This window comes from Falco rusticolus, chromosome 4, assembly GCF_015220075.1.
Source record: "Falco rusticolus isolate bFalRus1 chromosome 4, bFalRus1.pri, whole genome shotgun sequence".
NCBI lineage: Eukaryota > Metazoa > Chordata > Aves > Falconiformes > Falconidae > Falco > Falco rusticolus.
In genome coordinates this window covers 101,777,875-101,897,380 of record NC_051190.1, presented here as the reverse complement: position 1 = coordinate 101,897,380, position 119,506 = coordinate 101,777,875, and the positions used below count along the sequence as shown (strand labels likewise).

The following is a 119,506-nucleotide window of genomic DNA, read 5'->3' as shown; positions in this document are numbered from 1 at the left end:
CAGGCCAATTTGGCTTTGCAGTTGTACCTATATGGTCCTGTCCGCAGCACATTTTGGAAGGTTCAGGGATGCCTTTGCCCTCTCACCTTCACCCCTGTGTCCTTACAATGTCCCAGAACAGCAGCGCAAAGAACTTTGGTCCCTCCACATGTGTGCTTTGATACAGAGGTTATTAATGTTATATGTTTATTGCTTTGAATTCATGCTGCTTGCAAGCAGGTTGCAAAATAGCAGCAGGATGAGTTTCTCCTCCTCCCACCCCCAAACCATACAAAACAAAACAGGGCCAGCAATAATCCAAGCAGATGTTTTATATTTGCTGTGCATTCTCAGTGCAGGCAGTACTATTTTTTCCCTTCCTTTTACCTTGATTGTGTTGCTATAAGAACAAACTCTTTCTTTTTTTTTTTTTTTTTCCCCTGTACAGCATGTCAAATTGCTTGACAGACCACAGTCTGACTCTGTTCCATGCTTTCTAGAGAAAAGTTCCTTGCAAACGGACCTCGGAGGTGAGGGAAAACACTGTAGCATTAGGTTAATGGTATATTCTGCCCTCAGCAAGTCAGCAATTAACAGAAAATAAGCCCAAACCCCAAGAAAGGAGATTTATTCCAAAAGGAGCCCTCAGACATTGCTTACATTCTTTCAGAAGTTCTCCAAATGTTTAATAAGATAGTTCACATCACATTGGGTCTATATAAATGGCAGCGATGTGTTTAGTAAGTGCTAACAATTTTGTCTTCAGGAGTTTTGAGGCAATTTTTCCACTTTTTTCTTCCCCACGGCATGGAAGCAGGCCTTGGAAATTAGAAATTCAGCCGGCACAAGCCAGCCCTGTACGGGTGTATCTGGTGCAATTTATTAAACACCTTTGACAGATGAACATCGCTATTTCTCCAGAAGATGTTGCCATGTAAGTCAATAGGAATCACGCTTCCTCAAATAGGACTTAAGATTTAAGATGACAAATATTTTATTTGAAATGGGTTTGTATCTGCCTTTTTTTTCTTTCATTTTAACCAAACTACTCAGAAATATTTAAACAACGCGGGGCAAAAACCTCGGCGACTACCGCGGCACTCGGCGAATGCGGTGTGCGGGGGGCGCTGGGCCTGGCGGCGGGGCCTGCTGCCCTCTAGCGGCGCTGCTGCCCTCCAGCGGTGCTGCTGCCACCTCGGCAGCCCGCGGCGGGGGGCAGGGACCGCCCGCCCCTTCCTCCTCTTCCATCCACGCTGAACGGCAAGGAATGGCGTCCGGTAGTTCCTGACAATACTGACACTTTTACCTTTGGGGTTTTTTTACTACTACATGTAAAGGAATGTTCTTATTCTTTTAAGGAATATTTCACCTGTACATCATGTATGAAATAGGAATGTGAACAATATATACTCTTGTATATCAAGTTTGAAGCACTTAACTTGCTTTGTAACTGTTTTGGGGGTTTTTTTCGTCTGTTTTGTTTTGTATAAAGCAAATGTTTATTGGAGCAAATAAAATAACACCAACTTGCATTTGTCTTTTATCTCTAGAGCATCCAGAATAGGGAGACCGCTCTTTCTAAAACAAACCCTATCCTAAAAGGATTCAGGACCATTCCTTGCCACCAGAGGCCTGAATGTCATGCTGGGGGTGTCCAATGGTCTTTGCATGCGTCCTGTTTTGCTAATGCCTCTTCTGGTCTCTACCCAGCGCTTCAGCAGAACAGCACGAGCAGACACCCAAACATGCTGGCGCATTAGCCCCTGCAGTGTAAAACCGTCACTAGTCTCAGGGGTGGGGAGAGAGAAGAGGGTTCACAGCTGATGTTCTCCAGCTTTTAGGCTGCTCAATTCTCAGTACAGATGAGGCACTGGGTTTAGTGGTGCATTTGGCAGTGCTAGGTTAATGGTTGGCTCATTGGTCTTGAAGGTCTTTTCCAAACTAAATGATTCTATGATAAGGCTGTAGTTAAACTTCAGTTGTTTCAGTGCTGGTATTAAAGTGAGCCAGAAGACAGCCCGCTAAATCTGTGTCACTGAGAACTGTATGATTAATTGCTTGGGCTCCCACGGAAGACATGCAGAACACAAGCACCACATAAACAAAGAGTGAGGTACCTTCCTCTTCCCCCACTCAAATTGCCTCAAGTGGGACTTAGGATGAATCTAAGCCTTTACACAGGATGCAGCCCTCCAGTGCCTGCTGTAGGCATCTGAAACTCTCCAGGTATCACCATTATTATTTTTTTTTCAGGGACCGTACTTTGGTGCCAAAACCTCCACCAGAGCTCATGCTTGGCTGCACTGAATACCTCCTTTTGAACCTTTACGTGGGGATTCCCCAAACAGGCACCCAGAAGTCTTCATTCTTGAGGTGAGCAGAACTGCAGAATAAGTAAGGCTAGCAGGGGTCTCTGCTGCAGGCACTGTGCTTGCTGGTCACCTGGCCCAGGGTCCTGTTCAAAACAGGCAGCTTGGATCAGGTTGCTCAAGACCTTGTTGAATTTTGCATATGTTCAAAGCTAATGATCTCACAGCCTCTCCGGGCACCTGGTGCTCCAAACAAAGCAGCACAGGCAGCCAATGTCAGCTGTGGTGCAAAGAACAGTGGCCACATTTAGTCTGAACTTGGAGAAACAGGGGCTTTGTGAAGGAGACGCTGCCTAGGTGCCCCCGCCAGCAGACAGCTGCAGGTGACCATGTCCTTCATCAAGCCAGCTCCCCTCTGCCCCACGCTACCAGACTATAAATCCAACCGCACAGGGAGGATGCTGCAGCCAGGTGAAACCAGCTGCCTGGGGCCACCCCAGAGGGGCCTGCAGGGAGCCTTGCTGCAGGGCTGCTGGGGGTGCAGTCAGGACAGGACCCCGCCAGCTGCAAGGCAACGTGCCCGCACCAGCCTTGCTGTAGTCGCTCTAACGCGGAGGGATGGTAGGATACTCCCTCCCCAGCAAGCACTACTGACACAGCCTTCCCTTCCCTCCTGTTTCTTCAGTGAAGACCAGGTACAAAACAGCTCTCAGCTTCCCTGCAGACATCCAAAGCCGCACTGTCCACACTTCTGTGGTTTCCAGCAGCGCCCTGCTGTGCCCAAGGCAAGCCTAGCGTCACTGTGGTCGGCCTCAGCTGGTGTGCTGATGGCAGTGGCCACCCCTCACCAGTCCCCACCGCTGGCCACGTACTTGCAAAGATCTTCAAGCCCCGACATCCTGTCTATACCGGCTCAAAGCCCAAGTCCTTTTGGCATAACAAGGCAAGCAAGTGTTGCAAAACCAAATACGAAACGGCTTAAGAAAACGTAGCAGGCAAATGCCAGACCTTTCAGTCTCGATATACAAAATATCCTTGAAATAAAGTACACCGTATCCTTCTAATAATTTTTTTCAATTAAGACTTTCGCCCACCTTTCTCATCCTAAATATGGTATTCAACATCCTGCTGTAAGTAGCTCTTAATTAGCATCCCAATCAGCATTTTATCACCAGGGTACACAGCAAGGAGGCTCCAGCTGTGCAATGCAGAAGGCAATCCTTGGGTTTACTACTGAACTATGCAATGGTCTAAACTGGATGGCAAAGTTTCCCTGCACAGCCTGCCCATGTTACCAGTTCATGTAATTCCCAGCACAATCGAGATTTCACTCCCTTCTAGGGTATTTGCAACTGCTACTGGAATAGACAGGAACGATAAAAGAAGAAAAAAATCATGACCTGGCTCCTGGGGGTTGGAGGGGAGAAAGGAATTAAGACATCATTGCTCTGAACGCTCCTGGAAACAAACTGGGCCACATGTAGAGCACCTGCAATATTGTCCTCTTGTCAAGCCAGCTGTGCTGGGACCCAAGGGCTTCCTTTGCTTCCAGAGAAACCTTGATTAATTTATTTCCCGATCCTTAGCTCTTTCTCTCCCTCCTGCTTTCTTTTTTTTTTTTCTTTTTTTTGGCATTATGTTTTTAATAAAATGCTGCCTATGGCAATTTTTCCCTCCAGCCACAAAGAAGATGGAGTGAATTCTGTTCCAGACTGTCTGCTGCTCGTTCCTGAATGCAGTTTGGCTGCGTTCATGCTGCTTATTACTTGGCAAATATTCATGCAAGTCAGTGCGCACCATATGCACGTTCAGAGGCTCTTGCTGGGGGTGTGTGTGTGCCAAAAATCCCAGTCTCCTCCTCTATCAGTACAAGTAATGCACCTCACTGCAGGATTTTGGTGCTTGGTTGTTTTTTTGATCGGGCACCTGTGTGCTAGTGGATTACATTTCCCAGCATGACCCCCAAGACCCATTTGGCCTGAGCCCATGGTGTCCCAGCTTGGCTGTCCAGACCACACTTCCTCACCATGCCTAGACCTGTTTGCAGCTTTCACCTATTTTTGACCTCCAGCAGCTGAAAGGCCTTGCTCGTGGGCAGAAAGCTGAGGAGAAAGTCAGTGGTTTGTTGAAATACGGCCAAATTGTGAGGCTTCTGGGAGGACCAAGCCCAGGAAATAGATCTAAAACTCTTGACCGATGAACACTTTGAGCACCATCTAATCACTTCATGAAGAGACAAAGGCAAAAGGCAGCTCATAAATTATCTGCTGTGAATTAGTTGCTCAGTTATAATGGTGATAAACTAATCCCTTCAGACAGCTGCATTTACGTAACTAAATTCTTAAAAAATAAAATGGTTACCTGATCAAGTCCGCGTGAGTGAACTCCCACTGCTGAGATGTCTGGTTCATAAATGTGCTGCCATGAGAAGGCAGGTAGAGCAAAGATCCCTGGCACTTCTTCCCAGGCTAGCAGGCTCATGTGTGTCACCCAAGGGACCACTCACAGCTGAAAGCACTGAAAACACCTCTTGCTCCTCTGCTGCAGCAAGGAAGAACAACAAAAAGCAATTCAGTTTGCTTTCTTTTTTTCACCCTTCCACGGCTTCAAGCCCCAGCTACCAAAATCTCCTCCCCACCACTCCTCTCCTCCTCCCAGGCACCCTCAGGTGCCTGAACGGGGGCTGTGCAATGCTCTTCCTCCTACCTCCAGTTTGGGGTCAAGGCACTGGTCTTTCTCTCATGAAGGCAACTTACCGCGTTTGTGTTTCAGACCAGGACCCGCATCAGCTATTTGGGTTCAAGCGTTGAGCTGAGCACTGCATGACCTCCCACAGGGCACCTCACCATTGGTTCTGCTCAGGCTAGAGCCATGCCCTTCTTCCTGCCTACCGCTCCTGCCCCAGCCCCCTCCTCTCCCCTACAGGGACCATCCTGACTGCTAGGGTCTGCCCACCTCCAGAAATGGCACCTGAGTAAACCCACCGCACACACCTGTTGAATACACCGCCACTTTGCGTATTTAGGGTGGGAGTGATGCAGAGGAAGCGAAGCCTGAAAGAAACGCACATCGTACGTGTTTCTAACCAGCTTGCACAGAGATGGCGGTCAGGTCTCTGGCCAGGCTTGGCGGCTTTCTGCTTCGGTTTGAGTGGCTGCCCGAGGTCTCTGTGTTTGCTGAAGGACAGGATGACCACATCACCACTGGCTTGTCATTCACACGAGCAACTTGCATCACCCCTCCGACTCCACCCTTGACTCTCACCCTCCCACCCCCCAAGCCAGGAATGAAAACACCCCTACAACATTTACAGCCCTGCTGCAACAGGGTTTTTTGCATCATGCAGCTCAGTCACCTGCCAGTGTAACGTAAAAACCTTTGAGATGTCCTGGTTTTTGCGGTGTGCCTCAGCCTCTGGCTGGCTGCATGTGGGGTTTAGGCGAGTACATTATTTTGGATAAGTGAGAGCAATGTGGGATGCGGGATGTGTTATCGGAGCTGTACAGTGAGCTGCAGAAGGGGAGCTCGTCACACACACACACCCCCCCCCAGCTCACCCCGACAAAGGCCAAGCCCAATACTTTCCAGCTGGTACAAAGAGCTCCAGAAACAGACTTTCTTCTGTTAGAACTACGCCTGAGTCTTCACGTTTCAGCCTTGCGGGAATCCATTTAAGGTTAGAAAATGTTTTGCAGAAGGTATTGATTTAATGTAATTCCTGATTTCCTTTGAAAGTGAAAATTGTCTTTCTAGTTCTCAAACAGAAGACAATATAAACTTCCCCTGAGATAACATCTGCCTGTCTGTGGCTGCAAACGTTTAGCTCCTAAAGGCGGGCCTTTACCTGTTGACTTCCTCAAACACGTATGCGAATGCTGAGAGGATCTCTGCGCTCACCCAGCAAGGCTGCCTGTGCTACGACTACTCAGTAAAATAAGATTATAAAAATATTGATATTAAATTGGGAATATATCATTTGGCAATGTATATGAAATGCCTTCCGAGACTCAGAAGTGACAAGGGCTGTTGCTTCAGAGATTGAGATAAAAATACAAGGCCTACTCTGGGCTCTTTCAGTGCATCATTGCATCAATTGTTTGAGAATCATTTAAAGCAAAACACTACTTTTTGAAAGAGCAAAGCCCTTTATACAGGATATATGCATGCCTGGAACGACAAAAACATCTCTGATCCAACGAAACTGAACTAAAGGTTGTCAGAGAAAGGATCCAGTAGAAGAAAACACAAAACCCATCTGCTCACACCACCAAGACAAACAACTACGCGGTGCCGCCAGCAAGGAGAATTATAACTTGCAGCACATGGGTTAACAGACAACATATTACATTCAGGAGCAGCCCATCCATAAAAGAAGCACTTAGCAAGTGAAAGATGGTAACTGCTGATGATACCTGCATCCAGCCTTATTTCTGGAAAGGTGAGGTTTCCTCCTTTGGCAAATTAAAGCCAGGGTACGGATTCTCTTCAAGAGATACGTGCTTTCCATAAGACGTCCATCTGGTATTCCTGCAGGCAGCAGAAAGTAGGCCATACCTTTAATTAGCTAAAAGGTTTTGAACAGGACATAAATCTCATACGAAGACTGTTAATTTTCCAGTTGTTAAGCCTTGTATGCTTTTACACAGATTTGCTCATGTGCTTTGGCTACAGCCCCTTTTGCACATCTAAACCCCACGGGAGAAGCAGGAGCAGTATTTCTGTGACATGACAACATCACCGACACTTCAGCCTCACTACTGGGGAGGAGTGTGCAAACGCAACTTGCAGGGGATTAGACTGAAATTCTTCTTGTATTGCTTTGAATGGCATAGCAAAGTGCTCCTGTGTTTTAAGGCATTAAGGGCATCGCCCATTAAGCAGCAGGTTGTTTAGCCTGGGTACTTCTGGAAAGGACATGTAAGCCTTATTAAATAAGGGGGGGAGAAAAAAAGCGATTTCATTTTAATTTAGGAATGTTAACATTAATGGGCTTGTCTTGAAATAATTTCTGGAATGGTTGCTTTAAGAACCTAATCTTAACAAAGCCATAGGAAATGGAAGAAAGAATTTAAATTAACTTACTTCATCCATTTGTAAATTGTTTGGGTTAATCACAGTAAACCAAACAGGATTCAGCCATACTTAAACACAGCCTTTGCCTGAGTATAAACTGTTTATTATATCCATGACACACAACTAGACAAAATTCATTCTTGAGCTGGGGAAGAGTCTAATTTGGTTTTATAGGCTCTAGAGGCAAACATTTTGGCAGAAGAGGGTTTGCTTTTCAACGTAAAACAATCTCAGGAAAACTCTCCCCAAAGCGAGCGCGCGATGCGGCAGCATCTCACCACCCTTATCACATCAGCAGCTTGGCCTAAAGTTGGCTGCCATGGCAGGGTGGGCCCTTCCCGGCGGGAGCGGGGCTGCACAGGGAGCCACAAGGGAGGCTGGGCATGGGCAGCCAACGGGCAGGCAGCCGAAGCTTGGACAGATGAAGTCCGTTCCGTGTGCTTTCATGGGCTCCCAAGTAAGACCGTTTCCTCACCCCACTACAACACTGCTGAGGTCAATAGGTTTGACTTCAGCAACGCGACCTATTAGGTCTGTGGATTTTAGGGAGATTTTTGGTGTGGACACACGGAGAGTTGCTCATACACTAGCTTAGAGACTGGTTGTTCTTTTCTTTATGTATCTTCACATTAGTGCTAATGATACAAAGTATTTGGTTCAAAAATCCTAACAAGGAATACAATGGATTTTAACAAAGAAAATTTTGCCTTTTCATTTTCCAATGAGCATTCTGGCAATCCTGGGTGAGTCTTGATGGCCGTGTGGGCTGGCGAGGCTGGAGCTCTGTATTTCTACACTACTTGCCCCGATGTGCAGAGTCAATCATATTAGCTTCTAGAAGAGATGGAAATTTATTTCATGGACAAATGCATGAAATAAGCTTTGGATACAGGGTCAGACAGGTCAAATGATGATGTTCATCTTTTTCTATCTCTTTTTCTTTATGTGTGGCCAATGCATTAGCAATTGGAATGTGTGAATGCTACAGAGCGAATGACACCTCTCACCCACGTAGCAACACATTTCTTGCTTAAGCCATGCACCCTGGCAATAATAAAATTATTAACCTGAGGATATTAAATGCTCTGATGAATAACTTGCATATGCTTGTGACTCCATTTTGCTGTATTTTATGGTAAGAATTGATTTTTAAATAACTGCTTTAATTGTCTTCCAGGAGTAATTAAAATGGAATTATAGGGATTGTGAGCTGCATGCAATGCTTTCATTAAGACAACAATTATGGGGGAAGGGCCCTTAATCAGGCAGGGGGGAGGAACTCTTTTTTTTTTTTTTTTTTTGTTTTTTGTTTTAACGACTTATGCAAATATCTCCTACATGATTGCCTCATCACGTTCAATACTCCGGGACCAGAGCAACGTCTTTGTCTTCCCATTCTAAAGACACCCAGCAAACTAAATACTGAGGGTACTTTTTTTATGAAGGAAAAGCATTAAAAACCAAAACTAAAACCATAAAAGAAACCCCTTCAGGATGAACTGTACAACTGAAAAGGCGAGTGGATGGAAAGGCCAAAATGTTTAGTACTTGTTTGGTTATATTAGTCTTCTGTCTAGCTACAATCAGACAATAAAAGATTAATTCTCAAACTAGTATGGGATAAGAAAAGGGTGGAAAATGCTTAGTATATTGTATTGTTTCAGCTGACTGATGTGGACAAAATTGCCATCTCAGATCTATTTGTGCTTGTCTTTGACTACTCTGACTCTTTTGCATAAAACACATGTCCAGTTCCGAATCCAGATGCATGTCCCAGCCATATCATAGCTCTGTACTAAGGCAAGGCTTTGGTGCTCCCCTGTGTTCCCCTTCCAAGACCCCTGCTTTCCCAGAGTCAGCGCCCAGGTAAGCAGCCTGGCCAGGCCCTGCGGCATCCCCAGGCCCCAGCCCCTGCCCCAGCCCCCCTGAGGGTCAAGTTCTCCGAGATGCAATATGCCCCAGCGAGGATTTCTGCAGTCACACAGTTTGCTCCCACATAGCCAAAGGGACAGAGGTAGTACTTACTACTTGAAATGGGGCAAAAAGAGCTGCGGAACCCATTCGGTTCCTTGTCTCTCAGGAAATTACAAGGGGTAGGAAGAATCAAATTATTTGAAGGCAACTGGAAAACAGTATGAAGAGGGTAGGGGGCAACATGGATTCGTCAACATATTTTTTTTATCGTACAGAGCAGTAGCTCTTGTAAAATGGAGAAGATACAGTAAGCATCATACGTGTGGAGCTTAGAAAGGCTTTTGATGTCACCTCAAGTGATATTCTTGTTAGCAAACTAGGGAAATGTTGCTCAAATTCAAGTACAGAGTTGATGCAAAGCTGGCTTGAATTTACAACAGTTACTATGTATATCCCTAGGAGGCACTGAGTACCATCCCACAATGACCCACGTGAGGCTCCTATTCAGTATTTTAAATAATTACCTAGGTGATGGACAAATGTAAATGCTTATGAAACCTGCAAACTGTATCATGCTGTGAGAGGCTGCAAGTGTGCTGCAGGATGGACTGACAATTCAAATTGTTCTTGACATATTGAATAAATGTTTTGAAAAACCATGATCCTCATTACTGGGAACACTTACAAAGGAGTAATTAAGCATACAGATATCTAATGGAGAGCAGCTGGCCAAAGAAGCTCTAGTGCTCAGGGTGGATCACAAGCCTGACAAGAGTCAATAGTGTCCTGCTGTTACAAAAGAAGTCGAGCATCACGGTGACGTACAAAGAGCAGTGTAGCTGAGAGATGTACAAAGTGATCCTGCTCCCTTTGAAAACCTGGTAAGAGTTCAGAGAACTGCTCTGCCTTGTTTTGGGCAGTGGAACAATCAGAAGATTTTCAAACACAGCCTCTGAGGAAATGTGGGAGGAATGACTGTAATGCAGGACTAGAAAAGCCAATAATTAAGGGGCAGTAAGATAATGAACTTAGAACACGGAGAGGTTGCTGAGAGGAAAAACATGCGTTAGCCCTAATCATGGTAGGTAGATCAAACACAGCAGGGAAAAATCTGGATTATCCATTACGGGAAGACTGCAGGCTGTCCGTCCAGCACTTTTGGTCATAGACTAGACAAAGGTTAGACACTAGTTCTCAGATATCACTGATCTTACCTCGGGATGGTGGTCATATCATCTTGATGACATCTTGAGATCCTACCTTCTCACAGGGGTCGCAGTTCTGTGTTTGGTCTGTGGCTCCAAAGGTCTGAGTTCAGGGTGGTCAGGAATCTGGAAATTTTGTTCTATGGGCAATTCCAAAATGTGTTGGGGCATGGGGACAGGACATCCTCTTCTGTAACTCACCGTAGAACATCAATATTTCTGAAGGAAAGGAAAATATTTTTAAAAACCCAGACATTTGGATTGCTTCAGAATAAAATCAAGCCTGGAAACTCAGCACTCTGAGGCCATAGAGCTGAAAGTGGCTTGCATGCTCCCGAGTCAGTTTTTAACCTTGGTAAAGAGCACGAGTAAGGAATCAGTGCTCAGCTGAGAGGCGCACAGTCAGGAAAGTGCTTTTTTCATGGCCCTCTGAGCTCCCCATTGCCCAGCTTCAATGCCCCAAACACACCAGCGTCATCATGGGTTACACAGCAAGGAAACATATTCCCGTCACTATTTAGGCAGGATGACAAGAAATTATCACAGGTCTGTGTGCATTTCCCTAAAGTCTATTGAAATCCAACGTTTGCACAGGAGACTGCCTAAAACAAAGTAACATTTTTTGACTTTGAAAAATCCCAAGAAATTTCAGTTCCAATTCCCTCCCCTGCCACACATGAGATGTTCAGGATTGCTCTTTGGAAGAGACATCATCCTGCGTGTGGCACAGGTCGGTTACCAGAGGACACACGGGTAGATGGAGCACACACCTAGGGAGTGCTGCTCTTCAGTCTGTAACACCAGTTAACATGCCCACCGCCCACTGCTCCCAGCTTGAGACAGCAGAGCTGGGGGACAGAGGCCTGGAGCAGCCGCCAAGCCTGCTGCCTGTCAGGGTTTCCCTGCTGCTATGCTCCAGAGGTGAGGCCAGATCTGCTTTGATGTTTACCACCAAACTTCTTGTCTGGCTGACTTTATAAGGCATTCAGGTTTAGCTCATACACCGCTATTTATGCCATCATTACACTTATCCCCACAATTTTCCAAGTGTTCAGTACATCCTACCTCTAACCAAAAAGTTCTTGCAGCTTTTTGCGAGTCCTCAAAGATTTTGCACTTTGACTGAGCCTCCCTTGCCACAAGCTCTTAAAATCTCCTAGTTCTCCACCATGTCAGCCTAAAATTTCCAACACAGCTTCATCAACGGATTTAATGAACATAATCTTTCCAAAAAGGTTAGTGATGACAGTGTGAAGCTAAATTAGCCCAGAATCAATGCCCACGTTTGAGTGGTATCTTCCCTTCTCCATCACTCGTTTTCATCTTTCACTAGATAGTCCTACCCACCTTACATTTTCTGTCCCACTTCCTATCTTATGTAGGTTTTCCCAAATTATACAACATCAAACACAGTAAGAGTCCAGTCTAGAAAATTTGATTTTTTTCCCCCAGACAGCTCTCTGGATAGCCTAGCACCATCTCCCTCTGCTAAGCCCATATCATAGCATGTCCCGTTTTCACTCACTGCTGTCTCTGAGTAGTGACCCCTGCAACAATTTTTCTAAAGCTGCAGGGCAAGGTTTCACAAAAATAGAGGTTTTAAGTTCCTTATGCATCATTCTTCTGTAAAACAGGAACTAACATCTCTTTCTCCCACCCTTTGCCTTACTTAGTGTTCCATGACCAAACCGGTCTACTGTACAGTGCAGAGTGAAGTCCTGATTGTGGTGTTACTGTAATTCTGACAGAAGTAGCCAGTGATCATCATTTGAGCATCTAGACAAATCCACTGCTGAGAAAGAGAAGACAAAATGTCACTTTAAGATACCAGTCTGTGCACTGCTTTTGCTTCAGCTTTCAATTTTCCCCCTTCTGCTTCCCTGATATTTTTCCTATCGTGCCAAATACTGAAAATTTCACTCTGAAAAAACGTCCAAGGCATAAAAGACGGCACAGAAACTGAGCAAGAGTTAAAAATCCATCTTACCTGGCATGAAAGGGGCAGGATGTATAAAGCTGCCAGTGCCAATGCCTGTCAGATTTCAGGAGTCATTTTCCCAGAATGACAAGCTGGGTGAAAATTTCTTGGAAGAACAGTGTTGTACAGAGGACAATATAGACCGCACAGTCCCAAAGACAGATGTTATTTTCCTTAGGCCTCTGGTATTTCATGGCAAGTGCTTTCATCATACTTTCCATTTTTAAATAGCTCTGTAGAAATTATTGTTCTCCAAGTTATTTACAAGAAAGAAATTACTTCATCATAACAGAACAGCTGCGTTTGACAGAACTACTAAGGGTCCGCGTCCTTCAGTTCCTATTATTCGCCTTTATCCTTCATACAATAAAGATTTTACTGGGGTTTTTTTACAGAAATTTTATAAATGTGATCAACTGTATAATGGTACATGAGCTACTAAGGCTTAAAGTGGTCAGCTCTGTTGGGACTTTCAAGATACCCTTTCAGTACCACTTTTATTATTGAGACTACTTTAAAACTTTACTCCGATATATACAAAAGCCGTTACTGTACTACAAAAGCATCTTGCCTTCTGAAAGGGCTTGTCTAGGGTCAGTGGATGGACCACGCTATGCTGAGGCAGACAGCTGCAGTTTCAGGGCATAGGCAAGTTCTTTGATGGCTCCACGACTGGTGCTGCTCCACCACTCACTCCTGCAGCACAGCCATGAGGACCACTCACGTGCGTTAGATTTAACAAAGGTTAATCACTCACATGATCATTGTTTCCTTCTGTGGGTTTCCCTCAAAACCTTTGACGTTCTCTTTATTGTACCTCTTGCTGTGCAAATTTCCTTGTTTTGTTTTGCTTCTCAAAGTTCAATTTTTGGTTGATTATTGTGTAGTTACAGAATTAGACTAATAACATCTAATTGTACATCTGAAGCAAAAACATGTAATTGTGGGAGACTAGATTCAATTTAAAGAAAGAAAACCCCTCCACAAGGGTTTCTCATGGTCTGTACAGTGTATTTGCCAGGCGGTGCTGTTTGATTGCATCTAACCTGCAATTAGCATGTGCAATTAAGCCATAATGAATGTGTGCAATTGCATTATTTTGGGATGTAACAGCAGCAATACTTAGCAGTTACAGTGCTAGACATGGTGCTTATCAGCTCAGATGATTTATCAGCATTTACCAATTATGCCACAGGAAGAAGGGCTGTGAGTGCGCCTTACCTACAACTGATTTCCAGGATGAACACACACCCATCACTTTCCCATCGGGAAAGCCCATGGAACCAGCCAGCGGGGGGGGAAGAGAGGCTGGGCAGATTTGGCACTGATGAAAATGGGGGACTCAAATGACGCTTTCAGCTTCCCTTTGGCTCATCACAGACCTCATGTGTGACACAGCAGGAGAAAGCAGACTTAGCATTTAGTATTTCTGAATTATTCTCCTCTGCCTTCAACATTTTGTATCAGCTTTGTAAGCCCAATCATGCTACCCAAGCATTTAAAAATAAAAATTATTTGAGCATGAACTAATACTGTGATCTGCGTGCATGAGAAAGCCCCAGGCACATAACAGGGTTTTACATGCTCTTACGTGGCATTCTGGGAACGCAACTCTACCAGTTCTACCAGGCTGTTCTTAAAGGATATTACTTGTCCTTTAAGGGTCAAATGATACTTGAAAAGCATCCTAATGCATCACTGAAGAATGCAAATGAAAATACACTTCAATTCAGTCTCACAGAAATAAAGGTAAATCTCAATCTCTAGGCACGAACCTTGAGTAGATAAACGGAGATGTTCTGAGTGTCAAACTGCTGGTGTTGAAATGAAAGATCCTAGCGATAAAACTCGGGGCCCAATCCAGCAAGGGTTTCCAGTAAAAGCAGTGGGAGTTAGAAGCACTGAAATAATTCATAACCAGAATCTGATTAATACCGACTAGTATATTAATCTATCAAAGAAAATCATATTAGAAGTCCTGAGACAAGGACTGCTAGTTCCAGGCACGATGATTTGTGTTGAGTGGTTTTGCACATGGACCCAGCATAAAATGCCCAATATTCTCACAAGATGCATTCGCACAGCTAAGGGTAAAAACTGCCTCAGCATCCCTTCTGTCTACATATTTCCTTCCTTTCCTATTGAAAAAAATATTATTAGAAGTAGACACAAGAAATTACAAACAACCAACAGATCAGCTTCTACACTGATTTATACCTGTACCTCACAACTTCTATAACTTGGTTTAGCATCCTGAGAGATGGTGCTTGTCAGTAATTAGGAGAGGGAGCTCATGGGACATTCCAAACTACCTAGAATAGTAAAAAAAAAAAATAGAATGGTCATTTATGCAAAGGCAATTTAGCTTCTGCATTTGAAAGCAAGAATGAGATAAATTGTGACATATTTTCAACCAAGATGTTTGTTAAAAAAATTACATGGGCACAGCACACTGATAAACCACTTCCTGAAGCAGGGTTAAACTAGGTTTCACATTTTAAACCAGTGCTGGCAGTTTGTTGTTTCTCCATCTGGAGTGCTCACAGATACCTTCTTTATATGTATCACTGCGGTTTTAGACTGACAAATGACAAACACAGTCTGTATTTATACGGGTGTCATTTACCTGACTTTTTATTAAAATCACCAGCTACAAAATAGACATTTTGTACATACTAGCGCTACATAGGCAACTATGAGAAAGTTACATTAGACCCGAAATGAGATCATCATATTGCGCACCGGGGACATGATAAGGGATCAGAAATAATAGAAAAGATATGGAGATTAGATAAAGTACGCACACCACACTGGAAGGTTAACCTATACCTTTGAAGAAAGAGGTGTACATGTTGAGCGGAGACCTACTTTCTGCAAACATAATTTTTTTCCATTTTGCTTTCCATTCGTTTAAAAATACTAGAGCCACTAGTGCTACAGAAGGGAACTGTGTTACTTCAGTCTGACATGTGCCACAAGTGTCACAGAAACAGAGAAATGCACTAACAACATGAAGAGAAACAAGGCAGTAACACTTCTTTTGATCATAGTGGTGTCATGAAACACCACAGACCAACTTCTTAGCTGATGGAAGGTGACATAGCTCTCCCTGAAACAAAAATCAAGTACTCACCAAGAGTCTGGACCATAATCAAAACATCCGGACACTGTATTCTGTCTTTCCCTTCCAGATCAAAAGAGAGAAGGAGAAGGGGTAACTGAAGGGGAACTGTCCAACTCAAGAAGCAACAGCAGCCATCCCATCCACCCAACACCCCTTCGTGCACTCTGCACTCTACCCAGAGTGCCTGGGAGGCTAAATAAGCCTTATGGGCCCTGAATTTAGTTAGGGGCTTTCCAAGATCACGACAGCTGGTATAGCCAAAAGCACAAGGCAATAAAGTGAACTTGGGTATTGCGGGGCAGAATCCAGGGGCCACTTTGCGATACACATTTTTATATTAATATCAATGTGGGTTTGGCTTAAAGTCCAGTGAATCACTGTAATAGCACAAAAATATTCACTTCCAGCACTGTAAAAGGCATCTGCCATTGCTGCAGGGTAACTCTTGCTCCTATCTACCACTCCAATAGTGTGACCTCCTTGGTTATCTTGACCTTGTTAATCCTTCCACACCACCATCCTGGAGACTGAAAGAAGGAATTTCATGCAATGTTGGATCCTAGTACAATGTAGGAAATGAAGACAAGATATCATTGTGTTTAAAGACAGCTTTCAGCAGGACAGATAACATTATAGCAGAAAAGTTCGCATTGGTCAGTGCTACTTCAAATGCAGAATAAGGAGCAAACATCAAAACTTTGAAGCTAAGCAGCTGTTGATTACAAGGTGAAAGGCATGGCTATTTCCATTACTTTGCTGCAAGAACTTCACCCCAAGAAATACATTTCTATCTTTATAAAATGGATCATTTCATAGAATCAAACCAGATCAAAACTGTTCTGTGATTCTTAACACAAAGTTTAGAACTTTTTTTTGCAACTTAAGATTGACCAAAAATGTTCAAGCTGTTCATATCCTAAAATCACAGGCAGGCCTTCTCTGATCACCACCACCTTAATTTCAGTGTCAAAATATAAATTATACAATAATAACATAAGATTATGTTATATTATATAATACATGTTCTATATATTATATATTCTAACACTGATAACATCTCAAATCTGTAGGAAAATACAAGCAGACAATGACGTATAATTAATTCTGCTATATTCTTAATATATAGTCACCAGACATAAAAAACTACATATCTTTCAGGTAAATATATTTTTTTCTGTTATAATTTTAAAATGCATCTAAAAGCTGCTAAATAAATCTTTACACTTTAAAAATAGAGGAAGGTGAACAGCAGTTCAGAAATGGTAGGTAATTCCTGTTAACAAAGAGGTATGAAGCTTTAAGTGCTACTGCAATATTCTTAGCTCTGCTAAAGGGGTTGCGATATTCAGGTGGGCAACGCTAGCAAACACCGACTGGGCCCAATGATTATATTTCACAGAATCACAAAATCCTGTAGGTTGGAAGGGACCTTAACAGGTCATCTAGTTTAACCTGCTTAAAGCAGGGTCAATATTGGTTGCTCGGGGCTTTGTGTAGGGGCATCCTGCAAACCAACCAGGACAGCGACAGCACAAGCCCACCAAGCCCCATTCTACCGTCTGCCTGTGCTCACAGCGGAAAACCTGGCCAATCCACCTAGTGAGGGGCCGCGAGGAACTCTTCATATAAGCCCACAACTTCCAGTCTTACCCGTGTAACTACCAGCCAGGCCTCTACCCTTAAACACAGAGCAAACTACAATATTGACAGAGTATTAACTAGCATTTTAAGGCTCACTGAGCTAAATCCACTCCTAACAGTAACTTAGAAGAGTATTGCCTGCATACGTAAGTGAGCAGTTTGAGCCACACTGTGCATAGGCACCCCGTAAATAGCTGCCCTCCCTGGGACGTAGACACCATTTTCAGAAGTGCTCCCTTTCTGAAGGAAACACTTCCCAGAATGGCGGCAGCGGCAGCAAGCCTGCCCCAAGCCACTCTCAGCCCCCATCGGCAAATACTTTCCTGGGAAGGGGTGTCATACCAGCAAAGCCCTTAGCATCACTCTGTAAAACAACAGTTTCCAAACTATATGTCAAGCTTTATACTACCTTCCACAAAATAGCACCAGAATGCTGCTGCTGTTCTCCCTCCTTAAATATCGCATGTGAGCAGTGCCTGGTGCCACGGAGCTACAGCTACAAGTCCTTAGCAAGCAGTTCGATTTCATCCAGCAAGAAGTCCATGTCCTCTCGACTAACTTGCGGGCTGATCACCACCTGGCGGAAGAAGTTGACTTTGCCCTGGTGAGGCTGGTACCCAAGCATCATGCTGCCCTTCTTCATCATCCTTTCTTTAATTATAGGAGCAACCTGAAAGCAGAAACAAAAAAGGGTAGATGTCACGCTCAGAAACACAGCAGATCTGGGCAGGAACTGTATTTTGTGACTTAGGGAGTTTTTTTGAAGGTCCTCAGTTTTGCACCTCTTGCCTGCCCTCGCACTGCCTGCCCGCAGTTAATATTAAGCGAGAAGGTGGCCTGATCCTGGAGCTTAAGATTTCATCTCTTAGATTTAAGGCCTAAGTAGCTTTGGCTACACCACCCTTGTACCGAATGGAATAAAACCTCATAGGTGTCTCACTGCAGGAAAAAAAAAACATGGGTAAAATTGGCAGAGTCAGGTCCTTATAGCTGAACACCTGATCTCATCCCAGCAGGGCTATTAACCTTGTCCAGTTAATCTTGCTCTTAATTTTAAGCAGACGAATACTTCTGCGTTCTCATGCTTGAAATCAGTCGTAAGCTTAAACACATTGCTGGTTTAAGTACTCTGTTCCCTTGGAAGACATCATTCAATGTAAGTATTTTGACCAAAGTAGTATTTTTTAAGATGTGTTGCATTTTAATACATAACTAATAATATCAATGTATTTCAGAGCAGTGCATTCCTCTTCTTCCTTTTGTGACGGCTTGACTTTGAAAGAAGCAAATAGGTGTATGACCAAACCTTGTTTCTGCATTTTCAGCTCTAAAATGTTAGTGCCAGAAACTACCACCTAATTTGCAGAAGAAAAATGATGAAGCCAACCTTGTCTTAATAGGTTTATTTTTACACAGCATATTTTAATAGGCAAGTCCCATACAGTTTGCTTAGATAGAAAACAGCTAAGGTTTTCAACACTAACAGCCTAGCTTTCCCATGTTTGTTTAGTGTCATGTGTCTAAATTACTTTTGTTTCAAAATGTGTATTAAATTCAGAGGAGGAGCATTTATGGCTCTGACTTAATCTGCCTCTCTGATTTTGATTTATCTTTGTGATAGAGCTATGTCTTTTTTTAAAATAAATATTTTATTAATTTTTGTATACATAAAAACTTACTGGTTTTGTATTTTTTATTATGTATCTACATTTTATATACTGTTTTTAAACTATGAGACTAACAGAGTCAAAATTCTAAGTCCAGACTGTGACATCAGTATGAATTATGTATATGAAAGCAATGACTATATCTTTTCAGAATGCAACGTGCAATCAGAATTTTGATTTTTGCACATTGCTGTAAGTTGTAAAAGTAGTTCTGATAAACATTTGGGAAACAAGAAGATAACAATGAGGACAGGAACACTCAGAATTACAGCAAAAATGTTAAGAGGCATACTGTGATCCCTTCAGTCACATTCAATAGCACCTTTTCCATAAAATCCGTAACATCTAATGTGGAGCTCCAGGTGTGCCTCCTGTGTAAAGATGCCCAATGGAAACACAATGTTCTTCTGTACCTTCAATGCGTACATCATTTAGAAAGAGAAGTCATCAAATATACCCCTATACCATCACCCACCTGGGTTTCTGTCTGCCTAGTAAATGATTCAAGGATTCCTCAATTTTCTTGTTTCATAGCTCAGAATTACTTCAGACTAACTCATTTAGTCCATACTTAAGAAAAAAAAAAAACAATAACCAAGCCAAGCGTCTGGAGTTCTGCTTGGACAAAGATGGTAGCTATTTTGCATGAGACAGCCGCCTTCACCCTGAAAAGTATGTTATTCAGCAAACAATCCTCTCCACTCCAGACCAAATCTTCCAACCTGCATCCTAACAAACCACTGCGGGCAGTACTGTACAGGGCTAACACTAGAGCAAAATCCATGCCTTACAATTGTTCTTGCACAATTTGCCAGTGGTGGAGTCAAATGAGAGGACTTCTGGTTGGGAACACTCCGGGGTATGCACACTAGTGTATGGATCTGCAACACACGCTCTCTTAAACAGTGAATAACTTTAGCACGATAAAAATTCTCCTACTTCTCCTACGGTTTGCATGTGTTGAACCCTTTAACAGCACACTAGGCTACTAAGAGCTCTACTCCTCCATTTTTATTCAGGTCAGCTATGGCCTGAGATAGTAATGACATCGTGACAATGCTCGGAAGACATTGTGCCCAAGAGGCATTGTGCTGGGCACCACACACATGCAGAAAAGAAAAAAATTTCTCCACTCCTGCACTTAACAAGAACCCCCAAGTGACTTCTGCTCATGGAATAAAGACACTACAATTGTAAGGGGAGAAGCAAATTCTTCTTAAAATACTTTCTCAAGCTCTTCTTTAAGGTTCAAAACCCTATGGCAAGTCTTAGCCTTTACTGATGTTCCATCAGAGTTATTTCAGCTTTTGTATCACACTATTGATTCTTTTAATCCCAACACCCAGTCCTCCACAATCCATCATCCCAAACTGCGTAGTAGCACAAATGGAGACCATGAAAGCAAAAACATTTAGAGCTTCAGTAATTCAAGGACTGTAAATATACTGCATTTCAGCAGATCATCTCTCATGGAAAGGAAAGGTAGAAAAATCTCACTTTCATTATCCCATTTATTATCTCATTCATCCTCCATGCTACTGAAGTTGTCCTCTTAATTTGAAGTGCATCCATCCCTTTCAGAAGGCAAAACAAATACTTCCTACTTAAAAAAACCCAAAACAAACCATAAAACTGTCTTATGAGCTTTTGATAGGATTATTTTTTGAAAGATTTTTCCACCAAGTATTTTGCATGTTCTATTTACTAACATGACACAGTCAGCCTAACAAAACTATCGGAGATCCTATCCACAGAAAGCAGAAAGGTACAAAATACATGCACAAATGCTTGAATACGTATCTCGCAAAGGAACCATTAAATGATACAGGCATGCTAAGGCTTGGACTTGAGAAGCACAGGGTACGACTGCTAACTAAAAGTAAAGGCAGCTACCACTTTGCAGCAGAAAAATTAGACCTATAAGGAATTAATTGCTTAGTGAGGAGTTCAATGAATTTAATTCCCACTGAGTCAATGAGACCCGAGGATGCTCAAATATCAGGAAGAGCTGCACAGCCCTGTTCAGGATAGGCTCCTCAGAAAACAATTTACTGAGAGTGAGATTGCTTCACCAGCCCAATTATTTTCCTACGGAACTTACTTCAAATTGTACATCTAATTCTTTATGTGGCCCATCTGTAGAACAGTCTCAGAATTTTAAGCGTAATGTATCCTAACACCGAAGTCCTTTTCTCTCTTTTGCTCCCTTCACCTCTTCCTCCACACTGCTGGCCTCCCCTGCCAATCCATCCTGAAGACTATTATTTCAAACGCCCACCACAGCAGCATATGAGCTACCAGATGTGCCCTTCTTCCACCTAGCAGGGTGGGAAGGAGGTGCAGCGTGCGGCAGGCCATCCTGCAGCAGAGCTGCACACATCGCACTGTGCAGCCAGAGGACCAGGGAACTGCTCTGCCTGAGGACTGATGGGTGCATCACAGTCTCCCCGTGGAGACCTATCCAGAGGCTGAAAGATCTCATGCTTCCCTTACTATCAATAGCAGAGGTTTCTAAACTACAGGTAGTTCAGCTCCTTCCCCATCCACCTGGGTTACAGGATAATTTCTTCTCCCACTCTCAGCCATCATTCAGCCACACTACAAACAACAAAGTTTTAGCCCTAAACTTTAAGCTGTTTCTATCAAGAGTCCAGACCACAGCTGACCCTCACATAATTCACATGGAACATACCAATGCTCCTTCCCAGCACATACACACACACACACAGAGCAGTGTGATAAGTAGCCATGACCAGCTTGCACACTACAGCTAAAGTATCTAGTGCACCAGGAGGATCAGGAAAGTAATATATCTCCCTTTCCATATCTCAAATACCCATGAGAAGCGTGGTTCTGCACAATTATACCACACAGCAATGCCTTAAAAACTGCTGTGTTCCTCCTAACTGACTCATCAATGGCATTGAATGCAAGTTTCTCCGACACTTAAGAATCTCCACCAAGCTCAGGCTGTGACCACCTAATACATTTCAGCAACCACCATTAAAGACCAACCGATCAACAGAGCTGCGCACATTCTCAGCAGCAGAAGCATATACCTAGTGTCCAAGAGTTAGTTCCCAAATTTGGACACTTAAAAATCCTTTCAGAGGACTTGATGAAACACCTGTTTGAGATAATTTCCTCTTCTTCCAGCTAGCAAGGCCTCCAAAACCATTCTCACAGTGGCTAAGCTATCTAAGCCTGGTTCTTAAGCTAGAACACTTTCCTAGCACATGGGTGTCTTGTATAAAGTGAAATCTCCAGAGCAGCTCTGTTAAACAGGTATGTTACCACCCCACTAGTCATGGCGCAGTATTATACTTTGGAATTCATTCACTGTAAGCTGCCTCCTGTTGAACAGCGTGGACATTTACAATTAGCATTGGTTTATAAAAGTTTATTCTAACTACCAAAAAAAAAAAAAAAAAAGATAGTAAGATAACTGGGTGCCTAGCTTTTTCAAATCACACAATCCCACTAACTTCTAAAAAACATGCCCCGCTATTACTAGTTTATAGTTCAAGTCCTACACTTAGTCCAAAATAGCTGATGCTTTCTGATGAGAAGGGACAGAAAAGAGTAATGTAGCTCTTTTGTTCATAAGAGGTAAATCCACTGAGCCCCCAACCCCAGCTGCACTAATGCTGCTGGGTAAGTCGTCCTGAAGAGAAGCGAGATCTCCCAACAAATATGCTACCTTGTTCTTCTTGCTGAAATAAAGAAAGAAGCACCTACTGGTTTTAATTAGCCTCTTATTTTTCTGCTCTAATGTAGTCTCTGACAATTGCAATTAACAGTTATGCTGAAAGTGCAAGAAAGCTGGATAACTGCAGAATAGCTTGCTGATAATGGAAGACCATGTCCAACCTTGTTATAAATTTGTTTTTCCATGCCCTCCCCTAACCTGTACAGGATCTCATTTTAGACTAATCCAGTATTTTCAAACTGTCCCATCACAAATGATTTTCTATGCTTTTGACACTACCCCTGCTACCCAAATGCTACCTTACTGCCGTCAGTCTCACAGAGTCTAGTTGTATTAATCTAGTCATACCAGACTCTGACATAACACAACAGCTCTTCCAAACTGTAGGCTAGAGGCTATACTCTTTAAAAGCAACATTCTGTAAATTTTGTATTTAAACAGTACAGCAACAAGAATGAGTTGCAAATTAATAATAATGCTGAGTTAAATTACTCTGATAAGCAATGAATTTATGAAAATACATTGCTTCGGGGGGAAAAAAATGTGGATTTGACAAACAGCCAAAGTGAAAAGATAGCATTAGCCAGAAAAATTAAGAAACCAGAAAAGCCTGATTTTTTTCTGAATTTTTGAAGCAAAAATATTTTAAGTATTTGCTTCAAAACACTGTTTTCAATTAAAACTTAAATTATATTGGAAATTGACCCATTTTTATTGCAGGCAGTAGAAAAGGACTGAGGAAACCAAAACTAAGCAAATTGCTTCATTTTAGCTTGTCTGAAAACAAAAATTCTTTCTGGTCAAGTAAAACCAAGAGACTTGCTTCCAGTTTCTCAATTGAATGCCCAAGCCAAAAAATCCATTATTTGTACAACCATAAATATGTGGGATCAAAAGTGCTGACACAACTTAGCTGAAACATCTGCAGAATTTTTGATCCCCAGGAGAGACAGAAAGTGAGAAAATTCATGGGGCTGCCTGTTCTGTTGGCAAAATCTGACTGGAAGTCTCATGTGAACAGCTCTGAGTAGTGTGGATGACTCTAAACATGCTAGCCCAGCAAGTACTACAAAGTCAGAATGCTTAAAAAACCCTGGTGTTAATAGCGGCAGCTGCTATCAAAAACATTTTTCCAAATCTTTTGAACAGTTCCCAGGTCACCGAGCGTCGACGCAACATAAAGCTGAAGAGCTCTTCCAGCTGCTGGCAGCAGTGACTCTCAGCCCTCAGCCCCCATTCTGCTCCTCCTGAAATTCATTGCCACAGACTTCAATGGAAGCAGAGTGCAATTATCTAAATCTCCTCCTTATGTGTCTGCTTCAGGTGGCAGTTTGCAAACAGCCTTCAGCTTTTACTAGGGAAAGCCACACTCACAGTAAATCAATAACCTTTCTAGGGATCCACAAAAGCAGGCTAGACAGTGTTGGAAGGACAGGAGCAGGAGCACATTAGCAGCTCAAACTATTTCGCTTCCTCAAATACAGCCTTGATGAAATTTTCCGAGGTACTGAATACTGCACTAGAAATTGGCTGGAGATTTGTAGCTAGAAGACAAAAAAAGTCCCCCTACTGACAAAATGGAAAGATCACATTCTCATGATTTCACAAAAATGGAAAACACATTTTGTATTCTCGCCTCAATTATTCCTTGCAAGGGAAGACAAGCTTATACAGAACAGTGTCTCTCATCTGACCACAAAAACTATTTTGGCTCCCCCGCAAAGGGCCAAATTTTCATCTGGAAGTTCATGATTTTTTCTTAAAAGGCATCTTACCGGCTATTCAAAGTCTGACAAGTTATGCTTCCTGCTAGAAATTACCAGTTCAGATTCACATATATTCATAAGAAAACAACTACTGTAACAGCAACTGCCACCAAAAAAGTAAACAACGCCCCAATTCATTAATTATTTGGACGCAATCTTAAAATTTTACATATGGGCTATTAATTTCAGTCGATCTTCACAATACTGTTTCTTAGCTTGCTTAAATGATAGCACAGTGACCAAAGTACTGGATACAGAATCAACAAACAGGACTGGTTTGTAACCCTGCCAGAGGCTGTTCAGACCAATCACCCCATCTCTTTCAGGTAACATGTTTCTTTTTCCCCTCGCAGGATGCATATAACCCGTCAGGGCAGGGAAGTCTCTATGTGTTCATATATCCGTCGTAATCAGCCCTGATACCTCATGGGTGCTCTGCACACTGGTAAGATATATATTAAATAATTCCTGTATCAAATAAGTCTCACAAACATCAGTCACAACATACCTGCTGCATTTCCCAGTGCGACTGCAGAAGATAACTTTGATATCAATGATACCAGTCAGTATTAAGTAAGAACAGTAGCTGGCATTTTAATATCAATCATTGGCTGCAATACAAGGGAACAAAACACATTCCTTTGTTGGTTGTAATCACAAAACTAGCTAAATACCATAAATATTTGGAAGTAATAGTGCTTTCAACGTATTACAACGCTGAGAAAGTATATACTCCACCGCTAAATATCTTTTCTTGCCTTTTGCTGCAACATCAGTTGCTGGCTTTAATACAACAGGCTTTTCCCCTTTTGGTGATAATTAAAAACAAACTCGGACCATTTGTCAGCTGTCACCCCAACCGGGACAATCGAAATACCAAATATTTGCACACCCAATCACAACTTTGTTCCTGTAGCCAAGGCATTCTGTAAAACCCAAACATGTTTTTCTTTTGTCTAGAATTTGTTCTGGGCCCACATCCCTAAACCACTAATAAATTATTGCCCTACCTATTGCGCCAGTGTTCCCCTTGTGCCACACCAGGCAACAAAAGGAGAAATAAGCGCATTTGTCAAAATAGCAGTAACCACTTCCACATTCTTCAGAGCAACTAACATATCAAAGGAGAACAGCTGCTGCTGCATTTTTGTCCCGATAGCAATGTTCTCTGTGCACCTCCAGCTCAGGGCCATGCAGTACAGCTACGCTACCGTATTTTGCACATCATCTTATTACCCGCTCTTTTCACCAAAAGATACATTAATGAACCCCACAAATCACTGAAAATGACCTGACTAATAGGAGATGGCAGCCTGGCTTCAGATTTTGATTGCCTTAAATGACTTCTTTAGCCAATCATTTATGCAACAAAAACCAGCCTTCAGATAATGGCTTTTACACTAACAGTATTTGCCTCTGAAAAGGAGGAGCCAGGACAATCAGTGCCCAGACCAGAATCAGCACTTAAAGATGTTTGTGCACGTGTTCTACTTACAGCTAAAATGTACACTGGTGAACAACATGGTTTTCCAAGTGGACAGTGCTATGTCTTCCATCTGAGCAGCACATGTGGCTTTTCAAGACAATTCATGTGTATTTCTTACTATTTTTCTGTCATTTCTGTGTTGCTTTACCAAGGCCTTATTAACAAGCCACGTGGAACGCGTAGGCATTAAGAAAACTCCTAAGGCTAGCACACCGCACTATGAATCCAGTGCTCTGATCTGTTCAAACAAGAGTTGAGCACTACTGGTTTTATAAAAACAATTATTTTAAAAGCTTTCATAGCATAGATGAGGTTCTTCTGTGCAACATGTTGCTTAGTTCCCACTTTACTGACCAGATTTTCCAGTCCTTCAACCCTGCCAAAGACAAGCTCTCCTTCTCCATCCAGGATGAAAGGATAGCTTGTCATCTTGAAAGCAAGACTAACTAAAAAAAAAAAAACAAAAAAAAACCCTTTTTAGTTTGTATGCACTGGGATGACCTTCTGTTGTACTCCACTGGGGGAAAAAGAAATCACAGTGCAACATGAGCGTCTGGGGTGGGAAGGAGCACTTTACAGTAAGAAGATTACATTTATGGTGACACAAGTTCAAAAACTCAACACATTTCTGGTGTAGAAAAAGGAATGACGCTTCAGAAACCTGGAATGATTCCCATATGTTAAGATCTCATTTGCTACTTGCACAGGTCAGCTTCTGGCATAAGGTAGCAGCACCTTCTGTATTTGCATTACAGCAAGGATTAAAGAACAGTAATACATCTTTGTTCATATTATTTAACCAGATCTAAAAAAAAACCCAGTATTTCAACAAAACTAGATATGTTTTGTGTCTTTATTTTCTCCCTAAAAATATCAAAACAACCTTCTCAGAGGCTGCTTACAATCTCTTGGGGGTGATGAGGGGATGGTGTCTACCATGACCCAGGCTGCTACAAAAGCAAGGGTGCTGTCTGATCTGATCATCCAATTTTGCAAAGCACAAAAAAAAAGCCTGATCTGGCCACAAAATAAAGGCTAACAAACCCTGCCACGTGGAGCCTTATCAAAGTCAACAACACTTTTCCCATATACATCTTGTCCCAGGACAATGTTCATTCCAGCTCAGCCCTCCTCTTCTCCTCATCCCCAGCGAGCACGTTTTCCTTTGGGTTTTTTTATCCGCAATTTAAATGCAACATATGTTACCAACCTCTGTGCTTAACTGCATGGACAAGCAGGGAACTGAAAGAACAAAGGAAGATCTCTAAGGTTTCAAAATTCATAAATTTTCTTGCAGTCTGAAAGGGTGGAAAGTAAAGGGAAAATAATCGTTTGCACTTACAAGTATTTCCAAACTACAAAACCAAAATATAGGCAATTATGATTAATAAAAGTCTTAGCTGAATAGAACTAGACTGCAGCCAATCCCCAGATAATTTAAGGGCAGCTGGACAGGGAAAGGCACACTGAGCTCAAAATCTAGCATCTGTTTTGCAGAGATTTGTAACCTCAAAGGAATACAGGGAACAAAAAATTTGCTAACCTCAGGCCTACCCTACACCCACCCCCACAGATACAGCTCAGCATTCAGAGACACAGATTAATCTTCTAATCCTGTACACCAAGTTGCTTTGAGAACCTTATTCTTTGGCCAGTCTGACCAGGTATTCAGTTTGGACCATGAGTAAAGCCACAATTTCCCTTAACACCAGAATTACCTACAAATCACACCAAAAAGGTTAAAATGGTATAATTAGAAGGAAAAGAATAGCAAGGTGAAAAACTTGCACATTTTTGTCAGGCTACCACACCAGCATAGATATTTTTACAAGAGAGAGAAAGCAAGAACAATCTTTTGATCTTTGAAAGCAGTTGCAATCTACTATATAAAACTCATCCATGAAAGCCTGCTAGATTTCACTTCATTTATTGAAAAGGTTCTGCAGAATTTCATAAATACAAATAATCTTCCATCAAAACGTATAAAGTCTCCCACTGATCAGTGGCTCTGGAAAAAACTCTCTACGTTAATCAACATTCACCTGCAGAAGGCTGCCATTGCAGTCACAGGGAGTTTTATAGCTGAATTCACCTGCAGTAGAGTTAGACTAACACATGCTTCCTTATAACTCTATTAAATTTGAAAGGAAGGTCTAAATATCTACTGAACGGATATCAGTCTCTAGTATTTTCTACTGCTTTTAGAGGAATGCTTCTCATTTACAAGAAATTTTGTAAGACTTGTAGATATTTCTGACCATACTGACCCCTTTGGAAGGTAACAAGAAATTCATCCCTTGTAGGCATGAAAAGGAAATATATTCCATCTCAATCCTCTTGAGATGCCTACAGTTAGAAAGCAATCTGTGCTTAAATATCTGAAGCACAAAATGAAATCTGAAATCCTAGAAAAAACTCCTATCTTAGTACATATGAAGGAGAAGGGCTCCCTCCCACTCAGCCCCACAAATATTTCTGACACCACTCACAACATTACACAAAACATAGAGACTGCTTAATTGAGTAGATGATGCAAGCCACACACTTCTTCTGTGGCATTACTAGTAACTGATTTTTTTCTGAACATTTCTGAAATTTCTTTTCAAGCAACATAAGGAAGGGCAGTTTTAGATACAGAAAGGACAAGGATTTCAGGCCCCAACCCTCTTTTCCTCCATTTGCAAATTCAATGTTTTCTTACAGTTTCTTGAAGAGGCATTTGATGCAGCAGGAGGGAAGCGCAGCTACCCTCTCCTCCTACTGAAGTTGGTGATAGGAAACAGAAGAGTGCTAACGTAATAAGTAGATACTCATTTAAGTGGAGGCAAGCTTAAGATTTATTGACCTGAGAGCAAGAGGTCAATATTTGTTCAGAGAACAATAGATCTTGATACTTGGTTCTAACAGATGTTAATCCAATGTATTATTAAATCCATTCCATTAAAGCTAATTAGATTGTGTGTCCTTGTGAGCCTTGTTGCCAATAGTCATTAGTATTGCATGGGTCCTAATTACTGTGCTTTGATAATTAAATCATCTAATTTCTGATAAAATCAAATATCTAGGGATAGAAATACTTCTTTTTGTCTACCATAACTATATTATTGTACATTTCATTGGGTTCTTCCTTCATGCTGCTGTAGACATTCCTTCTTCTGCTAGGATGAACACAGCTAAGGAATCAAAAGCTCTGTTTGAACTACATCATTTTTTAAACTTCCACATTTGTCTTAAAAATCCGATACTCCTAAAGCCACATTCATCTACTATTCATGCACTAGGCAGGTAAGGAGCAGGGACACAATCAGTAGTAGCTGCTGTCACGGAAAAGAAAAAGGGAAAAGAAAAAGGAGTCATACTCCCAAGTATAAGTGAAGAATTCCTTCTATTTTGGAGTTATACAGTGCCTTCCATTCCCACATTTCAACGTACTTCATAGATAAGAGGAAATACTATCATCTCCATCTTCATCTCTGGAAGGAACTGAGGCACACAGAATGGAAATAACGACCAAGATCTTAATCACAACTCTACGCCAAAGCTAGACATCACGCAGGTACCTTAGTCAGTTAGCAGGTGGGACAGGGTATTTTTAGTGCAAATTTAGTCTCGCAAATACTCTTCAGAATACATACAAACTCGCTGCCATGTGGGTCACAGTGGCTTCTTTCCTTGAGTGTCCCACTTGCAGTGCAGATGACAGCTCCTCCAGTGGTTAGCACTCCGTGCAGTCACAGCATACACCCAGGGCTGCTGACTGGTGTGAACTTCACTGCTGGTGAAGACTTAGTGAGGACATGAGGGATCAGAGAAAATCAAATCCTGGTCGCTCCATCTTCTTTATACCTCACCCATCAGTAATATAGACTACAGATCCCAATTTCACATATTAACTTATAAAGATCCTTGACAACATTTCTGCATCAGGACCTGCGTCATTTACAGATGGTTATTTATGCCTCTCACACATGAAGGGAGTAAAAGCTTGAGAGGAAGTGTTAGGTGCATTGAACTGTACGTTATGTGTTACCCAGAGACATGGCCTCCAGCAGTGATGGTAAAATATGGAAAGCAGGATTCAACTTCCATCATTTTGGCAGTCTAAAAGTCAGACATCCAGCCTAAGCTAATCATCTAGGCTTTACCTTTAATTAACAGAGAAAAAGAAGCACCTCTAGAGAGCGATTCACCTCATTCTCGAGTAGGCACCTAAGACAGACTGACTCAATTTGGAAAAGCTTCTCTCCTCCTCCTCCACGGGCTTCAGTGGAAGACCTCTACCTAAGTTTTAGATGCCTAAAACAAGGTAAGATTAAGTCTATGCAGACAGTTGATCTTAAATCAAAGATACCTAAAATCCACATTCCTCTACTGTTTCTAGGCTATGGAACAGCTGGACAGGCCCAAGAGCTGCACTGGTCCCAGTGCAGAGGGAGGATACCCAGAGTACAAGCAAAATCAAGGGGAACCAAGAGCTCCTCTAGTTACTAACGTGGTGAATGTGCATTAGGTGATGTGACAAAGGCTAACCACAGAGAACACAGAGACTCAGCAAGAACCAGAGAAAAAATAACAAGCAGAGGAACTTTAGTAACCTGATCAGAGAAAATGGAGCACATCACATGGACAACTACTCTGGCTATCAGAAGACACTTGTCCCTAGTGTGAAACCCAGAAAGAGAAATAAAAGAAAAACTCTCACAGGAATGCCAGGCAAGGGGTACAGTACTTCCTATGGGATGCATAGGGAAGAAAATTCTGGGACTGTAGAGAATGTAGAGAATGAAACATGGGATGTTCAGATGAAGGACTAAAGGTGTGGACAGAGAGAGGCCAAGGAGGACTGGGGAGGAACAAGCGTTGGAAAAATAGAGGAAAAAGAAGATTAACAGGGCAGTCAGATACAGAGTGCTGGTCGGTACTGTCACCTGGCTGAACCTTGTACTTGATCACTGCAGACTTATCCTTATTAAATTCTCTTTCTCTCTTCTGTGTGGATGTGTGAACACTAGTGAACTTCAAGACGGACAAGCCAGCTAGCAGGCTAAGAGGTCTGAGTACCTGTACCCTGAGAGGTTTGCAGACCAAGGCACCAGCAACTGGATAGACTCAATTTCTAAGACGAGCTACCAGAGAGACCATACTGTGCAGATATTTACCCCACAAGATTTCAGTCCTTTACCAGCTGAAGAGAATCTAGTTGTTCATACTGTTTGTGTCTGTATGACTGTCGTATGTGTTTATAGGGGTGCCAGTAAAGACACTGCTCTCTGTGTTGATCTACGCAACCAGGTGTGTGTGTGTGTGAGTGTGCGTCCATGTGCACCTATTGGTATGTGTGTACCCACCGGACCTGGGGACAGGGACCCACAGTGACCTCATACCTACTTGGCTGGAAAAGGAGGAATGCTCTTGGATCCCAAGGGCAACTGGATTCGGTCACCTTCTGACACTGTACTGAATTGCCACTGCTCTGATGTCTTTTCTGTGGTTGAAAACTGACAAATGGTGGGACATGTACTTTGTATTATTTTCCAGATATAAGAACTCATTCGCATTTGATCCCAAGAGCATCCCATCAGTCCCACACATATGTTCTGATCATTAAGAAAACTTTGTCTTCAGGGTGGAAGTTCATCTGACATAAATTTGAAACTGAACTTCAGACTAGGATTAAATCCATATATGCTTTTACCTCATTATCTTATCATATATTATGTTCTCTAAGATCAAAAACTTCAAATGCACAGAATGAGACAATGTGAGGTTTGCATTTGTGATTCTGTTTGAGGAGGAGCCATCTTTAACCAAGAACAGTTGTGAGAATACGTGCTAACATCATACTAAGGGCGTGCCTCAGCTCTCGATGCTATTTCCCTTCGACATTCAAAGCCAGTTTTTATACATTTAATGCATACAAATCCCTTTGGTGCACTGCTGTCAAAGCTGTCTATGTGTACATGCAAGGATCCATTTTTCATGTATACACAGATGATTTGCATGCATATACTACATGCATGCAAGTGTATACATGCAGCTGTGTAGGACCAATTTAGAACAAAAGGCAGATTTGTAGTGGACTCCTCCAAACAACACAAACCCAAAAAACAAGCCAAAGAAAAAACTCCATCTAGTACATGGCACAACCTCCATCTCTCCAACTTGTAACAGAGCAACTGACTCTCTCCATCTAGCACAGCCACAGGCTACTGCCCTCCTACAAGCTTCAAACTGTTGTTATTTTATTTCTCTCAGATGATTCTCATTACAACCAGGCTGAGTGCTGAGTTAAAAAGTCAGTGTATGAATCATATCATCAACTCAGTTGTCTGGAATCTTGCTTTTCCATGCATTTCCTCATTGCTACATGGATCACCAGTGTAAAACATGTTGTAGCTGCATCAAATTTCCTTTTGCTCTTTTTAACCCTACAATTGCCTGTGAGCAGATACTTAATTTACCATTACCCAGCTTCCTAACCACTGATGGTCTGTGTCTTCACTGTCTGCTTTGCAGAAGGCGCAAAGAGTTACAAATATTTAACTTGTGGTTATTGCCCAAGGGGGATCACTTTATCCAGCTACTAGGATAAAGCCTCAGTGCTGAGCATCTGTGTTCTGCTCATGAAGAAAAAAAAGGATGACTCTTAATTCAAGCCTAATTTAAGCCATACCACTGTTCCACATACCTCCAGATCTCCTCCATCTTTCCATGCATGAAGGTGGCTTCACAGCACTGTATCTTTCACCACAGCCATCTCCCATGGGACCTCCTCCCATGCTGGAGCAGCAAGATGGTTGGTTCCACCAGCTTTAAACCCCATCAGAGCAAGGATGTATGCACAAGAGTGGCTCTGAGCACTAGTCCTGAGAAAGGATTCTGCTGCCTTACTAACAGACATACACAGCGGACAAAAAAAGCAGCTCTCAGCTTTTAATACATATTATTTATGTGACACCCTCCTCCTCTGAACTGTGCTGTTGGCCTGTCATGGCTATAGGACAGTCCAGTGTGTTGTACAATGGCATCTTACAGTCCCATGTGTTGTACATTCCCCTTCTACTATCTAAAGACTGCACCATTGCTATTTTTGACCTACCACTGCTCTACAAGTATTGTACTACCTTTCCCCATGTCCCTAATCTGTCTAAGTCCATCTATCAAGTCTCCATTCCTGAAAATTTTACTTTAGTTTTTAGTATTTTTTTAGAATTTAGAATATTTTTTACTGATTCTCTTCAGTGGAATGCATTTTTCCAGTTACAGAATCCAAAATACATCCTGCAATCTTTCCCTTCGAAGGCAGCAGTATTCCCAAGGTACAGGATTAGAGCAGCTTTTGTAATTTCTGGGTGGGCAGTATGGAAACCATTTCTCCTTGGTTTGTTTTTAATCTTACAAAAATCTGTAATCATGTTTTCAGAGCAGTGCTCCCCCTTTTCCATTACTACGTTGTATTAACCACTAGTAATCAATTTGTACATTCAGAGACTGCATTTCAGTCCATAGGAACAATTTAATGAACCGCTATATTTTAACTCCTGTATTGTGGAAACAACACTAAGCCCAGCTTGAAGTTATGCGATATTTTACGAATATTTTGTGATGACACAGACAGAAGGACTTCCTATGTGTTTATCAAACAACTGATTTAAAAATCACAGTTCCAACAGGATATATGAATTTAGCAGCACCACTAAACGCTTTCATTTATACCTTAACCCTTCAGAGGATTCTGCTAAACAGGTTAATCATTCATGGACAGAGAAAAAAAGTTTAAAACCTTGGCAGGAAATATGGTCAGTCTCATATGCTTTCATTTTCCCCTGTCAACTGTGACTTTGGGAAGCAGGAAAGAGCACAGACCTTGGGCTGCTTTCGATCACCACCTAGTGCGTGAATTACCGAACTGCACAAACTTAAGGAGCGACCGATTTAAAGTTAATTAATGGTTTTTTCATCATTTTTAGAAGACTTAAGATAGGCTTAGTGAACTAGAAAAAGCGGGAATTTCCAGATGCCCCCAGCTGCCTGATGAAAAGTAGATGTTTCATGATGACACTGTTTTCTAGTAGTTTGTGACTATGATGGTTTAGGGATATAAAGACAGCAAGACCTGCATAATGAAGGAGTATCTTTTCCAGGCCAAATTACTTAGTGAGAAAAAACAACATGGTTTCAGGCAAGGAGTTCTTTCATCAAGTCTCCGTGTCTTTTCCAGTTACCTAAATATGTTACAATCATTTCGTTGTTTTTTGGTTTTTTTGTCAAGATCGTCAGAAAACTATTTGCAAAAATTTTCCACTTACAAAAATGAATTGTACATGTTGCTATAACTAAACCCCACATTCTGATTAGGCTTCAACGTTCATCCATGCAACGGGGATTTCACGGCGGGTAAATCTGTAAAACAACTGGAGAAAGGAAGACCACCAGCCCCACTGGCTATGCAAGTCCCTGGCAGCTTTAGGTTTTGATCATTGCAGATGACCCAGGATAACTTGGACAATGCTTTCCAGCAGTGCCAGCCAAGCAAGGCCAGCTCTCTGCTCTCGGCTGGTAGCCCTGCCTTTCAGAAAGCACGCTGTGACTCAACACATGGAAACTCAGGATCTTCACACTGAGGAACTTAAAAAGTCTAATCCAAAGCAGAAAACATCTCTTGACTTAAACAGGATCACACTTGCAATGTTAAATAATAATACTATAAATTTTCATCAAAGATTAGCAGGAGGAATTTCAGGAGACACTTGGAAGAAACCTTTGCCTGTACAGAGCAGAAGAGCTTTCTTTTTAAATGGGAAAATACTACTTCCCATCCATTTTCTTGTGAGGCCAGGTCAAGGAGCATGCAAGGATACTCTAACACCATTTCTTACCAGCAGCCTATAGTCACTGTCCTACGTTATCTACCGACGCTAAAATCCACATAGACAAACTAGCCAGAAGGGATGTCTTTAAGTATCCCATCACATCTGAAATTCAGACCATTAGCTGGATTGTCACTCAGTAAAAAAAAAAAAAACCCAACTAGAACCCCCCCCAAAAAACCACTCATCTGGATTCAGACCTTATATAGGACACTCAGATGCCTAGAAAGGAGAGAACTGTAAAATCTTTACAAGCAGTTTTGTATTTTGTGAAGACACTGACCTCTCAATGATAATTATTGAAAATACCTTATTCAAAATAACTTTGTAGTGTAAACGTTCTAAGCAACAATTTTATTCAAAAGGAAAGAGGGGGAAGGAAGGAAGGAAAGAGGGGGAAGGAAGGAAGGAAAGAGGGGGAAGGAAGGAAGGAAAGAGGGGGAAGGAAGGAAGGAAAGAGGGGGAAGGAAGGAAGGAAAGAGGGGGAAGGAAGGAAGGAAAGAGGGGGAAGGAAGGAAGGAAAGAGGGGGAAGGAAGGAAGGAAAGAGGGGGAAGGAAGGAAGGAAAGAGGGGGAAGGAAGGAAGGAAAGAGGGGGAAGGAAGGAAGGAAAGAGGGGGAAGGAAGGAAGGAAAGAGGGGGAAGGAAGGAAGGAAAGAGGGGGAAGGAAGGAAGGAAAGAGGGGGAAGGAAGGAAGGAAAGAGGGGGAAGGAAGGAAGGAAAGAGGGGGAAGGAAGGAAGGAAAGAGGGGGGAAGGAAGGAAGGAAAGAGGGGGAAGGAAGGAAGGAAAGAGGGGGAAGGAAGGAAGGAAAGAGGGGGAAGGAAGGAAGGAAAGAGGGGGAAGGAAGGAAGGAAAGAGGGGGAAGGAAGGAAGGAAAGAGGGGGAAGGAAGGAAGGAAAGAGGGGGAAGGAAGGAAGGAAAGAGGGGGGAAGGAAGGAAGGAAAGAGGGGGAAGGAAGGAAGGAAAGAGGGGGAAGGAAGGAAGGAAAGAGGGGGGAAGGAAGGAAGGAAAGAGGGGGAAGGAAGGAAGGAAAGAGGGGGAAGGAAGGAAGGAAAGAGGGGGAAGGAAGGAAGGAAAGAGGGGGGAAGGAAGGAAGGAAAGAGGGGGAAGGAAGGAAGGAAAGAGGGGGAAGGAAGGAAGGAAAGAGGGGGAAGGAAGGAAGGAAATAGGGGGAAGGAAGGAAGGAAAGAGGGGGAGGAAGGAAGGAAAGAGGGGGAAGGAAGGAAGGAAGAGGGGGAAGGAAGGAAGGAAGAGGGGGAAGGAAGGAAGGAAAGAGGGGGAAGGAAGGAAGGAAAGAGGGGGAAGGAAGGAAGGAAAGAGGGGGAAGGAAGGAAGGAAAGAGGGGGAAGGAAGGAAGGAAAGAGGGGGAAGGAAGGAAGGAAAGAGGGGAAGGAAGGAAGGAAAGAGGGGGAAGGAAGGAAGGAAAGAGGGGGAAGGAAGGAAGGAAAGAGGGGGAAGGAAGGAAGGAAAGAGGGGGAAGGAAGGAAGGAAAGAGGGGGAAGGAAGGAAGGAAAGAGGGGGAAGGAAAATGGAGAAAAAAAGCAGCAGCTAGTGCTGTCTCGAAAGTAGGAGATAACTCATGCTTGCTACAGTTTATTCTTTAACAGCTCATGCCTCCAAAACAGAGCTGGCAGTATTACTGAGGAAATTACGTTGATTTAAGAACTGGAAGAAATTTCCTCCCCTCCTCAAACACGGTTTTTCCCTGACTGCACCACGCCGGCATTCAGGGGATGAGCGTCACGAGCAGTGCCGCGGCATTGCTGTTGCTCTGGTGCCCCCCGGTGGCCACCCGGCCTTACTACGAGCCACAGCTGCGACCCCTCTCGTGGAAAAGCTGCGCTCCAGGGGAACCCCCGAACGCACGCGCAGGTCTCCATCCCGCTGGAGCCAAGCTCTGAGCCCCCCCACTGCTACCGGCACTGCAGAATTCCCATACGTGGCAGCCAGAGGCGGCACGCAGGGCAGGTGCCGCAGCCCGGTAACCACCACCGCTAACCAGTTCCAGCGGAGCGCTTTGGCAGCTTGAGCAGTGAGCCCTCCGGGTCAACACAACCACCTCGCTGCCACCGTTGGTTGCGAAAATTAATCTGAGTCGCAAGCACAGATGCCACATCCAGGATCTCTGGAGGATGCTGCATTACAGTAACAGAACTGAGGCATCACTCAAGCAGCTAAGACACATGGATACCCAGCACCAGCTGTGTGTTCCCTCCCTTCCCCAGTCACCACATCCCGTTACCTCACGCACTGACCTGGCACATCCAGATAGTCCCTATCTCATACAGCAATCAGTTTTGCACAGCAATACATCCTGTCCCAAGTCACCAGCAGGGGTGGCATGGACCCAGCATCACATATCTTCATTTCCAACCACACCGTGGCACAGAGAAATTAATCGCTGGTCTATAAATCAGCACTTCCCTCTGTGAGATGATCACAAACTGACTACGCTCACTGCAGCCAAAGCAAAAGGATGGTCCTAATCGCAAAGGGTGTTTCAAAAGACTTCATTTCCAAAAAAATTCAGGTAGGAAAGACAGATGAAAGCTTAAAAGTCTTTAAGAAGAGATTAGATGGCCAAAAGCTGCAATCCTTCAGTCAAGAAAGAAGACAGCTTTATCTAAAAGTCCATCCTGGTTTATTGGCAAAGCGAAGGTAGCAAAGTAATATTTAACAAGTTGAAAGGGGAAAGTGTATCAGATAGCAATCAATACAAACGTGACACGAAGAAAATTTATCAGAAGGAAAAGAAATCCTTGATTGACAGGACTAAGGAAAGAAGAAACACTTCAGTATGTACATTACCAACAAGTGAAGCCCTACCTATGGTTAATAATTAAAAATGCAGGCAAGCTAAAAGTGTTCAAAAAGCTTTCAGTTTCTGCAGGGAATGATTCCTACCACAAATCTGATGAACTTTCCAAGCCATCAGCAGCTACTGGGATGTTAAAGATCTACTGAGGGCAAATTTTTAGATCTACAAGCCTGGATGGCTTGTATCCAAGGTTAAAAAAGACTCACTGAATCTTTGGATAATCTTGGGGATACCATGGAAATTTCAGAAAGCAAGCACCAGTACTAGAAGTGGTAAAGAGACAGACCTAGTGAAATAAGGATGCTTAAACCAATATGAAGTTACAAAAAAAGAAATACTCATACCAGATTTCATTTATAATGAATTCAAGGGCAAGAATATAAGTACATATAGTAATTTTAAAATTGATCGAAACAGATTAAAAATTTAATGTTTCGTGTTCAGTTACCTTTGCCAAACACCATTTTTTTTGGTCAGCCCCCCTTCATTATTTTGCTGATACTACAAGTTTTCTTGATGATTTACTTGCACATACAGCATTAATAAGAAAGCCTTGCACAAGCCATTTAGATGAAAAATAGGAACAATTCACACAGCAACAGCACAAAAAAATTAGAATCACACATTAGCAATACAGTAAAACTAAGAAAGATTTGAATAACTAGCATATCTCCACATGTAGTAAATAGGGCGTCAATCAAATGCTGCTGCTAGTGAGGTTCCACGGAGATCAGGATTATCCTTGATGCTAATTCTCATTGTTGGTTTTCTGGAAGTCAATAAACAACAGCCGATACCATTTGCACGTGAGAGACTCCTAAAAACAGAAAACTGAGGAAGACAAGCCATCGCACACATCTGGAGTGCTCAAACCTACTCTAGCAACGGCTTCTCAATACAGCCAAAAGGTAAAGTTGTGCATGTAGGGAAAACAAACACAGGCAGCTCAGAATGGATGAGCATCCCAAAAACAATGACTCTGAAAAGACTGTAACAGTCAACAATAAAACAAAACTCATATGAGCTTCCAAGTCACACATCAGAAGCCAAGAGCCCTTCCTGGCAAGAAAACTACTTCCCTGCAATTGTTTTCACTCTACATCAGAAACAAAATCAGCTTCAAAAAGTCTGTCAAGAGACAGGCTACCAAGTTTTGTAATTAGGTCATTTATGTGGATGCTTTAAAACAGTCAGGGCTGCTCTTACACACAGAACCCCAGATCCTAGGACCACTGGTTATACTGGGACATCAGTCCATTTTCCATGGGCCAATATGAAAAAAAAACCCTAAGTTGCCTTGATAATTTATTTTGCTCTTGAAATAGTCATTTATACACACAAGTTTTTCATTTCAGCATTTGTTATCACAATATATATATATTTTACCAAGTCTCATCAGCTTGAGCTCCCAGAGAAATACAGTAGAAGGAAAAAAAGTTAATAAGATCCACAATTTTATAAACAAGTGCACAGGCATTAAGGAGGCAATTTTATCTCCACATACAGTAGTGAAAACTCAGGTGCTGGCAAAAAATACATAGGTCAGCTGTTTGCTTTTTTTTTTTTTTTTTTTTTGCCCCAAATGATAATGAAAACCTGGCAGGATGCTGATGACAGCCACAGAAACGATTCAACGGCTAATGAAGACTTAAAGATGTGAATCTACTTCATTTATAAATAAAAGAATGAGAGGTGACTTAATGATAGCTTATGAGCATGCAAAAAGGGAAAAAATAGAGGCTAGTTTTGTGTGGAAAGATATTTTTTCACCACCTGTTTTCCTCCCTTCTCCATCAATCTCCTTTCATACAGGAAGGCTAATTAGCCATTGAAAAAAGATGCAGAGGAAGATGGCAGTTTTACCGTTCCTTGGTATTTTCCAGTCAAGAATAGATGCCTTTCTAGAAGATGTGCTTATACAAAAGTCACTGGGCTACCCAGAGAAAAGTCCCCAAAATACAGAGGTGGCCAGGTAATTCCTCCTGTCATTAAGCTCTTTTTGATTCTAGGCTTCAGTTTTATGGCTAGATGCAAATCAGCTGCAAACACGTATGTTAGTTTGTTCTTTTATTTTCATAAGTCACATGCACCAACCTGAAGTTTGTTGAACAATAGCTAGTGCATTCCTGTCTGGTAGGCTCAATTCAGTTGAAGTGTACTTTCAAGGCAAAAAAGTAAAGCCAGCTGATGCCTTCCCACACACCTCCAGACTGACTGCACTGGCTCATCTGCTCTGCCCGAAAGAGGAAAAGGGGAGAGGAACCGCATCCCCTGTCCAGACGCATCTCTCCCAGCACACCTGGTCTGTTCAAAGAGTAAGAGCACAAACACTGTACTGGTAAACAGCTGCGGCTGCAGGAAGCAGCAGGAAAGGGTGGGAATGGCAGGGAAAGTATAACAGCTTCATTGCTCTTCTTTGACAAAGAGGAAATGCTTTCCTCTTGCACTCCTATTCTGGTGCCCAAGAAACACACCTTTTGGATTACCAGGAACAAAGTAAGGACACTTCCATGCACTACCACTCTTCCACAAAATCTGTGTAAGCTGTCCAACATAAGCAGATTTGCAAAGCCATAAATGTTCCATTTGTACCCTGAAACAAAAACTAAACAATTCTCTGTTCAAATATTTGTAACCCAGGTATGTTTGTCATTCTTTTCTAGAAATGCTGCATATGCCCAAGTGGCCGCATCCTTTGCAAATCCACCTGACATGGGAGTTCCCTACTTACGCCTGATATAACAAATACAATTAAATATTTTCCCAGATAATTTCAACACTCGTTTAACCTATCACCCACGTTTCAGACTACAGCAAAAGTTTACCTTTCTGTGAGATAAAGGCTTACACTGTCAGGCAGCTTCTGTTTTCTAGCTGATAAGACAGAAAGATAACTCATTTCCCTTCAAATACATAGTAACTCATGCTATAGGGGGCCATTAATTAAGGGTGAAACTCAAAAGATTTTATTTTCCTTCTGTCCAATTCCCTATAAAATGACCAAAAAAATCACTGTGCTATTTATCTTGTAATCACTATTACTGCACTACAGCCAATTCATTGCTGTTATTTACTAAACATACCAAACCCAACAGAATACTAGAAAACACTTGGTTCATTCAGAAACCACGGCAGGTACTAGCTAGCAGGGCGCAATGGTCGTGATGCCACCAGAAATATTTGTAAATGGAGAAAACTTTATTGTGTAGTGTAGAAAGGGTTCATTTAAAAAGCCACAACCAACAGACCACACCAGCACTCATTTATCATTCATGAGATCATCATTTAGCCCACCCACAATTTCTGATACTCAAGTACCTTTATAAGGCATTTAAAGCATTCAGAGCGGCTCCTGTTACCACAGCCTTGCAGAGGGAGAGGCTGCACTTAAAAAGATGCCAACCAAGAAAGTGGTGGCTTTCATTATACATTGTAGTCTTGCTGCGTGCAAAAACATGAAAAATCATACACTAACAATTAAACAACTGCTGAAAATAATATTTGTTTGGCCATGTTCTTTGCTTTCACTCTCAATGAGATTCATCCTGTGCAAAGGACCGACAGGAGGGGCAGATGTTACTTTTACCCTACACATATCCTTCAGCATTGAAATATCAATTATTAGCAAGGATAAGGAATATATAATCATCATGTATCAAACCAGCAGCTCTGCCAGGCAGTCACCTCATCAGTCCCTGGTGTACCCTAAAACATTCACTGGAAGTGCTCACCTAAAAATCATCTGTTATTCCCTCCTTCACGTTCCTCAGTCATCAACCCTATTCGTTCAAACTCCCACTGTATAACAGAAAAGACAAAACTCCTGATCCTCTGCACTGCATACCAAAATCCTCGCAGGAAGCCACAGCTTGGACAGCTGCAGGAAGGGCAGCTCTAGGAGCAGCTTAGAAGCACAAGGTGAAACAACGATGGTCCTCAAGGAGCACCACTGCTCACCATGAGATGGAGCTGATTGAGCTGCATGGCTACCTCTGACCCCAGGGGCTCTGGATCAGCCAGCATGGCCCACACCAGCAGAGTTCTGCTACAATCACACCATGCAGCCCTGGCACAGGAGCCCCCATCATGACAACTCAAGAAAAGTCCAAGGGTCTCAATCTGGCCAGGCTTCCTACAGTTTCATTCCAATTTTTTTTTTTTTTTTTTTTTCTCTGTCAGCAGGATGCTGCAAAAGTCAACCTTCTTTCCACCACCTTCACAGAAGAACAGAATTTATCCCCTGGGCAAACCACAGAGAACCAAGTCCACAAAACCATTCTGTGATTGCTGCTTTCCTGAGACGAGACTATACATGCTCCCCATACCCCCACAATACCACCTGTGCAGCCCCAGGGTTAGCAAATTATTGTGTTCTCATCACCAAGGGACCAGTTAGGATCCTTCAGAGAGCCCCCAGGGCTTCTTCATATGAAAGCAGTAAATTCAGAGCTGGTGTGCCGATCAGCTTCACAGACCCAGAGAACGTGTTCAGTGCCCCTGTGGGACCGTTCTGCAGACACCCAGCACAGACACAGACAGCCGTGAGTCGAGTGTACTGAAGACACTCTGAAATGCTAATGCCTCTGAATGACTGTTTTCCTCATTCCACAGAAAATTAGGGGGTGGAAGGGAAAGAAAATGGAGTTCATTGTTCCCCTAAACACCAGATAAAATAATTTAAACCAGTGCATTAAAATTTGTTACAAAAAGAAAAGATGATGGAGGGAGGAGACAGCCTTTATTCAGGTAAAAACTGAGCACAGAATGAAGCTTCTAGTGACCTCAAGACTCGAGTACTTAGGCATTCCCAGGATGCTTCAATTATTGAGTTCCCCTCTGATGTATATTAGGTTTCATTTTGATCCACAGGCTATTAAACATGATCTATGACACCTTCAGAAAAGCGGTAGTTTGGAGTTCAGCCTCTAAAAACTTTTTTTTTTTCTTCCATTGTTGGTTATTAATGTGCATATGGCACTGACAGAACATAATGAAGGGGTGCACAGATATGCAGGAGCACGGTGCTGCTTTATAAGAACATAGTCAATAGGGTCAACTAGAACTAAATTAACTCTGTTGAGAGTCTTCAAACTCTGCTTTCTTATTAAAAGCAGTTCTCTTCACTGGCAGGCAAAAAAAGGCTATTTAAAATATAAGTCAATATGCTCCAACTCCAAACTGAAGCAAAGAAGAGTACTTAGTCCTATTTAAGCAGAGGAAAATACATGATGTTTGGGCAGACAAGTACTCTGCAGTCAAGAATCTGGATGCACTAGCTGAAACCAACAGAATACATCAAGAGTGCAGCAACTTGCCATAGCTCAGAACAGAAAATATTTGACTGCAAATAGACTAAGAATGTATACTGTGTTTTTGTCAAAAAATAAACCATAGATTTGGAGGTTAGCATTTCTTGGGAAGTGTATATTCACGAGTAATATGGTTGTGTGTGCTTTTGTAGGGTTGTGGGTTTGTTTTGGGTGGGTTGGTTTTTTTTTCCCTAGAAATAGCCAAAGACTATTAAGACAGCAAAAATATTCACCAGGTTTAAGAGGAACCGGAACATGCAGACTACAGAGGCCAGAGAAACGGGCTGACAAGTACCTCATGAAGTTCAAAGGGAAATAAGAAATCCTGCCTGTGGGGAGGAACAACCCATGCACCATTAAATGCCAGGCATCACCCAGCTGGGAAGCAGCTTGGCAGAAGAGGACACAGGGGACCTGGTGGACACCAAGTTGAACATGAGCTAGCAACGTGCCCTTGCCACGAAGGCAGCAGGGGTAGCCTGGGCTGCACTAGGCAAAGCACTGCCAGCAGGTCGAGGGAGGTGATCCTTCCCCTCTACTCGCAACAGTGAGGCTGCACCTGGAGTACCGCATCCAGTCCTGGGCTCCCCAGTACAAGAGAAACATGGACATACTGGAGAGAGTCCAGTGAAGGGCCACAAAAACTATTAAGGGACCGGAGCATCTCCCCTGTGAGGAAAGGCTGAGAGAGCTGGGACTGTTCAGCCTAGAGAAGAGAAGGCTTGGGGGGGATCTCATCAGTGTACGTAAACACCTGAAGGGAGGGTGCAAAGGGGACGGAGCCAGGCTCTTTCAAGTGATGCCCCGTGGTAGAACCTGAGGCAATGGGCAGAAACTGAAATACTGGATGTTCCCTCTGAACATCAGCAAACACTTTTTCCACTGTGAAGGTGACTTTACACTGACACAAGTTCCCCAGGGAGATTATGGAGTCTCCATCCTTGAGATACTTAAAAACCACCTGGACATGGTCCTGCCTGGGCAACCAACTCCAGCTGTCCCTGCCTGAGCAGCGGGCTTGGAGAAGATGACCTCCACAGACCCCTTCCAACCTCAACTGTTCTGTGATTCTGTTAACAAGTTTTTCCAAGAATCTAGTTATTTCAGTAACAGTATGCCTTACTCCACCCTGTCCCTTTTCAATAATAATTTTCTTTTACAGTATTCCAATATGTAAATAAATAATCATATACATGCATCCATATGAGCACTCTTATTCATGATACACACATTTACATTCAAAAAGCACCTATGAACAATTCTAAAAAGTCTCACCGTGTCATGTTGCATTACCAAACATGAAATTTTTCATTTCTATAGCAGTAATGAACAAAAATGCAATACTGTTCTGTGTGGCAACATGACTAAGACAGACATGTTTATTTTTATTACATTACTGGGAAATGATGAGAGCTACAAATAAGGATGACATGCTGAAGTGCTCTTTGTGCAAAAACAGAGGATAAACTCTTCTATCCATGCCTTTTTTTCCTTATTTTCTTCATCTGTAGAATATTGATAATTCATCATTACTTTACCTGCCTTTCAAATACGTAACAAGGGCTCACTAGTGGGACAGATTCAATGTAAATTCCCTTCGGCTTCCTATACTCTGAAAATAGATCAATACTTGCTCTTTAAAAATGTCATAGAGTTGACTCAGTTTCTAGATTAGCTGGGTTTGCCTATTGTTCTTTTCTACCTTGGTCATTCGTAGTAGGATATACCATTCCAATGCTTTTTTTACCCTAGTAAATAACCTAGTTTTACCTTAGTATAACCCTTTAATCAAAATGACCATTATCTCCAAATTGGGAACATTACTTTTTCAATTCTTCACACACACAGATAAACTATTTTCTGAGGTATGTCACCAACTGCCTATTTAATTTATAAGAACCATGCCACTTCCACTTAATCCCCCCAAAAAATCCCTTTTCCGGAAAAGAAATGGGTTTTAGTTTTACCTTCTCGGTCCTTCTACAGTCTGTGAGACTCAAAACAACAGATGCAAAATGTCCACTGCTCTGGATAACATGCTGTATCTATTTGGAAGCCATACAAATTAAATCGTACTTTGTTCACACAGAAATAGCAAGAAGCACTTATGCAGTGCTTAAGCACCCTTTATCTGTGGCAATAAAGTGGTGAATGCAGTCCCACTGAATCCCCACAGCCTTTGTTGATCTTTCAGTTCGAAAATAAGGCTTTTTAGATGCTTCCTAAATGTAAACAGAAAGATTTATTGAGTGTGAAACTTTTAACCATGCAAAGGTTTGAAATCAGCTTGTGGGTTGTTTTTTTTTCTATATCTGAACTGAAAGCTGCAATGACCCCCAAGTTTTAGCAAGGCAGTATACAAAATTTGTACGACATTGGACAAGTGGAACCTATGCTTCCCCTGTAAGAAGGGAGTACACCCACACAAAACATACCCCACTATCATACGTGATTTAGTTGGGTTCTGAGAGAAGAGTCAAGTTAAAAACTATCTCACAAGGACTAATTAGTTAACCTGAATTAAGTACCACACTTCTGTGTAGCTATACCACTCCCAGTACCTGAGCTAGCTAAGGTACTTTCACAGAGCATTACATACTCCGATGAAAATACATCTTGCACTGATCTCCCTCGAAGGCTTCGTCCTTTACTTTGAATCTGTCACACTGTCATGATTTTATTTCGTCACAATATTCTTCTTCACTTTGTCTATCCCCCCCAGCTTCATTTCATGCCATCATGTGTATTGCCACACAGAGAAATTATTGGACCCTCCATCACCCTTAAAAGGATTTCAAGCAAGAAACAGCTACTGTGAAACCTACTTCACCTCCAGAGATGTGAGCAATCTTGCTCTGCAGGTGGCTCGGGAAAGATGAAATCCTTGTTCAGCCTAAATGCAACACATGGAGATGCAGCAGACTCCCTCCCCACAGCTCTGATGGTTTCTGTAGGCTGAGCACTGGGGATCAACACACCTCAGTGCCCAGCGGGCCTTGAACATGTACAGCTCAACTTTAAGTCTTTAACAAAAGTTGCCCTGCACTCTCAGCTAATAAACCATACAGCAGCAAAGCTATTTGGGTTTCTTCTCTTCGTTCCGAGAATTGAGGGGTAGTTTCAGCAGCTGCCTGACAGTGCTCTTAAAATAGAGATGTTTTTCTGCCAGATGTGCTGGATGGGATGTAAATATTGTCAGTTCAAGGTATCACCTGATATTACAAGCCTGGAAAGGGAGGGACTTAGGGGTAGAATAGAAATAGCCAACTATCAAAAGGACAGAACTTAGATGGTCTAAAGTTAAATGGATGGTTATCTAGTGATATTGATTCTTGCCTCAGTTGAAACAGTACCACCAATCTAAAAAAAGTAAATTCTGCATGAATACAACTGCTTTTAATTGGAGCCCAACTGGTACTACCCACTCCTGAAAAACCAGTCTGGAAGAAGGGCAAAGCAGAGAACTAGAACAGAAATCTCTATTTTGTTGAATTGCCATATCATGAATTACTAAAATATCACTTAGGACCATTACAGAAAGCGTAGGCTGGAAGCAGTTCACATCCTCACCTTGTCTTACTACATGTGCTGTAGGTTACAATACAGTCACACAAATATACCTCCTTTCTGTTCCCATGCACACATCTGATATGCCAGTCATGCCATAAAAGAGCACGCATGAAATCAGGTCAGTCTCACAAACCATTACATGCGGCTGAAAGTTAAGCAGGCGTACAACCCCAGCAATGTAAAATACATACTGAAGTGTGGCTAGCACCTGGGTCTAAAGCTAAGGTGAGATGGACACCGTCAAGGTGAAACGTATTGATCCCGGCTCCTCCTGATGAGACTTTAACAGTGCATTTGGCCCCTTAGTCTAGCATTACTACTTCAGTACACATGCAAAGATAAATATAACAGAGAACAAAGACATTAATTCCAGTTATGTGCAGATTTACAGTCAGGAAATCAAAGTATTCTATTTTGAATTAACAATTCTTTTAAAAAGGCATCTTTTTTTGTGTTCTTATAACTCAAATCTACGGAGGAGACATTCAAGGCAAAGTCATGCTAAATATCTTTATAATTAACAGCTACAGCCACTCGTACTGATGAGTTATATGAAACTGCAGAAAAGATGATGTTAAAAAGGGAAGTGTGCAAATCCCTCATTAACAAGGCACTGAAACACTGCTATAATTTTTCTCTGCTATTATATTGCACTGTACTGTTTCTTCTCATTTATCAGAGCTCAGATCTCTCTTCTTAACAATAATAGTCGTTTATATGCACCTAAACTACATTATTCTGCTGCTGTGTATTATATACTATTAGTTGCAAAATAAGAGGAGATGTTACTTTAACAAGTGACTGCTTATTTTATTATTAAATTTCTGAGCGCCATCCTCTGCTGAGGAACAGTCACACTACAACGTAAGTCCTGGTTATTATTGTATTACTCACTTCGTGGTTTCAGGGCTTATTGTGCCTCTCTCCCCTAAGGTCCTTGCCTGCAGACCTGCCTCCCCCGGGCCTCCTGCTCTCATCTCTCCCAGAATGCTGCATTTCTGCCCCTCTTGAACACAACACTGAGAATTCAGCTGGGCCCACTGAATTAGGATGAGATTTTGTAGCTCTTCTCTCCAGGAGTCTGTAAGAGAGGCCTAAAACAGCACACAGCATGCTGAGGATTTATTGTTGTGTTCTTCTTTCTTGTGTTTCTGAACTAAAGCAGCCAAGCTAGGATCCTCTCCTGAATCTTGAAGACTGACAATCTTTCCCCAGAGTGCTTCTGACTGTAGGTTGCCTAAGTCATGATCTGGGAATTCCCCTTCTCCATGTTTAAGATTCAGGGAAACTGTGCCAACTCCTCAAGTAGCTTCCTTGGTTAACTGCCTCAAGTTATATAGGATGAATCCAGAGCTTCTGTTGACCCTGAGGATTTCCCCGATAAACAAAATTTCTTCAGACAACCCCTTTGGAGATCCCAATCTGATCTGCTGAAATGACAACCCATCCCCCCCGGAAGGTCTTTCCAGGTCACTCCAGGGGGTCCTGCTGGCCACACTATTTCTGATACAAGCCAGGATGCTACTGGCCTTCTTGGCCACCTGGGCACTCTGCTGGCTCATGTTCAGCCTGGGCCCCCCCAGGTCCTTTTCTCCACTGGGCAGCTTTCCAGCCACCCTTCCCCAAGCCTGTAGCACTGCCTGGGGTTGTTGTGACCCAAGTGCAGGACCCAGCACTGAGCCTTGGTGAGCCTCATACAATTGGCCTTGGCCCATCAGTCCAGCCTGTCTGTCCAGATCCCTCTGCAGAGCCTTCCTGGCCTCCAGCAGATCAACACTCCTTCCCAACTTGGTGTCATCTGCAAACTCACTGAGGATGCACTCAATCCACTCGTCCAGATCATCGATAAAGATACTGAATAGGACTGGCCCCCAGTGCTGAGCCCTGGGGAACACCACTTGTGTCGGGCTGCCACCTGGATGTAACTCCATTTCCTATCAGTCTGGGCTCAGCCAGCCAGCCAGCTCTTACCCAGTGTAGAGTAGACCCATCCCAGCCACAAGCAGCCAGTTTTTCCAGGACAATGCTGTGGGAGATGGTGCCAAAGGCTTTACTGAAGTCTAAATAGACAACATCCACAGCCTTTCCCTCATCCACTGCGCAGGTCACCTTGTCATAGAAGCCAATGATTTAGCCATACTCCCATATACTTCTGTGTAAATTCTACCATTGATTTTCCGTGGCCCTCCACAGAAACTTGTGTCAAACAGAATTAGATGCTAGAGTAAGTAGGCTACTTGTTACTGTAATAATTACTCATGTAAGTAACATTCATAGAAATGGGTCTCTATCATTACTTTTCAAGCACCCACATTAAAATACTGGGGTTTTGTTCAAGTGTAAGAAAAACTCAAAATATAGTACACAAGGATGCCAAGCATTCAAATAACATTTTACACACAAATCCCAAGTGGAAATAGACTTGCAGTGACATGCTGGGGACCTTTCTTATGCATAAAGCTGGGTTTACTGCATTTAATGTGGCGGTTATAGTCTATGTCATTTTTCTCTTGTTCTTCCAAAATATACAGGGCAAACATTATTAATATAACCAACTGGAGGTCTTGTTTTCCCTTCCATTCAAACCTCAAACTGTTGTCAATAGGTATTTTGAATACATAAAGAATACTGAATCGGGTCCTTAATTAGCGTTTGATTTATACCACAAAGACCGTAAGACTCAGAGGTTGCCAAGGCAACACCACTTCAACCTCCTTACAATTCTGCTTTGATATGAAACCTCTCATTATATAAATGTATCACAACACCAGTCAGCATGACAGGCTATTTTACAAATATGTCTTCAGATAGCAGACAGCTATATTCTTCTCTTAAGTGGGGTGGGAATGGCAAGAATAAGGTTACCTATTTATTACTAAGGGGGAGAGGGGAGGGGCAAAATTGTCATTCCAAGCTGCACAAGCTTTAGTATAAAATTGTATTCTGAGCCTTCTAATACAGCCAATATATGTTGTATTATTTGGCCGAAAGTCCACAAAAGAGCAGGAAGCAAACTAAACAAAAAAACCCAAATCCACCACACAACTAAGAGTGTGAGATGGTAGACTTTTGAGTAATTGGAACTAACACCTGCATATAAAAGCTTTACTGAACCACTGGAAATCTGATAATCCAGCATATGTTATTTAGAACTACAGACCAGGCAAAGTTTAGTAAGGCAGAAAAGACCTACCAGGAGTCTACTGACACATTTTTAACACAAATTTCGAGGTCTAAAGGGGGACTTAGCAACATGCCACTAGCTGCCTTTACTGAGCAGTGTTTAATATGCAGTACTCTACCTGCAGTTACACTCCAGGATCCTTTGGTGAAGTCAGGCTCCCATAGGAGGGCTCTGTTAAAGATTGTTACTTCTGTGTCTCCTTCTTAGTCTTCTAGACCACACTGAGTTTGAGCAGACTACAAGCTGATCCAAAAAGCACAATGCATAGCTGTCTGGCTGCGTTAGCAACAGGATGGCAATAGTTCCAGATGCATCCCTCCAAACCCTCCCTTTGCCCTAGCATCCTCTGTGCTGCCAGCAGGGTTTCCAGAGACGGTATTACTATCAGCTAATTCTGCATCATCTGGAGACATTTCAGCATAAACTGGGAAAGCTGATTTTTCTAAAGAGAAGATTGTTACAAGTAAGAGCATGCACAGGTATTTGTAGTTATAGAAAAAATACAAAAATTGGAATGGTCTGGGCTTAAATTTTTTACTTCTCCCCTCACTTCCATTTCTGGCTTGTGATTTCCAGTTACTTTTCTCACTGTGACCCTGTGACATACTGACCATCCTCAGCAGTAAACAAAGTAAATCTTACAGTGTATCACAAGAGGAAAAGGACCAAAATTACCACAAGAGGGCACATACAGTACTAGCAAAGCAACTGTTCCATCATCCCATCAATTATGTCAGTTCCAGGCCAGAGACAACTGCCCCCAGTTTGCGATGACAAAATTACACCCCTTACAAATATCTTTAGTTGGATGTAACAGCAGCTCCCCAATTACCACAGAATGCCCATTTGTACGGTTTCTACAAGAAATCCCTCTTCACTTACTTGTGAAAAATGTCACTGAAAAACACCTTACATCACAGGTTTCTTTACGGGTTATGTAATCTGCTGTGCCCTCAGCATACTGCAAAACGTTCAGGGCATGGACTGCCTTGGACCACCCGACTGCACCCAAAGCCTTCCTGTACCATCCACAGAATCAGTTTCACTACACAGTCAATTCCTGCTGTAATCCCAAAAGATGAAAGTGGTGTAAGACTCTGGATATTCAGAGTCTTCTCTGAATATCCAGAATTCCCAGTTTCACTGGGTAGCGGAGTAAAGTATAATTTATGCTTTTCTTTACTTCTTCACCACCATGTTGTTTCTCTTTCCCTAAGTGTTCAGGTGTGATGAATCAAATAACCAGATGGTGGCTGTCCCAGATCCTTCAGGCCACTCTTTCCTCTCACCTCTCTGGTTTGCACATTGGAGACTCTGAAGAGGGTAAATTTTATACCTAAAGTCCAAGACCCCAGATCTTAAAAACAAACAAACAAACAGCCTACCACACACACACACCCAAAAAAAAAGGCTTCTGAGAGACACAGTTTATGTAGGACAGCTAGAAGACCAACATCACAATCAGGTATCACACTGTGATACACCAGTCAGCCCTGACACTTTTCCACATGAAGTGGGCCGTGGAAGCTGGAGAACAACCAATACAGCAGAAAAGCAGAAAACCTTCAGGGTTATTTTGCATAGTACTACGCAAATTCTTCACGAACCTGAGGACTTGAGATCAGAGCTATTTGCTTATCAACTTTCACCAGCACTAACTCACATAACTAACCTTAGAAGACAGTATGTTATTCTGAACAATATTGCTGAACAAGCAGTTGAATAAAATCAATTACTTGCTCAAAGGATTAAGACATACATTTCCTTAATTATTGTCAAATATGCAGATCAACAAAAAGGAAGATTGATTTCTCAATAAACAGAATAACTGCGATGTTAAAATGTTGTTTGAAAAGATAAATTGTGAATTAAAGCGTTTTAATGCTCGTTTTAGTGAAATGATGGAATATACAGGAAGCACTTGCAGTCAAGAAACTGTACACATCCTATCTGTCCATCAATGGCATAATGCAACAACCTCTTCAGTCTTCACCTTCTTATCACTTACACCTTTACTGATGAGGACACATTCCTTCTTGCCCAGCCATATATTTGTACTGATTAATGTAATATAATGACTATGCTGTTTGCATCAGCAATGTTAGAACAAAATGGACGTTAGCTGGAAAAGTCAAGTCAGTCTTATTTTTTGTGATCCACTGCTGTCATCTCATCTGCTCACTGATATGTGTTGTGCCCCAAACTGGCCCTCAGCATTCAAAAATCAAAGTAACCCTAGACCTGTCCCTGTAGAGAAACAAGGAGATGAAATAACACATTTTAGTTGTGCAACGGGCTCATTTCTGTAGCGTCCACGGACTTCCCAGCAGCACCTAAAGCAACATAACTAACAATCATCATTTATTGTTTCCTCTGGGAGAGAAATTTGTGCTATTCAGTGCCTTGCTTTGCTAGGGAATTTTGGTCTGATTTGTGGTAAATATTTTTCAGGCTTTCGTGGGGAGGAAGGAAACAGGTTATGGTTCAGGATTTTGGGTATCTTGGTGCTTCACCAGAGAAGGTGTAAGAATCAAGAAAACGTCACCTTGCTCATGAAAAGAGTGGTTGAGATCTGCAGCAGTGCTCAGTTCTTGGGAGAAACTGCACATGAGCTCCTTTCTCTCAAAGTTCTCTTCCACAAAACACTGGCTAGGAAATCTGCATTTCCAGCATCAGTCTATCTGTATCAGTACATAAAATAAAGCCAGGCATCTATATTCCCCACCCTAACTAGAAGCACCATAGAGCAGCAAAGCAAAGAACCAGTTACTTGCACTCAGTAAGCCACTCATAATATATGTGCTCAAAACTATTAATCGCGTTTCACCCCTTCCTTCCTCAGTCCCTTCCACAGCATATGGAAATCAAAAGGTGGCAGTTGCAGCATTATTTCTTCTGTGTCTTCCCATTGCTTCTTTCCATATCCTCACTCCTTCATGGGTAGAGGAGCTGTTGTACAGCTCTGTGTGTGTGTGTGTGTATATATATATATATACACACACATACATATATATATAGGCTGTCCACTCCAACGAGTGGAAGGGAAGCCCCATATGAAAGGATTATAACCCATCCACGCTTTGTGAAAGCACAGTAAATGCAAAGCCCTTGTATCCATACTGTGCATGGCTTTGTGTTGCAAAAGTTAAATATACTTTCCAAAGCAATACAGACAGGGTTGAGGAAGACCTCACCCCCTAAAGACACCAGCACCCAGCATAAATTGAATACAAGTCCTGTGAAAGTAGAGTTGTTGAAAGGACAGCAGACACTATAGAAAGTGTGCATGTATATATAGTATGTGTATCATGTGTGTGGATAGTATGTATACCATATGCAAGTGTGCACACAGCACACACATCTATGTTCTAGTTTAAATTTCTGGTAGCAAATTCTAGGAAAAAATAAATGCAGAACACCAAAGCTACAGAGAGGAGCAAACAATGAAATAAATTCAACTCCTCACAGAATAGCTTATTCAGTAGAACATAATACCACAGTGTCTATTGGCTTGTTAATTAAGTCTTAACTACTTATTCCCCACTAGTAACCTCAAAATTTTACTGCTGATTTCTCATTGTATTCCTGTTTTCATTTATGGGTTGTTTAACATCAGAAATGTATTCTTAAGCACTTCCTCACTTGCATTATCACAGATTATCACAGATAATAAGACAAGTTCCAAGGACAGTGGTTAAGTGTCTGAAACACGTAATGAATAACCTGTCTAGACAGGAGATGCGGACAACACTGTTCCTCTTCTCTCAGCCAGCCAACAGCTTTGCTAGTAAGCCGAATACCTGGAAATGCATGCATCTCTTACATTAGCCTTGTCTAAACAGAGAACAAACTTAAATCCTACAAACAGCTATCTAAGGATTAGATCTCCATTCTACTGGTAGGTTGGTGCTGAACAAAGTCAAGGGCTATTTCACATTCTTATCTGGCACACAGAAAAATCCTTGAGCTACAGATAACACTGTTCATGTGACACTCACCTGGTGTAGCTTCTGCCAAAATTCAGGTCTATCCTCCATTTTTCTTAAGCTTGGTGGAATGTACCAAAAGCAAACATTTGCATACTCCGGCTAAACAAGAGAACAAGTGATTATTTATGAGATGCAACAAATGGGACAGGAATACATATAAAAGCTCATCAAAGAGTTTGCTTTATTGGGGGGGGGGGGGGGGGGCAGGGGGAGAAGCCTTTGAGTTGATACCCTTCTCATTAAAACCTCCTTCTGCAACTCACCTTTTGTTTCCCTTTTTTGAAACTAGAAATAGTTCTGATATCATCCATTTCTCTTCTTGCTGCCAAAAAAAGGAAACCTGCTGGGGTTCCTTTTTTATTTCTCCTTCCTACATACATATTTAACTCTGCTTTGCTCACTAAAAACTTTGGTTAGGAAAAAAGTGCATGACAGAACAGAGAGATAACTTACAGATTTCAGAATAGAAGCAACTTTAAAGAGAAGAACACACTTTCTTTTTAGTGTTGTTTTTTTTTCTAAATGGAAATTTCTATGATGCATTTTACACAACTCTATTTTTGTCACCATTTAACACTTGCACATTAATAATTTTTCTACTGAACAATGACAATCACCTTTTATATCACACAGCACTACATAGTACTGGAGTTAATGCTGGCTTTCTCAATTTCCACATTTTATAAGAATCTCAGGACCCCTTGCAGGTATGTGCCATATCCTGGATAGATCTTTTCCGATATCTAAGAAGGTCTTTTGAGCAAACACTAAGACTCCACGCCTCTGCTTCACTCCAGAGAAATTGTGCCTTTAAACTCAGCAGAGAGTTTAGCTGCAAGACTCCCAACAAAAACTGCTGTTCACCATGCATTATAAAACAAGGCATTTTGTGCTCAAGAGGTTTCCATTTCACGTATGATTGAGAAAATGTTCCCAGCAGAGCAGTCCAGGGTCTCTCTACATTTCCTGCTAATTTGGAGCAATTTTTATTTTTTTTTTTTTTTACCCGTACAGATAGCAATAGCATGAGGAACAGACGTACCTCCCAATCCCATCCAACACTATTCGTAAAACCACTCAAACTCTCTACCTACATTATTTGCAACACAGTATTTAACTGGAGTCTAGATTATAACATGGATTATAGACTCACACACCCCTCTCCCCACACACTATCCTCATTAGTGGTGGTTGAAAGAAAAAATAATTAAAAAAAAAAAAGAAGTTTAAAGGGGTCTTGGTAGCTGGGTCACACCTCCTCTTTGCCCCACTGTGAATGCGGCTGCTATTACAGTCCCAGGCAGTCTCCTGAATGAGGAGAGCCCACCAGCTGCGCCATGTTCTTTCATGAAAGGGCACTGAGAACTGCTCATATAATTTTCCACCTCACTTCAAAGAATGCATTAAATACAATTTAATCATCAAGAAGAATATCGTTGTCAGCAGGAACAGAGCTGCAAACCTGCCACCTGCTGCCACTGAATGAAATAAAGCTCAGCTCTTAAAGTCCCATTTCTTTCCCCAAAGAGCACGCACTGAGTACACACATAAACACAGACCCTGAAAAGGCAGCAGCTTCCTCATGAGCGCAAGCACTAGCTTGCTGTTACAGGGTTTATTTTAAAACTACTTAAAATCAGACGGCAGGAGTAGACAGATGGCATGTATTACATATTGCCATTGCCTATATTGTATTCTTGATTATCTCAGTTTCTTTTCACACATCAAATACATCACCCCCCTCTGTAAATACCATTCATCCCAGAAAAATGTAACTACCCTCTGCTATGCTTCACTGTTTCTGGTTATCTTGTCACAGCTCTTACCCAAGCAGGTAAGCAGTTATACCACAGAAGAGTTCAAGATGACTCAAGCCCGAGTGGCATTTCCAGGCGATAGGGCAGTTCTCCTTACAGGACTTTCCTCACTGCATGTACCACAGGATCATCTTCCTCAGCTTCTTGTCCAAAGCCCAACTTCCGTTCAGAAAGGGCTCACGTAACAGGGCCCAACTGCCTCCCAGCAGTCTGTCTTTGAATTCTCACTGCTTGTCCCCCTGCATTCCTGAAAACCTTTTCTTAACCCTTGCTCAACTCTGTTCTCATAGCCCATACTATAGCACTCCCCCCAGTCCCACTTTTAACAGATGTCCTGTTCCTGCAGGAACTAAACAGCAGCCTCTGCTCTCCCCAGCAGCTTTCACATCTACAGTAGATCTGGGCTCCCTGCTAAACTCTACGACAACAGAACATGGAGACCTTTTAAAAGGCTTGCCACTTCAGTAACCCCATCATGTGCTGCTGGCCCAAAATTCTTCATGTAAAGTCACCCAGTATGCACTTTCAAATCAGCAGTTTTCAAAGTCAAAGGGAAAAGTTTATATTGTATGAATGGTATAAATTATTATTTACATTTCATGTTTCTTCTTGAATGCTCATGGCCTAAGCAAGCGTAAACCAAACCTGCATCATTACAGTTTATCAGTCTCCATGTGTGGCACTTCCTCTGTTTCCCTTCCTACATCTGCTCTCTTCCTCCCCACGCTACATACCCAGCTGTCTTTCACATACATACACTTCCAACATTGCAGAAGGTTTTTCTAAGAATGACAGAACTTTGCAGATTCCCTAGATATTAGCCTTCTTAACCAAAAAGCAGATGATATGTGGAAAAACAGCACTTTAGCTCTGCCCCCTTTACTCATTCTCCCCCCAAGCAAGGTCACTAACAGGTAATAAGACGACAGGTTTAGCAAAGATCAGTGAAAAGCAACTTTGGGGTAGTTTTTAGGAAGATGGGTGTAGAAACAGAGTCAAGGAAAAAAACCATGGACTTTGATGATAAAAAGTCCATTTTTAAGATCAAAATATTCTTCCATCCAGCACACAGTCTTATCTGTAAGTCTGGCAAGCACTGCTTTTTTGCAGCCAGACTCTTCACTTTCACAAAAAAGTGTTCCATCTATACCTCCTGAGGCAACACAGGACCAGAAGGTAGGAAAATAAGAGTGATGGGAGGGAATACAGAACATGTTATGTGTCTTCAATCATATCTGTATACCTCCAATACATAAACTTATTACATTACATATTTCAAATACAAATTGGCAATTGGCTAAAAAGAACAAAAATCAAACACTACCCAGTCTCCATAACATCAATAGTTCAGTTTCATTTTCACTTACCTCCAAAAGAAGCTGGAATCCCTCTCTTTTCTTAATTTCCTCCACTAGATATCTGTAATCAAAAATGCAGAGTTTAAAAGCATAGAATAAAACAATACATACAGACAACAACGAAAAAGGTCTTGAACATGTATACATTTTTTCTCCTCCTTTTCTTTTTCTCCCCCAGCCGCAAAGGAATCACAGAGTTAAACCTCATTTCTACCTGCTGTGAAAATGCAGTAGCCATCAATTCCTGGAAACAAATGAAGGCTATAGCCAGCCAAGGAGCACTGAGGAGAGGCCATATTCTGTCCTCAAGCACAGATTTTCAGTGGAGCCACAGAGCACAAATTGATCCTATTAGCATGAAGCTGAGAACTTCCCCAATGCAAATTTCCACTGAAGTTGCTCTCTACAAATTAATTCCTCCATCTCTTTTTCTCAAATGCTGATTCTGTGCTGCTTATTTCATGGTCATGGTCACCTTGACATCTCTTGTGCTATTCCTGTCACCATGACCTCTTAGTTTAGCCCAGAATTTAAAAGTTTCCACATACTTCCAGCCCAGCAATTTCCCCAGTACTATCCTTGCTCCACACTGTACACAACAGTACACATTTCCATTCAGTGAGTCACTGCTGATGCACAATAATCCCTGGGCATCCTACGTTAACAAAGCATTGAAGTAAGTATTTCTTTTCTCTTTCACCTGTCAATATGAAAATCACAGAAGCCTTCAATGGGAAGATGCATTTGAATCAAGACTTTGGAGCCAAAGAGCTTCAAATTATAGAATTTTTTTTCAAACATGACCTCAGCTTTGCCACGGCACACATCACACAGGAATTCCAAAGCAAAGAGGACGCTCTGACAAAACATGGACTTCTCTCTTCATTCCCCCTCCTCAAAGCCCTCCCAAGGAAAACTACAAAGAAATCACCTCAAATTCACACAGCTTTTCCATTTCAACATAATTTTAGTCTTCCACATGAATATTTGCTGTCTAACAGTAATAAAACTGAGACAGTTCAACTACTGGTCTTTGTACAAATCTATTCTTTTGTTGTATTTATTTGGCATTTTCCTGCCTGCAGCTGTATAACTGGTCATCACACAAATTTCTTTTACCCACTACTTGGGGAAGAAAAATATTGTCAAAATAACCCTCCTTGGTCCTATCCACATGCCTGAAACCTGCCCCCACAGGGACACCTCTAGCACAGTTGTATCTGCAGTGCCTGCTATTAGGCAGACATGCTGCAGAAACAGGTTGGCTAGGGAGGCAGTAAACAATACCCTAGATGGTATACATTTTTCAAAACAGAGCAAGGGGATTTGTCACACTGTTTATCATTAACAAGTATTGTTCATGTGACTCATTACCTCTTAGCACACATCTCTGCAAAATGACTGCTGTGGTAGAGTGCCAGTTCCCACATCACGCAACTCTATGAGTGTTGTGCACTGCTGAGATGTTTCCTCTCACTGTAACAAGTCAAGGTCCTGGATCTTTCCTGCCACGATCATTCAGATCCTGCTGTGTGCATTCATTTGTTACCTGCCTGTTAATGCCCACACTACTGGGCATGCCCACCTAGGCATGATTGCCTTTTTGAAGTCTTGAATTGTTAGAGCTGTTTTACAATGCTTAATACCCTTTCCTCTTGCCACAAGTGCCTTTTTTACAAACCACCACCTGACGTCAAATCTCTTATGTTGGTCAAGCTCACAACACTGTTAATCATGTTCATAACTATACTGTCAATAGCTTAAGGTGGCAGCCATTAGAAAATCCATCACCCATGATTTATCTTGCCAGGACCATTTGATGGCAGTGGAGCCGTTTACCCTGTGTATCTTTCCACAACTGACAATGGAGTTTTATTATTGTGTCATGGTTGTAGAATGTCAGAAGAGTTTGAGTCTCAGTGAGGACTGGAGTGCAGAAAGAAGTGGTATTCGCTATGATTAAGCATTGCAGAAAATGAGGGGTGGAGATCTGCAGTGAAAGTAGACATATGCCTGCTAAGAGCAGGTGTCAGAACAGGAATCAGGCAGAAAAACTGCAGAGATGCTGAAGCATAAACTGCAGAGGTGGTTATAGTTATATTCTAAAAGCAGTTTATTTCTATTGTCTTTTTAGTGTTGTTCATAAAGCAATATCCCTGCATCAAAAATAACTGGGGGGGGTGGGGGGGAAGAGCGGAAGACATTCTGAAACAATCAGTAGGATGCTCTACTGTAAGTATTTTATAAATAAGCCTTTCCAAATAGGTAGTATCACAATGTTCCTGGGATATCTAATACACCAAAACCATGATTCATCTCCAGAACAAGAAGAGATTAATGGAATAGCCAATAAGCAAAGTTTGATGCAACAGAAATACAAGCCCACAATTTCCCAAAAGCCTTTGCAGCTCTGCCTGGCCATGGGAGGGGAAAAAAAAAAAAAAAAAAAAAGTAATCCTGCTCTTAAATTCTATAGCCAGTGGACTAGTTCCAGAATTAATCCAGGTCTGTGTTCAGGAATGTTGAAACACTATCTTTGCAACATGAAAGTAACACCTACTGTAACAAATCAGGAGAAAGGCTGCACAGCTGTTGAGTAGCTCAGAAACCTGGCATAGTTCCCATGTCCGTGCAAACTCAAGATAGCAATGCAGCTACTGTAAAGAATGCGTTTCATCAGATAATGACTAAGAATTAAATTTCTTCTTAAAGAAGGAAAAAAAAAAAAGAAAAAAGACAATCCAGTCACTCCTTAGAAGCACTACCAGCTGAATCCTAAAGCTCAAAGAAAATATCGATCTCAGAAAGGTCATTAATCACTACACTTTCAGTCAAACGACCTTGGCCAGTGACCTTGGTAAGGCTAAATTCTCCTGCTGATAGTGGAATGAATTACTTACTCTGCACAGACACAGAATAGTACAAAGCTTCTGAACAAAAACAAGGTGCAATTTAACTAGAGGTTATTAAGGAACACTTAACCAGCCAAACAATGAGTGGCTTTAAAAAAAATAAGAGAAAAAAGCCACAGCTCATTTGGGCTTTTCTGGGTTTGCTTCTTTTTATTCCTTTCTAATCCATTCTGGGGTTAGTTTATGCATATTTTTACCTTTTCTTTAAGTTACTTCATTGAAGGGAGATTATTCCTTTAATTTTCATTGCAGTGAACGTTCAGTTATTTTCAACTTGGTAGTTCATATAACAAATAGAATAGCAATACGATATGGGTGACTTTTTCAGTATTAATGATTTAACTTATGGTAGTGTGGTAAGGTAGCTAGCCCAGGAATTGGTGAAGATTTCATTGTGATGTATCTTGTATAAATACTGAACAAATATACTTCAAGTGAATTGTTTTTAATGGGCCATTACCTTATTGCAGTATTATTTCTTCTATCAGAAGACAAAACAACCTGTGTATGGAAGTTTCTTCCCAGAAACTGAACCACCACCATTACTTCAGAAACACCTTCTAGCAAGAATTTTGCAGAACTGACTTGTGAAACTCAGTTCTGCAAGACCAAAAACTTAGTAAAACTGAACAGGGTGAGCGAGGGGAAGATAGCAAGAAAAATGTGCTTCAGCCCCTAGCAGAACATACTGTAAGCATCAAGAACTTCAGCAAACTTGTGGAGAAAAAATCAAGCAGTATCTCCGAACAATATGGAGAGGGGGAAAAAAACTAACATTGTGGTCTGTTCCAGGATATGGCGTGTAAGCAGCGTCAACATTTGAGTCCATTAAACAAAGCAGACATATTGAAAATTAGGAGGTGGTACCTAGCCAAAGCCAGTGCCCTGTTTACTCTCTCCTCCAGGCCTGTGGTTCCCAATGCCTTCCACATCAGCCAGAATTTGAATGCATCCGGACGCCTGCTGCACTGAATGGACTTGTCACCAGTGTCATAGCTGACATCGTAGAACTTGTCCTGCTGGAAGAGGTATGCAGCCTTGGCAGAGTAACACTTCTTCAGGAGGCCCTGTTAGAAACACAGTAGAAACTTAGATTTCTGATAAGCATTTTCAAACTTTATCTTCACAACCCAAAGCCTTTTTTTCCTGTCTGTACCAACTGCTTAGAAAAACAGAACTGGATGTGCAAGAAACTATCCAAAGCTTATGGTATGGTTGAAGAGCTCTGGATGAATCTGAACCCAGTGAAGTCAGCACTGCAATGAGGAAACTTTTTTTATTATTATTATTTTCTTCATAACATCACTCAAGAGTTGCAGATTGAAGAGGAATTATGACTCAGATAACAAGAAAACATAGGAGTGGGTACCACAGAAACAGTTATCCGAAGACATACATGGGTGGGAAAGAGGGAAGAGAAGGAGAAGCCTATACCCACTGTTCCAGTCGTTAGATTGGAAGAACAGCCACTGAGAAGGTTCCTATACGTTCACAAATGGCTCAATCTATTCCTTCTTGTACAGCACAGTTAGTTGCAGGTAGGGAAGATTTTAGCCCTAAAAAATAAATGTTTAGCCCTTAGCAGAAAATAAAGCCACTGAGAATTTAGCATAGGCTTTCTGACTGAGTGGAAACACCACAAGGAAGTTAGTACAACCCCAAATTCTGTCTCTTTTCACAGTTCAGAGAATTTTTATATTTGAAAATAAAAAGGTACTTTAGCATACCCTAATTAAGGTTTGTTAATAAAATTATTTTTATTCAGCAATCTCTAGCCTCCCACTTCTGCGAGGCTGCCTGGGCAGAGATCACCAGCAGAAAACAGACAAAGATAAATGAGTAACATGGAAAGTTCCAGCAAAGAACAAAGCTGGGAAACAGAAAATACAGAGGCTGTTACAGGTTTAAAGGTACAGAGGAAAAGAAGAGGCACAGGACTGAAGAACTGGCTTAAGAATGAAATATCAAAGTATACTCCATAATACTATGAAGTAGAGAGAAGGGCTGGCAGAAAGCAGGTTTCAAAGAGCAGAGATAAGGGTGGCCCTACAAGGAGCCCAGGAGACACAAGAGGTTGTTAATGTCAGTGATATTAGAAGTGCGTAAGAAAAACAAACCACAGTCTAAGATAATACTAGAACAGAAATTCAGATGAGGTTAAAAATATGGCTACAGCATATGATTCACATCTGCAAGCAGGTATTTAAGTGACAGTTGAACCAGAAGTCTTCTGTGCAGAACAGACCAAGGAACAGAAGTGGAAAGCATGACAGAAGCTGTTAAACAGTATCTCGAAGAGCACAATTAATTTTCCAATTCAATATCACTCTTCAATTTGAACGAACTGAAAAAGTGTTTCACATTTTATTCTTTTCTCTGCATCTGCCACAAGTCTGATTTTAAAATGGCAGACAGTGTCTGACATCACCCTTAATCAAAGTGTCATATTCCTGGTACAGAGGTACAATTCTTGGTCTACATTACAATACCCTACCGATAACTTTGGAACTGACAATAAAATAGAGGGAAAAAAGGTCAGGACAAAAAAAATCCAACGGAGAAATAATCCACTGGGTTACACAGAATGCCCCCCTCTCTACTAGTCTTTTCAGCTCCCTCCATCAATACAAAACAAACAAGAACACCAACCTGCGCACCTATTCATAGAGCAAAAAAACTCCACCAAAGGTTTCTCCACAACTTCTGTAAGGATTTGACAATCCCATTGTAATATTGCTGGTTTGCAAAAAGGACAGCAATTTCAGCCTGAACTCTTAAGCCACAGCACCAGCACATTCAGCCTTCTGAAAAGACAGTTTATGTGACAGCTTGGGAAAAAAAAGGGGCAGTGGCTGCTCTCCCTCTGCAGTCATCAGTGATAACGTGCTGCAGCAGCACACGGGTAGCCATAGCTGGAAAGCCAATGCTGGGAGCAGCTTCTTTACAGTACTTAAGATTCTCACACCCACTTTTCAGCTTTCTCAGAAAAAGAAAGGCAAGCAGATGACATCAGAAACCAAAGAAAAGTCAAGCATTGAAGCATAAATAAAAATTAATTAAAATAAAAAAATAAATGGAAAATCTTTACAGTTTTTCTACAGCTTTGTATTCTCTGGTTAACAGCTGCATAACAGAGACAGGAATCTGTTTGTCAAGCCAGTGTGTCCTATTCATTTAGGTCTCCACACCTTGATCTTCAGGGGAAATACAAGTTTACTAGGAATGGTATTTAAAAAAAATTAGAAAGGAAGCAACATCCATAAATTTAAGTTAATTGCTACGTCTGTTACTGACTTTAAAATTCTGCAGTGACTGTTTAACAGGGTTGATCAATGTGGGACTACCTTCTGCCTTATCAGAATCTAATACAGTTGCACAGTTGAGGACATCACAGGATACTAGTTCCCCTTGTGCTTGTTGTCTGAGTAATAGTAACTTCTGTTTCTCACAAGAAACCTAAACTAAACTGGCAATATTACTGAAAGACTGGGAAGTTCACTTATGATCACAGTACAGCTCCAGAGTTTCATAGTTTAAAAACAAATGCTCCAGAATGAAAATGCAACAAGAAAAAATAGTTCTATATCTCTGAATGATCTCATATTCCTGGGAACATATTTCATTAAAAAAAAAAAAAAGAAAAGAAAAGAAAAGACAAGACAAGACAGGTACTGTCTTACTCTCCTGGTGCATTCAAATCTGACAAGATGTGCTGGCTTGATGAGCCTTTTCCATCTGCTTATCTTACTAATAATGCAACATGCTCAAGAAATCCTGCTGAAGATACTGTCTACTGTCAATCTCCAGAGGCAAGTACAGTGACATCCCCCAGCATGGAACTAGAGCAGACAGAAGAAACAAAACCCGTGCTTTGTGAGAAAGGAAGAAATATGCCAGACCAATGCAAGCAGCAAGATGGAGGACAAAGAGTAAGGAAGAGAAAGGGAATGCTGCAGAATTGAATTTGGGCAGGGAGGACAACAGAAGACGAAAAAAATCCGAGATAAATTTTATGCTCAAGAAAGCAGTTACTCCTTGATTACTGTTGTCTCAAAAGTAATAGACTCAGACAGGCTGCAGACAAAGTCATGTCATTTTTCCTAGCCAAACGATGGAAAAGTAGAACAAAATAAAAATTAAAAAAAAGGGAAAAAACAAAAAAGTAGACTAACTCAACATCTCAACATTCTTAGTCCCAAGAAGACCTTAACAGTTTTTCACACAAACTCAGCTGCTCCATCTACTCAGAAGAATTGCAAAAATTTCATTAGAACTGCCCTGTTTGACAAGTTAAGAGACTCTTTCTTCAGCATCTTTTATCTTCCTACCCTTTGTACAGAGACTAATGGAAGTGCTCTGACTTATACTGGGGCTGTTAAGGTTTAGAAAATGGAAATACTACTTTTGTGGAGGGCCCAGTCCACTATGAAGTTTCAAATAGCCTTTGGTTTTGATGTCTATGAATAGTTGCTCTGCATTCTAATTAATGGCAAATAAATTAATAGTAATTGATACTGAAATCAATATATAAGAGCTCCAGTTTCATAAATCAGCATATTTTTCTCATTGAACACACTTACCTACAGCAAGCCTTCCAATCTCTTTCCATTTCCATTGCTAGTTAAAGGTGAATTATAATTTCATTAACAAAACACCTTTTTCCCCCAAGACTTCTTCCTGATTTGCCTCATCTGAAGCAATAACCACAATCTTTTGAATATCATACTTGAAAATTCTCAAAAGCAAAGGGTCACCCCTACAGTTCAATTCAAGAGATGAGAAGGAGCTCTCAGTTGTACTAACCCCAAGCAGAAAGCAATGGGAATAGATTATTTCCTGCAGCTGCCCTGAAAAGGAGTCAGGAAAGTACATATCTGTGATACTGCTAATGATGAGGAAGAAATTAAACTGTAGATGGCTACCATGATCACCTCAATTATATTCTGTGCTAAACTGGGATTTCATTAGCTAGATTCTTTAAAACTTTATTTTTATCTAGTAAGTGCAAATTCTGCTCATTACCTAGAACTGATTACTAATCACCTAACATAGTGCTACACTCCTAACGAGTCACAGAGCTTCGGCATTGGTGATAAACATTAATTCTCTATTTATATAGATTTTATAAATCTATCTAATAGTTATCTATTTATATAGATATTTACATGGATTATAGCAAGGACAGACTGGAGTAGCTCTGTGGTCTTAAGGGAACAGGTACAACCCAAAATGGATTCATAGCATTTTAAGATCATAGAAGAATAAAGTTGACTCACTAATGTTTTGAGAATATTGGTCCATCTAGCTTTGTGTTTAAACAGTCACTGTAATTCACACCACAGCAATACAAGTGTTTTCTGAATAAGTCTTTCTTATTACAGAAGTGATGAAAGTTACTCAGGGCATGGCAGTGAAAAAGGAATAGCTATGCATTTCTTGAGTGCTTTAAGCACTGAAGAACTACTGCCATTGATCTGAGCTTTTACAGAGGATTAATCAATCTCTCTTCCCCTTTGGTGAAAACGCTTCTCCGTTCTAATCAAGTCAAACATGTATTTCTCTTCTCTATCTCTACCTTCTTCGGAAATCATTCCAATTCTGTTTCACTAAGGCTGGAAGATACTCTGTTATCAGCATTTCACTGCAGGTTTGTTTTTTGGTTTTTTTTTAACCTGTATAGGAAAATATTTAAATACAATGTTTCATTCTGTTAATCTAGCTGCAATGTTTTAAGCCTATTAACGTTACTAAATCACATAGCTTTATTGCTGCCGTGTGGCAAAAAAACCCAAATCAAACAAAACCAGTCACTATTACTTTTGCTAATGGGAAATCAGGGTATTACCACTACATCAAGACCTGTGATGATTCATTCTAAAGATTATTTTTTCATACATTAATTAAAATACAAAGCTTGGGCTTATTGAACAATCTATACCTTTAAAAAAAAAAAAAAAAAAAAAAAACAAGTGTGAGAAAGAAAAACTGAAGGGGATTATTTGTCCACTTATAATCACCTAACCCTACTCCTGAGGTAGCTCACAGTTTCCAAAAGGACCTCAAAGCAAATGGGAAGACAGGTTACTAAACTTCCTTAATTAGATCTCCAAAGGGAGCTAGGGCTTGATTCCTAAATGGGACTTAACATCTATGTTTAACATTTTGCTGCTCCAATTTCTTGCAGAATTTACCACTTCAGAAACTACTTGAGGTTCCTTGAGCATTCATGGTCACTAGCAGAGCAATGTGTGCCCAACTTCCAGCTCCCACGATGCAGCCCAACCACAGTGTGAAGAAACTATGTTCATATACTAATGTGTGCCTCACCTGCAGCCATAGGTATTTATGTCATTCAGGAGCAGTGGAACAAGCTCCAAAGTGAGAAACCCAATACACCTACTCTTCCCTTCTCTTACTGGTGTGAAAACAGCATTTTTAATGGGAAACTGGATTCATCTGCCTGTTCTGGTATGGAGAGGATCAAAGTGAAGCAAGACCTTTCTGCCTAAGCATCTTAAATATATGTTTGATCTCTTTTTTTTTCTTAAGCATTTATGTTCCAACACTTTCAAAAAGCTGATAAAGTACTGAAATTTTTATGTGCTTGTTTGCGTATAGACTGCACTGGCACGTACACAAAACACAAGTGCCAATTTTCCAGGAATTAAACACAAGAGTAAAACACCCTCTCCTCCCCATGCAGAGAAATCCTCTACTTGCCAGAACGTGTCTCACTGTACAACAGGATCTGATTGTATGATCAGTAATACTTGTGGTTTACCCCCCAACGGCCTAGGATTCAGCTCTACAAGTATTTCCAGCACAACAGTGGCTAGCTGTGATTCCGAAGTTGAATAGGTTTGCTCTACCAGGCATTGCACTCCATGGAAGGAGAACACAGAAAGGCTGCCAGAACCCTGAAGTTAGAACAGTGTTTGTAAAGTGACCCTACATGCCAGGGCAGCTCCTCTCTGCTTCTTTCCTCTTTCTTCCTGACAAATTTCCAATACGCAGTCCAAGTAGTCTAATCATCACCTGGGGCTGTATCTATGTACTGGGCCTAATTAGTTAAAAATATAGCACTGAATTCTTCCCAAGCCTGCAATTAAGACACCACATTAATCTTAGTCACTAACTTCATTCTGCTTGTTTTTCTTCCTGGAATAAAGATGAAGTGATGGATGGGTAGTCCTGGAATCTAATCCTCTTTAATCCCACAGACTCCAGTCTAAGGAAATGAGGAGGCACACTTCTCCTTGCTGTCCTGCCACGTTTCACCCCTGACTTAAGAGCAATCAGCTCCAAGAGAGCACTGACAGCATCTATGTTCTTTGGTTCTGATCAGTTACTACTGTTAGTAACCAATTACATACATAGCTAACCACTAGCAGCTGAATACAAATTATCAGCTGTTTTGACACAAGATTTACAAACCATGGCCCCAAACCAGTGATGCATACCTCAGGGGCTCCTTATCTTCATGACATTCAGTCATTTATAACCTATGAAGTATAAGCAAAAACTCAGCCCTGATGGGGTGGACAACAGGCGTAAGTTTTAGCGGGGCTGAGTTTGAAATGGGGCTTATAATAATTAACCACTTAGTGGTTTCTTTATTAAGACAGAAGAACTCCACAAAGATATAAGCAGGGACTTTTATGACACTGCAGACTCATCCCACATTTGTGCCACTTGAGATCAGAGCTCAGTTGTTTGCTTGCTAGACCTTTTAATTAGTCATGGCTTTTGGAAAGCCTAAATCACCCCGGTGATGAAGAACTAGTAGAGCGAGGAAAAAGGCTTAGCACCTTTACCTGCATGTGCTCCAACTCCTAATCCCTCTCCTTTCCCACTCTGGTGCACCCATTTAAGGGGGTGTAAAGAGGAGCTCTGCCTTCTTTAAACAGAGACGCAGTACTGCCGCAGTCCCAATGGATGACAGCTATTCTGAGGACTCTGACGAGCTCAGTGTTTAAGTGCTGCAGACCCAGGTGAGAAAATACTCAATTCTGAATGCAAATCATGCACAGAAGTTAACCAGCAAGGGCACCAGTTGCAGAATTTGACCACGGGTGAGCACGGTGACTTGGATCAGTTTGACCCTGCTCTCTTATTCACTATTTATTCATTCTGTGGTGAAATTAAACTTCAAACTAATACCATTCAGCCTTTGCACTGCAGTATAGTAAAACTGACTTGCAGTTGTTTCTTGTTTCCACTTCCATACTACAACAATGACAGCCTACCACATTATATAAAAAAAAAAAAAAAAAAAAAGGACAGAAAAGGACAGGAGGACTTACAGAGTTGTCTTTCACCAGAAGAGCACAGCACTGGATTCCGGCCAACAGCATTTTATGGGGATTCCATGCAACAGAATCAGCCCTACAAAATTTATAAATGGAGAAAGGGAGGTGGAAACCACATGTATAATCATGAGTATTAGGTAATTAAAAATGGCCAAACACAACGCAAGCAGACAGATTTCCCCTTTCCACACACACATTCAGAAATCTCGCCAATTAATAGTAATATGTATTTTGAAAAACGCAGCTCTCATGGAGGCCACAGGCCCTAACTTTCACCTCAGCCCCTGGTAAGCGTGCCCACCAACTGTACTGACATACCTGTGGATGCCATGAAGAAGTCTGCAATGCTTCCTTGATACCAGAGCCGAGCCACCCCAAGAAGCCTGTTGGAACATTTAAAGAGCCAAGAAAATATTACTTGTATAAAGTTCTTTTGATAATGCTTCAAGTAATAAATTTCTGAAGATGTTTCATCTCATTTAAAACTTATTTTACTGCACAGTCAGGGGACTAAATTTTGCCTTTAGTATCATCTATTGAAATAAAGATGGCAACCTGGGGCTATGCCTAAAATAGAGGCGTTGATGGTTTGTGTCACTATGTGAGCCACAAACGACACTGTCCCTTCTATGTAAGCAAGGGCACGAACTGAAGTGTCCTTGCATAACCAGCCCCATTCCTGGTACTGACCCCCAGCGTAAACCTAAGCAGTGAGAGCAGAAAGGCCCATTTTACATATCTTCTTCCTGCTAGCAGTTTCATTTCCGAGACGTTCACAAAGGATGATACAGGATGATAATCTCTGCCAATTGCAAAGCCCAGGCTCAGTTTTTCCAGAATTTGGATAAAGTCAGTGAGTAAGCAATAGCAGCATTTCTGTTACCAGCAATACATCCAATGTTAGAAATGTTACAATGGAGTAAGACTCACAGCATCTCCCCCAGGTCATCTAAGAAACTAGTGTGCAGTCCAAGAGTCATTTAGGCATTCTCTGTAGTGAGGAGCTCTCCACTGAAACCCTTTATCAAGTGTCATCTTATCTATTCTAGATAACTATCTTTGGGTGACACCTTTTGCAGATGCCTCTCTCCACAGACTAATAGGAAGAACCCTGACAACAAACTTTTATAACACAAGTTTAATTTCTGGGCAACTGGAGTAAGGGAAGGTGATTGCCCTCCATGAATCTGATTTCACCCACCAGGTGCTGTGAATCTTCAGTTCTCAACAGTATTTGCCCACAGGGGAGGGGTGGGGAGAACATGCAAACAGTAGACATGTCATACTGAGTGCATCTGAGAATTATTAAACATGAAAAATAGGATTTTCAATGTTTATGCAGGCAGAACCCACTTAAGCAAATTTCCCGTGAAGTAAGCAAGGCTCCTCAGAGATGTGCAGGAGGTATTGGTTCATAAAACAACTGGACTCAGCTTATTTAAAAAAAAATAAAAATAAAAAAAATAAATTCATATATTTTGGGCTAATGAGAAGAAGAAAAAAAGTCACTGACTTGAAGATTCCTGAACTAAGCATGGAGAATACATGCTTTTTTGGCTTTTGTTCTTTTTTTCCTTGAAAGAAACAGTGTGTTAGCTGAACTATGAATTTAGCATCAGTATTTGCTTCACAGGCCATACATTAGGAATAAGATCTGCTATCTCTGGTAGACAAAAATGCTAAAGACTCACAAGAGAAACAAAAGGTAAATAACTTGTCTTAACACATCATTCTCATTAATGCAGCACATTAACATACCACATCATATTTTATGTTACCATGCTCACAAGAGCCTTGCCGAGGAAAGGGCTGCTGCTCAATCTACAGGTGGGACCTAAGGTAGGAAATTATTTGCCACAAACTTCACAGTAGTCCCATGGCAGAACCATGACTTAAAACTGGGTTTCTCCAGCTAACCCAAATTTGTCATGTTATGGAAAGACAATCAAACCAGACTTCCTATTCATAGACAAATTTTGCTCATTTCATTCCCTGATCAATAAAGTCAGAAGAGTTACTAAATTATTTCCTGATTTTCATAATTCATAAGCAACCCACTGAAATATAATAAATCTTTACAAAATCTGCATCCAAAAGGCTCTGTATTTGAAAAAGTTGACATAGTCACACTTTCTCTGAAAAACAGGACTAGAAAGACCCTCAAGAGGTTATCGCAACAGTATGCCACCCCCAAAGGCAGGATTAGCCACACTCATCTCATTTCTGTCAAACACTTGTATTTTCTAGAGGTTATTAATCGATTAACAAAACAGCTTGTGATCAGCATCGAAGTGAAAAATAAGGTGCAGACAGACATCAGCAATTGCTACCTCCACCACACTACTGGCAGTACTTTCTGCCTTTGTATTAAAAATTACTGCTGGAGATCTGGAAGAGAAGGATGATAGTACTGGAGGTCCAGACATTTCCACCACCTTTCACTCTCTCCTTGAGCCATAGTACTACAAGATGAATTTGTGCTCCACGCTTCTTTACCCAGCTCAGAAACCAAATGCCTAGGGATCCAGGGCTGGCAAAAAAACCAAAAATGAATGAGAAGGCACCTAAGACAACTGAGAATCACTGGGTTTGTCTGTTTTTAAAGACCTCTAATGATGGAGGCTACACAAATTAACCACTTTAATCTGTGTGAATGGTAACCCTACTGATTTAAAAGTGTCAGTCCTAAGCAGCCTTACCTCTTGTCATACCTGCAGCAGTTACGGGAACAGATTATTCGTTGTCTTTTTTGCAGCAGTTTTCAAAGCTTCTGTAGACTACTACATATTGTCTCTTTTTCTCTTCTAGCCTCAGTAACAGCAGTGCTTTCAATCTTTCCTCACTGGTCGTAATTTCTAGACATGGTTATGTTTACCCCCATTGTTTATTTTCTTATTTTCTAGTCTTTATTATTTTCTAACCTTTCTCCTGTAGGTCCTTAACCTTCTTGAAATGCAGCTTTTTATTTGGGTGCAATCTAGATAAAGCAGATTGAGTACCAAGCAGAAAGAGAGAATTATTTTATATATCTTCTTTATTTAATTCTCAAAGACATCTAACTGTTTGAAAATGCTTATGATTGCTGATTCGTGATATACTCCAAACCCCAGATCTTTTTCTGAAGATCTGCTGTCTAGCCAACAATCCCCAGCCTGTGTTTGTGCAGTTGATTATTACAGCTAAACTTAAAAGCTCTATCTTTATTGAACTGTAGCCTAGTTTTTTCCACTTTCTTCTCCAAACTGTCAAGATCTCTTTGATTTCTAATCCTGTCCTCCCACTGCCTTTTGCAGCAGTTTTGTGTCATTTGCAAATTTAGTCTGCATATTCTTTTTCATCCAAGTTATTAATGAAAATACCAGATAATATCTAACCTAGGATGGACCTTTGTGGAATCCTGCTTGAAATTTTCTCCTCTTTCAGTAGTGAGCCACTGGTAATGCTCTTTAGGACTTTCCAGCCAGGTTTTCACTCACTACCACAGCTGCAGCTTGGCATGTTTCTCTGGCTTTCTGACAAGATATTGCAAAGACAAAGTTAACTGCTTCTCCTCCATCCATGAGGATACAGAAGAAAGGTACGTTGACCACACTACATTGACACATCTTGTTTATGACAAATCCAGCTGAGAGCAATGCTGAGTAGCTCAAAACACAAAGACTATCACCTGTGTCCCACGCAATGTAATTGGTAACCAGGTATGAGAAAACTCATATGCAACAAACTGATTACAGCTGAACGATGGGAATCACAGTGTGATTAAACTAACCACCTGAGCACAAGTTTATAGGTCAAAGCTGATTTTCTGTACTCATCTAGCCATAGGAAAAAAAAAGTCGAAGGACCAGCAGGGAAGAAATACTCATAGTGTTTAAAGCTACATGAACACAATACATGACATATGCAAGTGCTGGAGCTTGAGTGCATATTGATGATACAAAACAAGTCATCAAGAAAGGCATCATAGATGTATGATAGAATGCAATAAGCAACTGGAATGCATGTATGAATACTGTAATATACACAAAATAAGCCTGGTTATAACCTCTGCACTTAGGCTATTGAACTGCTTGACTGCTGAGACAGTTTGGGTTTATCGATACTACCTTCTTGAAACAACTTTTTCCTTAACTCCTTTTTCCTCTTTAGGATTGTCTCCATATGAGAGCTTATCTACTATTTCTGACTTTATTGAAATTTGTCTTCCTGAAGCCCACTGATTTTATGTTGATATTCTCCCTTTTGCCCTTCCTAAGAATCGTGAGCTTTATCATTCCATATTTAATGAAAAGAGTCTCCCTAGGGCAAACATATCAATTTTCAGAATCAGAAAATATTCTGAAATGAGATACATCAGTGTAAATCTGGAAATAACACCACTGACATTCATGTAAGATATTCTTCTAAACACCTCGAGACCATTTGCAGTAGATAATCCCGATTCCCATCAATTATACATGAAAAGTCCTAAATTAGACAGAACTTTCCCTGGTTTTTAATCTGTTTTAATTGTTTTGTATTTTTTCCTCCAAAGTTACAGCAGGCCCAAACAGCAACTCAGCACTCTCATTTGCTGTAACTCAGACTGCATAATGTGCAGATCATTCAACAACAAGCCAGGCCTTTCAGAGGAATGCAGATCCTCGGAGCTTTCAAAAATACCATGTTCTTGCCTACAAGGCTAGAAGCAGGTAGGCTTGCTTAAAAACAAATAAAAAAAAATCCATCTCTTCACTATATTTCTTGTACTCTCTTTCTGAATGGCAGATGCCTGGTCTCACTGTACCTCTTCACATATTATTCTAGTAAACCTATTTCTAACGGTGCTGTGAGTGAAAAAAAGGTCACATTATAAATTACAGTCTGCTTATTTTATTATAGCACATTCGTATATACATGTATGGCTGGTGTCACATGGAAAGCTTTGTCATTTCCCCACACCCTGTTCTCCTACAAAAACAGCTAGAAACTTTAAACAAAGAAACAGCCATCCACTCAACTCCTCATAGAAAGCGAAAGGAAAGGTGGAAAAAAATACTGTTAACTCCCGAGAACCACTGAGAGGTTCAATACATGAATCTCATCTTAACTGAATGATTGGTCTTCCAGACCATAAACCCAAATTATTACTGGACATTTTCCCTTCTACTGGCAACCAATTAACATCTGACTAATACAGTCACTGTCCAAACAGAAAATTAGCTTTAAGATATTCACTGACACTTTTACCTTACTCTTACACTTGAACGTGAGGCAAAACTGGAAGAAGAAATTTAATTCTTTACAAAACACTATCCACTGCCTATGACTTATATAGTTCAGAATACGGCCCAGGCTCATCCCACCTAATTTTAGTTATTTGGCTACAGGGGTTATGTTAGTAAACTACTCATTGTCCTCCTACAGCCATTGGAGATGGCTCCAGCTACGTCTATTCAACACACCTAAGATCCAACAGAGTTTGAACACATCCCTCTTTCCACCAGCTATATATAGACATGGCAAGAAACTAGCACCTAATGCTAACACTGCACTTCTGCTGCAGATCGGCTGGGTTGTTCTCACCAGCACACAGCAGACATTTTAAATACTAGGGCTAAACTCTGCATCTTTGCCGCCAAGTCAATAAGAAAACTCTTTTGCCTCACACACGCAGCAACTTTATTAACGTCTGTGAGACATTTACTTGAAACACACATGAATGCCTAGGTAATTTTTCTTCAGATACTCAACATTAAACAAACACTTCAAACAGGTCTAAAAATCTCAGTCAATGCTGCTCCAGATTCTCCATTGCTTCGTGGCTTTTAATCTATCCATTCTGGATTTGTGGCATTGCAATTCTAAAGAGAATGCAATTTTAGAAAACATAAGGGACCTAGTTTTAGAATAACACATTTACAGCTAACTCTTTCAGGTAATAAAAAGGCTCAATGATTATTCCAAAAAGATTTATAGATGGATTTTAATATCAAAACCTAAAATGATAAAGAAATGAGAAAAGAAAATTTCTGAACAATTCAGGAAAACATAAAGATATCTACAAGAAACTCAAACCTGTAAATGTGAAACAGAGTAATTCACAACTGGTTGAGTCAGAATCTACCTTTATCTTAACCTGTACAAACCACAAAGCTAATGTGTCTATTCTCCAATAGAATATGGAAACAATCTGAAGTTGTATTTGTATATAATCACCCTTGAAGCATTGATTTTAAAATAATTTTGAAATATAACCCGACAATGACAAAATAGCTTTGACTGCTTGTCACAACCAAATTATTTGCTGTTTTTCAGCACGTGTAACAGAGACAAATCAGAATTTACTTCTGGTCTCTACGCAAAAAAGAGAAGTATTAGAGCCCAACTTACTTCTACAAAGAAATATTAAAAGTCAAGAAAAACATCAATTATAAAAAAGCAATGCTAAACAAAACTACACAGTATATAAAACTCACATCAACATGAAGCCAGAGGCCATGCTTTTCACAGATATCGGCAATGCTATCCAGAGGATCAAATGCTCCCAGCACTGTTGTGCCTGCTGTAGCACAGACAAGAAATGGTGCTGACCCCTGCAACAGGATTAAAAACAAAATTGTCATTTGCACTGCTCATCTCCTCCAGTGTACCTGCAGAGCTAAAGCATGAAAAGGTCTAGGAATGTAGGACAAAGATGTGACAGTCTACATTTAGTTTCCCAGCAGAAGGTATTGCATTTAAAAGCACTTAAAAAAAAAAAAAAAAAAGGAGGCGGGGGGAGGGCATTTCCCATTTCCAGATTCCCAGTTAACACCATCACAGGGCAGACTTCGCCAGCTTCAGAATGTTTTGGCAGATGCTAGTTATGTCAAGATCAAAACGTACTGGATATTTGACATCTCTCTTCATACACTGATTTTCATTTTTAAGTCTTCCACATTTTACTACCATTCTGCTGAATAAAATAAAGCTACTAGCTCAGCCAGCGGGCTACCCATGCAAGGTAAGGGCTCATCCCTCTACGGTTTCCACCTGCATTGTCTCTGTAATGCCCCTGTTCTCTGCCTGGTGAGGAAGAACCTTCAGTTATGGAACACTACTTGCCTTTGGTAGCACTGGCACAAATTGTGACTGGGACGGTCATTGCTGCCTGACCCCCGTGCCTGACCTACAGCGAAGTGCTATTCTCTTCCTCCTACGCCTGTCTAGGAAACAGGAAGGGCTGTAGATGTAACTGCATGTTAGGAGTGAGACCGCTGAAAAATCTCAGGCAGTGTTAAGGCTAGGCAGGTGACATAAGGTTGCAGTCTCAGACAACTACCGTAAGCTATCCATTTTGGTTTCAGTGGCTTGGCTCACCGCTTTCCCTTTCAACTAATATCAACTAATAGCAGGAGTGCAATGACAATAGCAGACTGGGTCAGGTACCCTTGCAGATGTATGTTCCTGTGCCTACTCAGAAGCAGAAACTGAAACAATGAGAAGAATCGGTGGAGTCTGTAACAACCCCATGAAATTGAGGGTATCAGCCCTAGCAATGACTGTGGGGTCTCACTTGCTGGTAAATACATGCTGAAGGAACTCCTCTGCATGTTTCAGCATCTGGCCCACAGCACGACAATGCAGTTAATAACAATGTTGTGACTCTTCAGTACGTTGTACAATCTGGGAACCCTGGAGTTAATTTGCAGTGAATTAAATCTCACAGATGATGTAGAAGTCTCTCTGCTGATGTAACTCAATGTAGCTTCACTGAAATCAGACATCAGCTGGCAAGTCAAACTCTGCATGAGTCTTTATGTATCTTCAGCTGAAATCTGATTTCTCTTTTTAAAAAAGATTATTGTTACTTTTAAACATCTGCTACAGAGACAGACAGGCTTGATTTACATTTACAATCTGACAGTTTTATACTTCCTTGACAGTGTAGAGGACTGTTAGAATGGTTATTTGTATTATAGAATTCCTTTACCAATTGCTAAACAGTGAAAAGTAACCTTGGAATGAATTTAAATTAATCCCATACAGTCACAAAGAATTACCAACCTATAATTCACTTCTTGATCATTCATTCCTAGTACAACCTACCACAAAAGTCAATCAAACTTACAAACAAGCCTGAAGCTCAAGTATAAAACAGCTGCAAGTGAGGCAAAGATATATTTGCTGCACCTAGTTTCTCACCAATTTTCTCCCACAGCTACATCAAAGTCAAAGGTCCTCCAGCAGCCAGCAGGTAACATGACTGAATATGGGCACAAGCCTTGGATCTTTACAAATTCCAAAGACAGTTGCCATTACATTTTTCCCTGCAAATAAGGGAATTAAATTTCTGTTCTTCTTGACAATATAGTTAAATACATCTTCCAGACAAAATTCTCTAAAAAGAGGCCTAAGACTCTTGCTATTCATAGCCAAGTGATCTTTTTGTGCTCCTGTCACTAGCAAATACACCTCTGTTGTCTAGTCACTCGAATATTTACTGTAATTCACTGAAGTGTCCTTCTATAAAAGTTGTAAAGCAGAGCTTCATGAAGAACAGACACACTTACTGAAACTGATGACATAAAACTTTCCAATATCCCTGTAACTTCTATTAAAATGCAAGTAAAAGAGTGTTCTCCTGTAAGCAGAGCATTTAAATATAGAACAATTGGTTTTAAATTGCAGAGAACCCTACTGAGGTTGATCTTTTCTTGTTTCAAGTCATAAATGCCAGAGGATTTCTTTCAAATAACCACTTATTTTGTTATTATACCAACAAACAAGAATTCTGGTTCTGCAAGAGCAAAGAGGTTATTCTTCTGTCAGCCTGCTTCCTCTTGTTCAGTTTTATTTCAGATCTTTTCTTCCTCCAGCTTGCTGTTGTGGTTTAACCACTTTGAACGAGTGAAGGATAAGTTGTCTTCCACAGGTAACACGAAGTACAGAAAAAGGCAAACAAGAGAGTTTGCTGGATCATTAGGGTCAACATTAATCAACAGTTACACTATCTAGCATGAAACTCAAAGAAGAGCTGATGATCTGCAGAAGATGTATGTAAATCAGATCTTAGTGAAAGCTGTTGTGACCATGCCAGTGCACAACAGGGCAGCACTGCCTTTGCTTTTCTATCAGCTACAAAAGCAGGCTTCCCAAGGTAGGATTCCACGGTAGGTATCATCCACACCATGCACATTGCACTAGTTGCTTGGTATTCACAGACTGTGGACTAAGAGCTGAGTGCTGAATCCTACTGCTCTGATGCACAAACTGGAATTGAGAAATAAGGTGAGCTAGCCAAGCCAAAAGATGCTCTATGCCTTAGAACTCACATTCAGTCCTCCAAGCTCTCTAAAATAAATTACGCTGACTACAGTAAGTGCTGTCTTACAGATTGTGGGAACGTATGTTAAAAGTTGTCCAACACCCACATCAGTACATTTCCACATGCTGGCCTTTGACTGACTACTTGGCAGAGTCCCTGGGCGAAAAGAGACACAGGACTGAATCTCTGCATTCTTACTACAACACTAGAGAGGACCACATTTAGCATTTGTAGCTTGTACAGTAGCTTTAGAGAATGAGCCACGTGTTACAGTTCTTGCTCACTGTAGAGTACAGAGCAATAGCTCCTGTAATTAACTGAAAAACCTACAGTTTTCATTTACCGTTTAAAGAACACAAATACTGCATCCATTTAAAAAAGGATTAAGGGCAAAAGAAATCCTAGAAGAAACGTGCTAAATACTTCAGAGCAGCACTGTACTCAGGACTTTGATTAATAGTAAACACTCTGTGGAATTTTTCTCCCTCATTAAGAGTGTAGCACTTAGAAGTCTTGGCTTGCTTCACAAGTTTGTGGCAAGCAGACTGCACCTGTAAGACACACACTGTCACATTAACTGCCCTATTTTTAAGATTTCACTCACTCTTAGTTTCCCTTCCTTTCACTCAGACACAAGCACACAGTCTGCATGCACTTTTCTCTCCTTCATGTTCTCCTTCCCCCTCTCACCTCTTTCCTGGCCCGTTGGACTTGTTTCTCCAGTTCCTCAGGTACCATCTTACCTCTAAGGGACACAGATTTAAAACTTTTTCAGTTACATTCAGATAGGTTAGTTATCTACCACACTACTGCATTTTAAAAAGGCTCAGAGACCACAGTCATGGTCTTTGTTTCCTTACCTTTCATCTGTTTTGATGAAGTAAACGTTCTCTGTACCAATACCCAGGAAGGAGGCTGCCTTCTTCATGGAGTAATGACACTGTAAATGAAAGAGGCGTGAAAGAACAGTTAAGTACACAATTAAAATGAAAGAAAGAAATTTCTTAGCATAGGGAAAAGGGACATTTCAATTAGTTTGATAGCAGCTAACAGCCATGGTAACAGTGTATACTAACACAAAAAGCAAACTGAGAAAGCTACACATCACCAAGACTATCTTGTATTTAACAATGACACATACTGCAGAAAATAAGACACAAAAAAAAAAAAAAAATGTGCACTGTGTTTAAAATGTAGGCTTAAAAGAAATTTTCTACTCCATAAATTTTTTAAATTGCATTAGAATGAAAAGTAGAAATTTTGAAGTGTTGCCAGGGAAGACTTATTAACCATTTTAAAATATTTTAATAGAACCTTGTCAAAAGCATCATGGAGTGTAAGAGTTAGAAAATGCATGAGAAGGTGCAAAGGCTGTTGAACCCAACAGCCTAGAAGCAATCGATAGGTCTGAAAGCCCAAAAGCACCCCTCCTTGGAAACTGGACCCTTAATTAGTATGTATCTTATGATATATCTAAAGCCTCTACCTCTTTATCCTTGTAATTTTTCTATAAGCTTTCTTGAAACAACAACTGTTGGCCACTGCTAGAGATAAGGTACTATGCTAAACTAACCCTTGGCCTGATCCAGCAACTCTCTTCATGGGATCAAGAAGCTCAAGTCCCAGGACTTGCCAAAGCTTGGAGAAGTGGTACAATTGGGACTTCCAAGGCCTTCAAAGCACTATCTCTGAAAAAGGAGGCATTGTGAAAGTTGTTCACATGAACGTGATCTTAGAAGCCATTGTGAAAGCAAGCAGACTTTAGACAAGACTCAGCACATCTGCAAAAGTTAGCATGGATTTTGCAAAAGGCTGCAGTCCGGACCAGTCTGCATTTTTCAGAAAGTGAAGTTACTATTTCAGCAAGGTCTCATCACAAGGATGTCTTTGAATAAGTACAGATACATGGAGCCCAATTCCCACTTTGCATTAAATAAAGGGCATTTATTTACTTATGAAGGCTATGAAGTGAGTGTAAAAGATGCCCCTTCACCTGCTCAAAGGATACTAGAAATGAGCCTTTATTCAATCAGAATGTGGGAAAATGGCTCTGGTGAGAAGGACTCAAAGCCCACAGTCCACCAAGTACTTTTTACAACTTTTTTTCTATTAAACAAACATTCAAGGTATATATTATCATATTTCCAGCATTCACCTCAATAAGGACTTGCTCTACTGTGTTTACTGTTGTTCCAGTATAAGAATATTTTCTTATTCCAGAATAAGAGTATGTTGATCTTGGCTTAACTCATTTTCAAGATTAGCCTGGGAATTCAAGATACAGTGACCTTCTTAATCTGAAGATATTGTTAGATGTCGAAACCACTCTGAATAACCTGCAGCATGCCAAATGTCTAGCCATTCATAGCAAAGGAATCCATTTTGAGAGTATGCAGCATATCATAGGATTACACAGTTCTCAGAATCAAGATCATCCAAGCCTTGGCCTACCACTACTTTTCCTCAAAAATAAAATCGGCTCTTTTTCACATTATTACTGAAGAGTTAAAATAACACATACTCCAGCAACTGTGAAGATGTCTAGAATTGTTACTTTTCAAACAGGAGGTGAAGCCAGGTGGTTAATTAATTCCATTTTCTTCCAGACAGTTCACACAAATGCAGTTACTGTGGAACATAATTATGAAAAATGTACAACATTTTAATGTGTGGGCACGAATATATTAAGGGTATTAAAGCCTGTCATGCTTATTTTGATCAGACTGATCATCTCAAAGGGCTCTTTTTCTTTCCGACAAAAAGGTTTCCGAAACCATCACCTGCTTTTTAAATAAAGGCATACAAAGACACTACCTGATACTACCAAGTAGTTTAAGAAAGCTTAATTTTGTAACATGACACATCCACAAAGCCTTCAGGGCTCATTCATTTAGACTGTTACAAGAATAATAACATACATAGGTGGATAATTAGTCTTACATTACATCATCAAATTGCATCAATAATGGTAATAATGATTGTAGAGTGGCTGTGTGTTGTTCAGTAGAAGTTTGGAGGTGTTTTCAACTAATTAGTGAATCACTTAAAATACAAGTTGCCTCCATCACTGATTTCTATCCATTAGGTTCAAATGAAAGGTATGAATCACCAAGCATAATCAGATCGCTCCACACTGAGGAAGCAGTAGACCTGCAAATTCAGTATACTAGTAAACAGGCAATCGCTAAATCATGTATTTTATTATAAAAAATGGTATGGGAGACTGGGAGGAAAAATAGAAGAGGGTTGAGCATCTGAGAGATGATACCAAAAAGCAGAGTGAAAGAGAAGAACAAAGGGAATACCAAAACAAAACAGGCTGCAAAGACACAATTTCTTGTCTCCGCAAGTACTTCTATACCTCTAGGAAAATTTTGTCACGTCTTCAGCAGGACAGAAAAGGGACAAGATATGTACTACTACATGGACTTCGAATATGCTTTCTTTGATGAAAAAAGTAGTCTTTCAGTTATACTGAAAGTCAGTTATACTGACTGAAAACATAGAAGAATTTCTTTTTTTTTTTCCCTATTGCTATTATCACTAGAAGCCTTTATGCTAAATTACACTGCATCATTTAGCAGCTCCAGTTGCAACAATGTCAATTCACTTGTTCATAGTTCACTGTCGGGGGCGGGGGGGGGATGTACTTGTAACTAGATTACATAGTAATTACAAATAATTTAAAATACAGAGAGTTCAGTTTACTCTTGCCATGTCTTCTGCAGTTTTGTTTGTTTGGACATATTAAATTTGTATCCATTAGTAGTAAGAAATGAATGCCTTTGAGCACAGCATCAAATTGGAACAGCGCATTTAAGATGTGCTACTGTACTACTTTTAACTATAGCTAGACACAGTTTTTGTTTCCTAATAACGTTTACAAAGACATGGTACTTTCCCCCGTGCTCATTAAATCAGAAGATAAATTTGTATTTTCTTGATTTAGAAAAAGTTTCCTAGAAACATGATTGCATAAAGCAATTACATTATTGTTAGATTGTTTTATTACTCATTTTTGTCTGTTGTAATTTCAACAGGGGACAGCATGTTGAGTTAATGTTGTGCTCTCTCACTTTATTACTTTCATGATCAAGTTGCACTGGGGAGGAATTTAGTTTCATTGCATCTAAAAAACTGCTTATATCAGCATGCACATTTTACAGATCTTCTACCCTCAGCTACCTCAAATTTAGCAGATTTCTACCTTTTAGATCAATGCAATACAGTCTTGGGGCAGAACAAAGTTGAGATGGAACTCAAACAGCAAAAAGTGACCAAAAGGTGAGCTGACATCTGTAACTACAACTGTATTCAGCTCCTACAGAGCCACAAATGATGCCTCAAGGAAGTGGGATGTAGCAATTTCTCTACTACTGCTACTGTCTCCATAGGAATCACTCTGTAATGGTCCAGCAAGAGAACTACACAGTAGTAGCATGAACAGTGTTCATTGTGTATAACCGTAATTTTAAGTAGCTAAGCATTTTACTTGCAGGAACAAGGAGCCTGTTTATTCCTGAAAGCAAAACAGCACAAGAGGACCTTGGGTGGGCCATGCATTAAACACACGTCTTCATGTCATCCAAGAACATACAAAAAGCACATAGCCCCCGTCCACATAAAATTAAGTCACTGACAAGTCTGTGCATTTTCCTGCACTACAGCAAGGCAACTTTTTCAAGTCTGCCAAGTGCTAGACTGAAGCTCTGGGACATGGCAACTCAAGATAAAAACAATTTCATTTCAACAGTGCTGAAGCCAAGCCCTAAAATGACACAAGTGCCTTCAGCAGCCATGTGTTTGGACTCCTTATCAATACTCTCAGTTCATTATAGCCTCATGGCTTCTCCATGCCAACGGTTTGTCTGATTCATATTGAAGATAAACACAGGTTGTTAACTTCTCCAGGACCTTTTATTTAAAAAAAAAAAAAAAAAATTTCTTCTCCAGGTACCTCTTCAGGGAAAAAAAAAAAAAACAAATGCCAAATAGAAGAAATAAAAGAAGACTCAAAATAAAAACAAATTTTAAAAGATTGTGTGACACAAGCATTTCAGCATACTTTTTACTACACATATACTCAATATGATGTAAACAAACTTCCAAAAGGTAATATAACTTGAACTCAGTACAGGTGGATCTAAAATAAGTATATATGAATATATTACCATTAATAAACACTAAAGACCTTAGACAAATGCCACAATATCTAACCACTAAAATGGGCAGTTTTACAGCAAGTGATTATTAAGTACTGAAGACAACACCATTTTGTGAATCAAGCAAATTATTACAGATCAAAAGCATCGCCTTACAAATAATTTACCAAGTTTCATGGTTTTGGTCTTCCGGGTGAACCAAAGAGACCAAAATAAATTTACTCTGGCAGTCAAATAAAATTTCTTTTGCCATGAAATTAAATGCTTGTTTGGTTTGGAGTATGAGAGTATATGTTTTAGTAAAATCTTGCAATGAAATAAAATGTTACTTTGCGATAAAAATTCCACATGCTTCACTTCAAAAGTATTAATGGAACATGTTTCAGTCTCATTTTCCCCTCCTTAGCTATTTTTAAGATATAATGTGGTGGATTAAGTATGAACTGGCACGCCCATTCACATGCACACTTTTCAGAATGAAAAACCTAAATATATTTTGCATGTGAAAAAAAAATCCCTTTATTTAGGATATTTGGATTCAGTACTAAAATATATGTGCTGTCTTGGACAACTTATGCAATACCTCAATCCCTCAGGCCTCTTCAAAATAAGTCTCTTGTCTATTTACACTGTAAACTGTTTGAAGCATAAACTTAACAGCTAAAATTATTCTAGTAACTATATACTTCCTAACACAAGATTCTCACTTCCACTGGGGCCTTTATATAGTGGAGTCAGAACTAGTAACAACTCTGTACTAATCAAATTATAAATTCTTAAAATCGGAGGGACAAGTGAGAGAGAAAAAAGCCTTAAAAAAATTTGCTTCAGAATAAATGTATGACTATACCTCGATTCCCACAGGCAGTTTGGGCACATATGACCCAAAAACTTTAAAGCTAGCCACATATTTTCAGTTATTTAAAGAAGAACTGTCTAAAGTTCCAGCAGGTTTTTTTTTAAATGCTTTATGGTGGGTTTGGTTCTGTACCACAACCAATCTGTATCAAGACACAGGGCAGAGTGTGAGCTGCACAAAACTATCCCACAGGTCCATAAGTGCTCAGCTTAGTACAAATAAAAAACTGCAGAAAAAACTTTACATCCAAAACCTACCTAAGGTTCCTGCTAGACTTTATGCAGTGGGAAACAAAAAGCTACAGACCTCCACAACACACCACATGCATGCTGCTTCAGGTTTGCCCCATGTACTACCTATTCTTATATTAGCAAGAGCAGGAACATCTGTGTTTGTGTTCTGAAAGCAAGTAAGCTTCTGCAGGTAAACTTACCACTAGACTTCTCCACTTAGTTCCAATATTCCACGTCACACACTGACAACAAATTTATTGTAACAGTGCCCCATCAAATATGCAAATGATACAATTTTAAAGCCATTGAAAAATAAAAGCTCAACAAGCTTTTTTTGTTTTGTTTTTACCTCTTCCGAAGCGAACAGGACTAGTCTTGGCAAACCTGAAAGCCCTTTTTCCTTTATCTCAGGACAAAACTTGTATCTTGCTAAGTTCATCGCATACATATTAGAAACAGAGCCACCTGCAGAGAGACATACAAATATCATATTAGCCTGAGTCCTAGTATCTCTCCTGTGTTTCAGTGCTTGACCTATTAGGGAAAAAATAAATACAGTTAGCCTATAGATGCATCCATCATGGCCTATTTCCTTCTCAAAAGCCTACAGACCATTTGAACTTTGGGCTCTGCAGCATGCATGGAAACAGAGTGTATTTGAATGCTTTTTGGGGGTATTTCCTGAAGAATAAGAATTATGCCCAAACAGCTCTCCCTGACAGAGAACACCCTGCAACAGCTCCTTCCCATTCACCCTGAAGCACTGCCAGCTCAGCCGCCCGCACTGAGCTCTGCCGTGGCCTCACCATACACAGCCTAGGAGATCTCTTGGGCAGCCAGGGCTCATAGTATTGCGGGAAGAAAAAAGCCATTAGAAAAAAACTACAGTAAGCGGGAACTGGAAGATCTGCAAGGTGAGATCTGTATGGGCTTTATTCACTTAAAAGAACAAAACCAAAGCAGTAAGAAAACCCTGACATGAAACTAGCACAAAAAAAGTACAATTCATTTACCTTTTGACAGTACCTCAGTAAGTTTTAATTAAACAATTCTGCCATAAAAATCAAGGATTCTACTGAAAATATACATCAAATCTGATATAGGAAAAAAATCCACACCATTAGTATTTTTTTTCAAAAAGAATTCTAGGGGATTTTCGTTTGTTTGTTTTCCTACTACTACCATGTAAGCTAAAATTACTAACTTTGTTCTGTTTTTGGAGGGGGGTGTTAAATCCATTTACTCATTTAATTTCTCTTCTCACTCTCAAATTAGATAGAAAACCTTCACATTTAGCCTTATCATTTGTTATCCAAATAATCTGTGGAATAAAATCATTATGCTTCATTATTTCAATACAGTGGGCTAGAACACTGCTTTAAGAAACAATGGAAAACCATAGCTTATCAAGAAGCTTAAGAAATATTTGTTTGCTTGGCCTTATTGTAACATTTAATAAAACTATCAAAGGAATTAAGCTCACGACACTCCCACTAAGATAAATTCTGGCTCCCACAGCTGATAGGCAGGATACACAGATCAGTGTCCTCAAGCACCACTGGTTGGTGGTCTCTGGCTCATAAACTGGCTCCCTGTCTGTCAGTTTGACTCAGTGCCATGAGGCTGTTGGTATGGCTGTTAATAAGGGTAGGAAGGGCACTAGTTACAAATAATTAATTTCCACATAATTATAGATTTATATTATTTAATATAGAACTGTTTTCATTCATTTGCTGATCAGAATCACAGAAGTATTACCAGAAACACGTAAAATAAGCCTGAATTAAATAGCTCTGTGTGTGCATCACTTTTTTTTTGCATGCATTTTCAAATACTCTAAATGAATCCAATGTTCATGGAATTACTGGTATTAGCTGGTTTATAATGACTCAGCTTGAAATTTAAACAGTTCCTACCTGGATTAAATAGACCATCACCTTCTTCCCAGCCTATGAACTCAATCATTTTTTTGATGACTGCTTCTTCCACCAACAGAAACACAGGGGATACTTCATATGTATATCTGAACAAAAATAAAAACATCATGATTGGCATTAAGAGTACAGAACTCATGCCACACAATATTGCTAAAACTAAATAAAGGTTTCTTGCAGCTTTCTCTAATCTATCAGAAGCTGACCACCACCAGCAGAACTCTAAACTAAAAACACTATGTATCCAACCCAGCAGAGTAGCTGACAGTTCCAGGCTGCCTTGCATTGACACTTCCACTCTCAAAGTAATTTACCAGAGTTTGCTTTTAATGTAAGTCTGACACCTAAAAATCAGTTATAATGATCTATTGAAAACAACAACTACTTTTTGTTTAGGCTTTACATTTGCAAGCAAACAACAGGCAGGTAACCATTTGCATTCTACTCTGTGTAGAATACTTCAAAGGAAATGAACAATGGAGTAAGTCCAATTAACTTTTGTGCACTAAATAAAAGTCTAGGTTTAAAAGTACTGAAAAACAAAGATCTCTCCTCTTAAGCCCCACCTCACAAACTATGAAAAAAGGCCTTGTCAGATTACCCAGCCTTCTGGCAAGCTATTCAGCAAATCCAAACTATTTTCCCTCCCAAATTCCTGCACAATTCCTACCTCCTCTGTAGTACTGAAAACAGAAATCAGAATGGGCGGGGACAAAAAAACACTGTTATTCCAAAAAGCATGCTAATTCTTCATCAAGAGAAGAACTACACTTACACACTTGGGTTCAGTGCTTCTGTAATGAAACGAGCCACTAATGAGTAATAATCTATTCCGGCATACAGCTGATTGAAAAATCTTGGATGACCTGAAAATGCAGATGAAAAGCAAGCAGTGACAAGATGTACATAAAAAAGAATATATCACAGGCCCTCTCAGTTGAACACTGATCACTGCAAACCACAATTCACTCCATCATTCTCTCAGTATATTCTGGACTTACTGTCCTTTTCTTAGGCTAGGCAATCTTTTCAAAGGAAATTTAATAAGCACTTTCAGGTCCCAAAACTAGGTCTGATTGATGTAAGTAGTGCACAGAATGAATGCAGGTTTTTCACAAGTTTTACAAATCAAAACAAGAAAAGGCATTGACAATTGAGTATACACGGTGCCTTTTAACAGTGGTCTTAAGAACCTGCAATGGATGCTTAGCCAAATTTTGCTAAGCAGTAGAATACAGAAACCTGCTGATCCCAGGCAGCTGTGCTTGTGCTCCCACCAAAGTCTGAGTATTGCAAGACAGGTAGTGTAACGGCTTGGAAAATACTGATGCAGACTTAAAACGACAAGTTAAGAGAATTTATTTACCTGCCTTGAAACACTGAGATATAACTAACTACAAGAAGATTCTGTACTATTGCTGACTATAAAAATGTCAGTTCAGCTTACGAGGGACCATCACCTAAATTTTAATCCACAGCATAGTAACTTTTACATGCAAAACCAGGTAAACTCTATGGCCCCATTTTATTATATCTGGGGCTTCACTAGATGTTTATACTTAAAGACTATTTGCCCAGCACGTTTTTACATGCAGTATCCTTCCTAAGGTCACAGTGTAACAAATGAAAATCTAACAGCAATTTGCAAAAGTAAGATAAACAGAACACCTTCCAGTAACTCAGTAATTATATCTGCATATTATTAGTGCACTCCCCCTGTAGATCAGTATTGCTATTTTTCTATGGTTTTCAAAGGCATGAGTTGACTCTCAAAATTATTTTACAGCTTTACTTTGTAGAAACGGTGACTGTAGCAGGGAACATGCCCTGGAAAAGCACAACTAACTATATCAAACGTTCTTCTTGCTTTCCAAAACACCGCTTAAGCTATGCTGCATCTGAAATCCTGAGCTACTGATCCACAGCGCTATTTCCTGAACAGATGTTGTTCATCTCTTTTCGCTAAAATTGAATTATACTACACGTGCTGCAGAAAGGTTAGCTGTAGAGAACTAATCCTGCAGAGATGTGGCGTACTGTCTCTGAAACACTGCAGGCTCTCTTCTCACAGCATCTGGAAGAGAAATTACTGCCTATCAGCAAATTAACACCCTATGAGACTATTGCTCAAAAAGAACAATAGTAAATGTAGGGTAATCATCACTAAGAATTTATGAGGGCAATGATGGTGACTCCACTCCTCACCGCTCAACAAGAAATCACGCACACAAAGGTCCTTCTCCTGCCGCCTGTTTTGCTACACTGTTATATCACACTTGTCTAGGTGACTTTCACAAGACTTCAAAATGACAGAAACTACCATTCATGTCAATGGCATTACAGGAATTAGTTTTCACTTAGTTTGCCATGATTACACATTTTAGTCAAACCTACGGTGACCAGCATTCAGTCAAACAGAAACACGGCCAAATGTTTGCATGCTTGTACAGGCAGGCAGAAAACAAACATTCACCCCCCTGGTCTTCTGAAATGCAACAGAACATTGTAAACATTATCCTGTCTTCCTAAGATAGCATACAAAATAACGTCACTAGCAATCACATTCCTACTGGTTTTGACGCTGTATTGTATAACATCCCGGCAGAGTTGCAAGAGTTTCTGATGAGATTCTCCCGTGTCCCTCATCTCCAGGTCAAGAATCTGCTTCAGTGTTTCAGGGGCTTGCCACTCACAAACCTAGTGAAGGGGATGGGGCGGGAAGACATGAGCAGTGAAAAGGTTAGCCAAGAGGAAGAGGTCATAAAGGTACAAACGCCACAATCAGCACTAGATGCCACCAGAAAATATCTCTGGTAAACCGGTCTCACAAAATCTTGGTTTTATTTTCTCTCTGGCATTGCTTGACCATAACAATTACGGTGGGAGATGCTGGAAGGCAGAAAAGCAAGAGGCCTGCAGCTCAAATTCTGTCCTTAGCTAAGGATTTGTAATCGCAGCATTTTCACATGCTGTTCTACCCAAGGGGTGAGAGAGCAACCAGTGCATGCCCAAAGGCAAGCATGATTAATTTGCAGCTCCTCTTCCCATACAGCCTCTAAAGCAGGGGTTCTGCAAAACCCATTGCAATCTCATAACACTGCCCTTTCGCAGTGGAAGCACATCTACTGTTCCTCCTTCTCCAGTACCAGTGCCCTTGAGGAGCGAACAAATAACTTCCCCTGCTCCAAACAAGAAAAACACTACACCCATTTGTCATCTCAAAGAAAGTGACCATTGTACTCTGAGATGAAAAAACTCATTATTTTCTGGCAAATATGCATGCTAACTATGTTCTTGAAAGGTTTTATAATATGATCTTTTTCAATTTGTAAGGCTGTCTTTTTATTTCAGAGCCAGGCGCAGACTAGAAGCAATTCTGAGGCTATTTAAAGTGCAATAAAATACAGCTTAGATGTATATACTGTTTTTTTATCTCTGTTACAAATTCTCAACAACACTCTATGCCTTTACCTTTTCTGTTACATCATCAGCTTTCCGGATGACTTCTTCCATTATAATCTTACAAGCCTCTTCCACAAATTTCTCTCCTGCTTTTGAGTCCATTATTGGACCATTTAGGATGACCCCATCCACCAAAACAGCATTCTTCTTCTTCTGGAGCATCTCCTGTTTGCAAATACCAACTGTAAGATAAATAACTCATCGTTAGAGCAAGGCCTGGACAACTAAACCATCAACTAAAGAAATACTCTTTCATTGCTGAAGATTTAGTCAATTTAAGGAAAAAATTCACATGGACTTTTCACATGTACAAAAATCCTAGATTTTAGTGGAAGAATCTTTACAGACAAAAAACCCCGACGCGTTACTTCAAATCTAGATTGTTATTATGTAGATAATAATAGCCTACAGTATGGTATCTATTGCTTTCTGTAGCATACAAAAGCAGGCACGGCATCTTCCAAACACAGACGAAAATAACAGTTCTGGCCTAGAACATGATACAGCTGGATAAACAGAAATAATGTACGAGATAATAGGTATTTTTCTTAGCTGAAAATGTTTCCTTCCATACGTCAACCCTCCTGCTCCCCTTTTTTCACAAAATAATTTTCAGCTTCATTTCCCGTATCTTTATGCTGCTCCTTCCCACCTGCCAGTCCTATTGCTCTGAGCCTTCTTCGTCCTTTGCAAAGTTTCACTGACCTACACTCCGTGAAGATTAAAACCTCTTGAGATTGCTGTCAATATCACATACCTGTACTTCTCTCCTGTCTACACTTGTCCTATTAAGTGCCCTCAGTCACTAATTACAGTAATTTTCTGTGCAGATTATCTTGTTTATTCACTTTGATGACAATCTCTTTCCTCCCCCTCACCTTCATCCCCTACAAGATGTACTCTCCTGATGTGTTCCACAAACACATTGCTGCTTCCCCCTTTACGTTACTTCTGAAAGCACATCCAGGACGCTTCTAAGACGCTAGCCGTTAGCAACAACCACATATCTATTTCATGTATTGATTTCATATGGCAAGATCAGGACTCCAGTTTTAATCAACATGAGGATAAAGGCCAAAGTGAGACATCTGGAGATATCAGGGAACAGACATTTGAAACAGTATAGCACTGAAAGGAGAAGCTGTAACTACCCATATCCAAATTATCTGGGTTACAGACAGCATCTGTCCACTGATCGCGCCTTAGAACAGCTAAGATCTACGAAGCCAGGCAGCGTTGCCTTGAAGGGTTCTCCATCTACAGTGAGGATGGTGGAAGGGTAAAGTGTATGAAGGAGAAAGTTCTATGCCCAAAACAACTTTATCGACTGCTTTACTTTTTGCTCCAGTTATAAAGTGCAGAAGAAAGGTAGCTTTTTCACATGTCTAAACAAACAACTGAATTTCCAGAAGACTGCCAGACACTGCCGTCTAACACATTCATCACACTTATCATAATTACAGCTTCTCATGCGCAGGAGGATATAGAAGAACAATTCTGCCTAGAAAAGCGTATGACTTTGAAGTCCATTGATTGAAAGAAACCCTGTCAATCCCATGAGGTTTTATTCACTGATGACTCAGAGAAGCTATTCAGTTTACTTTCACTTATCAGGAGAGATATGACAAACAAGATAAAATTCTAACATGAGATGGAACCTCAGGCTTCCCATAATACTGATAGCAAAAATGAGACCCCTAGCCTCTGCATTGCTAAAATTACTTCTATTTTTAATCCAAAGGGGTAAAATACTGAATTTTGCTGAACAAAGCAGCCTTTGGCACATTATTGTAGAAGATGCATAAATGTTCTTGTGGTACAGATACAGAACAAGAAGGTAAACAGTATTAAATCCTCAACAGGCAAAAAGGGAAAATCATAGGCATCAAAGACATCAATTCTCATCATGCTTCCCACTGCACCACAGCAGAGGCACCGTACAGAAACTGCAGCTTTGAAAGCCTTACAGGTTTTTCTCTCAAAACACAAGCTAGCAGGGCAACTTCACAAAACCCAAAACACCAGGTATTAACAAGGAATTGGAAGGCATCACGTCTTTGGGCAGAGAAAACAGGGACTATTTTTGGATTAAGAGTTATTTGATGCATAAATGGCTGCCTTAAATACCAACTAGGGTTTAACAAACACAAAAGAATCTCAACCTTGACATCACCTGGAGATGTTACCACCTCCACATATGTCAAAGGTGTTTTGTTTCTATGGAAAATCTAAAAAATTGTATGGGAGATTAATATCTATCACAGAGCACAGATGTTGGTACTTCCTTTGGTTACAGGAAGAACTGACAGTGGAGCAAAAGAACTCACTTTTTTATTTTCCCTCTGCTCCACTTCTCAGGTGTCTGCTAGAACCAAAGCTGTGCAAAAGCTTTCTGTTGGTGCCCTATTTCTGACACTTTCACACAGATACTACATGGATACTTTCATGACTTTATAATGACCTCTTCCAGGGATTGCGTAAAAAACAAAAGCAGAAGTTTACATTATTTTTTCTACCAGGTCTTTAGGGGGCTGGGTGATAGGTCTAACAACAGCTCCCTACTTGAAGCAGGTCTATTAACCTTTACACACAGTTTTACAGTCTCCATAGGAGACTGTGTGGAGCCCAAGGAAGAAGACATTCTCTAGAAAATGGGTGAGAGTCTACCACTAGTCCCAACGCATCTGTGTTGAGCCTCAGGTATAGTCTATGAAAGAGAAAGGCAAAGCAGAGGGGTCAGAAGGAAGGGGGGGAGAGGAGTCTTCATTTCAACAGCAATTTACCTGTGTAAGGCTCCAGCAAACAGTTCAGGACTTAGACCACATTATATTTCATGAAATAATAAACCTTGAAGTTATTTAACACTTTTTCAATATTATTTTGGTTATCACTTACCGTTTCAGTCTGAACTTGCTGAGAGAAATTCTGCCCTGGATCACATCATAAGGATGCTACTGGAAATTAATAGGAACAACTATTTCATAATCAGCAGCTAAATCAAGCCCCCAAAATACACAATTTCTAAGATAAAGGTCTTCAGGTCTGGAAGAGCACTGTTGGATATACATACATCATGATTTTACTGCAAATCCTGTGAAACTTAATCTACTTATAACTAACTGACTTTGTAAGTTCTTATGAGAATTCCAAACTCTTCTTTACTGAAAAATAAACTTAAGATTCCTCTTGGTAGATTAAAAACCTTGCAGAGGAAAACAAAGCAGATCATAAAAAGATCTGAATTTCCACAATATTTTTTTATCATGTATATTAAAAGATCCTATGACCAATTCATTATGTTTTAGATAGGTGAAACTCCAGAAAGATTCAAGGTTCGCTTTTTATGTCACAGTACCCAAATTAAATAGCACATCTTTTAACACCTTCTCAGAGGTCAGCATTCAAGGTAAGAAACACACACGCTGTCTTTACAAGCTGATAATTCATGTTGGCTCTTTAAAAATGCTCAAAACATTATTTTTAAATAATTTGGGGCCTTTTATGTATCTGTCTCAAAGACACCTGATTGCACTAAGAGAATGTGTTTCACATGAAGCCCACTTCATAGAAACTGCACCTTGTCACACAAACCTTTTTTGTTTCCAAACATGATAGGCAAACCATCTAGAGATGTGGCTGCAATAAATCTACTCTTTTCTATTTAAAAATATAGAAACAGACTCCTAAGCAGACTCAGAAAACAGATTTTCAGAAAGTATATCAAATGCAATTGAGCCAAACGGCCCCAGGCTTGAAACAACTAAAACTTTACCAAATGGAAGTGCTTTAAATCAGAGATTAAGGATTATTGACTGTTGAAGATATCCTTCTGCAAAAGGGAAGACTCAATCCTGCTCCAATGGAAGGCAACTGGGCATTTAGCCACTGGCTTCAGCAGCGGCAGAATCAAGCCTGCAATTCTTACATTTTATCCTGAATGAAATATTCTATTACAGAAGCCTAAGGATTTCCAACCAGCATTTCATTTTTATGATCAATGTTATTCTCCCAGCAGAAAACAAATCAATTGGAGCTGAAATAATGCACAGAAAAATAAACATTATTTTAGATGTTTCCGTATCTTTATGTAAGCGCTACCAAGTATTTTAAAAGCTGCATCTGTGTTTCCATAAACATACAGAAAGTTTCACTGCTAAATTCTTGCACTACAGAAAGAAACTGGAGCCTTGTACTTGGCATGTTCTGACAACATTTGGGAGAGTAGAATAAAATAACCAGAAAGATTTACTGCTCGCAAGAAAGAGGCAGGAACAGAAGGGGGTGAAAGAGTAGCTTGTGCTTGAATGCAAGAGCCAAATCCTGTTCACCGCTGACTATTTGAGCAGATGCAAAAGGCTGGCTTTGGCCAAAGGCTGATTTCTCCTTTGTAACAAATGCAACAGGAATTGTCAGCATTAATCAAAAACAGAATTTCAAAGTTCTTATTCTGTATGATCTAGTCATGGTTCTTCTTTCAGAAGACCTCAGTATTTTCTCCAAATGTGTCCAGCAAAAAAAAAAGCAAACTTGAATGTCAAGACTCCACACCACCATGTTTAATGATTGCTGTGGTGCCATGTGGTGTATCAAAGCATTAAAACACAAACTTATCCCATAGTATGCAGCTATTTGAGACCCCTGGCATACATGATCTTTAAAGACACTTTTTTCCCCCCCCCCCTTTAATCACAGCTTTCTGTATGCACATGACTGAAGTAAAATCACTCTGGTTTTTAAAGCAAAATACATTGTTTCTTAGTAAGCTGATCTCCCAGACATGCTGCCAGGTAGAGGAGATGCAGGTTTCTTAGAATACAGTATATAAGTTGACTTGGTGTCCTGATAAGACCATCCATATGAAAAAAAAGTAGGCATAGGTCCCGTAAGGCTCATGCAATTGTGCCTGTACTAGCTGTTCCTGTTTTGCAGGTTTATGGACCCGGCCTGTGGACAGGGAACAAGCTGGGTGCTTCCCTTCAGAAGGTCTGCAACGGCCCCCCGCACCCAAGAATCCTCCGACTTGAAAATGCAGACATGACCTTCACAGAGCAGGACCAGAGGAACACAAAAGCGCTTGTGTTCAGGCTCAAAGGCCCCTCAACAGACTCTCGGAGCACACTGCTAGCACTGAACCACAACAGTACAACAAACGGGTCCTATTCTCCATCCCACACCAGAGTTTCCCATTCTGGAAGGACAGGTTGGGAGGAGAGAGAGAAATCTGGAGAGGAGCCCCACAGAGAATGCAAGGTCTGTGCTAGGAGAAAGGTTCTGCTTTCCTGAGTCCTGGCGGATCACCCTCATTAGCTGAGTGGCATGATATATTGCACCCGTTCACTGCGTGCCCAGTGTTTGCTATACACAACAGTACTAGGCAGAATATGCTTTTGTCAGTTTTTTCAAAAAAACGTTAAGAAACAAAAATCAGGAATTTTTATGTGGCCAAACCTCAGGAACTGATGTTAATATTTAATAACTTCTCAATGCCCTAACCAAGTAACTGCAGGAATGAGTCATGCGGTAACATTTCCAATTAGGAAGAAAGGCTGTGGAGAATTGGAATTCACCTTGATGCAAAACTGAGAAACGGCAGATGCCAGCAATGAAATGGAAATCACAGCACCCTGACCCCAACGAGATTCTCTCAGCTCACATGTTCTGATTTTTAACACCTCCCAACAACAGGAAGCATCTGAGAAACAAAACGGCTTTTATTTTAATTAGAACTTGCACATTGATAATGAACATTCCTTTTTCTGTGGGGAAGTAAATATATTTGCAACATACAAGTCAATCACAGGCACTATGCATGGGACAGCAAAGTTAACAACTTCAGCAGGCAAAGTTCAGACAGAAGTGGTGAATAAGTGTGACTGACATGGAATATAAAGAATCCTTGAGATTTCTTTCTCTGCTTCCCACTGGAAAAAACTGAAATGAAAATGCAATTGAGGTTGTTTTCCAAATGTAAGTCCTGCAACTTGACTTAAGAGTCCACTACAGCCTGTAATTTCATGCAAGAACTGTATTTTCAGTCACAATATAAAACCAATTTTTAACTCCAGTCTTTCAAAAATCAGCTAAGAAAGCAGTAATTTACTAAAACTGAGTTTTCTGGGATTCAATGCAACTTAAAATGTAACAATAGATGGAAAGCCTAAATTTCTTTTTAGGAAGTTTTCCCTCTACGTTCAAGTGACAGACAGAACAACTTTCACTTTTTGTTAACATCATAAACACTTCCATATTTTCTGTTTCCTACAAAGAATTTCCAATTACTGCTCACTAACTTAGGTTAACGACATTGCTCTGAGATATGTCATTATTTACTAACAACACAGGGAAGCTAGTGCACAGTAAAACGGGATGCAACTTCACAGCCCACTAGGTCCTCTGAACTAGTTTCTACATAGACATTCATAATTTATTAGCATATTATGTATGGCAAAGTAGTTCAATCCACTTTCAAAATGTAGCAAGCTGCCTTGCATAAACTACTTTAACATTGCTGGTGAGATCAGCAGCAACCACACAGATGAGGGACCCAGCAGGGCTCTGGATCCATCACTTCAGATTGTGCCTGCCTTGATTTTTCCATGTGGTTTTGGTGAAACCACTCCTGAGCTGCAAGAAGCCAAGCTGCTGGGTGACAAGACACATTGGCAAGTGCCCACAGAAGACACTGGCAGTCCTTTTCAAGGGCAGCAGCCTGGATGGTGCATGGCTGAAGCACAGACCTGACCACGCTATGCATCCTAGGGCTCACCAATGAGACTGAGTAAACGCTGCCCCAGCAGGGCAGCTGGAAGAGGCCCCGAAGCCCCACGCCACTCGCAGTCTGACTGCACTCATATCTTCCATTTTTCCTCTAAGGAAAGCAAAAGATGGATGACCTGCTTTGGGTTTTTTTTGACCCAGCCAAAATTTTAATCTGTCATCTGAGATGAGCATCAGCACTGCAACCAAACACCAGGTACATACAGCATTTGTTGCCTGCTCTTCCCCCTTCAGGCAGGTGTAACAGCTTTTTAACAAGATCCATTGGCCCCAAAGGAGGCTCAATAATCCTTGGACAATGGAGTAGGTCTGCTTGAGAAAAACGAGTTCAAGAAGTGCAATGAGACACAAGCTCTCTTGCAGTGTAACCAGTGGAGGGATGCCAAGCTGCTTATGAGACAACCTTTCTTGTTGAAACCCTGACATTTGCCAACGGATAACATCATATTTATGAGGCTTTTCAGCTTACGTAAGGTGAGATGTTACGAAGGGCAGAGACATCCAAGCTTTACAGCCAGAAGCTCTTCCAAAGTATCTAGATTTAACCAACTACTTTGTAGAGTTATTGCTACTTCACTGACAAAAGACCTTGGTCACTAAGGGCCACTTTCTTCATCATATTTATGGCACTGAAAAACCTCTGGTCCAGTGACTTTTTCTTCAAAGACACCTTTATTTGCTGATACTTGCAAGTTTTTCATTTAAAAAAAAAAAAAAACAACACACAAATAAAAAAAAACTCAAAAAGCAAGATCACATATACTCAAGAAACAGTAATAGAGATGGATATACACACATTTCAACCAGGTCAAAGCCACTCTTTTATCGTCAGACTAGCCTGACAATAATCAACAGAAACAACTGCCACTGACAGGCCAAAAAGCAACAACCATTTGCTTTTAAAATTTATTATTTCATCATTGCACACATATAATCCCCATTAATGTTAAAATAACTTGCATGCACAGACAGGAGAATAAAAAGGGGGGGGGGGGGGGGGGGGGTAGTGGCACCAATTTAGCCATGTAAGCTGAGTATCCTTGAGCTATCAATGCTTTATAACCAAACACCTCCAACAACCTCTATAGTCTGTGACACAAGAAAAGGCAAAAAGGGGACATAAGAAATTTAACTTTTTTTTTTTTGCAAAGCCTGAAGAGGTATTTTCTGTAAATATCTGGAATAAGCGTTAGGACTGACTGTCCCAAACCTGACTGTGGGGGGCCGGAGGAAGTCAGCAAAATACAGACATGTATTTCAATGGGTCCATTTTTTCTGTTTTAAATATGTAATAAATGCTTATGGAAATACAAATGGTCTAAAAAAAAAAGCAGACTGCTTAAAATAATCAAGGGCAGCAAAATTAAGGCACATGAAATCTAAACTGTTTAATAGGCAATAACTGCTGAATCAGTATGCAACAAGATCTCCCAATGCATTAAAAAGTCACAATTCTTGGTTGTGTAAGTGACAGCTTAAAAGATGCCTTAATCAAGAAAGAAGAATTATTTATTGAACTTCTCAAATGTCAAATTAAGCTTCTTCACTAAACATTCATTAACTGCCAAGAAAATTCTTATTAATTTTAAAGCATAACAAATGCACTCACACAGAATGCCTTTATTTGATGCAAACTTCATTTCTTGCAAACCTATGTTTCCCTTCCTCTGATGAAATAATATTAGCAAAGATCCTAATATCTTTTTTATCAGATCAGATGTTAAGATGCAGGAGAGATCCTGTCCCTCTGTTCTGACCAAAATACTAACGCGAGTGTCACATTACCAGAGCTTTAAAGTCACCCTAACTTCCAGTATGTTTTACCATGCTTCACATTACAGCTGTTTGAGATGGCAACACAGCAGCATCTTACATGAAATATATGTTTGCTGACTTATCTCCCCAGTCTGCTGGCAGACTCAAATGACGTAACACCTCAAACATACCATAAACACACACCAAGCAGCCAGCAATTCAGAAGTCAAAAAGCAGCATACTGCATAAATGCTGGCTGCTCCCTTCCCCTTGTGGTTTCCAGCTCCAACTCTGTGGTACTTGATGAGCTAGTAAACTACTTCAAATCCTGCTTAATAGACTCAGCCTTTATCCCCACAAGGAAACATCTCACCTTTTTTTTTTTTTCTTTTTTTTTTAATCCAAACACAGAATTATCCAGGCTTTCTCCGTGCCAAAACAACCTTGGAATGCTACCTCATGCCAAATGACTGAAGGATATACGCAGTCAAGATCCGTTTCTGCAGCTAGAAGTCGGAATCTACAACTTGGCTGCCTCTCATTAATGGGATTTTGCTATCTTTTGCGTTACTGGGAGCATAGCCTAAAAAATCCTCCTACTCACCCCTGCACAGTCATTAAGGCTGACCATGTGGACAACGGTGATAAGGTCTGCGAGAAATTAGGCTCAATTAGCAACAAGCAAGATGAACCTCACAAGCACTTGCTTTCAGATACATTAAGGGTGCTTAAACAAAACCAAAAAAGGAAAAAAACCAAGTGTCACCCCCAAAGAGTACTCCCGCTGTATTCACCACAGTGGCCACTACAAGGGTAACTCTATGCACATCCAAGTATCTGCTCCAGCTGTACCCACTCTGCCAGCTGCTCCAGATGTGCAAAGCAAACGCAATGCTACTGCTGCAACAAGCAGGTACCTTCAGACTCTCTCTCCTAGATGTTCTCCCATATAACCTTAAAAGCTAGGAGTACATAAAACTAGTACTGAAAGGAGAAGTGCACATATCAGCCCAGAAGGCCTGGTTTTATCTGTGGATTCACAACTGCCAGGGGGAAAAAAGGCAGCTTTCAGCAGGCAGCAAAGACCTTACCACCTCAAGAACCAATGAGCCCCATTTCTTCAACAGCTCATTATAACAGGAGCAAAATCTTTCCCCTGATCCCAAATCACCTGAATTCACAAATAAAGCAACGATCACCATCTGTAGAAAAGGCTACAATGCAGCTCAACCTCCTTCACCATCCCACCCAATGTGAAGTTAATTCACCAGACACAACCTGACGGAAACCACCACAGCAAATCACTAAAAGTAAAGGGAAGAGAAGACAGGGAAAGTAAAGAATTCCTCACAAGAGATAAAAGTATGCAAAAGTTACAGATGCTACTAATGAACAAGGCAGAGACTGAAAATCCTGCAGCAATAAAGGCAGGGATTGTATTTTCATTAGATGCATTCTGTCTTAACAGTACAAAGGCAATTAGACTTTTGGTAGAATACTTCAGGCAATACTTGAACAAAAATGCTACTACCCAGCTGAAGGGGAACACCAGGATCTCAGTCTTAGCAACCACTAGCAGCTTATACTTGGTGTTGTCTTGGCAGAGGATATTAAGATAAGCTGCAAATAGCTTTTGGACCTGCTGTCACTCATACAGTACTGCCCTTGATACTCACATACTACAGCTGTTGCTACTTGCACAGTACAGCCTTAAACTACTATGCACTTTAGAACACATTTACTGCACACCAGAATTGTCACGTAACTCTACAATGCTCATTCAATTTATATCAAATCAATCAAAACGGAACCACTGTTCTTAAAATACTAAGCTTGTGGACTTTTCCTTTAAATACATTATTTTGTTTGGAGATTTTCCACCAGTAGAGTGCTAATGACTTGGGTCACCCATAAATACACAGCACTGAACATCTGGGAGACTTTCTCAACCAGGGAGTAAAAACTTTCATAGCATCTCATCCATGCTTAGGGTAAAAAAAAAAAAAAAAAAAAAAAAAGTGCCCGAGGTTTTTTTGTTTTCATAAGAGATTCCTAGTTTGGGGAGCAGATAAATTCTTATCAAGAATATTGATCTTGTAGGAAAGGGGGCAGCCATCTGCAAATGCTTTTACAATTTTCTGACTTTGCAACTGGTTTCCACTTGCAAGCCCAAGGAATTAATTTCTTAACTTTGCACATAATGGCACAGGTGAAGACCTGGTGCACCACAATTCAGTCTCTGCACTTCCTAGGCTTCCCCAGAGGTCTCATTACTGTATCAACCATAGGTCTTCCACATTCCCAACTATCACAAACACATGGTCGACTTTTATTTTTTCCTTACATAATGATGCAAGGCCTTCCTGTTATGCAGGTAAACTAGTTAACTCGGTAATACATTTGTAAAACAGGATTAACTTCTCCCTTCCTGGGGCCTTTTGCTGCAAAGCGAATCCCTGTATGTACGGCCATGCCCGTTTTATTCTGATGCCTAGCAAAAATTAAAGGACACCAGTCTTTAAGGATCATTTACTTCAACAAAAATACTGTGCCATCGTAATGTTTTTATAACCACTGTTGCAAACTCTGTACCTGATTAAACCCTTCTGGCTGCGTTACCGCGGCTCTGGAGCTGGGCAGTAGCAGCCCCCGCACGGCTCCGCGCTGGGGAAGCCCCCCCCGCCCCGCACCGTGCCTGCGCGCCCACCCTGCCTCCCTCCTCTACCCCGGAGTCCCTCTCCTGCCCGGGCCCGGCGGCAGCGGCGGCGGGGAGGCTCCGGGAGCCCCAGCAAGCCGGCGGCCGGCACAACAAGGGGCCCAAGGCCCCGCGCGGGGCAGGGAGCGGGGCGCTCCCCTCCTCCCCGAGCACCGCCGAGGGGCGCCGCGCCGGCAGCCGCTGCCTGAGGCGCGGCGGGCGGGGGCCGCTGCCCCGCTGAGGTGCGGGGTGAGGAGGGAGAAGGCGGCTCTGGCCCCGCCGGCATTTACCCTCCATCTCGCCTTCGTGGTGGGAGCCAGGTGCGGACCGGAGGGGAGGCACCTCCCCGGCGTCGCCCTGTCCGCTCCCGCGCCGAGCCGTCCAGTGCCGCGCCGCGCCCGCAGCCTTCCCCCCACACGCCGGCAGCCGCTCAGCTGCTGCCTCCGGGCCGCCTATTAATACCCTCTGCGCTGCTGGCCCGGCGCCACCGCCTCCTCCGGCGGGGGGGAGGGTGGCGGGGCACGGCCGGGCGCGGGAGGGAGCTGCCCGCAGGGTTCCCCTCCCCGCCGTGAGGGGACCGGCGGCGGGGAGGCTGCCCTAAGCAAGGAGGGAGCTTTTCTTGCCCGGGCGCTGCCCTTACTCCGAGGTCGAGGGTTCACTGCTGTCGCTGCTTGTGACAGAGTTTGTTTCGGTACCTCAAAAAAGCCTGACCCGGCGCCGTAAAACCCTTCCCGGGGGTGAGCGGCGGCAGGCGCGGTGAGGCGGCCCCTCCAGGCCGTCCCTGCCGGGCCCGCCGCCCTGCCTGCACGCTGCCGCTCTCAAAGCCCGCCGGCCGCTGAGACCTATTTTTAAGGCCTCCGAGCGAGCTGGGGCTGACCTCCTTATTCCAGTTGATTCCAGGACGCCAGCCCCATTCAACGCAACACAAGCCTTCTTGGTTCTCACCCCTCTATTTCCTCGTAACTGCCGCCGCCTTTAAAAAAAAAAAATGCAAACAAGCTTGCTTTCTGTTAAAAGGCGTTAGTGCTGTCACAGCAAGGTCTGAAAGTGTCCAAAAACTAACCACCAAAGCCCCCAAAAGCTCACGTCTTCCTTTAAAATTTCAGCCTGATTAAAAGTTTGGCAAAGAGTTTTGGAAGCTGGTGAAATACCCAGGTGCGGATTAAACATTTATTCATGCGTAGTATCCTCATCTTTCTTGTTTGTGAGGAAACCAGCTTAGCTGTTTTCTAGTTTCAACTGCAGACTTTACTAAGTCATTAATAACTTCTACAAGTTGCAGAAGGTAATTCTGTAGCCCAACAGCTACCCTATGCTGCGAGAGATAAGTATTTGAACCTCATTGTGCTAGACAAAAATGGTAGATAGCATAAAATTAAAAGTTCATCGTTGCCTGGGAACAAGTGATCATGGCCAGATAGCGTTCATCATGGGTGAATGAAGGACAACCCTAATCAAAACTATGTATTTCTGCTGCTTCAAAAGAGCTGATTTCCACAAACTGCAAAAAACAAGAAGGGGAGCTGACATGGCAAAACATACTTAGTGAGAACACCGAAGGGAGGGCTCTCTTAAGAACTCTATGAAACGGCCAAAAGATGATGATTTTGCAATCGTAGAAGGCAGTCACTTTCCCATAAAAGCTCAAAGCTGGCAGTTAGAAATAAAATGGAAAACAAAGATAAATGATATGTTACAGTTGCTGCAAATTACAAGTTACAATATCAAAAATTGATAAGGGGAGTTAATAGACAAGAAAAAAACTGTGGTTGTAAGAGCTGAAGACAAATGAGACATTTTAAGCGTGTTGGGAATAAAAGAAAACCCAGTGGTGATACTGGCCCATCAGTAAATGTAGTTCATAAGCAGTTTTGTGCTGATGTGGAACATCTAAATATGTTAAATAAGTACTTCTGCACTACAAAAGAAACAAACAGATGGATCTCAAGGGGATTATGAAGAACTGCCCCAGCCTGCCAGTAATAAGAAAGACAGGAATGACCACCATTCTTCTATAAGCAAACTTAGGTAACTTTTACTCCCTGTTCCAGGATAGCTACTTGGACCCTTTCACATGTTTTAGTAAACTTTGGAATACTTGTGAAATTCCAAAGGGGTGCTAATGTTATTATCAGTAGTCAAAAAAGGACAATTGCAATGACAGGAAAATATGGGCCAACATCAGAACCCTAAAAAATAATGGGAATACCTGGCTTAAATTAAAAATATTTCAAAGACATTAATATCAATAATTCCAGTCTTTTTAATGAAGACCAGGTCTGATCACATTTCTCTGATTTTTTTATGAGATTGCTCATTTGGTTAAGTGCACATTGATGATTTCAGTTGTTAAGACAGTCTGAAAGAAAATGTGGTACCCCATGATGTCATTAAAGCAGATGCCAAATTGACTAAGACTTGCCTAAAGGACTGATGACAAAAGCTAGCTGACAGTAAGGAACCTTCATTGAATGGGTCTGTTTCTGTGAAAAGGGGGTCATGTCTGAAAACAAGACAAAAAGGAGAGAAATGGTAGAGTTAATAAGGACCAAGCAATAACATGAAGTAGTCTGAACTGAGTGGCAAACTGAGCCTTGTCAAACAAAATACATTTACTGTAACTAAATCACTGTAACAAGCTTGAAAGATTGTAGGTGCTGTGTACTGAGAGGGAGATGGCACTTGCTGAAAAAGATTTAGGGGTTGTAGTCACCAATTTATCATAAACGCTCACACTGACACTGGTGACAAGAAGGATTAATCTGCATCAGAGGAGTAGGAAGTAGGGGAGATAGTTTTATCTCTGGATGTATCACTGATGAGACCAATCTCGTGTACTGTGTTCCTGCCCATGTTTTGAAAAGAAACCTTGAAAAATTGGAGAGCGAGCAGATTAAGAGCTGAAAATGTGATTTAAGAATTGGAGAAAAATGCTGCTGTGAGACTTAAAGAGCTCAATCTGTTTATCGTTTCAAAAAGATTGACTTGATTACAGCATATAAGTACCTCTATGGAGAAAAAAAAAATACTGAATTCTGAAGGGCTCTTTAATCTAGCGGAGAATGGCATAAAAAGAATCTGTGGTAGAAACTGAAGTCAGACAAATTCAAATGAAGGACACGTTTTTTTCTTCTTAAGGTGGACAATACATCACTGGAACAAGATAACAAAGGCACCAAGACATTTTTAATGGGTTTATGTCTCCCAGCCAGGACAAGATGTCTTTCTGGAAGACAGGTTTTCACCAAATGCAGGTTACTGCCCTCAGTGCTTGTACATGCGTGAAATTTAATGAAATAGGATACAGAGGGCATCAGACCATATGACTAAAATGGTCCTTTGTGGTCTTACTTGACTATTTCTTGTTATGCTAAGTAAACATAAGAAGGGGTGGCTGCTGGTGAGCATCTGCTCAACATGATATTCTTTGTCAACTGACTGCAATCAGTCTCTGAAAAACATGACTACCCTGGGTGTGTAGGATTTTAAATGATAGCAGTACACGAGACGGTTTTGGCAAGCAGAGTATGAAACACCAAAAGACAATCAACATTAGTCACCTATTTTCATTTGTCAGTGCACTAAGCCGACAAGATTTCAATTCATCTGGGTCACAAAGGAGCTCAGAAGAGCTTAAGGAGAAGCTGAAGGAAAGGGCAGAAGCGTGAATCCATTAAAAACATTGGCCATCAGACTTAGGTAACGTGATAATTAAACTGCAAGCTTTGAAATGCTGGCAGACAAACCAGACAACTAATTCTATATGCAATATTACACTAGTAAATATACATCAGTTTTAAATATTCATGGATTTCTTGCCCAGCTTGTGCTTAAACGAATCAAGTTACCTCACCTGAAGCTATGATCCCCCATAATGAGCTGTGGTATGCAGTGAAGACTAAAAGGTTTGACACTGACAAGTAATACCTACCTCTCTGAAAGCAGCCAGGACCACACAACTGAATCATGTTGCACATAAACTATTGAGAACTGCATTTAAACATTAATGAACTAACATTCTTTTTAAATTGTTGTATTTGCCAGGATGTGAACTTGCATCTTCTCTCTTCTGCTTACAAAATTAACATAGCAATGTTCACTTCAGTGCCCTTTCTGTTCACATCACCTGTCCCCCCCTCCCTGAAGTTCGTTACATGAAGATGCAACCTGTTCAACCAGTGGGGAACCTCCTCTAAACTGTGCAGAAAACCAATGGCTGTAAACAAATAGTCAGAACACTGGAATAGCAATACATTCCTTACTGAAGGAAGAAAAAATACAGTTGGAGAGGGAGAGTTAATTTTGGAGATAGCATGTAAACTTTTTTTTGATTCCACTACTCCAAAATTGAAACCAAGGGTGCTTTCCAAACAAGAAAGCCATTTTATCTGAAAGAGACTCAAATATTTGGAACTATCTAATTTTGGCATGCAAACCCTAACACCCTGTGAATGGTTTGGACTTAAAGAAATTATTTAGAAAAATGTCAGGCCCTTTAGATGGTCTTAAAGATGGAAGCTTTCAAAATTACCATATACTTTTGCAAATCCAACCTGGAAGGTGCATAAAGTAGGGTCTCAGCTCTTTCTCTGTCTTTTTCCCAGGAGAAGCTGTGGGCTCCATTTTTAGAATTACAAAGAATTCCCAGCTCCAAATGGAGTAAACAAAAGCTGCAGGATCTCTGTGCTTGTGAAAATCAGATCCTGGGGCCTTAATAATTGAAGTGTCATGGTTACCTCTATTGGTATCAACATCACTTGTGGAACTCAAACGTCAGTAGTCTGGTGCAGGTAACTGAGATGGGGAAGAAAAAGCATTAAGAGGTTGAAGGGCATTAATTACCTTTTTGATGCCTAGAGGAGTAATGTTGCTGTGCTACTGGAGGCCAAGCAAAGGTGAAGGCTGATCATTCTATACAGTAAAGTGAAGAAGTAGTTAGGCTCTCAAGTTGCAGCATCTGATGCCTTCAAAGGAACAATATTACATTAGCTGGCTGGCAAAACACATTGTTCAGAACGTCAAGGCTCAAAACAACAAAGCATCACTAGGTGAGGCTTGAACCCTAAAGGCATCAGCAAAGACAACAAAGCCAGCAGAAAGAATGCAGAATTTAGGCAGCAAAACATGGTTACAGGACACTTCCTGGAGATTATATTCTGCATACCAAAGTGATCAGATGTCATCCCTTGAGACACACATAGGCCACACCTTCTTTTGGGCAGCAGATCAGACATCCAAAGGTCACACATCCTATGAAGAGTCTAGGTGGAGGAAAGCGTGGGGAGCAGTCCACAAACAGCAAAAGCCTCTGCATCCATAGGAGGCAGGGCAAGGAAGGACCAGTCAAATACCAGAACTCACCGCTATCCCTGCTGCTGATGCCAAGGCCAGGATGAGTGGGAGACAACAGCTGCCTAAAAAAGCCAGAGGCACTAAAATGACATCCCACCACTCACTCCACTACAGGCCTGGGCTGGACATCCAGCTCAGGCCTGTGACAACCTCATGTTGCTAGTTTTATCCATTCTTAATGCTTAAATGGAAACTCGCTCAAATTGCTGGCAAGCCTTTTGTGGTTTCATAGACCCAGCTTAAATACCCTTGTTGTGTATTTAAATCTATCAAATCGCATCTACATTTTCGGGGGGGGGGGGGGGGGGGCGGGGGGGGGAAGTAGGGTAGTCCAAACAGGACTGTTTCTGATCTTTGAACACACAACCTTTGAAGACTGACTTTCATTGATTCAAGTCAATAATAATTACAGATCTTACTTATATTCCCATGTTTAATAAAAAACCCTTGCAACATACATTATTAAAGGACAGACTACGTAAGGTGCCTGATCTCAAAATCTTAATACTCTTTTTGAATAACTGATACGTTGTGTACATCCTCCTTTAATGTTGGCAAACCAGGTCATGTCATCTCCCTTCCCTAATGCTAATTTTGTTGGGAGGTGAAAATTTAAAACCTCATAGGAGGAGGGACCTTGCAGGATTTGGGAATCAGCATACTGTTTCACCCATTATGTTTTAATCAAATATTTTCCTGGGGTAGATATGTGCTCTAGGAAAGATCCTCATGATAAAATAATGCTTAACAAATCTCATTACTCAGGCTTATGAATTTGCTTGCCCCTTCTCTAATTCAGAGGGATTAAATCACTCCTGCAAATTAAAAATAGGATGATCAACCGATTAAAGCAGGGCTTCTGTTTGCTGTTTGAATCAGGCAGACAAAAGAGGGAGCAGAAGCAATAAGGAAATCACATTCAAGAATTGTAGCAAATAAATGAGGATATTTCAAATTTCAGACTCTAATTTTATCTCAATATCTCATTGATTACATAGAAAAGACTACACAAGCTTCATTCTATTGGTTTATAACATTACCAAAATCTTTTGATAGCATAATTCACATTTGCCTGTTTCATTGTGTTCTAGACATAGAAACCTAGGGGAAAAGGGCTAATAAAAACAAGGTGTTTTCATCCTTATTATGTGTCTGTACTCCGTGTTTTTTAACAAAAAGATACTAGAAGTGTATTAGGGTTTTGGTTTTGGTTTTTTTTTTTAAATGCAAGAACCTTAACATTCTATTTTAAATATAGAAAAGAGAAAGGGGATCACAGAGGAGGGATAGAGAACAAATAGATAAACACCAGATAATGCTCTACTGCGGTCACTGCAGCTAGTGTGGTCATGTATGAGCTACCTTTAAACTTGCAAGTTTGGATATTGCCAAAAAAGTAGCAAAAGTAACACAATGCTCAAGGCAAGCTGCAGACTTTTCCTCAAGGCTGGGTGTTTGGCACATGGCCCACATGGAGCTACACACTGTTGCAGCCAGAGTGCTATAATACACAGGGCTATAAAAGACAATCGTATGTGCTGGCAGAACAGATCAAAGGTCATCCTTGGTTTATCTTGGAAGTTAGGAGATAAAATCCATGTATGAGGGTTACAAAAGTTGAAGATGCAATTAGTTAAATGACAGAGGTTTGCTCATCAATCAGCTGCATCAATTAGATTATCCCATAATGGTTCTTTTCCTAAATCTTCTACAGATACTTTTGAGTCAGGTTTTATTAGGTGTTTTTGGGACAATAAACTCTGAAAAGCACAACAATAGAGGTGAAATGCTCCACTTGCACATTTTTGTAGTGTCAGGAATCTTAAGAAAATGCTACATACCTGGTTGTCAACATGAAATAGCTTGCATGTTTGTTCCCCACTTGAAAAAAAATCTCTTGTGATTTTCCAAAAGAATAAAAACTAGGAAATTTTGAGGAGGCTAAGTATTTGCCATCCTGAAATACCTTTATGGCAAAAGCTGTAATTGTTGTAATTAGCATGCCATAAAATAAAAGGCATGAATATTGTTTCTAGAATCAGGATCTCTGTCCTTTGTAACTTGCAGCCACCAGAAGGAAACATGAGCCCGAGAAATGCACTCAGAAAGGTCTAACACTCCATCCAATGCAGGACATTATGTGGCACTGTAGGGAAGCAGATGCAGATACTGCAGAGTGTAAATGGAACACATCTGCATCGTCTTCCAGAGCACGTAACCATGTTAAGTAAGAAGAGCTAATGCATGAGATTCCTGTCTCTGTAAACTTCAGGAAAAGAATGAAGTTTATATCATTTCAAGACAGATTGTGTATTAATTCTTTCCTGTTGCAAAACAACGGCCAGGGACCATATAATATTCAAAAGGATGCAAAGCAGCAAGACAATTTCAGAATCACACTGAGCTAAGCAAAAAAGGAGCCTGTGGGTTCTGCAAGTGAAATGACCGCAACACTCACTTGCATGGCAAATGTAGAATTCTGTGTACAATGTACACTGAGCATCATGAAACTGCATTTGGGGACAAAAAAAGGTTTCTTCAAGCCATCTTCATATCTGATGTGACCTTGTACAATTTCACTGCAATGAGCACTATTCTTTGTATTTGTGCAAAGACCTGTTATGACTAAAGAACTCCAAGGTAAAATGAAATTGCTGTATGCAGGGACTATAATAGTTGATATCATAGCTGGGATATGGAGACTAGGCACAGGAAAAGAGCAAAGAGATATCACCATCCCACACCCAGAACCAAGTATTTTTTAATGGTAAAATGTTTTAAACAGTGTAAATACTGCATGTAGATTAGAGAGCAGGTTTCAGTTAAGTGGCTTACTACTTCTCTGTCTTCCAGGAGAAATAAAGCAGCAACACAGAGAGGACCAACTTTTTCAGGACAGTATTAGCTATACGAAACAAGAATGCACTTCTCTCCTATGTTGGCTCTTTCATGCTAGCGGAGGCAGAAATTAAGTATTTCAATGGCCCCTTTGTCTGTACACTGTTGGTTAAAAAGCACAGCTATGCCAAACATTGTTATTGTGATAATTGGAAGCAGTTTTAATATCTAGGCCCCCATGCAGAAAGTAAAGCGACCCAGTACTTCCAATGGAAACACATTCAACTGCAATTTGAGTCTGTCCTGATATATCTGGTTTTCATACAGCTTTCACAGCACTAAACTACGTCATCGGCTGCAAATAGGCAATGTTGTGCAACAAGCTGGCCGTGCAGACTCAAGCTTAAGACCAAGAAACAGATGGCTGGGAGTTGAGCTCAGTATAGCGCGTATCACTAATGTCTGTAATTATTTTTTTTCTTGGTGATTATTTCTCCAGCAACTCTTTTCTAGTGAGGAAAAAGGTTAGTTTGTGACAAAGCATCTCTTCTGAGACCAAAGAACATAAACAAGAAATACAAGCACCTCTCTGGACAAGAATTATGCTCACTCCTCCGAGCATCCTCAGCTTTTACATAACTTTAGAAGATCCTTTTGTTAGATCAAAAAAACCAGCTTGCATACAGGCAATAGTGTACAGAAAGGCCAGGTTAATGCCAATGCATTGCTGAAAGTGACCTACGACATTCCTGAGAGAGCATGGATCTGAACTCCTGTCTCCTGCACCTAGCATAGTGCCCTGCCACAAGGAGTACTGAAGTTGAGAATGAGCCAGTCATTTCATGTTGTTACATGGCCAAAAGTAGTGGAAGTCCCAGCCGCTAACTAGGAGAAAAACCTATCCTTGTTGCTGAAACACTGTAACCCCTGTTTCTGCTGCTCAAGGACTTGGAAGACCACGTCCTCCAGAGAAGGCATCCATGAAAAGCACCAGCTCTTTCTGCTGTTAGAGCTGAGGCAAACCTAGGACAGGTCTACCTGAGGAAGGCGCTGATGTAAGGTGTGGTGCCTGATGAGTATAGCACAGCCTTTATTCTGGAGTAGAGTTTTGACATGGATACCTGCAGACCTTTTGCAATATGATCAGCATACTAATAAAAAACCTAGAGTTTCCTGTATAGAAACGGCAATGTGTAAACAGATGAGAGAATAGGAGAACTTTGAACAAGAGGGCTTTTGAACGTTTTCAGCCACATTTTCACTTTGGCAAAGACATTCGCAACTGAATAGCTGAACTGGAGCCTGTGCGCTGCTATTTCTTTCACCATCAAACACTTTGGGAGTGGTATTAGATATTAGGATTATGTGAACTGGTCTCTTGAAAGCAGCAATTCACACAGAACTTTGGAGCATTTTTTTTAGCAAACCAGCGTTGCAACTTGAGGGAAATAGTTCAAAGTCCTGGATCTTTCAGTTATGTAGACTCTTTCATGAGGTGTGCTGGTATCAGGCTGCCCAGGCAGGAAGAAGGATGCATTCTTTCCAATAATACTTTTTTATTTAATCATTCAGAACCTATTTTACTCTGAGACACCCTCCACTCAAACTTTTAAGGCATTCTTTGCCAAGACGCCTTTTCTCTTGGGGTCTCTGGATTTCACAGGTAAAGAAATGCAGACCGTGATTGCTCACTCAACCAGCTGTATTCAGAATAGTAGAGACGACAATGTTGCAGTCTTCTGTGCTTGATGACACAGAAGAATACAAAGACTTACTCTACAGGCATATCAGAAAGAACGGAACCAAATGAGCCACAAAAACAAGGCCTAACAGCAGTGCGATGGAAAGAAATCAAAATGAACTTCCACCCTGTTTTAGAAAAGATGCCAGTACCAATTTACAAATAAACTGAACTATAGGGAAGATCTGACAAGTATATAAACCTAAAATGCACAAATATACATACTGTTAAAAATTAAATAAAGAGAAAATGCATCATTTTAACATATTCTTTTAGTACCTACTTACATAAAGCAATACAGAGTGGTATATAATACATTTAGGGATAAAGATGCCATTAAATTATATACTTCACAGCCAACTGTGGTCCATTAAAACCAGTTACATTCCCTCCTGAATCATAACCATCTTCAAACATTTAATGTCAACAGCAACATAAAACCAAAATATGTAATTTTACGTCATCTATGTTGCATGCTGCACACATGCAACCCATTTCTAAAGGTTTGCCTACAGTCTACAGCAGCTCAGACATAGAAGAACTAACACAACCACTGAAGCAGATTCTCTTACCACTGGTATTTAGAAGTGCTAAACCAGTAGCTCAAATCAGCATACCACCTTTTAAAATTGGGCTATTTATATTGATATAGATAATTCTTCTTAATTGTGTAGCTATTTGATTCCTCATCAAACGTCAATCCCTATAGTTTAGAACTTTTCAATAAAATTTCAATAATACAGTTCTCTAATATAAATTGACCGACTGTAGCAAAATTAGGTATCTCAGATTACTTCCAGTTTTTCAAGGTGACCCTTTAAGACCATTTGCCTTTTATTACAGTATTTGGCCATCAAAGGACAACACTGCTACTATTTTTTACCTTTCTCTGTAAATCCATAAATTTAATCTTAGTCCTTTGTTACTCAGTTCATTTATAGTGGCAGAGTGGCAATAAGGGTATTTGTTCCATACTGGATACTTTGGTTTCTTTTCAGATGTCAAACAAATTACTGAGTATTCTTAGTACTAGAATGAAGGTAATAGTCATGTTATTAGCTTTCAAGCAGAAACCTCTGTTGATAGCAAACAAGATTTTTTTGCTTAACAGTTCTAGCCCTGAGTATCTTTTACACCTTACTGCTCCCATTTTCTCAGAGGCTAGTCTTAAGAACTGGTGTAGTAATGGAAACTCAAGTATCCCAAAGAGTACTCTCTTATCTTTTTCCTTTCCAAAGAAAATATAAGTTTGTTGGAAGAAATACGTAAGTCTCTGACCCCGCACAGAATCATTAGAAAAATCTCATATTTTTAATTTTGTTACTCTGAGGGTTTTTTCAGTATTCTAATTCTCACAACAATAAAAGTCAGACACTAATTAGTTTTATAATAAGGCAAGCTATCAAAAATGGAGAGAGCTAATTAGTATTTCTCCCTTACCAATGCAAAAACCCCAATTCAATAAAAAGGTTACAGCAAAATGGTAAATAACAGGACTGCATTCCAGGGGTTTCTAGAATCTACTCAGCACTAAAAGGAATATGGAACTTTTGGTATATTAAGGCATTATAAACCAAATCTTTCCCACCTATTGGTAACTATGCATGACACTTTCAAAGTTACACAACTCAGAGTTGAGTTTGTTCGGAAACTACCTGGCGATATGTGTGCTGAAATGCCAGTTTCTGCCCAAGGACGACATAAATAATAATGGACTCTTTCTCAGCCACCTCTTTGCTGTGCCCTGTTCCACAATGTTACGTACAACCTCTTGGTGTAAAGAATGGGCTGAAGCTTTCACTTGATTTCTCTTTTACACCGTCTATACATCTGCTTTCTTCTGTTTTGTTTAAAGGCTAGAAGCTCAGTAGCCTTGAAACAACACAGGATCATTTTAAGAGACATTGTCTATGATAAAGAGTCTAAAAGTTAACCTAGTTTGCAAGCAGTCCCACCTGGAGGGGTTTGATTTATAAAAATGCATAGGAAAGGCCAGATTTTCTCTCTCATTCTACTACTATAGACAATGACAGTGAAAAAGCAGATAGACACATAAGGTGGCAACATAGGAAAACAAACCAACAGGACTCCTGTGCTAGTCTCTGATGAGCCCCATCTCCTTTACCCTGCAGCAAGGTCTAACAGGGAAACAAACAAACATATTTTAGAAAGCTTATTTCAGAATATTATTTTTTTCTACAAGATTTGACAAGATCTCTGTAATGGCGGGTGAATGGTCAACATACAACGGATCTGTCTAAAAATCTGTGTCCAGTCAGTTTCTGGTGTGTCTCACTATCACTGTATCCATAATTGATACTAAGAGAGAACCTCGTTAGCTGTCTCAGAAGATAAAGGCCAGTGAGAAAACTGAATGGACCTGGAGGATAAACAGCTGTCCAAATCATGATGCACCTTGCTCAGGCATCAAGGGTTAAGCTTGTGACCAGGTTTGGGGCAAAAAAATTATTTCAGAGCAGAACGGCAGTGAAGGCTTGGAAGGTTTTGGTCTCCATCGATAGCCTGAGGGAATGTTTACTTTGTAGGACCTTCCAGACTTCTTTAGGGGACAAATTCTCCTGATACTTTAGAGTCTGAATGCACTGGTGATGCCCCAATCTCTTCTTCTCTTTTCCTGTGGTGTGGTGTGCTTTTGTGGTTCTTCTTTTTTGTTATGAACTTTTATGTTATTACAAGTTTGGGAGAAGTGTTCCGTGGCTCCTGGGATATACACAGAGTAGTATTTCTGTTGACTTATCTGTACTAAACATTTATCACAGGACTGCCTGCTACTGCAAAGGACTAAATTTGATGACTGAGGTGCTTCCTTCAAGATCCCTGTTCCATCTAGGTGGCCCTTTGAGTTTATGCCTTAACCAACTTAACAGGCAGCTCCCAGGATGTGTGCTCCAAATCTGCCCTGACCTGCCAGCAAAAAGAAAACTAGAGTCTCCAGAGCCATCAACACAACATAAGCTCAATATTGCTGTTAAAATAAACAACAAAAGCAGAGATTTCTCAGTCTGACTGCAGCTGCTGCTGCTGCTTCCACCATCTCCTTTCTCACCCCAGGGAATCAAGCTTCACACTGCAGATGTTTTCATGATACATCCTCCTGCCTGGCTGCCTAATATACTAACACCAGACTCAAAGCAACACAGGTTTTCCATCTACCTCTTTATCTAGCTCACTGTAATCCTTGCTCTGCAGATTTCAGTCCTTTCCCTCCTGAAATGTGTCATTTCATTTCATTTTTTCACCTCAAGCAGCCTACTGTCATTGCCACATACACAATTCCAGAGCCAATAGTAAAGAGCAGTGCTGAGGACAAATAGTATAATCAATGTGTTACCTAGATCCTGCACTGAACTAGTTTAGGAATTACAAGGAAAAATGCTGCCCCATGCGAGTTACTAAAGCTCCCAGTAAAGCTTTATAGTTAAACCTCTCTCTATGGCTACTGCCCAAAGACCTGAATCAATTAGCAAGGTATTTGGAGGAAAATATAAAGACAAAAGTAGATCCACATTTATACACACACACACCCTCCTTCATCCATTCTCCTTCTCCAATCCATCAAGATACCTGACCCACTTTCTAAATCCCTGTTGTTGCAGATGTTGCTGATGCAAAGCCTGTTTCAGCTTATTGGAAAGATACATTCATCAGAAAAATAATGCAGTGCAGCAGTGTCTTCTTTTGTCAGGAGCAGCTGGAATTATTGCTTACTTGGTCACCCCAAGGCATTCATAATTGGGAGGCAGGAGATGTGTGTGCCAAGACAGGCTGTAAAAGACACATTTTATGCCAAAAGCAGGTTGGGAATATCTTTGTAAGTACAGCAAATGCCTTAATTTATACCTTAATGAAGGCAGTTTTCTTGGATTTCATTTTCATGGTTTGCATAGAAGCATTTGATCTGGTGCAATAAAGATTCAAGCAACATACATTTACGATGGCGCAGTACCAAAACCTGTTACTTCTGTCTGCAACAGATTCATAATTCCACGACACAGAAAAAAATAACTTCGCAACTGCTCACATTTCTGAGTATTCAGATATGAATCTGAGGGTTTAACTTCACGATGGAGTAACATTAGCTTAACCAAAAGCATGATTTTCTATTAATATAATGCCATTTAAAATTTAAGTTAATTTAAGCATTGTGTTAGTCTAAGCCCTGCTCACCAAGCTTAATATAAAATCACTTTATGTCCCAATGCACCCGATAGTTTGCAATACCAAAGAACATGGGTTTCCACTAAGATGACAGACTGGGAATGGGAATGGCGGATCTGTGGGCACACAGTTCTTCCTGCCAGGTCTCCTATGGCAATAGTACCTGCTGGCAGAGCGAGGGTAGCAAACAGCAAGGAGACTACAGGGCTTAAACCAGTGCAGCTGTTTTCTTAGCAACTGACGTAATCTTGCCCGCAAACACGCAGTTCTAGCAGCTTCACCACATGGGTGACAAGTTGTTACTTGTCACATTCCTTTGCTTGGCCATAGTCTGACTAGAGCTATCTGCAAAGGAAGGAAACCAGCAGTCTAGCTCCAGATGAAGAAGGTTTGTGGGCAAGGTTGCCTCTCTTGACTCCTTCAGCTATACTGCTCACTGCATCCAGCTCAGGTCCACCACCAGGACCGTGCTCTGCAGTTTCCCAGTGGTAAACCTTCCTGTCCTCTTGTGTCTTCAGGGGCAGGCTGAATAGACCAATTCACCAGTCTCTGAGCAAGCCTGTCAGGAGCCTTCCCCCTGTCAGAAGGAATTATTACTTACTGCTTTCTACTTAGTACTATGTATTACCTATTACTAAACTGTACAGGCTTTGTGTATGGATGGAGAGTAAAGGAGAGACCTTTTCTGGCTGAGGAAGTCCATGTCAAAGCCAAACCCACGTGCAGGACTATCCCTGTGCATTTGACACCACTTTGGCCGTTCCTGTGAACAACTCAGCTGGGAATCGAAAGTGTTACAAAAGTCAGTCATCAGGATGGGACATTGTAGGCCACTGACTCCCAACTTTTTTAGTCTACGCCACAGTTCAGTGAACCCTTTTGCAGCTGATCGCAACTCGTGGCTCTTCAGCAGTATTGTTTGACTGAGGGCTCTGCAACGCATTGGGCTAGCATCTCTGCACCATCTGCACGTGTGACTGCAGGCCAGTAGTACCCCAGAGGTCTGTGTGTTGACTTTCATTACATGATACAGAAATCTCCTCCGTGACCTCAAGTGCCTCTACACAGCATTCAGAGAAGTCCCCCTGCAAAGATCAGGTTGCGGGACCAGGGCCAAAGACAGTCACACACAAAGCTGCACCATAAAAAGCTCTTTCCTCATACCTCTTCCTGGATAAATAAAACTTACCTCCAAATGATCAAATATTACTAAAACTCCTCCACGTATTTCAAAGATATTATCATCTTCGTTGTTTATCAGGAAACATTTTCACTGGAATTTTCCAGAAAAAAATGTGACCTCAAATTCCCAGATGCCTTTATATTTTAACCCAAGTGAGTGGATGATCATTATTCTTCTAAAAGCAGAAAAATAAATTAACAGTCACAAAACAGAGAAAGAGAACACTGATCCATTTTGACACTTACGACTTTCAGATCAGAGACCTATGAAAACAGTACTGTCCTGTCAAGATATAAGAAAAATGAACCGGATGAAAATCACCTAAGGAATGCTAATTAGGCTTATGCTTCTCTGTCCGTTCCTGACATGCTATGCATTGAACTTGTGCTTCTTCTCTTTGCAACTGAAAGTGAAGGAGTGAAATTTCTGACATTTGTTGCTGGGCTGCACTGACCATTAAACAAATAGATGAGGTTACAGGCGATAGAGTTGTTACGTCATCATCTAACTGAGCTGGAAAACATGCATTTTTAGGAATGAAAAGGAAGGCTTGTACCAAAGCACAGGATTATGGCTACGTGATTAGAATTGTGCAGGACAGAGTACCTCAAGACAAAAGCCTGAAAGGACTTGGCTCAGAGCAGCAATGTGCAAATGCAGTTTCCATGGGAATGAACTATTTTGGTCCAAAAAAGAAGCTGCTTTGGATTCAAACTGGGGCAACAGTACTAAGGCAAAGGCACCACGTGGTCATCATTTTTTTTCCCCTTGAAGGGGCAAAGGTTTTCCAACCTTACCCCACTTACACATTCATAATCACAGAATATGAAACCAATTCAAAGCCAATGGAGTAAGTATTCACACCTTTTCTTCACAAAGTTTCTCTACTATTGATGGCAATTCTTAGCCATTAATACCAAAGGTTCTTTTCCTTGCTGGTCAGCCTTCTTGCTAACTGTTGTCATTATGACCATGCCACCACAGTGATCATCATGACAGTGTGTTACAATGGAACTTAAAATACTCAAGAAATCCAATCTTAATAGCTATATACTGTAAACTAAGCAGGCACTGGTCTGCGTTCTGGACTGTGATCATCGGTACCACTGAGGTGTTAGCATGCTCCCAGCCCAGTTCTCACCCATGCTAACTCCCACTCTCCCACATCCTACCTGGGCTCAGATTTGGGGTGGAACAGTATTGCCATGTCCTTATTAAGCCATTTGGGCTCAGTCATCATGTCTGAAGAGGGAAAGAGAATTAGCCATGTGAACGTGATCTAGGCTACACTACCTGGCCTAAAGGCAGAGAATGCTCCCTGGCCCGATTTATGCAGTGTTAGAGACAATGCCCTTACACAGTCTTTATAGTACTGTGCCACAGAGGCCCATCTTAAGGCCAGATTGTCACACTAATTGCCACCTAGAAAGCCCTCTAGATGGCTTTGTGTGGAATCCATTAGTAGTCAGAGAGGGAAGCAGACCCTGGGTGCATCTTAGGCTTCACAGTATATTTACAGGTGCACTTATTTACAGCTGAAGTGCTCTGATCTCACTGTGAGCTCAGTGAGTCTCCTCAGTGAGACTGAAGTGATTTAAATATTTGACATGTGGTCACGAGTTATTTTTGAAAAATTTCTTTGAAATAGAATATGTATATATTTAGGTGTGATAAAACTAGAACATTTTCCAACAATGAAAGTCGGTTGACACTGCTTAGGAAATCTGTACAACTTTTACTGATCTTTCAGATCATCACAGTTCATATCACCAAATTACATTTTTTTCAAGAGGAAGGGAAAAGAAAATGAACTGCTTTATTTTGGAGTCATTAATGATCTCATGTGAACTTTCCCCACAATGATTAATCTAACAAGGACACTTTCAGCTCCAGCAATCTGTGCCCAAGTGCAATGGATGTGAATATTTAGTGTTTTTTAAAACAATGAGACACTATCTAACTGCTTTGTTTGGATTCTTCTTCAGGAAATGTTCTCCATATTGATATTTTCATAATGTTACAACTGAATCAAGGATCTGCAAGACATTTTGAACTGGTTTAACATCATCAAGTAGATGAAATGCTATGAAGTGGGCAAAGCGTGAACTTGCGTGAGATACTAAACTGGGGCTAAGTGAAAAGGGAAGGTGCCAAGATGGGTACTTGGGGGGGGGGGGTGGGGGTGGGAAAGAACATCAGGAGCAAGATTTCTCGGAAATCCCATTCCCTGCAATATCAGTGACCTGTGCAGGTCATAATTAGATCAGAGTCCCTGCAAACCCAGAGAGCAAAGGATGGGAAAAGCCACAGAGTTGTCCCAGGCCACTGAGATGAAGATAAGTCTCAGGAGAGAAGAACATACCACCGCAAAGGCTAAAGGCCAAAGGAAGCAAGCATAGGGCCAAGCTCAGGTCTGTCTGCCCAGGATCCAAAAGAGCAAATTCCAAGTCCCAGAAATATTAGACAGGAATCCCTAAACCAAGATACCAGTGCAGAGTATATAAGGAAATAGTACCCACTGGGTATGTGCACACAGATGGAGAGGCCGAGACTGTGAAGCTCAGAATCAGATTCCCAGAATTCAGTTTTTAGGGTATCGGTGCTCAAGCATAATGGGAAAGAGACACAGTTAGGAATCAAAGATCCTGGATTTGATTTCTGGAAGCTAACTAGAGGAACTCAGGGTCTCTAGCACTACAACCTCTGGATGTGAAAACAATAAATATTTTTTGAAAGTTTGTATGCCAGACAACTGTGTACAAGGTCAATTTTCAAGAGGGAAATAAAAACTATTCTCTGTAACACAGATAATCAATAGGGATCAGCGCAGGGGACACTGGTAAAGTTCTCAAATTATGTGATGTATGCAACCAAAGTACCTGTTTTCTGTGCATTGTGCCTTCAGACACCTGGCAAACAGAACATTTTATATCAGAGTCACTTCTGGCTATTAAGGAGGGTAGTCACATAGCCTTCACTGAAGGAGATTGGTTTGGTTTGGTTTAGCTTTATTGTAGTCTTTGCAAGTTGCTGCTTTCCCAATATTTAAGTTCCAGCACCTTCACTGTGTGATAGAGAAGTGGATCTGGTAAGCCTGTGACAGGGAGGGATCTTGGCAAAAGACTCTTGCTGAAGACGTTCTGAAAGTCTCTTTCAAGTACTGGGTCTTATGAGAGGGCTATCTGTGCTTCACAGTAGCACCATGGTCTTGCCTCTCCACCAACCCATGCACCAGGTGCCACTACAGGCAGATTACAGATCATACTGGTCATGCACATCCTCCATCACCAGGTTCCACAAAGCAGGAGAAAGGGTAGGGTGTTACCTAGTGGATGGCTAAGACAAAGGACACTCAGGTGAGGAAAACAAAATGTGATGCCATAGCAGGAGCCTTCAAGCAATCATTAGATTTGACAGGTCTGTGATTTCCTCAATCTAAAATAAAAACCCATATCCTTTTAGGAGGAAAAGAGCTTGGGGCCCTAATGACAATCATCGTAATAACATCCTAAAAATAATCCTAACAACAACCCACAATAACTGAAAGGTCAAAGAAGGATTGCTACTAGGTTTAGCTAAGGAAATTCACTTATGGTTTTAATTAATGATATCCAGCTGCCTTAAACACTGTTCTTTGGGCTCTCTTGAGCATGTCTCGGAAGGCGTTCACTGGGCCTCCCCATCCTAAACTTCAGGGAAGGACTTGGTGACAGTCGCCACAGAGCTAAACATGCAAACACCAACATAATGAGTCAGCCTGAGCTGCCTAAACTTGACTGTACCCCTCATGTATTTGCAGCTATGAATACTGTGGGGGCTAGTTCTCAGTTTCTCAGGCCACTTGCCAAGCAGGAGACACTCTCAATGAAGCATACAAAGAGGGGAAAACAGGACAAGAGACTTCCTTGATGGAAAACGTCTGATCAGATTTCTCCAGTATCAGAAGCATTATACAAACAGATCTTTCCATATTCATCTTGTCAATAATTTACAGTAAAATTAGCATATACTTAAAATCTCCTACACACAGATGGACTAGAAAACTTCCATGAAGCATTACA

At 41.0% G+C, this 119,506-nt stretch overlaps 1 protein-coding gene across 1 annotated transcript; it reads right to left on the bottom strand.

The window, feature by feature from the left end:
* Positions 1-15,064: 15,064 nt before the first annotated feature.
* On the bottom strand, positions 15,065-100,600 carry GADL1 (glutamate decarboxylase like 1). Its single transcript, XM_037386852.1, has 15 exons — positions 100,443-100,600; positions 88,935-89,107; positions 88,034-88,160; positions 86,239-86,329; positions 85,446-85,552; positions 83,879-83,994; positions 78,136-78,215; positions 77,966-78,020; positions 74,445-74,561; positions 68,305-68,369; positions 67,981-68,062; positions 60,545-60,744; positions 56,775-56,826; positions 53,600-53,689; positions 15,065-17,893 (listed from the first exon to the last, which is right to left on the bottom strand). Exons 1-15 carry the CDS (start codon positions 100,447-100,449, stop codon positions 17,720-17,722), a joined length of 1,536 nt encoding a protein of 511 aa, XP_037242749.1. The 5' UTR covers positions 100,450-100,600; the 3' UTR covers positions 15,065-17,719.
* Positions 100,601-119,506: the final 18,906 nt, after the last annotated feature.

Bases quoted from the DNA above. Each gene is read 5' to 3' on its own strand.
- GADL1 (XM_037386852.1), bottom strand. The intron at 85,553-86,238 runs GTAAGTGTAGTT...ATTTTTGTTCAG, and splicing joins GAAGCACTGAACCCAAGTGT to ATATACATATGAAGTATCCC. The intron at 56,827-60,544 runs GTACCACCTCCT...TTTTGATTACAG, and splicing joins AGGGCACTGGCTTTGGCTAG to ATATCTAGTGGAGGAAATTA.